We start from the raw sequence: 144,179 nt of genomic DNA on the forward strand, positions 1-144,179 counted from the left end.
AAAGAAACAACCTCTCCACCCTGAATTAAATACTATTGTTTCTGTGTTAGTGACCTATTTGAAGAATCTTTATATTTAATTTAAATATAACCTTTGTGATTCTATAGCAGATCAGTGCATGCATTTGTTTTCTTTTTGGAGCCTATTTATCAATGGGTCTATTACTATAAATTAATTGTTTTCTATTGAAAATTAGATAAAAAAACTGTTTTGGTGATATGAGTCAATTATCTTGTATCATTTGATTCTGTAAGTCTACATGCAGGAGTTATTCTAAGAAACTAATTTGAGAGAACAAATTTATAATCAAGAATGTTCATAACAACATCATTTATAGTACTGGATAAATTTTGAAATTATGCTAAATGTCCCACCAACAATAAGGCACTGGTTAAATAAATTATGTGACATCTATATACTAGAATATTATGCCTTCCTAAACATAGTTCTAAAATAATTTTTAATAACATGGGGTAGAGCTCATATTAAATGTCAAGGGGAAAAAAAAAGCACACAATACTATATATAGAGAATGGTTCCAATTTTGAGAAAAATATGCATAAAAAGAAACTAGTAAAAAATAGATCAAAATATTAATAGTGGTTCTCCAAGGGCAGCAGATCTGGATTAAAAAAGCATTCTTTGGGTATTTTTGGTGTTTTCTATATTTTCTATGTAGTAGTTATTACTTTTAGAAAAATATGTTAATAATTATCAAACATTTTATTTTATTTTTTAGAATTTATCTTTATTGTTGAAAGTATTACAGATGTCTCTTCCCCCTTACCCCCCCTCCCCATTAACCTCTTCACCCTGCTCCTGTCCCCTCCCCAGGCCTTCCCTGCACTGTTGTCTGTCCATGGGTTATGCATATAAATTCATTGGTTAATCTCTTCCCCCTACCCCCTCTTCCCTCTGAAATACAGCAGGTTAGTCTGTTGCATAATTCAATGTTTCTGGATCTTTTTTGTTCATCAGTTTATTTTGTTCATTAGATTCCACATATATAAGTAAGATTAAACATTTTAATGAAAGCAAATTAAACAAGAACAAGTCTATTGGATTGGCAAGATTTTTAAAGATTGATCATCTTCAATGTTTTCAAGAATATGAGGAAAATAGCACTCAAGTAGGAGTGTAAATTGATTTGGTACTTTTTAAAGACAATTTGACAGTATCCTTTAAATTTTTAAATGCACATACTCTTCGACCCAGCATCATTTCCACTTATAAGGCTTCTCTATACAACTGCTTGAACAAATTCACAAATATATATTCATAGATGCCTAGCTGGTGTGGCTCAGTTGGTTGAATGTCTTCCTGTGCGTCCATCACAAAGTCCTTGGTTCATTCTCAGTCAGGGTATACATGCCCAGATTGCCAGCTTGATCCCCATTAGAAGGTGTGCAGGAGGCAGCCGATCAATGTTTCTCTCTCATTGATGTTTCCATCTCTCTCTCCCTCTCCCTTCCTCTCTGTGAAATAAATAAAAACATATTGTACTTAAAAAGATATGTGCATAGGAATATTAATTGGAACATTATGAAAAATTAGTGAAAAATCCTGAATGTTCATCAATAAGGATATGACAAATATATTATGGTATATCCATTCTATGGAATACTGTATAACAGTAAAAAAATGAATTATAATTCTTTAGGTATCTACATACAAACATAATGACATGGAATGATGTTTCTGATATCTTATTAAGTGAATAAAAACAATTTGTAGGGCAATATGTATAATATATTCTTTTTTAAAAAAAATAAGTATATGTGACTGTATATGGGCACGGCAAAAATTTGGGAAGATATGTACCAGCTTGTTCATAGTTATCTCTGTGGAGTGGGATCACAGATTCTTTTATTTATATAATTCCATTTCAACAAGGGAAATGAACCTGCACCTCTTTTGCAATAATAATAAAAAATAATAAAGAACCCTGGCCAGGTAGCTCAGTTGGTTAGAAAGTTGATCCGATATGCCAAGATTTCTGGTTCGATCCTGGGTCAGAGAACATACAACAATCAACCAATGAATGCATAAAAAGGTGGAACAACAAATTGATGTTTCTCTCTCTAAAATAAGTAAATAAATGTTTAAAAAATAATAGAGACAGTCAGTGGAAAAGTAGGGCTTACTGTGTGAAAATTGCTTTGTAATAATCTTTCAGGAATATATTAGTCCATGTACAGTGATGTACAGTTACAAAGAGTTTAGAGACCTTTACATTGGGCCTAATTTGCACCATGACTCACTGAAGAGAGAGAATAGTCACAGGGAGGAAGTTATTCATAAACTGATCCAGATTGCCATACCTAAATTTTGCCCAGTGGCAATAAAGTCAGAAATTTATAATTTCATAAATATTATTGAAAAGAGCTTGTAGAAAGTTGAGGTTCGCCATAGATTCTGATAGCTATCTGTATAGATGATATGGATTAGATACATCTCATAGCCAAAACTGACTTTCAATATCTATGAGTTTACCTTTAAGGTAGAATTTGCTTTAAATGTCTTGTCATAGGAGGGGTTCCCCCTGGGTCTGGTATAGATGTAAGATATTCCAAAATGAGACTTTGCTTCTCTTCTAGATGAGTTTATGTGATAATAAGATGGACATGTGAAACATTACTTATTCAGCCACATGCATATTTTTCTCTCAAATAATAGCATCTACCTCCTAGGCTTATTGTGAAGGTAAAATGAAATGATACATGTAAAGTGCTGGGCGGTGGTGGTGGGGGAGGACCGTGTCTGACACAAAGTAAGTACTCAACAACTGGTGTCCATTATTATTCAAACACGTTGCTAAAGGTTTTCCATTTGAATGACAACAACTTGGCCTCTACCAGGTGCCATATATGGTCCAAATGAAGGTGATAGATTTATTACAGCATTTTAATTTGAGTAAGGATTATTTTGAATAAATGTTCATGGGTTGAGCAAAGTGAATATCTAGGTATAATGATGGAGTTTTTCCAATTTCATAGAAGGCATTATCAAAGGGTATATTTAGAGGATTGAAGGGAATGGAGGTTAGCTTGGAGATTACAGAGTGATTTAATGAATGAAAGTGAAGGTGGTGGTGGTAGAACACTTCTTAAGGAATTTAGTCCTTGGCTTTAAAGAAAGTCAGTTAATAAACAGGAGAATCTGAAGAAAGACTGGTGTGGTATAATGGAAGAATATGAGTTTTGATTCTAGCTTATTTTTTTTTTACTCATCTGTAAAATGAGGAGGTTGGTGATTAGTAGTTACCATTTACTACACATTTGCCATAAGCCAGGCATTTTATAAGCATGATTTCATTTAATCCTTTCTCAGAGAAGCCTTATGAATGAAATAATATTATCCCCAATTTACAGATGAGGAAGCTGAGGTTCTGAATCAGTTATGTAACACGATGGAAGGTGGTCCAAGTTCAAAGTTCAAATGGTTTCTATGTGGCTTCTGGATTTTAATAGTTAATGATTCTGAATAAGGGGCATTTAAAAATTTTGTTGTTATTTAACTTGTCTGTTAAGAATGAGAGATAAAATAGAATCTTCTTGTATGTGAAAGGGAAAGAAAGCTAGAGATTTAAGGTGAGTTATGATATTGATTACCTTTTCCCCTAACCTAGGCTAGAATCACTACAGAAAGTGGGTAAAAATCCTTGCAGACTTGTTGACAACCACAGCCCATTTCATTTGCCTCAAGGGTAATATGAATATTTTGTGTGTTTTTTTTCTTTTGGGGAAGGTTGGTAAAGCAATTTGCAAGGATACTGAAGATTTTACTTAGAGGGGATAGATAGGAGTTTGCTTTTTAAAAAAATTGAATTTATTGGGGTGCAATTTGTTAATAAAATCATACAGCTTTCAAGTGTACAACTCAATAAAACACCATCTTCATACTGCATTGTGTGCTCACCGCCCTAAGTAAAGTCCTTTCAGTTTTTAAAAGACAAAGAATGAGTTAGTGAGAGACGCTGAAATCAAGTTCCATTAAAATCCCGCTGGGATTTTGATCTGGACTGCACTGACTTTATAGATTAATTTGGGAAGAAACAGACTCTTTATAATATTCACTGTTCCCATCCAGTCTTTCCATTTGTTTTGGGTTTTCAATTAATTAAAAACTATAAAATGTACTTCAATCACAAGAAATGGTTGGAATGACAAAGAATTATTTCTCAAAAAAAGAACATTTAGATATAACTACTATATGAATTTGACTATTTTTTAAAAGAGTAACTTGGGTTATTACTTATGCTCACAGTGAGATCATCTGTCTAGGTTTCTGATTTCACCAGTTGTTTCAGACACGCCATTAAAGACAATATTTGTCCTGGTTATTTGGTCTGAAAAAAATAAAGTCTTAGTAATGACAAGACATAATTGGACTGTGCAAAAATTGTTATAAAATCCTGCTGCTTGTGATTTCCTCCACAAGAGGAAATTATTACTTTACAAACCTGTGAAATATATTTAACACACCAAGGCCTGTTCCCCAGTCAATGAAGAATTGTTCTTTTCTGACCTTCCATAAATAACTAATGCCAGCAGCCTGGCTATCTGTTTCAGTTTCTTATTACAGGAGAGTAAAATGGGCAAGACCTAAATATCAGTACCTGCTAGCAGAGCTGTCCTGCTCAATTCTCTTTGGCTTCAAACAGTTTAATTTTCATGCTTCCATTGCTTTTTATGTTGTATTTTGAATTTGTCAATTTTGCTGTACAATTTTCCCTTTTTAATTTCAACGTTTTTCTTTTCTGTTTCTAATTGCGTTGGTGATTCTGAGGAGGACTTATTACCGAGAAAGCCTGATATAGTGGCAAGCACCCAGGCTAGAAGCCATCAGAACTGTGGTAGGAAATCCAGGCTTTGCTACTAGTTAGTTGTGTGACTGGACAAGTCATTTGACCTGCATATGGATAAAATAAGGATAATACTCCCCTGTCTTCCTAACTAGTAAACAGTGGTTCAAATGTTCTGCCTAAAATGTCAGACAGCTGGCAGGGGGAATGTTTTGCTCCTGGGTAGTAGTTCTGGAGGGTTTCTGGTGACAAGGAATTAAACAAGGTTTGTTTTGATCCTGGAAAATGAAAAAGAAAAAGCTATAAATACACTTGGTTTTCTTTTTGGCAATGTAGCTCTTCTTTCCTCTACATCCTGGGTGCAATTAACTGTAGAGGAAAAGGTGAGCTGTGGTAGGTGATAAAAATAGCCAGAACTGTCAGCATTACTGAATAGCTTAAGTGATACAGATATTGAAAATTCAAGTAGTTTCTTGGTCTCTAAAATATACCTATATTATACACGCATGCATATACATAGTGTGTTATGTGCCCATACATATAAACAAACAAACAACAACAACAACAACAAAAACCTGAGAGCTTCAGGCTCTTTCCTCGAAACCTTGTAGAATTTGAGGAACTGCAGTAAGCTGAGGACTCAATGTTCAGAGGACTCAGTGTTCAGAGGAAATTACCTAATTGAAAAGGTCTGGGCTAAGCGACTGATGGTAAAGAAATTTGACAAAACTGTTCTTTAATTACAAGTTCTTTTTCATCTTGGTCCAACAGATTGATGTGTTACACTGGGTCTTTACTTTGTGTTTTAATTCCACAACTAGACACTAAGTTTGTTGAGGGCAGGGATCATCATTTCTTTGATTTGTGTTAACCTGACTATAGGTGACAATGCTCTCTGTATAGTAAGTTCTCCCTTAATTTCTAAGCAAAATGAGGTATAACAAAACCAATTTTACCCTAGGCCTAGGCCCGTGGTCGGCAAACTGTGGCTCGTGAGCCACATGCGGCTCTTTGGCCCCTTGAGTGTGGCTCTTCCTAAGCCTTAGGAGTACCCTAATTAGGTTAATAACAATGTACCTACCTATATAGTTTAAGTTTAAAAAATGTGGCTCTCCAAAGAAATTTCAATCGTTGTACTGTTGATATTTGGCTCTGTTGACTAATGAGTTTGCCGACCACTGGCCTAGGCTAATTAATACAAACAAGCGTTAAGTTCCTAAGGCATCTCATCAACTTTAAAATGAAATGACGTTGAACAAACGTCATTCAAGAACCTGCTCTATACTATAGGTACCCAGTGAATTATATAGCTGACAAATAATTATTTATTTCTGGTATTACAACAAGATCTTGTGAAATAAACATGACAATTACACTTGTTGTTTGAAGTCCTGAACTTTCTAGGTCAATCAAAAAAGCAAGTTACAGAACTGCCATAGCAATAATTATAGACATGTTATATATAAGTGGGTGGGTCTGTTGGAAATTGGATGAGTGATCCCACTTCAGAGTAGTAATATACAAAAGCTATAACTCCATGCTCTCTTAATTATAAACCTCCAACCACCTATAGCGTTACCTGGAATGCTTATTAAAAAATTCAAATTTCACCCTGGCGGTGTGGTTCAGTGGTTGAGTGTTCACCTATGAACCAAGAGGTCACTAGTACGATTCCTGGTCAGGGCACATGCCCAGGTTGTTGGCTCAATCCCTAGTGTGGAGCATGCAGGAGGCAGCAGATCAATGACTCTCTCTCATTGATGTTTCTATCTTTCTCCCTTCCTCTCTAAAATCAATAAAACATTAAAAATTCAAATTTCTCAGCCCCACTCATATCTGAATGCAATACATTGGCGTTGTAGATACAGGCACCCATATTTTAACAAGCACCCCAGAGGATTCAGATGCAAACTAACGTTTTAGAATGACTCTAGCTGAGGCGGTGAGACACACATGCATGTTGTTACCTCTGGTAATTCTATGGAAAATGAAAATAGCAAGTGAAATGAAATGTCAATTACTAGCAGGAAGAGGAAGCTAGTCTTCCATTCTGCATCAGGAAACTGGAAGAATACTGGCGCTTTATTCTTATTGTTTTTGATGATAAATTCTTGGCAGTTTGTCGTGGCTCATTTGCAATTAAGATCTGTTCCTGTTGAAGTCCAGAGACAGTTTGCCGGAATTTTATTTTAACAGCAATTTCTCAAATCTCTTAGGAACAGTATTTGTAGGACCGGCCCATAAGCAACGATCAGGTCCAGCGAGATATCAGAGCGCTGCAGTGGCTTTTCCTTGCAGCATCGTGGATACGAAAGGCATAAAGTGAAAACCCTGCATCCTTGTGATATTTCATCAGCAGGCGGGGCGGGGGTCTTAACGCAGTGAGAGGCGAGATAAATGGAAGCTGCAGGCATTAGCTCAGGCTTGGAGGAGCAAGGTGTCCTTGCTGGGCAAGATCTCTCTCCATAGGAAGGGTAGTGAATCCAAAGATGAATTCTCTTTAAAGGGCAGCTGGGAGATGACCTGAGAGGAACTTTCATGCTGGGAAGCCAGCACAGGTGCTGGCTTGGGCCGGTTCTGCACTTCGCTGAAACCAGCCAGGCGCAGAGCTTGAAAACACACGGATAACGCGGCCAGCCAGCCCGGCAGCAGCGACTCGGAAGCGGGAATGGAGACCCTGCGGCGAGCCGGCAGGGCGCCGTTAGCCTGTGCAGCTTCGCCGCAGCACCCCCTCCCTCGCGCTGGGTGCCCGCTCGGCCCCGCCTCCCCGGCTGACGTCCCGGGCGAGCGGAGGCAAAAGCGTGGGTGGGCCGAGCCGTGGGCGCCAGCGATTCGGCTGCCGCAGCCTCACCACCGCGCGCCCCGACTCCGCCCGCCCCTCCAGGCGCGTCTTTTTCCGGGCTCGCACCGCCGCTCCTCGCCCCGCCTCCGCCTCCGCCGGTCGTTGGGGTGCGCGCGCGCCGCTGCGGCTTTTTCTCCGGCCTCCCCGGCGCGCCGCTCCTCGCCTCAGCGCTAGCGGACTCGCCGCTCCTTCCCGCCAGCTCCCCGAGGGTCTGGCGCCTGCCGGCTGCGAGATCGCCGTGGGTAACGCGTCCGGTGAGTAACCCCCCGCTGGTGAGGCTTCGGCCCGGCGCCACCGTCCGACATCTGAGCCCAGAGGCGGTCGAGCGAACGTTCCTATTCCCGTTCCCGAAATCGGCTCCATTTCTTTTTGAACCCCAGCGACTATCCGCCCGCCTCCCCCGGGGCCGGAGAGATCCCCGAGATTTCTACATCTTCCCCTTTACTGAAGTCTGGGGTCCTCGAGACCCTGGGCTGCCTCTTCTGCCGCTCACCATTCCCGGAGAGAGACAGGCATCTTCCTGATCGGGGTACTATCCTTTGCCATGCCCTTTTCCAAAGGGGCACACCAAGAGCTTGCCAGGCTTCCCAACGACCTTTAGGGCGTCCCTAGACCTCAACTCCATTTTGTCCCCTCTGGCTCGCTCTATATATCTGAGGGTAAGCGGGTCTCTTACCTTAGAAGCATCCGCCCTTCTAATGTGAGGGATGCCCTGGTTTTCACTATCCTCTTAGCTTCCGTAGTGTTACATATGGTAGAAAACAGCTGGATTTTAGCAGAAGCATGCTCTTATTTTTCCCTCGTTCTTTCTATATTCTTGTCCTCAGTGGGTGCTATATATTTAGTATTAGCTTTATTCACTTCCTCATCCTCTCATTCCAGTGCCCAACAGAAAGAACTGTGGCGGATGACTATAGCACATAGAAAAATCGAGGAGAATATGATTCATTGCCTAACCCCCATCAAGGGGTTACATATTTTAAATAAGACGTCATTTCTCCTCTTCACTCCAGCATATCCTCCTTCAAAGGCATTTTTTTCCACCCTCTCGCAATGAATTTGCTTTATTCACTCTTTGACCTTAAAAAAAAAAATCAATCATCACTGCTGTGAGATGCAGAACAAGGACAAAATGGCACTTAAATGAATCCCATTGAAAAAGTAAGCAGTCTGCTTTATGGTTTAATCAACCATTTCCCAGTAGTTGCTTGTCACTTTAGTTTTTCTTGTACTTTGCCTCTAAAATTAGTTTTTTTAAGTTTTTATTTACTGATTTTAGAGAAACATCAATTTGTTGTTTCACTTATATATGCATTCATTGGTTGTTTCTTGTATGTGCCCTGATCAGGATCAAACTTTCAACCGTAGTGGATCAGACCACGCTCTAACCAACTGTGTTACTGGGGCCAGGGCTTAACTGTTTCTGATACCTAAGGCTGCATGCAAGTGGAGATTCAATTACAGTAATGTCCATGAGCATATCAGTCAAGATTTTAATAGTGAAAGCCTCTTCCTTGAATTGTAAAATAGCTCATATTTTCCATTGAAGCTGGTAAAGTGCAAGATATGTAAGACTTCTGTAAGAATTAACACCCTCTCAGCCATTTAAGTGAAGGATGAAACATGAAACTGTTAGTATAGTACTTGCACCATAGAATAAAGCACCTTATTGTTCTGATGTGAGAGTAATTTGACAACTAAAAGTTCACAGACAGTGTAATGAAACACTGAAAAGCTTGAGTAAATTCAGTTTACCCCCATCCTTTTAAAAAACCTATTTAAAAAATAAGTAATTTAGCCCTGGCCTGGTAGCTCAGTTGGTTAGAGCATTGCCGCCCTGACACACCATGGTTTCGGGCTTGATCCCAAATTCATATATAAGTGGAACAACAAATGAATGTCTCTTTCTTCCTCTCTCTTTCTCTCCCTCTCTCCCCTCACTTCCCATCTCTCTCTAAAAATAATAAAAAATTATTTATATTAAGATTTGTTTCTGTTTTTGTAATTGAATTTATTGGGGTGACATTGGTTAATTAAATTATGTAGGTTTCAGGTGTACAATTCTGTAGCACATCATCTGTATATTGTATTGCGTGTTTACCACCCCAAGCCAAGTCTCCTTCTATCACTATCTATCCCCCTATATCCTCTTCTACCTCCCCCACCCCCCTTTCCCTCTGCCAATCACCATACTGTTGTCTAGGTCCATGAGTCTTTACTTTTTTTCTTTAATTGTTTTGGGTAGGAGTGGAATGGGAGGGGCAAGGAGAGTCTTGCCATATTTAGTGAGAAATGAATTGAGGTGTTGGAGAGGCTCAGATTCAGTTCCAGTTCTAGCTCATTGTATAACCTTGAGCAAGTAACTTTACCTCTCTTAGTTTTTGTATTTGTAAAAGCGTCTTGATGGTTGACAGAGTGATCCATAAGTCCCCCAATTTGCATTCTTTGTTCATATACTATATATATGAACACATATATATGTCTATCTGATGCCATTTGTATCAAGGTTGTGCCATATATACTTAGTTATACCAGTTGTTTAGGATGTTTTTCTCAAAGATCTGCATATACTAGTTCCAATTTATATATACATAATTCTTAATCCATTCTTAGCAAATGATTACGCTATATGTGGAGATCTCTAAATTGGGAAGCATTTTACAAAAAGTCAGGTATTGCTCATTTCTTTTTGTAAGTAAAATGTGCGCAGTGTGCATAACACACTTATTTTCTATAACCCTCATCCGAGGATATGCTGAGAGAGAGAGAGAGAGAGAGAGAGAGAGAGAGAGAGAGAGAGAAGAAAGAGGAGAGAGAGAGAATCAGTTGCCTCTCATATGTGTTCTAACCAGGGATCAAACCCCAAACCTAGGTATGTGCCCAGGAATCAGCCCTGAAACCTTTTTGGTGTACGGGACAACATTCCAACCAACTGAGCCACTGGGCCAGGTCCATACCACAGTTTGTTTTTTTAGTGTTCATGGCTTTTAGAAATTTGTAAGGAAATGTATAAATACTGCCTTGTAACTGTGATTGACTAAGAACTTTAAAAGAATATGCAGGCATCTCATTCATTCATTTATTTGTTCATTTAATTTACCTTGTTCCTTCATCTGTCACTTATTTTGTGCCAGTCTCCAGGATATGATGGTTAAGACAAGCCCTACCCTATGAGTTTAATCTGGGATGATAGTGATAGAGGTGGGGATTATGTAGAGATATATGTATAGACAGTTTATTTTTATGAACAACAATAACAGTCAAATCACAGACATAAAGTCCTGAGGATACTGAAGCTCTACAGGGCAGGAAGATGTGGGTGATAGTATTAATTGCAGCCTTTAGACTCTCTTCTTGGCATTCCTTTTTTTCTTTCTTCCTTAACTTTTAATTGCTGAGACTTTAGCAAAAATAAAAGCTCTTTTTTCCCCACTCCTAGCACTCACTGGCTTGTTTTACTCTTTTCTTTCTCTTTTAACTGTTTATTTTGAGATGTAGATACTTAAACACTTGTTAAGAAATGATACACTTTATCTAATTTACTCCAATGGTAACATCTTGCATCACTGTGGTACAATATTACAACGAAGGCAATTGAAATAGATACATTCCATCCATCTGATTCAGAATTCATCAGTTTTACATACACACATTTCGTGTGTATATAGCTCTATGCAGTGTTATCACATGGTTAAATTTGTGTAGTAACTACCACCACAGTTAAGATACAGAACTGTTTCATCACCATTTTGTATCCATAGCCATCTCTCTCTCTCTCCCTCCATGATCCTGGCAACCACTAATTTGTTTTACATGCCTATACTTTTGCCATTTCAAGAATGCTATATAAATAGCATCATACAGTATGTAACTTTTTGAGATTGGTTTTTTTTTTCACTTAGCATAATTCCCTGGAGATTCCTGCAGGGAATGTGTCTTGTATTGATAGTTCCTTTTCATTGTTTTTTTTTTTTTTTTTCCTTTTTTTTTTTTTCCTTTTCATTGTTGAGTCGTAGTCCATGGTGTGGATGTACTAGTTTGTTTAAACATTCTCCCTTTGAAGGACATCTGGCTATTTCCTGTGTTTTTTTTAACCTGTTATGAATAAAGCTCCTGTGAACAGTCATGTAGTACTTTTTATGTAAACATAAATTTTCATTTCTTTGGGATAGGTGCCTAAGAGCACAATTGCTGCTTGTATGTTAGTTGCATGTTTAGTTTGATGTAGAACTGCCAAACTGTTTGCCAGAATGGCTTACTATTTTACATTCCCACCAGCAACATATCAATACTCCTTATTCTTGCCAGCATTGGGTGGTGGTACTATTTCATATTTTAGCCATTCTGATAGGTGTATAGTGATATCTTGCCATAGTTTTAATTTGCATTTCCTTTATGGCTAATGATGTTGAATATCTTTTCATGTGCTCATCTCTGAATTCTCTTTAGTGAACTGTATGATCATGTCTTTTGTCAATTTTCCAGTTGGATATTCTTTTTATACTGTTGAGTTCTACGAGTTCTTTATATATTCTAAATACTAGTCCTCTGTTGGATACCTGGTTTGCAAATATATTCCCCCCATCTATAGCTTGCCTTTTCATCATCTTCACAGGGATTTTCATAGTACAAAAGTATTTAATTTTGGTGAGTCCCAGTTTATCAATTTTTTCTTTTATCTATCAGCCTTTGGGGTCAAGGGGTGCTATATACTTTTGTTATTTAATGTATTCCTTGCTGTTCTCTCTAACACCCAATAATTTTCTAAGCAGTCTGAACATTTTTAATTTCACAATCCTGGAGTTCAAATATATCCTGTGAACAAGTGGTCTTGATTGTGTAGAATGTGAATCCATACTCACACATGCTATATTAAAATGGCTGTATCTTTTTATGTCTTAACAATATAATTTCTGCCTTACAAGGCTGTCAAGTGAAATGTTAAAATTAATATTTTTAAATTAAATAAGCACAGGATGTGCCAAGGGAATTTTGGTTTCACTTTCTCAATTAAACATATTTTGGCAAAACTGGGTGTTTTTTTTTAATCAAGGTTTTTGGTAAATAACCCAAAGGGAAGGAAGTTGTGTTCTCATTTAAATGTACTTTGGATATTTATTTTGCATTTTGAGTAGTGAAGTTGCGAATCATTACCATGTACTTAGTAGACTTTTTATACTCTATCATAATAATGTATGAAAGACTTGAATTTTTATGTCTAAACTGTATGTTTTCCTTTTGTAGTAGCTACTCAATGTTCATTTTAATTATCTTTTAAAATATTAGCTTGAAGGGAACTTGCAATTTTATATTTTGAAAATGTATGTGCTCATATGAGAAGTTACAGGAAAAAGTTAGTGATTAACTTTGAAAGTATTTGTTTCTGTAAGGTGGTAATGAAATGATTACTTGTCCCTTCATGTCACCATATTTGCTCAACTAAGTGTACAGCTAGGGTAGTGGATTGCTATTTCAAAAAGATCAACCATTGGTATAATGCAAGGACTAGCCAAATCCTGACAATAGCCAAATCTTGCTCACCACCTGTCTTTGTAAAAACAAAAACAAAACAACACACACACACACACACACACACACACACACGAAACAAGAACAATGAAAAATCCAAAGTATAACTTCTGATGTAACACAGCCACATCATTTCATTTCTGTACTGTCTCTGCATTCAAAATTTTAAATTACAATCTCAAAGTTGAAACAGAGAACTATGGCCCTAAAAGCCTATTTGATCCCTGGTCCTTACAGAAAAAGTTTGCCTAGGGACAAAACAACCTTGAAATTTTTTGAGTCTTTACGTTATAAAGGAAATTTAACAAAATTTACCTCGACTTTTAGTACCTTTTAGTTATGTTTCCATGGGAAATTGTGGTTGAGAAGAGTGTATTCATTTTCTTTACTAAGTCCACAAGACACTATTTGTTGTCCAAGAGCAGCATTAAGGAATGGATGAAGAGGGTTGATTTTGTTGTCAAGTGTGGGCTATTTTATTGTGAATGTAAATTCACAGGTATGGCAATTAGTGAGATTCAGAAAGAGGCCTATGTGGTCCTGATGTCCTTGGGTGATTTTGTTGTTGCCAGTGTGGTAATGAGAAAGCCAGGAATGGCACTGCTGTTATTCCTGCTCCCAGAACTGCTATGTGATTAAAAAATATATAGTAGTTTGAGCCTATCAAGCTGTGCTTAGACCGTTGGTTTATTGTTTAAAAAAATAACATTCTTTTGTAAATTAGAAGTTGACCCTTTACTTATTATTTTTTAAATCCTCACCTGAGGATGTTTTTATTGATTTTAGAGAGAGAGGAAGTGAGGGGGGGAGAGAAAGAGAGAGAGGCATCGATAGATTGCACCCCAATCAGGGAGGGAACCTGCAACCTTTTGGTGTATGGGACAATGCTCCAACCAACTGAGCCACTTGGCCAGGGCAACACTTTAGTTCTTTTAAATGACCTATATATGTGATGTTGAAAATGGAAATTGAGTTAGGAAATTTGATATACATTTGGAAAGAAATTGATTTCAATCTCACATCTTACACTAAAAATAAATTAAGAATGTATTTAAAAATATAAGCATGTATTTTAAAAGCGTCTGGAAAGCATAAGACAACCAAAACAAAGTTAAAAAGGCAGATGACAGACTGAGGAAAATAGCTTCTACATATGCAGTAGAATATTTAATTGACTTTCACTTAACTGACTCACCACATTAAATGATGCTTTTCATTTTCATTGTAAATTAAACTGTACAGTGAACACTTGCTATTAGTAAGCTGATCTCCAGTATACCAGTGTGCTTATGTACCCATCAGTAGAACCGATGCTTTTATCACTGAATTTATATATGCTGGCTGTTTTTGTCATTTATTTTCATATTTTGTAATGTGATAAAATATGAGGGAGGGAATTGAAGTTCTTACTGAAAGTTTACAGATGAAATGATGTGATATCTGGGATTTGCTTCAAATGATATGAGGGGTGGTGGGTGTGTGGAGTGTGTAGAGATATAAAAGAAATAAAATATAGCACATATGGATATTTTTTGAAGCTGGATGATAGTTACATTAGGATCATTTCTTTTTTGTTAATCCTCACCCAAGAATATTTTTCCATTGATTTTTAGAGAGTAGAAGGGACGGACACTGACACACTGGTGGAGGAAGAGAGGGAGAAAGAAAGGAAGGGGGAAGCAGGCACGGGGTGGGGGGAGAGAGAGAGAGAGAGAGAGAGAGAGAGAGAGAGAGAGAGAAGAGAGTCACATTGACTGGTTGCCTTCCTTATGTGCCTCGACCTGGCCAGGATCAAACCTGCAACCCAGGTACTTGCCCTTGACTGGGAATCAAACCCACGACCCTTTGGTGCTCTGGTTGACATCCTAACCACTGAGCACCACCAGTCAGAGCAGGTTCATTTTAAAATACAAAACAAATTGTTTTTGAAAGACTTGAAGAAAGCAAGTTATTACTGTCCAATTAGGGTAAGATGATAAAAGATTCATATAAAATAAATATAAATATTTAAAAGTGTTCTTTACTCAGTGCTTTGCCAATATGTTTTGAGTTCTTTGAAGCTCTATGTTGTCTAAGACTCCTGTTTACATTTCTTTAAACTCAGTGGGCCTAGAGTTAAATAAAAAGCTTTGGCTTCTTGGCCCTATATCAGAAGTTTGATGAATGAGTATACATTTACTACTGATAAAATGAAATCAAGATAAAATGAATTGTTTGCTGTATGCATTTTTACGATTATTCATCTTAATTGACCTTTTCAATTAGCTAATCATCTATTTCAAATAACATTATATTAAAAGGTATCTACTTTATATCCATGATATATAAAGAGCTTCTACAAATCAATAAGAAAAAAAGACACCCATTTGAAAACGTGGCAGAGGTTATAAATAGGCATTTCCCAGAAAAAAAAAGATGCATAAAAAAGGATACTAAAATTCACTGTAGTAATTAGGGATATTAAAACCATTGTTGGAACCAAGATGGCGGCATAGGTTAACGCCGGAGTTTGCTGCTTTGAACAACTACTTCAAAAGTGAAACTAAAACACGGAATGGACATCACCCAGAACCACAGGAACGCTGGCTGAGTGGAAGTCCTACAACTAGGAGGAAAGAGAAACGCACACGGACACTCAGAGGAGGCGCAGTGGTGAAGTCAAATTCTGAGGTGCGGAGTGCACGGAGCGGGCTGGCGGTGGAGGGCGCGGTTGTTGTTTTCAATCGGGAGGGAGTCGCAGACTCTGAGCTCCAGATCCGGGCGAGTCTTTAGGAACCCAGACTCAAACGGGAGAAGCGGGACTGTCTGGCTTCGGTCAGAGCGAGGGCAGCTTTCTCTCCGAGCTTTGCAGCGGGTGCTGGGACTCAGAGAGGCAGAGCCCCTGGGGACAGGACTGAGAGCCGCCATAACTGCTCTCTCCGGCCCACCCTGTTGATTCTGTGCGACCCGCCCCGCCCAAGCCCAGCGCAGAACCATTTGCCGGATAGCCTCAGGCAAAGGCTAGATTAGCACCTCCCTAGAGGACAGAAGTTCTCTCACTGCTGACTCAGCTGATTCTCATAGCCACTTGGCCTGGAGGTCAAACCCTCCCTGGAATTAGCTACAACAATCAAGATTTAACTATAAGACTTCAAACAAAGACCACTAGGGGGTACACCAAGGAAGCATAACAAAATGCGGAGACAAAGAAACAGGACAAAATTGTCAATGGAAGATATAGAGTTCAGAACCACACTTTTAAGGTCTCTCAAGAACTGTTTAGAAGCTGTCGATAAACTTAATGAGATCTACACGAAAACTAATAAGACCCTCGATCTTATATTGGGGAACCAACGAGAAATTAAGCATACACGGACTGAAATAACGAATATTATACAGACGCCCGACAGCAGACCAGAGGAGCGCAAGAATCAAGTCAATGATTTGAAATGCGAGGAAGCAAAAAACATCCAACCGGAAAAGCAAAATGAAAAAAGAATCCAAAAATGCGAGGATAGTGTAAGGAGCCTCTGGGACAGCTTCAAGCGTACCAACATCAGAATTATAGGGGTGCCAGAAGATGAGAGAGAGCAAGATATTGAAAACCTATTTGAAGAAATAATGACAGAAAACTTCCCCCACCTGGTGAAAGAAATGGACTTACAGGTCCAAGAAGCGCGGAGAACCCCAAACAAAAGGAATCCAAAGAGGACCACACCAAGACACATCATAATTAAAATGCCAAGAGCAAAAGATAAAGAGAGAATCTTAAAAACAGCAAGAGAAAGAAACTCAGTTACCTACAAGGGAATACCCATACGACTGTCAGCTGATTTCTCAACAGAAACTTTGCAGGCCAGAAGGGAGTGGCAAGAAATATTCAAAGTGATGAATACCAAGAACCTACAACCAAGATTACTTTATCCAGCAAAGCTATCATTCAGAATTGAAGGTCAGATAAAGAGCTTCACAGATAAGGAAAAGCTAAAGGAGTTCATCACCACCAAACCAGGATTATATGAAATGCTGAAAGGTATCCTTTAAGAAGAGGAAGAGGAAGAAAAAGGTAAAGATACACATTATGAACAACAAATATGCATCTATCAACAAGTGAATCTAAGAATCAAGTGAATTAATAATCTGATGAACAGAATGAACTGTTGATTATAATAGAATCAGGGACATAGAAAGGGAATGGACTGACTATTCTTGGGGGGGAAAGGGGTGTGGGAGATGTGGGAAGAGACTGGACAAAAATCGTGCACCTATGGATGAGGACAGTGGGTGGGGAGTGAGGGCGGAGGGTGGGGCGGGAACTGGGAGGAGGGGAGTTATGGGGGGGGGGAAAAAGAGGAACAAATGTAATAATCTGAACAATAAAGATTTAATTAAAAAAAAAACAAACCATTGTTAAATAACAAAATTCAATCCAGTAAATTTGAAGCTTTGATTTGGCTCTATTAAGCGATTTGTGAATCAGCAACATCTCTTCTAGCAACTTGCCAGGTGTTGCACAAAATGAAAGATTTTTATAGGAAGAATGATGTAGCAGGTATGTTATTAGTAAAATAAAGTAAACGATTATTTTTAGGCTAGGTCATATTCTTTTTTTGTTGTTGTTGGGAAGGGAATGGCAAAGATTACTTTTTAAGATTTTTTTTTAAAGAGAGACATTAAGAGAGAGGAAGAGAGAAACATCAATGTAAGAGTGAAGCATCAGCTGTTTGCCTCCCACACAACCTTTACCTGGAATTGAGCCCACAATCCAGGCAGGTACCCTGACCAGAATGGAACTGGCAACCTTTCAGTGCGCAGGACAATGCCCAACCAACCAAACCACACTGGCCAGGGTGGGAATGGCAAAGATTTTATCCTGGTATTTACCAGGAAATTTCAGAATAATTGGTTTGAATTTCCACTCCTGGGAGAGACTGAAACTACAATTAGGTTAGTTATTAAGTTTTGGTTTGGTGATGGGTTTAGCAAAAGTGACTCCATTTTGGCTGCTGTTTCCTTTTTTAAACACCCTTTTCACCAAAGCCATTGGCAAAAACTATAACATTCACTTTTAGAAAGAACTGGGCAGTGCTATACACTGTTAAAGAGAATGCAAATAGTTAAACTTTTTGATAAAGAATACCAAAATCCTCTTATTTTTTAAATATACTTTATTTTTTTTACCCAGCAATTCTGTTAGGAACCTATTCTAGGGAAATATCCACACATGTATATAAATGTATACATAAGTTTTTACTGTAGTGAAACAGGTCATAACAGTGAAAACTTGGAAGTAACCTAAATACCCATTAATTGGAGAATGATTTCAATAATAATATGCTGTTATATGGAATACTCTTGATACATACCACCAGTAATCTCTAGAGCAGTGTTCTCAACCTTGGCTGCACATTAGAATCACCTGGGAATCTTTTTAAAATCCTGATTTCTATGAGGCCCAGGAAAGGGAGTAGTATCAGAGGAGCCATTTAGGGGTTCTTTTACTTTTTATCCTTTACCATTCTACAATGTATTTCTAAATTTATGAGGACTGTTTTGATAGTAACTATACAGATTAATAATATCAAACTTTTACACACTGGAGGACACTTGCTTTCCTCATTGTATATTTTACAATGACACTGTGCTAGAGGTGTAGTACCTTGTACTTAATGAGCGCTCAGATATTTTTAAAAAATACTTTTCTCCCTTCATTAAAATACCATTTGTATTTTTAAATTTTGTATGTTGAAAGTATAAGTATAAAGAAAAAGAAAAACACCTAATCCCAGTATATGCTTGTGCACACATGTTTGTGTACACACATGCATGGACACTTGCATGCCCTATATACACATAGGCATACACATGTGCAAACATGTATCATTCTACACAGTGCATTCTTGCTATACACCAGGAGTGGGGAACCTTTTTTCTCTTTTTTATGCCAAGGGCCATTTAGATATTTATAACATCATTCGTAGGGCATACAAAATTATCAGCTTAAAAATTAGCCTATTAGATTTAGTCAAACATTTAATTAACTCACTCCTAATGCCTTGGCAGGGCCAGACCAAATGATTTCGCAGGCTTCATGTGACCTGTGGGCTGGACATTCCCCACCCATGTTGTACACAGTGATTTGTAACTTCTTTACTTTAACTTGACACTGTATTGTAAACATCTTTCATGATTGGTAACTCTGAATAAGTAAAAAAGACATCTTGGTGAGAAAAGAACAACATGGTGCCATGTAAATATAGTGTTCTATTCTAGTTAAAATAATTGGTCTCTAGAACAAACTGTGTAATCTTTTTTAAAAAGTCCTGGTCACCAAAAGTAAATAACTAAGGAATTTTTAATTTCTCAATGTTGAACCAGTTCAGTTCTGACTTGAATTTAACTATGTGTATGGATAACACAAAAGGTCTAGTTGATACATACCACCTGGTTAAATTCAAGTTAAATTGTAATTATTAGTAATGATGAATAATTGAAACACATTAAAATGTCATTAGGAATCTTATTTGGGTGGAGTTTGGTTTTAATGAAGATTTTAAACTGAGCTTGAACAGTATTTTCAGTTCAAGGAAAAACCAAATGCTCTAATTTTTGTTAAAGGTGAGGGCCTAGTTCCGTGGTCGGCAAACTGTGGCTCGCGAGCCACATGCGGCTCTTTGGCCCCTTGAGTATGGCTCTTCCTAAGCCTTAGGAGTACCCTAATTAAGTTAATAACAGTGTACCTACCTATATAGTTTAAGTTTAAAAAATGTGGCTCTCAAAAGAAATTTCAATCGTTGTACTGTTAATATTTGGCTCTGTTGACTAATGAGTTTGCCAACCACTGATCTAGTTGTATTCATTTACAACTTATGAAAGTAAAGAAAATCTATCTATCTATAGAAACATGAATCTTTGTCTATGGTATATAAAATTGCATATTAAGAGTACTGTGTTGGAAACCAAGTTTGATTTGGGCAAATATATATTTATATTCTGCTCTCATATTATCTAGAAACATTTATTAAACTGAAGACTCATTATAAAATCTTCATATTTATCTGTTGCTCTTAAGAGTGAAATACCTTGTCCTAGCCAGTTTGGCTCAGTGGATGGAGCATTGGCCTGTGGACTCAAGGGTCCTGGGTTTGATTCTGGTCAAGGGCACATGCCCGGGTTGCAGGCTCGATCCCTAGTAGGGGACGTGCAGGAGGCAGCCGATCAATGATTCTCTCTCATCATTGATATTTCTCTCTCTCTCTCTCTCTCCTTCTACCTTCCTCTCTGAAATCAATAATACACACACACAAACACACACATACACAAACACACACTAGGGGCCCAGTGCAATGCATGAATTCGTGCACCTTGAAAGGAACTGTGAACCATGAAGCTGTGGTGGGCACAGGGGCAGGTCTTGGTCCTTCCTCTGTGCCCCCACCTGGCCCCTCTCACCGCGGCCCCCAGCCCCCTGTCTGCCAGCAGCCTCGCTACCGCTGCTCCCACACGCTGATGGCGCCAGCCCCGCTTGCATCCACTGACGGCTCAGAGTGATTGGGGCCTGTGCCAGCAGCATGTGCGAGTGGGGCTGGCGCCATCAGCAGGTGAGAGCAGCAGGTACTGCCCCAATCACCCCTCAGGAGCAGAGAGAGGTGAAAAAGCCCTCAGGGGCGATCAGGCCTGGCAGCCGCTGCTCACACCTGCTGCTCACACCCGCTGACGATTGGGACTGGCACCGGGTGCCATCAGCAGGTGCGAGCGGCAGCTCCGGGGCCATCTGCGGGTACAAGCAGGGCCAGCACTGGCAGTGGGTGTGAGCAACTGCTACTGGCTCTGATAGCCCCTCAGGAGTAGGGAAGGTGGAGAAGCCCTCAGGGATGATTGGGGCCGGAAGCTGCCACTCGCACCCACTGACAAATAATTTTCAGTAACCACCAGAGCCTTGCCCTGATGACAGCAACTGGCGCCCCACCTTGGTCTGGCGCCCCCACTCACCTGTTCCAATATCCCACTGCGGCTGATGCACAAAATGTTCCGTGCTCTGCCACCTGCTGCCAATGCCCGCCATATTCTGCATGCACCCCCCTGGCGGTCAGCGCATGTCATAGCGACCGGATTTTCGGTTGTTCTGCTGTTCGGTCTATTTGCATATTAGCCTTTTATTATATAGGATACACACACACACACACACACACACACACACACACACACATACTAGAGGCCCGGTGCACAAAAATTTGTGCACTGGCTGGGGGGGGGGGCTGTCCCTCAGCCCCACTTGTGCCCTCTCATAGTCTGGGACCCCTCGGGAGATAACGACCTGCTGGCTTAGGCCTGCTCTCGGGTGGCAGAGGGCAGGCCCAATCCCTAGATGCAGCCCCTGGTCGGGCTCAGAGCAGGGCCGATTGGGGAGTTGCGGTGCCACCCCCGTCACACACAGAGCAGGGCCCATCAGGGGGGTTGGGGCTCTGTACCCTGTCATGCACAGAGCAGGGCCAATTAGGGGGTTGGGGAGCTCCCCCCTGTCATGCACAGAGTAGGGCCAATCAGGGGGTTGGGGCGCTGCCCCCTGTCACGCACTGAGCAGAGCCGATGAGGGGGTTGGGGAGCTCCCCCCTGTCACGCACAGAGCAGGGCCAATGAGGGGGTTGAGGAGCTCCCCCCTGTCACACACAGAGTAGGGCTGATAGGGGGTTGGGGTGCTGCCCCCTGTCACGCACTGAGCAGGGCCTATGAGGGGGTTGGGGAGCTACCCCCTGTCACGCACAGAGCAGGGCCAATGAGGGGGTTGAGGAGCTCCCCCTGTCACACACAGAGCAGGGCCGATAGGGGAGTTGGGGCACCGCCCCCTGTCACACACAGAGCAGGGCAGATCAGGGGGTTGGGGCACTCCCCCTTGTCACACTCAGGGCAGGGCAGATGGGGAGGTTGCGGCTCTACCCTGTCACACACAGAGCAGGGCCGATCAGGGGGTTGGGGAGCTCCCCCCATCAGGCACAGAGCAGGGCCGATCAGGGGGTTGGGGCGCCTTCCCCTGTCACGAACAGAGCAGGGTGGATAGGGAGGTTGTGGCCCCGCCCCCTGTCACACACAGAGCCACAGGGCAATCAGGGGGTTTGGGCATTGCCCCCTGTCACAGTGCTCCAGGGGCCAGGAGGCCTCGCCGCTCCGCTGATCCCAGTGCTGGGAGGCCTCGCAGCTCCGCTTGACACCAGGGCAGTGAGGTCTCGCAGCTCTGCTGATCCCGGTGCCGGGAGGTCTCACGGCTCCGCTGATCCCGGTGCCGGGAGGCCTCGCCGCTCCGCTGATCCCAGTGCTGGGAGGCCTCGCAGCTCCGCTTGACACCAGGGCAGTGAGGTCTCGCAGCTCTGCTGATCCCAGTGCCAGGAGGCCTCGTGGCTCCGCTGATCCCAGTGCTGGGAGGCATACTACCCTTTTACTATATAGTATAGAGGCCTGGGGCATGGGTGGGGGCCAGCTGGTTTGCCCTGAAGGGTGTCCCGGATCACGGTGGGGGTCCCCACTGGGGTGCCTGGCCAGTCTGGGTGAGGGGCTGAGGGCCGTTTTCAGGCTGGTGGGCAACTGAAGCTCCCAACCTCTCCTTTTTTTTTTTTTTTTTATTCTGGGATTTATTTACCCTCTGTGGCTGTCAGTGGAACTGAGAGCTGGTTTTAGCTCTGAGGCTCGGCTCCAGCTCTGAGACCTCGGCTGCTGAAAGGAGGTATCTGGGTTTGTTTGGCTTCTATAATTGAAACACTGTTGCAGCTCCAGCTCTGAGGCCCAGTTGGCTGAAAGCAGGTTTCTGGGGTTTGTTTAGCTTCTATAATTGCAACATCGTTTCTTAGAGTGCAGCTCAGAGGCCGGCAGCGGCAGGCGGGGAACCTTGGCTTCCTCCATCACTGGAGCAAGCAAGCCTCCTGTTCGGTTCAGCTGCCTGTCTGCCCGCCGCCATCTTGGTTGGCAGTTAATTTGCATATCTCGCTGATTAGCCAATGGGAAGGGTAGTGAAGTTACGGTTAATTGCCATGTTTCTCTATTATTAGATAGGAGATATATATTAGAGGTCCGATGCACAAAATTAGTGCACGGAGGTGGGAGGTGTCTCTCAGCCTGGCCTGTGCCCTCTCACACTCCGGGACCCCTTGGGTAGGGTCCCTAGTCCTGGCTGGCGATCAAGGGCTATTGATCAGGGGCTATCGGGGCTTTCCTTTCCCCTGCTGCCAGCAGCTGGCCCCACCCCCACTGCTGCCACTGCTTGCCATCTGTGCAGTGCTGCCCCCCTCCCCCGCCACCAGTCGCCTCTCTCTGCCTGTGGCAGGTGTGGGGTGCGATTGCTTGGCTGGCCTGGGTCTCCCTCTGCAGGGCATTTGATCGAGGGGCTCCCAGATCAATAGTCCTGCAGAGGGAGGCCCCACCCACCTGTGGCAACACCGCAGGGTCGGGAAGCCTGGGCCTCCCTCTTTGAGGCGATTGATCACAGGGCTCTGTGATTAATCACCCGGCAGAGGGTGGTCTGGGCCTCCCTCTGTGGGGCGATTGTGGGGCAATGGCTGGGACCCCCGGCCCCTGACCAATTGCATCCCATCCGCCTTGGCTGGCCTGGAGCCAGTACATGTCATAGGACGGTCGTCTGGACATTCTGCTGTTTGGTTGTTCAGTCTATTTGCATATTATGCTTTTATTATTATAGATGGAGAAAGAGAGAGAGAGAGAGAGAGAGAGAGAGAGAGAGAGAGAGAGAGAGAGAAAGAGAAAGAGAGGAGAGAGAAATACCTTACTTTACATTGAAAACTTTGATACTTTAATACTTTTCCATGGATTCAGTAGAGTCTTTTATAAAAGAAGAGTCTACCATGTAGAGAGTGATGTTAATATGAAGGCTAGTTAGCAACTTGGGTTTTTTTTTAATATATTTTATTGATTTTTTTACAGAGAAGAAGGGAGAGGGATAGAGAGTTAGAAACATCGATGAGAGAGATCGATCAGCTGCCTCCTGCACACCCCCCAGTGGGGATGTGCCCGCAACCAAGGTACATGCCCTTGACCAGAATTGAACCTGGGATCCTTGAGTCTGCAGGCTGACGCTCTATCCGCTGAGCCAAACCGGTTCGGCAACTTGTGTTTTTATTATGGCATTTGAAACAATATCTCTGATCTCTAAGGCTGTGCTTCTTGGCTTTTTGGAATTGATGTTACAGCATGAGGATTTTTCTCTCAGAGGCACTGTCAAATTAGCTGATAATATGGGGAAGTCAGGATAGAGGTTTCCTATTTCTGACATGATTAATGAGAGGAACATGTGAGATGTTGATTATTAAAGAAATGTGGAAAACATTAATGGTGGATTCTAGTGGTTATGAAGTTAATGCAGTGTAAGGTATGGTGAAATACCTGTTTTCTCTTAGGTGTTCTGTTTATTACCTATGTGCTTAAAGTATTTTTATACTATAAAAAAGTAATGATAGGGTTTTGAAGAACCACTGCCCTGGAGGTACCTGAGTGATGAGTCATCAAAGAAAACCTGGAGAAGTGGGAAGAGCTGCTACCACTGAAATAGTGATCAGTCATTATTGTTCAGAATAAAGGTTTCCCTTGCTATCAGAAAATAGAGCATGCCCTATATACACATAGGCAGCCCCAAGAGTACCACGTATTCAGTGGGGATAAAAATACACTTGCATCAGCCCTGCTAACTGTCTTGAATCCTAGCTCCATGGGGGTCTACAAAGGTGGCATCTCTGGCCTTTGGGAGAACATTCCAGTGTAATCGCCCTCCAATCCCTGTCTTATCTCAGTGGTGTCCTGCACTTACACAATTGTTCTTTGGTTACATTAAATGTTGGTGTGGAGTGATTGGCTTATGGTCACAATGCTAACTTTTGTAAAATAGGAGATTTGTTTCTAACAAAATTTTCAGACAGCTGATCTTTTTTTTTTTTAAAGGCCCCCTAATCCTAAAGATTATAGTTCATTTTCAAACCTTTTTACAAAGAAAGTTTGTGCTTACTATCTTGTTTTTAATTCACCCCAACTAACGAAGACCATTCACCAGCTCCCTCCCTGCCCTTGTTCGAAGGTACATGTTGCTTAGGGTACTTCTGACAGGAAAGAGGAGTTGGGTGCTATACTAGGGCATTACCAAAGGAGGAGCAGGTGACAGTGAATTTATGGTTTAAGCCAGTGGTCGGCAAACTCATTAGTCAACAGAGCCAAATATCAACAGTACAATGATTGAAATTTCTTTTGAGAGCCAAATTTTTTAAACTTAAACTATATAGGTAGGTACATTGTTATTAACTTAATTAGGGTACTCCTAAGGCTTAGGAAGAGCCACACTCAAGGGGCCAAAGAACCGCATGTGGCTCGCAAGCCGCAGTTTGCCGACCACAGGTTTAAGCCAAGTGGACCCTGAGTTTTGAAAACCAGTAATCTCAACTCTAGTTTGTACTTTAGACACATATTTTGAAAGCAAGTTTTAGTCTATGGGGTTCCTTAAGCTAAGTGTACTAGTATATATATAGCAGGTCCTTAAATAGCATCATTTAGTTCAATGCCGCTTTATTATAACTTTGTGAGTAACAGTGATTTTGCTCATATATGGTTTTGCTTAAAGTTGCAGAACCTATCAATGATGTTAAGTGAGGATTTACTGTATACATAGTGAGAAGCCCTGTAGTGTATAATGATATCAGTCTCCAGTGGAAATCGCAATATTGAGTAAAAACTACTTGTAGTTCTCAAAGGTGGGATTATTGTTTATATATATACACACACACACACAACTTTAATGACTTTAATGAGATGCAAGCTACTCATTTTAAAGTATCTAATTTTGGTTGAAAGAATTGTTTCTCAACCTTGTTGATTCCTCTAATTTTGCATCATTCCTAGCTAATGTAACACTGAGGTGATTTTATTTGTCCATTTGCTTCTAGAAATCATAATGTTTTCTCATGAATTCATTCCTTTTGCATTAAGAAGAGTGATTAGGAATGTGTTTAGGATGGTGTTTGGTACTTGGCCAGATCTGGGGCCATGTCCTGTTATTGCTGGACCCATTTTTTAAAAAAACAAACTTTTTCTTGCTTTTAGCGGCACTGCCCCATTGCTGTTGAAAGATCAGGATGTTGGCCTGAGCTTGGCACCAGGCACTGAACCTCACTCAATGCCTTTCCCCTCTACTTTTAGGCATACCAGCACTGGAAACCATAAGATGGGGGTGTTGGAAAAATTTTGACAATACCTTAAGACACTGTCACATAACCATCAGACCTTCAGATGTATGGAAAAAGAGAACTTTTGCTTTCAAAACTTCCTTTGTGTTGACCTTAGTTTTTGCTTTTGAAGAATAAGCAGCAGATTGCCCCATAGACATGAGACAGAAAACCACCATCTTACCTTTTAATGCTGCTGGCATGGGTTGCAGATACTTGAAAGAATTATAACCTAGTTTAAAGATGATACGTTTTAGATTAAGTATTTACAGAAATAACTGCCAAGAAATGTCTTAAAGGCAAATTACATTGCAGATGCAGCAGAAAAATGCTTTAGGGATAAATGGGTGATATCTACTAGCAGGAAATAGTAACACTGTTGAAACTGTAGCAGGTCCTTGGCTGACCTTTGTACCGGAACACAGAATACATAACCCCTTCCTTAAACAGTATTTCATTGAGATGGGAAAAGACTTCTGTTCTGCTTGGGAGTTTTTAGTACTCTAGTGCTTCTCTTTGAATCTGTTCTTGAAATTCTTGTTTGGATGTCATCCTATGCAAAACTGCCTCATATTGAGGCATTTTAAATACTTAAGTAATGAATCCTACATTGAGTGTGTTTCACAGTGGGATTAACCTATTCCAAATTTTACACTTGCTGGAGTAGTAGTATAACCAGAAGGCAGTCTTGTTTGTAACAGCCACAAATAGTCCCCAGATGAAGTTAATCAAGTCATTTTGGATTTCTGATTTTTTTTTTTAGCTATGTATACAATTCTTTTCTCCAATATTTTGAAGGAAGTTTTTTTTTTTTTTTTAAATCATGTTTAGGCAAGCCAACTGATACCTAAGCAGTAACAGGTGTAACTGGATAATCCCGGAGGATAGCTGTTATTATTAGCTTTTTAAAAATATATAAATGTCTGGTTGGGTGTATTATTATTACAGGGTTGAGGGTTGCTTCAAGGGTGACCCTCTTTTCCTATTTTTTCTATATGTCTGCTTTCTGTGTTAGTCTAATGTTCATTTAAAGTATTATCTATTGAGTGGTAAGCTCCACAAGTACAAGACATATGTTCACTGAATATTTATTGAACAAATACATGCGCCTGCACCTTTCAATGCCCAGGATTTGGGAAACTAGATTTTAAAAAATATTACCAAGGAAAAGGGTTGTTACTGGCTGTACTTATTTTTAATCCCCTTCCTGAAATAAAAATGTTATTATGGTACTTAATCTTCAGGAATGATGTTTACAAAATGAAAGAAAATAGAGACCTAACCATGTGTTTTCTGCTTCAGTTGAGTCTATGCCCAATAGGGTGACATCACTTTCATATTTTAGAGAGGCCATATTATGGAATAGTCTTTACAGCTTTCTATTGCCATGCTAGAAAGTCTGGTGACTTAGTACCAGACAAATTTTATTCCAATGTATTGTTCATATGTAGGGATCTCTTAACCAAATAGATTCTTTATGTTTTATTGGTTTTAGGAGAGAGAGGAAAGGAGAGAGAGAGAGAGAAAAAGAAATGTTCATGAGAAAGAAACATCATTTGGCTGCCTTCTGCACACCCCCTATTGGGGATCGAGCCCACAACACGGGTATGTGCCCTGGCAGGGAATCAACAGGAGACTTTTTGGTTCATGGGACAGTACTCAACCAAGACACACCAGACAGGGCTTTCTTCCAGATTTTTAAAATGTGATCTTATTACATGGCTTATTTTTAGAATGAATATTTCATTTTGGAATAATTTTAGATTTATAACACAATCATAAAGAGAGTCCAGAGGTCCTATATATCTTTACCCAGTACCCCCTAATGTCATTATTTTACATAACATTAGTACAGTACTTTTAATTAAACTATAGAATTTATTTGGGTTTCCCTAGTTTTTCTACCAAAGTATTTTTTCCTGTTCTAGGATCCAAAATTGTTATATATGTTTATTTTAGAAAATATGAATAGATAAAAAGACAAACCAACTGCAATTCCCCTATCCAGAGAGAACTACTGAAACTTTTAGAACTACTGAAAAACTACTGAAATATTTTTTCCTATAGAGAATAGAAATCCATCCCCCCAAAACCTTTGGATTTTCCTAAAAGACAGATTAGAAATGTGTTTCATATACTATTTTTTAAAAATATATTTTATTGATTTTTTACAGAGAGGAAGGGAGAGAAATAGAGAGCCAGAAACATCAATGAGAGAGAAACATCAATCAGCTGCCTCCTGCACATCCCCCACTGGAGAAGTGCCCGCAACCCAGGTACATGCCCTTGACCGGAATCGAACCTGGGACCCTTCAGTCCACAGGCTGATGCTCCATCCACTGAGCCAAACCGGCCTCGGCATCATACACTATTTTTTGTGATTTACTTTTTTTTACTCTTAATATGGCATTTACATTTTTGTGAATATCTTCCTATGTCTGCTGTTTTTTAATATAGTTATACTTTAATTTATTTTCTATCCTTAGGTATTTTGTTTCAATTTCTCTGGTTATTTAATTCTTCATTACTTAAGGTCAAACTGTATATTATCTTCCCCCACCCCAACAAACCTGAAAAATGACATACTCTTATCTGTAAATGTAGCTCATTAAGCCAGTGATTCAAAATATGTGTGTATTAATTAGGTTGAACCATTTGAAATTGCCTTTTTTTGGTATGTAACAGATTTGTGACTATTGGAAGTTTTATATGGTTCAACCTAATAGTTTGTAAAAACTTTCGAGGTTGCTCGGATCTCTCCCCCCCCGCCCCGCCCCTTCTTACCCCACTGAGAATCCCTGGCCTCTCACTCAACTGAAAATTTCTGCACGTTAGAATGGTGAATCGATTCTGAAGCATGTTGACCTGGAAAAAATGTTAACAAACACCTCCCAGGTATCTCTGAAATTTACAACACCCTTAAGACCTATGCCATGTCAAAGACATATGCAGAGAACTTGAACTCCAGTGAACTGCATCTGCCCATAGTATATTGAAAATAGACATCTGATCATTCAACCTAAGTTCTGCAAGGTAGCCCAAAGGCTGTTTCCTGGTTCCATAACTGTATTGGATAATTAGGGCACTGGTACCACCTAGTGGCACCTTACAGATGATCTGCTGATGTTGCTGTACTGCTCTCCAACATTTCAAATACTTTTACCTCTTTTCCTTTCTTTTATGCTCTTCCATGTTCACCATCTCACCTTTCTTTCCTCCCCACCTATGCCAATGGCACTTATGGGTTTCCTTTAGCCCAGATAATAATATTCAGGAAACTATACCTGCCATATGCTTTTGTGGTGTTATCCTTATTTAAATTAAGGCTTTGGAATATGAGACATGAAATAGAGAAAACATACCGAATCAGGTGCTGTTTCTCTGCTACGAAACCATGATTCCTACCCAGAATGGGTGTAAAGTTTTTACTTTTTTAAAATATGGCACTTCTCATGTTTAATTTAAAGTTTCTCAATATATGGGAGGAAGCACTCCTATATATCTCAGATGTGAAGAGGTATAAACTATTACCTACAGTAAAATCTTTAACTCAGAAGACATTCTTTGTTTTCCTTTCGCTTGAGTATGACTTTTATTTTATTCCATGTTCATTCAAGAACTGTATAGTAAGCACCTACTGTGTACCTGTACTATGCTAGATTCTGAAGATTATAGTGGTGGTCAGGACAGACTTGACTTGTGGCTTTAATGGGCTTACAGCCCAACAGGGGAACAGAAACTTGAACAAGTTTAAGTGCTGTACTCTATGGGTGCTGGGAAAGCAAATAGCAGAGACACCTGAAGGAAGACTTTTTAGAAGTGTCATTTAAGCTCAGACCTAAAGGAAGCCAGAAAAAAAGGAAGAGAATGTTCTTGGCAGAGGGAAAAGCCTGTGCCAGATGTTGAGGTGAGAGATTAAACGTGGTGCTTTTGAGAAACTTATGGTGGCTAGAGCTCAGAGATCAATCTTTTAAACCTCACAACAGTCCTGTAGTTAGTATTATTCCCTCCATTTTAAAGTTGTGGTAAATGAGGCGCAAAGAGGTTAAATAATTTGCCTAAGGTCATAAAACTCTAGGAAGTGGAACAGCCAGGAATTGGACCCAGGCCATCTGGCTCCAGGATATTGGCCCCTCACTACCATAGTAGACTGCCTCTCAGTAGGGCATTGTGTCATGTTGAAGCATCATTGGTCAACTGTGCAGACTTCCATGAAGCATAGCATCTTATCATGTTAATCTGTGGTCTTCTTTTCTGATGGGCAATGTTAAATGAAATCTATACTAGTCACAGACTATTCCTAGAGCTGGAACTTATGAGTATGTGAAAAATCCCTTAAGCTTATAGTATCTGGGTTAGCCCAGAAACTTTCCAGTTGGCTTTGGTCTTTTTTTCACTGATGGGAAATCAAATACCTCATTTGTTATGCAACTCTTAAGTTTGTTAACTGGTATTTCCCAGAACATCATAGATGGGAAGTTACAATTGGTTGTACTTTTTTTTTTTCTTGGCAAAAAATGAGTACAAGATATGTACTGCCTGCAAGGCTAGAATTTTTGTTTTTGAATTCTCAATTTAACTTGGCCATATCCTTTTCTATGACTTTTAAAGTTAGTTAAAGGTTTAATACAGCTTCTTAAATAGGTCTATAGTCTTTAAAAGTCATATAAATTAAAAAATCTGTACATGGAGATGTTTTCAAACATTGGATCTGATTTATTCTTTATGTACCTAAAATACAAGTATGTGTTTTTTAAGATGGGGAATTGACTTCCGTTTGAAGTTATTAGTTAAGGTCTTACCCTAGATTTTAGAAGTTGGGTGTTCAGTCTTATACAAACTACTTAAGCTTGTCACGATTTGATATTGGAAGTGGAAACATGTAATAGTCGTGTGTGTGTTTGTATGTGTGTGTGTGTGCGCGCGCGTGCGTGCATGTGTGTAAAGTGGCACAGTGCAGGTGCTTTCATTTATTTGCCCATTTGTATATTACTGTGGATTCCATCCGGAGATAGTACTTGGAAATATCTTTTCCAGTAGTGAATGTTGGCTTCTGCTGATGTAACCAGGCCATTCTTGCCTTGTTCTCTATGGGTCATCACTAGGGATGTTTTGCAAAAAGAGAGGGGACTCTGATAATAATTACAGTGAACAGTAAGTGTAAACCAGGGAACAGACCTTAGCAAGGTGGGAAATGTGATCATCCTCATTCTAACCAATTCATACAGGGATCAAATTTGTGAATTTAGCACAGAAGCATTGGCTCAACCCAGTTGAGGTATCCAGTAGCTACAGGTAGATTTCCCTTTACTTTGGAGCAAAAACATTACATTTCAAGTAAGTGTATTATTGTATACTAGGGGCCCGGTGCACGAAATTCGTGCACTGGGTGTGTGTGTGGGGGAGTGTCCCTCAGCCCAGCCTGCCCCCTCTCACATACTGGGAGCCCTCAGGCGTTGACCCCCATCACCCTCCAATCGCAGGATCGGCCCCTTGCCCAGGCCTGACGCCTCCGCCAGAGGTGTCAGGCTTGGACAGGGGACCCCCATCTCCCCCTGATCACTGGCTCTGGCCCCCACCCAGGCCTGAGGCCTCTGGCCCAGGAATCATGCCTGGGCAGGGGACCCCCATCTCCCTCTGATCGCTTGCTCCACCCCCCGCCCAAGCCTGACGCCTCTGACCCAGGCTTCAGGCCTGGGCAAGGGGACCATCATATCCCCCCAATCCCCGGCTCCGCCCCCCACCCAGGCCTGATGCCTGGGCCAGAGGAGTTGACCCTTATCACCCTCCGATCACCAATCACCGGATCGGCCCCTTGACCAGGCCTGAGGCCTCTGGCCTAGGCGTCCGGCCCGGGCAGCGGGGACCCACAGCTGCAGCGGCCCCGCGATCGTGGGCTACACTTTAGGCCCAGGCAAGGGACCCCTAGCTCCCGGGACTGCCAGCTTCGACCGTGCCCAGCTCCCATCGCCGGCTCCACCCCTACTTCCTGCTATCACTGGCCAGGGCAGAAAAGGTGCCTGATTCTCTGATCATGGCTGGGGGGCAGGGCAAAGGCGGCCCCAGGGCCGCCTTTGCCCTGCCCCCCAGCTCTTAGCTCCCCCCTGGGTTTCCGATCACTGTCAGTGGCAGGGGGCTTCTTCCTGCTTTCCCTTTTGCCTCCCTGCATTGTGCCTACATATGCAAATTAACCGCCATCTTGTTGTCAGTTAACTGCCAATCTTAGTTGGCAGTTAACTGCCAATCATAGTTGGCAGTTAATTTGCATATAACCCTGATTAGCCAATGAAAAGGGTATCGTCGTACGCCAATTACCATTTTTCTCTTTTATTAGATAGGATTGCAGTGAAATTGTATGTATAGCAGCTTTATTTTTACAGGTTTTTGCATTGTAAAGTCTGTGCTGTGAGGCCCTGTTGAGGTTATTGAAGGACACATTCAGAACTGTGTGGGCCTTTCAGGAAGTGAGATTACTTAATTATACCTTGCTGTTGCCCAAAATGTTTTGAAATGAAAACTTTGAGGGAAAGAAATGATTCTGCCTTTTCTGGCTCCTAATGCTTTTAGACATTAATTTAGCTCATATACATTTGTAACATGATGTTAAGTTTATTGTAATGTCTAATGTCTAAAGCAAGACAGTCGTAGGTAAGATGATATCCTCTGAAGTTTGAGTTGTTAATCCTAGGGTTCAGTTGTAAACAAGAGGGTAGTGATGGAGAACTAACTTCTGAAATCCTCTCCTTTCATAATCCCTCTTATCACCCAAGTGGAATGCAAATATGTGATACCCATTTGGTGCCTTTTGTCTTGTGATACCTTGTGATCTTTTCCAGTGGCAGGCCTCACTTACCATAAGGGGGCTGGTTCTGGTCAGGTGAAAACCATTTTCCTTTTGGAGCAGAAAAGTGCAAGTATGTCGTGGTACCTATTAAATCTTATGCAGATATCATCTAGCGTTGGCATTTGAGTTCCTGTTCGTTTTAATAGGATAAGTGAGTGGAACTGTGAGTTTTAAAAAAATTATATTTCCATCTGTGCACAACCCCTCATGATTGTCTGACTGTTTGATATTGTTTATTCACTTGCTAGTAGTAGTCAAATTTTGTTAGTCACATTTTGACACAGGTGACTACAAAGGCACATTTAACATTTTATAGTAAGAGAAAAGAAACTTAATTTTATTTTATAGTACACAAGCAAAATAAATTTATTTTCCTTTGAGTTTAAAAACAGAGGTGTTTAATCTTCTTTCTGTAGCAGTTGAGGTCAAGTTGTGGCTCCTTTTAGTGTCACTTTGCCACTTGAGTAGGGCCACATAACCCTATTTGTTGCCACTTATCAACATACAGAATTAATTAAAAGACTGGTGCTGTATTTTCTGCTTATTAAACGATATAATAAAGAGCTAATATGCTAATTAGACCAAACAGCAGAACGACCATCTGGACAATCTTCTGGGTGACTGTCCGGACGACCTTCCAGACGAAGCCAGAGCTGCGAGGGCTGAGTCCCTTGCATGAATTTCGTGCACCAGGCCTCTAGTTAAATGATAAAAGTAATATATTCACTCTAGAAGTTTTAGAAAATTTAAATAAAATATAAGGATAAAACAAAATTACCTATCATTTATAACCCAGAGATGAACATTTGTCTTGGAGCCTACATATATTTGAAGAAGCTGATACTGTACTTTAAGTTTCATGTTAAACCAATTTCACTTCATATATTTCCTATATCCTTGAATATTCTTTCAAAATGTTGCATTTGATGACTATAGTAGTTAATCATATGGTTACATCATTATTTACCAATCTCCTTTTGGGCATTCAAAGTTATTTCTAGTTTTTCTGTTATTTATATTACCATGGTGACTATTGTCTACATTTTTGTGTTTGCATGTCTGGTTATTTTCTTAGCATATTCCTAGAAGTAGGAAGTGAAATTACTAGGCTATGAAGTATGACTTAAGGCCTTGTGGTGCATATTGCCAAGTTGCTTTCTATAAAGTTTGTACCAATTTACACTTCTGTCAACAGTATATAAAGTGCCTTTTAAAAATACATTTGACAGCACTGAGAAGTTTCTTTGGTCTTAATTTGTACTACATTTTTTAAAATATATTTTATTGATTTTTTACAGAGAGGAAGGGAGAGAGATAGAGAGCCAGAAACATCAATGAGAGAGAAACATTGATCAGCTGCTTCCTGCACATCCCCCACTGGGGAAATGCCCGCAACCCAGGTACATACATGCCCCTGACCGGAATCGAACCTGGGACCCTTCAGTCCACAGGGGGACGCTCTATCCACCGAGCCAAACCGGTCTCGGCTTAATTTGTACTACTTTTGATGAAACCCCAGTGCCTTCCTCTCTGTTGTAATAAATAAAATTATTGCTGGCAAAAATGAAAGTAGCAATGTAATATTATAAACGGCAGTGCTATAAGGAACTGGTAGCCCCAGATACTTTGAGAATCATTGAAACAGGCCATATTTTAGCTCTGAGTCTGTGTTTCTAAAAATATATTTTTCCTTTCTCAAGCAGTTTATCAATCTTAGCTTTAATGTAATGGAAAGTGCTAATTTTTTTCTCATAAAGTTATTGCTCCATGAGTACTTACTGTTTATTATGTTAGTTCTTTCTGTGCGTATATCTCTTGACTCATATTTTGTCTTCAAAAACAAAATGTAACTTCTGCTAAAAATTGCACAAATTTTTGGAAAGTTTTGATTGTCACAGTAGTACTTTCTGGTCAGGATCACTTAAAGTAATAAACACTTCTTTCAAGTATTGTTCAGGTCTTTTGTATTTTAATGTAAGCCTTGTAAATTCAGTACCATCCATGTTTCAACACACCTCTTGAATAAACTTGGAAGAGATTTGGTAAGTTCAATGTTTGATATTATGCAATCTATTTATAAAAATATTTTAAAAATCAGTATCGTAAGATTGTTGGTCCTGATTCATGAGTTACCAGTGTGACAGCAATTTTCCTCTATTAAAACTTTTCACCCCCAGTGGTTGTTTCATAATAGTCAGGCTGTGTCTTAGACCTTACAAATAGCATTTGTTGAGGTTTGTGACTTTCAAAATTATTATTTAAATGCATTTGATATACTGAATGTTTTTAAAGAGCATATATTTTTCTCTCTTGGTACTGTTAATTTAATCCTAGGTAGCTGAAAAGATAAGAATAGTGCACATTTTTGTTGCTTTCTAATATTCAGACATTCATCTTAAGATTGAAACTAATCACTAGTGATTAGAAATAAATTCTTAATTTTACTATATAGCTAATCACATGAGATCGTAAAGTTGGAGAAAGTAGACCCTATTTTAGCTCCTATGGTGTTTTGGAGGGGAGAGGGAAAAGCGTTTCTGATTTTAAAGCCTATTTTGGCTCTGAAAGTCTACAACTTTGTAAGTAAGGATGGAAATTTGCATGTGGTTAATCTTTCTGTCCCAGTTGAAGTCTGATACTTATATTGTAGACTAGGTACTTTTATTTTTTATTTATTTGCTTTTTAAAAAATATTTTTATTGATTTCAGAGAGGAAGGGAAAGGGAGAGATAGGAATATCAATGATGAGAGAAAATCATTATCAGCTGCCTCCTGCATGCCCCCTCCTGGGGATTGAGCGCACAACTGGGGCATGTGCCCTGACCTGGAATCGAATCATGACCTCCTGGTTCATAGATCAATGCTCAACCACTGAACCACACTGGCTGGGCAATACCTTTATTTTTATACACACACAATTTGCGTGTGTGTGTGTTTTGTGAGTGTGTGTGTGTATGTATATATATACGTATATATACATATATATATACACACATATATATATAATATATATATATAATTTTTTTAAAACTCAAGATTTCCACTCACTTATCACCTGTGTGTGTGTGTGTGTGTGTGTGTGTATATATATCCTATCTAATAAAAGAGAAACATGGTAATTGGCATACGACCACTACCCTTCCCATTGGCTAATCAGCGAGATATGCAAATTAACTGTCAGCCAAGATGGCGGCCGGTAGCCAGGCAGCTTGAAACTCACATGAGGCTTGCTTGCTTCAGTGACGGAGGACTCCAACATTCCCCGCCTGCCTTGCCGGCCTCTGAGCCTGCAGTTTAAGAAACATTGGAACAAATATAGAAGCTAAACAGAACCCCAGAAACCAGCTTTCAGCGAGCCGGTATCTCAGAGCTGGAGTTGATACAGAGTTTCGATTATAGAACCAAAACAAACCAGATACCTGCTTTCAGGAGCGGAGGCCTAAGAGCTGGAGCCTCAGAGCTAAAGCTGGCCCAGAATAAAAAAGAAAAAAAGAAAAAAAGGAGCGGTTGGGATCTTTAGTCACCCGCCAGCCTGAAAACAGCCCTCAGCCCCTGACCCAGACTGGCCAGGCACCCCACTGGGGACCCCCATCCTGAAGGGTGTGTGACCAGCTGCAAACAGCCATCATCCCTCACCCAGGCTGGCCAGGCACCCCAGTGGGGACCCCCACCCTGAAGGGTGTGTGACCAGCTGCAAACAGCCCTCAGCCCCTCACCCAGGCTGGCCAGGCACCCCAGTGGGGACCCCCACCCTGATTCAGGACACCCTTCAGGGCAAACCAGCTGGCCCCCACATGTGCACCAGGCCTCTATCCTATATAGTAAGAGGGTAATATGCCTCCCAGCACTGGGATCAGTGGAGCTGCGAGGCCTCCCGGCACCGGGATCAGCGTGACAGGGGGCAGCGCCCAAACCCCCTGATCGCCCTGCGGCTCTGTGTGTGACAGGGGGCGAGGCCACAACCTCCCTATCCGCCCTGCTCTGTTCATGACAGGGGAAGGCGCCCCAACCCCCTGATCAGCCCTGCTCTGTGCCTAATACGGGGGAGCTTCCCAACCCCCTGATCGCCCCGTGGCTCTGTGTGTGACAGGGTGTGGCGCCCCCCCCCCCCCACGGGCCCTGCTCTGTGTGTGAGGGGTAGAGCCATAACCTCCCCATCGGCCCTGCCTTGAGTGTGACAGTGGCGGCGCCCCAACTCCCTGATCGGCCCTACTCTGTGGGTGATAGAGGGCGGCACCCCAACCCCCTGATCCGCCCTGCTCTGTGTGTGACAGGGGGCAGTGCCCCAACTCCCCTATCGCCCCTACTCTGTGAGTGACAGGGGGGGAGCTCCTCAACCCCCTGATGGGCCCTGCTCTGTGCGTGACAGGGTATGGAGCCCCAACACCCCTGATGGGCCCTGCTCTGTGCGTGACAGGGGGCGGTGCCCCAACCCCCCAATCGGCCCTACCCTGAGCATGACTGAGGGTGGCATCGCAACCTCCCAATCCACCCTGCTCTGTGCATGACAGGGCGGCGCCCCAACTCCGCAGTTGGCCCTGCTCTGAGCCCGACCAGGGGCTGCACCTAGGGATTGGGCCTGCCCTCTGCCACCCGGGAGCAGGCCTAAGCCAGCAGGTCGTTATCTCCCGAGGGGTCCCAGACTGCGAGAGGGCACAGGCCGGGCTGAGGGACCCCCCCTTCCCCCGAGTGCACAGATTTTTGTGCACTGGGCCTCTAGTCTATATAATAAAAGCCCAGTGATCATTACGGTGGAATGACCAGAATGACTGGTTACTATGACGTGCACTGACCACCAGGGGGCAAACGCTCAATATAGGAGCTTCCCCCTGGTGGTCAGTGCACTTCCACCGTGGGAGCACCACTCATCCAGAAGCTGGGGTCATGGCTGATTAGTGCAGAGGTGGTGTCTGGATCCTCTCCCGCCTTTGTGACAGTGCTAAGGAGCAGCGATTCAGGCAGTAAGGAGTGAGCAGACAGGTGGTAAGAAGTGAGCAGGTGGGTGGTTAGGAGCAAGCAGGCGGGCCCTTAGGAGCAAGGGGTCTCCGATTACTAGAGGGAAATCTGACTGTTGGTTTAGGACCAATCATGCCTAAACCAGCAGTCGGACATCCCATGGGAGGCCCTGGCCTGCAAGAGGGCACAGGCCAGACTGAGGACACCCCCTCCCCTGCACAAATTTTGTGCATGGGGCCTCTAGTATATATATAATTGATCATATTCATGCTAAATTTATCATATTCACTGCCACCAAGCTAATGCCAATAGGGTCTCCAATCTGGGGTAGAGAAAGCTGAGAAATCTTATTGAGGTGAACAGTTTACAAATTCAAGAAAGGCAGTTTCTGGTAGAAGCATAAAGTGTGCTCCATCAAGATAAATCAGAGGCTATCTTTTATAGAGAAAGTTGCTGCCCTGGTTATGGGTTAGTCCATTTTTATGCAAATGAAGAATCAAAATTTACACAGTCTCATTGGTCCAAATAGAACTGTCCTGATTGGTTGGCTTTGCACATTCTGATTGGTTGTTCTGGAACCACTCTGATTGGTCAGTACATATGCAAATTTGGGTATACCTGACATTCCGATTAGATGAAGCAGGTCTCTAAGGATGATGGCTGAAGCTCCCTTACAAGGGTTGACTCAGGTAGGAACACAGTGCAGGAGTCTGGCAGCTCAATTCTGGCTTTCCCCCAGAGCATGAGATGCTTCTGCCAGCAGTTATAGCTAGACTCTGGTTGTGAATTTGGACCCAGTAAACTACAAGGAGTCCTTTTTGGCAGATATATTCCTTCTTGAGGTTCACAAACTAAGTGTGTGTGTGTGTGTGTGTGTGTGTGTGTGTGTGTGTGCGCACGCGCGCGCGCTTGCATTTACCATGTTAATTATAAAGGAAAAAGTTATCACAAATGGGTGATAACAGATTTCTTAGCGAGAGTTGAAGTATTTCTTTTGGTATACAAACTAACTCTGTCTTTGATGTTGGGTAACGGCAATGGATGCAGTATTAATTACCCCAGAATACTGCAGATTTATCTATGTAAAGAAATATCTACTGTTCTCATGAAATTTATATGTTCTTCTAGCACTGAAAATGAGCTTTGAGTTAAGAGTAGAACCAAGGATTTTATGTTTAGCTAAAATTGTTATATTTCTAAAATACAATGGCACCTTTTTGTTATACATACTTTCCCAAAATATCTGCTTAAAATGCTAAAATAAAATAAAGTAAAAAAAATCCGGCAAAGAGGTTTGGTTGGTTGTTGGAGCAGTTTCTTTTGCTCAGCGACTGCAGCTTCTTCTTGGGCAGCAGACGTGGTGAGTCGGTTCAGGACAAAGCCTAAGACTTCCGGCACTGGGTGAAAGAAAATGGTTCAAACCAAGCAGAGTGCTCACAGATCCACATGAGGGAAAGCTTCCTGAAAGAGCTGGCCACTAAAGCTGCCAGGGAAAGTGCCCCCTCTACTGGTGCGGTGTGAAAACCTCATTAAGGGCTGGCCACTAAAGCTGCCAGGGAAAGTGCCCCCTCTACTGGCGCGGTGTGGAAACGTCATCACTACAGGTCCAGGACCATTGTTCCGTCATTACCAGAAATCAACCCACCTAGTTTCTGTTTATTAAGCTGCGTTTCCAGAGGTAGGTGAGGGAGATCAACCAGGATTTCAAAACGGATTGAGGTTTCAGAGTCCGTCACTGGTGCACTTCAGGAGGCTAGTGAAGCGTACCTGGTGGGATTATTTGAAGGTACTAATCTGTGTACCATTCACACTAAGAGAGTTACCATCATGCCCAAAGATATACAGTTGGCTCGCCAGATACATGGAGAGAGAGATTAAGTGAAGGTAATTTTTATCGTGTTGTAGCAAATTCTGTAAAATACTTTGGTTTAATTTGTGACTTTTTTTTTTTGGTAAGAAATTGTTTATAATATGTTGCACTGTACTTAAGTCATTCCATCTTTCTCTCAGGTTGAATGTGAAAAGTGATTGTTCACACACCTTTGTGATATGAGCACTCTTGCTCAGGAGTGAAAACTTAATGGTATTAAGAAGGGATGGGTGATACTTCTTGCTTCTCATGTTTCTGTATGTTAATGACTTGTTGGGTAGCTATTAAGGTACTAGAATTGATAAATGTGTACAGGGGCCTTTTGCGATAAAACTGGTTATGACTTGATCCAAGTGTTTAACAATTGGGGCTAAGTCTGACAATGCATGTAATAAAATGTAGAATGTAGGATTTTTCAAGGGTGAAGATACAAGTCTTAATCACAGTGTGACTTACAATTTCCTAAAAAAAAAAAAGTAACCAGGCAGCTATAGAACACACTATTTGCATTTATAATAGCAATTTTATATATAGTAATCTAAACATTTTTAAATTAAATGTTTTACATTCTCCTGTGGGGCACCTTGTCATTGAGGTGTGTGTAATTTAGGGCCCAGTTGGTTTTCGCCTAACTAAACTGCTCTTGTTTTCATAGTAGTAAAATACTTTGCAAATTATACCTTTCATAAGTTCTTATTCTAGCATATGTTAACTGACCCTCTAGCACTAGCTGATAAAGTAAACACTAATAGGGGGATTTTATAAAGGCTCTAGAATATAATACAAGTTATTCACACAGTATAATCTGTTGCTAATATTCTGAACTAGTTAGTGCAGCTTTTCTTTGTGTTGTGGTTGGTCGCATAACTAGGTTGACTTTTTTCTCTATCAACAGGAAACAAAACCAAAATTATTTTCTTTGTGGAATTTGTATTATAATAACCCTTAGAGTAAACTTGCTGGGGAGGGTGGACACATAGCTCCTGCTTATTGAATCTCTTCTAGTTAAAATGGCGTCCAGTTAGGTTACACCTGGAATATGGTCCTGGGAAGATCACGTTATAGAGATGGTCTTCAAAATGGTTTTTATACTTATCTTTCTATTGAAGTTTTTAGGTCCTTATATATGTTGACTAAATTTAAAAATAAACTTGTTTATCTAAAAAAATTCTATCATAAAAATAATTATAAACAGCCAGCCCATGTTTCTCAGTGTTTGAGCATCGATCCATGAACCAGGAGGTCATGGTTCGATTCCCAGTCAGGGCACATGCCCAGGTTGCAGGCTTGATCCCCAGTAGGGCACGTGCAGCAGGCAGCCTATTGATGAGTGTCATCATTGATGTTTCTCTCTCTCCCTGTCCCTTCCTCTCTCTGAAATCAATAAAAACATATTTTAAAAATTATTGCAAACAAATGAAATGATGTAAAGGGAAAAAAAATGACTTAATCCAGCCATACTTTCTGACAATTGTTTTATCTTTTACCTATTCCAACAAATATTTGATGCTATTTCCAAGTTAAAATATTATCAACTAGAGTCCTGGTGCACAAAAATTTGTGCACTCGGGGGGAGGGGGGGGTCCTTCAGCCCGGCCTGTGCCTTCTCGCAGTCTGGGACCCCTCGGGGAATGACTACCTGCTGGCTTAGGCCCGCTCCCCAGGAGATTGGGCCTAAGCTGGCTGTCAGACATCCCTCTGGCAGCCCGGGAGCCCTTAGGGGATGTCCACTTGCCAGTGGGGAGCAGGCCTAAGCTGCAGTCGGACATCCTTAGCACTGCTGAGGGGGCTGGAGAGGCTCCCACCACCACCGCTGTACTGGCAGCCATCAGCCTGGCTTGTGGCTGAGCAGAGCTCCCCCTGTGGGAGCGCACTGACCACCAGGGGGCACCTCCTGCATTGAGCGTCTGCCCCCTGGTGGTCAGTGTGTGTCATAGTGACCAGTCATTCCCAGTCATTTTGCTGTTAGGGTCGATTTGCATATTACCCTTTTATTATATAGAATAGAGGTCTGGTGCATGGGTGGGGGCCGGCTGGTTTGCCCTGAAGGCTGTCCCAGATCAGGGTGGGGGTCCCCACTGGGGTGCCTGGCCAGCCTGGGTGAGTGGCTGATGGCTGTTTGCCAGTTGGCCAAGCCCCCCAGCCACCCAAGCTCCCAGTGGAGGCTGGCTGGAAGCAGGTATCTGGGATTTATTTATCTTCTATAATTGAAACTTTGTTGCCTTGAGCAGAGTTCCACAGCGAGCCAGGGTAGGTGGGAAGCTTGGCTTCCTCCATCGCCTGGGCAACGAAACCTCTTGCTCCAGCTCCATGGCTGCCAGCCGCCATCTTGGTTGGGTTAATTTGCATAAAGTCGCTCTGATTGGCTGGTGGGTGTTGCTTGGGCATAGCAGAGGTGCGGTCAATTTGCATGTTTCTCTTTTATTAGATTAGATAGTCTACATTGTAGTTATTTTCTCACTTCAAGATTATAAGAAGTATTTCCTCATTTTTCCAAGTTAAAGTGAGATACAGAGATAATAAGCCACAATATTAAATGATATTTCCAAGTTAAAGTGGGATACAGAGATAATAAGCCACAATCCTTGCCTTGAATGAGCTTACAGTTTAGATAAGTGATTAAGATAAATTTATACCAGTAAATAATACAAGGTAATAATTTTACAGCTATTAGGGAAAATCTCTCTAGAAATTCAAAAGAAGACTAGACATTTTAGCTCCATATTGGTGAAGGTATCCTGGAAAGTTGGCTTTTGAACAGAATTCTAGGTAGAAAGAAGAACATGAATACTTGGTGAAGCAAGAGAATGGAATGGCAGTTTTTAAGGTAATAAGTGGTTTATTTGGAGTGGAATACAGGTAAGGAGATACTTTTCCTGTTACATTAATACAATCATTTTATAGTAAAACTAGAGGCCTGGTGCACAAAATTCATGCCCTGGGGGGGTGTCCTCAGCCCAGCCTGCACCGTCTCCAATCTGGGATGCCTCGGGGGATGTTTGATATCCCTCTCACAATCTGGGACTGCTGGCTTCTAACCACTCGCCTGCCTGCATGCCTGATTGCCCCTAACTGCTTCTGCCTGCCAGCCTGATCACCCCCTAAGTGCTCCCCTGCTGGCCTGATAACACCTAACTGCTCCCCTGCCGGCCCAATCACCCCCACCTGCCCTCCCCTGCAGGCCTGGTTGCCCCCAGCTGCCCTCCCCTGCCGGCCTCATCTTATCCCCAACTGCCCTCCCCTGCTGGCCTGATCTCATCCCCAACTGCCCTTCCCTGCTGGCCTGATCGCCTCTAATTGCCTCTGCCTGCCTGATCACCCCTAACTGCCCTCCCCTGCCAGCCTGATCTTGCCCCCAACTGCCCTCCAATTCAGGCCTGATCTTGCCTCCAACTTCCCTCCTTTGCCAGCCAGTTTGGTTCAGATTGGTCGGTTTCTATGCCAGTCAGCATCAAAAGCTCTGCCTCTAGGCAGCCATTGGCTCAAGTGTCTCTGGGCCTATCAATGGGGCCTAATCGGAAAGGCGAGGCTGATCAGCAGCCCTAGGCCTGGAGAGAAACAGGTGTGGCTGCTGGCCAGGCCCGGAGCAAAAGAGAGAGGGAAGTGCTGATCAACCGCTGCCACAGAGGCTACAGATCAGACCCTGCTTCTCTCGTCAGGCCTCTCTCGGCCTGATTCACAGCCCCCTCAGCAGTCAGTGCTGGGTCACCTTGCCTGCTGACTGCAGGACTGATTTCCAGTTGGTCAAGCCTCCAGTCGTGACGGACCCAGGGTTTTTATATATTAGGATACTTAATGGTGCTGATTGGTGTATAAATAGGTGTAGGCATTCTGGAAAGTAATTTTGTAGTATATATTAAGAGCTTCCTTTCCCAGCCCCACCGTACCAAACACACCCAAAATCTTCTACCTAGGACCTAGTAATCACACTTTTAGGAAATATGAGGAAATACTTTTTATAATCTTGAAGTGGGAAAATGATCCAAAAGCTACAAAGCAGACTATTGTAATATTTTACTGCTTAAAACCAAAACCAGTATTTGGTCCAAAGCACCCAAAATAAAGAAAAAAGCTATACTTGGAAAAATATTTGTAATACATCAGACAAGGGCTTCCCTCCTTAATAGACAAAGGGCTGTTATGAATCAATAAAGAAAAATGAATAAGCAAGTGAAGAATGGACAAAGGACTTGAACAAGTCACTCATATAAGAAATTCAGATATCTATAATAATAAATGCATAATATGCTAATTAGACCGGACAGCCAAACGACCTTCTGGACGTCATTTCAGAAGAAGCTGTGGCGGCGGGGGCTGAGGCAGAGGTGGTTAAAGGCAATCAGGCAGGCAGGCGAGCGGTTAGGAGCCAGTGGTCCCGGATTGTGAGAGGGATACCCAGCTATCAGTTTAGGCCAAATCCCGTCAGTCAGACATCCCCAGAGCGGTCCCGGATTGTGAGAGGGTGCAGGCCAGGCTGAGGGACCACCCCCCTCCCCATGCACTGGTCCTCTAGTAAAATATTTTTATATGTTCATTGAAAATTAAAACAGTGTTTTTGGTATCTATCAGAGTTCAGTCTAGTGTTGGAGGGGATGTGGGGAAATGGGTACTACTGGTGGGAACGCGAAATGGTATATTCTTTTTAAGAGGGCATTACATTTTTCTTTTGTAAATAAGTTTTAGACTTTTACAAAAGAGTTGCAAAAACAGTACACCATTTCCATGGATCCCTATACCTAGCTCTCCCTAATGTTAGCAACTTACATAATTATGGTACAATTACCAAAACTGAAGAATTAACATAGGTACAATACTATTAATTAAACTACAGACTTCATTCAAATTTTATCAGTATTTCAAATAACATTTTCTGTTCTGGATCCAATCCAGGATCCCACATTATATTTAGTTCTCATGTCTCCCTAGTCTTCTCTAATCCATGACAGTTCCTCAGCCCTTGTTTTTCGTGACTTTGACAATTTTGAAGAATAGTGGTCAGTTACATTGAGAATGTCCCATGTCCCTAATTTGGATTTACCTAACGTATTCTTTTTTCATGGATATATTTAGATTGTGCAATTTGTGCAATTTGGTTAAGAATACCAAAGAAGCAAAGTTGTTTCATTTTCAGTGTCATGTACATCATGTCAGTGTGCCCTATTTCTGGTGATGGTAATCTTGATGATGTGGTTAAAGTGATTGTCAACTGTTTTACTACAGTGAAGTTTTAATTTTTCTCTTTGCAATTAATAAATATTAATTATACTGTTATATTAATATGTATTTTGGGAAGATACTTTTTTAAAAATCCTCACCTGAGGATTTTTTCCATTGATTTTTAGAGAAAGTGAAAGAGAGAAAGAAAGACAGAAATATCGATGTGAGAGAAACACATCAATTGTTTGCCTCCTGCATGTGCCCTGCCGGGGCCCAGGCCAGGGAGGAACCTGCAACTGAGGTGCATGCCCGTGACCAGAATTGAACCCTGGGACCCTTCGATCTGCAGGCCAATGCTCTATCCACTGAACCAAACCAGCTAGGGCTGGGGAAGATGCTTTGAGACCATGAATATATCCAGTTCAACTTTAGACTTTTACTCAACCACTGTTAGCATCCATTGATGGATTTTATCTGCAGCAATTATTACTGTGGTGTGCTAATGGAGATTTTCTATTGCCTTTATTCCTTCCACATGTATTAATTAGAATTATTCTGTAAGGAACATTGGTCTCTTCTCCCTCATTTATTTATTCATTTAGTCAATAATTTATTTTTATTAGTATAGCCCCCTGGATATTTATTTTATTCTTTGGGATATATTCTCATAATATCATTTATTTTGTGCAAATTGTATCAGCTTTCATCATTGGGAGATCTTTTGGGTTGGCCCCTGTGTCCTGTTGACACGACCTCATTTTTTTAAAGCACATTTTTACATTCTGACACCAGAAGATACTAGGCTCACCTTGCATTTTTCCTGCCCTGGCTCTGAAATCAACTAGTTCTCCACCGAAACTTGGTTTCTTTTATTGGAAAATAGTCATTGGAAACCCAAGATCTGGGTGCTGGTATCATCAACTAGGGTATCTCTGCTTTTAGTACCTGAGGACAATTTTAATAGACTAACATCTAAAATGGTTATACCCTTTTGACCTAGCGATTATGTTAGAAATGAATCCTATAGAAGCACTGGCATAAATATATTGCTAAGGATGTTCATTGCTGTACTTCTAATGAGAAATTAGACAAATCCAGTATGTCCGTCAATAGGAAAGATTAGTTAGACTTAATTTTGATATGGTCGTACAATAGAATACCATAGAACTATTAAAAATTATTAGGTAGATCTATGTGTTTTGGCATGGAAAGACATGTAAGAGAGCCATTTTTTAAAGAAATTAAAATATGCTATTATTTAAAAAAATATATATTTGTATTTCAGAGAGGAAGGGAGAAGGGAAAGAGATAGAAACATCAATGATGAGAGAGAATCATTGATTGGCTGCCTCCTGCATGCCCCCTACTGGGGATCGAGCCTGCAACCTGGGCATTTGCCCTTGACAGGAATCGAACCCAGGACTCTTCAATCTGCAGGCTGATGCTCTATCCACTGAGCCAAACCAGCTAGGACTAAAATATGCTTTTAAAAGTCCCCAAGAGTAACCACCAAAGTCTTCAAAGCTATCATTTCTAGAGGATTGAATAAAAAATATACTTCCATATTATATTTTATGTTTTCTAATGTTTCAGTTTTTTAAAAAGCTCGTTGAGATATCATGAATATCTTAAAAATTGTTTTTAAGTTTAGTTTCCATCTACTATTACTTATCAATATATGACATATATATTTATCTAACACAAGACCTATAAAAGACCATTGCTTAGGGAAATGTTTTGTATGGGACTCACCAGAATTTAATTTTTTTTAAAATAAATCTTTATTGTTCAGATTATTACAGTTGTTCCTCTATTCTCCCCCCATAGCTCCCCTCCACCCGGTTCCCACCCCACACTCTGCCCTTACCTGCCTCCACTGTCCTCATCCATAGGTGTAAGATTTTTGTCCAGTCTCTTCCCCCACCCCCCACACCCCTTTCTCCCCCTAGAATTATCAGTCCACTCCCTTTCTATGCCCCTGATTCTATTATATTTTCCAGTTTATTCTGTTCATCAGATTTTTTATTCACTTGATTTTTAGATTCACTTGTTGATAGATATGTAATTGTTGTTCATAATTTTTATCTTTACCGTTTTTCTTCTTCTTCCTCTTCTTAAAGAATACCTTTCAGCATTTCATATAATACTGGTTTGGTGGTGATGAACTCCTTTAGCTTTTTGTTATCAGTGAAGCTCTTTATCTGACCTACAATTCTGAATGATAGCTTTGCTGGATAAAGTAATCTTGGTTGTAGGTTCTTGGTATTCATCACTTTGAATATTTCTTGCCACTCCCTTCTGGCTTGCATAGTTTCTGTTGAGAAATCAGCTGACAATCGTATGGGTACTCCCTTGTAGGTAACTGACTTTTTTTCTCTTGCTGCTTTTAAGGTTCTCTCTTTGTCTTTTGCCCTTGGCATTTTAATTATGATGTGTCTTGGTGTGGTCCTCTTTGGATTCCTTTTGTTTGGGGTTCTCTGTGCTTCCTGGACTTGTAAGTCTATTTCTTTCACCAGGTAGGGGAAGTTTTCTGTCATTATTTCTCCAAATAGGTTTTCAATATCTTGCTCTCTCTCTTCTTCTGGCACCCCTATAATTCGGATGTTGGTATGCTTGAAGTTGTCCCAGAGGCTCCTTACACTATCTTGATATTTTTGGATTCTTTTTTCTTTTTGCTTTTCCGGTTGGGTATTTTTTGCTTCTTCATATTTCAAATCTTTGACTTGATTCTTGGGATCCTCTTGTCTGCTGTTGGATCTCTGTATAGTATTCGTTATTTCAGTCAGTGTATGCTTAATTTCTAGTTGGTCCTTTTTCATATCCTTGAGGGTCTCACTAGACTTATTGAGGGTCTTACTAAATTTATCGGCGGTTTCTAGAAAATTCTTGAAAACCCTTCTAACCATGGTTTTGAACTCTATATCCAGTCGTTTGCTTTCCTCCATTTCTGTTATTTGTGACCTGTTTCTTTGTGTCCACATTTTGGCTGCTTCCCTGTGTTGATAGAGTGGCTTTGTGTGCTAGGTGTCCTATAGGGCCCAGTGGCTCAGCCTCCCCACTTACCTGAGGTGAACACTCTTGGTGCACCCCTTTGTGGGCTGTGTGCACAGTCTTGTTGTAGTTAAGCCTTGATTGTTGTTGGTATCACTGGGAGGAATTGACCTCCAGGCCAATTGTCTGTGAGAATCAGCTGTGTCTGCAGTTGGAGAGCTCCTGTGCTGAAGACACCCTTTTGGGGCAAGACTTGCTTCAATGGGGCTTTGGTGCTCACTGAGTCTGCCCCCTGAGTGTGTCCCTTATGGATCTGAGGAGTTGTAATCTGGATGGTCTCACTCTGACCACTAGGTACACGGGCTCTTGGATCTCTTAAGGAGGTGCTAATTTAGCCTCTGCCTGAGGCTACCCAGCAGGAGCTACAGAGAGATCTGCAGATTCCTCTTCCTTGTTTGGGGTTTGGAGGTGCTCAGATGAGGCCCAGCTGTGAAGCAATGCAAGCTGCTGTGGGGCCTTGGATGTCTTCTTTTGGATGTCTGGTTCTCTCTGACCCAGCTGCAGTTTGTTAGGTAATTTTAGATCTCAATGGGCCAGCCCATTCATATGCAAAAGCATCTGCTGGCGGCTTGGGTGGTGCGGGGTCTCAGGGAATCAACAGGGTGGAGCAAACAGCTTTGGCTGGTCCTCAGTCCTGCCCTAAGAGGCCCCCCTGGTCTCAGTGTCCCATGGTAATTGCTGCAAGCACCTCTGAGAAAGCTGTCCTCGAGTTCCACCTGCTGCCAGACAGTCCAGTTTCTCTCTGTATGAGTCTGGGTCCCCAGAGACTTGCCTGGAACTGGAGTCAGGGCTGTCGGGAGGTTGAGACTCCCTCCCGATTGAAAAAGACACCGGCGTCCTCCGTTGCCAGCCCTTTCCATGCGCACCTCCGTACCTCTGCACTTTAGTTCCACACCTCCTGAGTCTCAGTGTGCTTTTCTCTTTCCTTCTAGTTGTAGAATTTCCACTCAGCCAGCCTTCCTGTGGTTCTGGGTGATATCTGTTTTGTCTTTAGTTGTAGTTTTGAAGTGGTTGTTCAAGGCAGCCATTTCAGGTGTTTACCTATGCCGCTATCTTGGTTTCTCTCCAGAATTTAATTTTAGATTTGAACGTTAAGTGCTTAGGGCTTTGTTAATATTTTTTACTCATTTCTGAAACATTTGTTTTTAAATTTATTAAGATTGGTCCTTGATATTAAGTAGAGGAGGAAGATTCATCATGCTTGAAATATTTCCAACAGATGCTATCACAAGTTTAGTATTTACTTTACTTCTGAAGAATGTTTTTAAAATATTGGTTAACAGACTAACTTATTTACAGAGAGGGCAAAAACTAAGCACATTAATGGTTTGCTTTTTGTCTCAAAATATGAGCGTTTTCTGAAGTTGTTTGGATTTGTATTTCTTTTTCCTTAATCACTCTGTTAACTGCACGGATGCTGTTTTTCTCCCTGGTATTCATTCAGTGAATGACGCTTTCTCAGTACTGCCTTATTCCCTAATTAAAAGATGATAAACTCGAGATCATGTATTATCTCTTTTTTTCATACCACCAGGTGATAAGTAATATGTTGTGTTATGCTGGCAGCAGCTTTGTGTCATTTTCTCTTGTGCTTGATTTAATCTCATGGTATTTTGTTACAGTAACATGCTGTACTTTCAATCATCAAGTATTATGCACTGTATGTAATTGTATGTGCTACACATTTATACGTCTGGCAGTGCAGTAGCTTTGTGTACACCAGTATCACCACAAACAGGTGATTATTACATTGTGCTACTAAGTCATGATGTTACAACATCACTGGGCAATAAGAATTTTTCAGCTCCATAATAATCTCATAGGATCACCATTGTATATGTGGTCCACTGTTGACTGAAATGTTGTTAAATGCAGCACATGACTGTACAGTGGGGCCTTGACTTACGAGTGTCCCAACTAACGAGTTTTTTGAGATACCAGCTGTCTCTAGGCCGATTTTTTGCATTGAGTTGACAGAGTAATTTGAGTTAATGAGCTCCTTAACGAGCTCGGTCTCGGAACAAATTAAACTCGTAAGTCAAGGCCCCACTGTATATGAAGTTACCCTCCTTTTGTGTTAATATAAAATGTTAGCCCTCTGGGAGAAAGATAAGAAAATGTTAAATAACATGCTTTCTATTTATAAGTAGTCTTAACCATTTATAGTCACACATGTACTGATACTATTGCCAGCAATCCCTCCCCAAAAGTAGATTATGGATAGTAACTTGATGTTGGAAAGTAGTTCTATTAAACAAGAACAAAAGGCATACTCTGTTAGTAATAGGCCTGGTTATAAATCATTCTTTACTTCATTCTTATAATCTTCTAATGGTAACAAAGGAGAAAATTAACTGTCCTAATAGCAGCTAGTGTGGATGTTAATTTTAGGACTTGCATTGGAGTATCCAGATTTAAAAAATTGAAGGGTTATTCTCATAATCGCATGCAAGTAGTACTGAGTGCTACTGAAAGGAAATAAAAGTTTAGTTCTCCAGAATCATAATATCATGCCCAGGAAACCCCAGGGGTGTTGGAATGTAAGTAAGCAATACCAAATCACTGAAGGGCCTTATTATATGGTTGTGAGTATTCAGATGGTAAGGAGTTTTCTCTTGCAAATTCCAATATAGGTTAATCCTCAACTGCAAGCATACCCCTAAACCTTCATAGTGTATATATTTTGAAGAACATCACAAAACTGATGTGTGTATTCCTCGAGGGGGGATAAAAATATCTTTAGGTTTCTACCTAGACCAGTGTTAATTTGGAAAGAGCCTTGTACTATTTAAAGGAAATTTTTCATTTTTTATTTTGATGGGAAAATGGGTCCCTGCAGATATTTAGGGGTGAGAATGTCTGACTATTTTTCTGTGGTCAGCCTTTGTCTGTGTCTCTGAACTTAGCTCCTATCCTGACTGTGGAGGAATAAGGGGTACAAATAAAACCATCAAGATCATTACTACAACTTCTTGCATTTTATTTTTTATTGAGATATGATTGACATATAGCATTGTATAAGTATAAGATATACATTGTGTTACTTTGATACATTTACATTTTGTAATACTAGAAGCCCGTTGCATGAAGATTTGCGCAATAGGCCTTCCTTCCCCTGGCTACCGGCACCAGTTTTCCTCCGGCACCCAGGACCCAGGCCTTTGGTCCGGCCGCAGAGAGGCTTGGCTTCTCTGCTGCTTCGCTGTGGTTGGAGCCTTCAGTCTTCACTCCGCACCTGTGTATGCAAATTAACCGCCATCTTTGTTGGGTTAATTTGCATAATCATTCTGATTGGCTGGTGGGCCTAGCAGAGTGGCACCAATTTGCATGTTTCTCTTTTATTAGTGTAGATGATTGCAACTATACTTTAGGTAACACCTCCATCATGTCACATAACTATCACTTTTTTTTAGTGGTGAGGATATTTAAGATCTAATCTCTTAGCAATTTTGAAGCTGTTATATAGTATTGTTGCCTATAATCATTATGCTATATATTTGATCTTCATAACTTATTCATCTTCTAGTTGCAAATTCGTACCCTTTAACAAAATGTCCATGTTTTCCCCCTAATCCCCAGCCCCTTGTCACCACCATTCTACTCTGTTTCTATGCCTTCAACTTTTTTAGATTCTACATATAAGTACTATCGTACAATATTTGTCTTTCTCTCTCTGGCAAATCTCACTAAGTATAATGCCCTCAAGTTCCATACATGTTGCAAATGGCAGGATTTCCTTCTGTCTCATTTCTGAATCATATTCCATTGTATATGTATGACATATCTTCTTTATCCATTCTTTTGTTGGCAGACACTTAGGCTGCTTTCATATCTTGGCTATTGTGAATGAATGCTGCAGTGAGAAAGGGGTTGCAGATAACTTTGATATCCTGTTTTCATTTCCTTTGGATGTATACCCAGAAGAGGCATTGCTGAATCATATGATAGATCTATTTTTGGTATTTTGAGAAACCTCCATAATATTTTTCATAGTGGCTACGTCAATTTGCATTCCCACCAGAAGTGCATAGGGTTCCCATTTCTCCACATCCTTGCCAGCACTTATTATCACTTGTCTTTTTTTATAATGATTACTAGGGGCCCGGTGCACAAAATTCATGCACTGGGTGTGGGGGGGGGAGTGTCCCTCAGCCCAGCCTGCCCCCTCTCACATACTGGGAGCCCTCAGGCGTTGACCCCCATCACCCTCCAATTGCAGGATCAGCCCCTTGCCCAGGCCTGATGCCTCTGGCCTAGGCGTTCGGCCCAGGCAGCGGGGACCCGCAGCTGCAGCGGCCCCACGATCGTGGGCTTCGCTTTAGGCCCAGGCAAGGGACCCCTAGCTCCTGATACTGCCAGCTTCCACCGTGCCCAGCTCCCATCACTGGCTCCACCCCTACTTCCTGCTATCACTGGCCAGGGTGGAAAAGGCACCTGATTCTCTGATCATGGCTGGGGGGCAGGGCAAAGGCGGCCTCAGGGCCGCCTTTGCCCTTCCCCCCCAGCTCTTAGCTCCCCCCTGGGTTTCCGATCACTGTCAGTGGTAGGGGGCTTCTTCCTGCTTTCCCTTTCGCCTCCCTGCATTGTGCCTACATATGCAAATTAACCGCCATCTTGTTGGCAGTTAACTGCCAATCTTAGTTGGCAGTTAATTTGCATATAGCCCTGATTAGCCAATGAAAAGGGTAGCTCGTACACCAATTACCATTTTTCTCTTTTATTAGTGTTGATTATAACAGATATGATGTGCTATCTCATTGTGGTTTTGATTTGCATTTTCCTAGTGAGGCTGAGCATCTTTTCATGTCTGTTGGCCATCTGCATATATTTGAAAAAATGTCTATCAGTTCCTCTGCTTATTTTTAAAAATTTAATTATTGTCTAAAATTTTACATATGTCTCATTTTACCCCAATTGACCCCCTCAGCCATTCCCATCCCAGGCAAGCCCCCATCACCCTAGTGTCTGTGTCCATTGGTTATGCTAATATGCATGCATACAAATCCTTTGGTTGCTTTCTAACCCCTCTCCCCTGTCATTTGTCTCTGGATCTATTCTTGTTCATCAAATTATGTTGATCATTATATCCCACATATGAGTGAGATCATGTGATATTTATCTTTCCCCAGCTGGCTTATTTTGCTTAGCATAATGCTCTCCAGTTCCATCCATGCTGTTGCAAATGGTAAAAGTTCTTTCTGTTTTAGAGCGGCATAGTATTCCATTGTGTAGATGTACCACAGTTTTTTAATCCACTCATCTGCTGATGGGCACTTAGGCTGTTTCCAGATCTTAGCTATGGTAAATTGTGCTGCTATGAACATAGGGGTGCATATATCCTTTCTGATTGGTGTTTCTGGTTTCTTGGGATATATTCCTAGAAGTGGGATTACTAGGTCAAGTGGGAGTTCCATTTTTAACTTTTTGAGGAAACTCCATACTGTCTTCCACAGTGGCTGCACCAGTCTGCATTCCCACCAGCAGTGGGGTTCCTTTTTCTCCAGCACTTAATATTGCTTGTCTTTTTTTTATATATAATGGTTATTATAACAGGTGTGACGTGCTATCTCATTGTGGTTTTGATTTGCATTTTCCTGATGGTTAGTGAGGTTGAGCATTTTTTCATGTCTGTTGGCCATCTGTATATACTAGCATATGAAAAAAGTGTCTATAGTTCCTCTGCTTATTTTTTAATCTTGCTATTTTCTCACAGAATTTGAACTGCTGTTTCTTAGAGTCAGGCTTACTTTTCTGAATTCCTAATAGCACTACTTCCAATTTAGACACTCATCTCTAGTCATTTCTTGTTTTTCTTTTGGTACATGGCTTATCATGATCCAAGGTGCACAGGTAATATGTAACAGCACTTGAGGGTTTTTTTTAAGGGATTCTTTTTTTCGTGTCAATGTACCCATGAATGTTGTCTCTTATTGCAGATTGAAATCGTGAAAAAATACACGTGTTCTTCTTAAGAGGAAAAGAGGTAATCTGTAAGTATTTGTTCTTTAAAAATTCTAAACTTGCAATTATATCAGCTTTTGGAGAAAATTAACTGCCCATAATAACAGGTATCTTGACTATTTTTATAGTGGAAAAACCCTGCCAATACTTATGTTTGTGTTAAAAGAAAGGCAGCATTTGGAGAAGTAATAGGAAAACTTTACCCAGTACAACTCCTAAGATTTAAATCACCTGTCACTAATTTATAAAAGGAGAAGTGATAATTAATATCTAAATAAAATATTTTTCTTTGATTAATACTAAAAAAACGGAGTAGCAGATTGCACTTCCAATCTATTTAGGCTTATAGGCTGTATGTGCTTTTGGCAAACTACTTAGCTTCTCTGTCTCAATTTCCTCATCTGTAAAATGGGCTTAATGGTAAGTGTCCAGTGAATGGTTCATTATTATTGATGAAGTTACATCTGTGGTAGTGTACACTTTCCTCTATTAAATTGAAACTTACTCTAGTTACTATTTCTTAAACTAATTATATTTCTGATCTTCAAAAATTGAAGTACTAGCACTATGCTTCACAGAGGCACCTATTCTAGACAATAATATAGAATAAAAGAAATACAACAAATTACCTAAATTTAGAATCATAGTGTTTGAGCCGTGGACCTTGAAAATTACCTAGTCTAGGAGTTCTCAAACATTGATTTTTAGACCAGTGCTGGTCAGTGAAGAATTTTTACCGATCCATAGTGAAGCATGGAAAATAAGGACAATAGGCCATGAGTTTTTTAAAGCTATTTTTTCCATTTGAAGGATTGCTTCTTATTATTAGATATAGAATATATATCTAATAATATATATATCAATCAACCCTCAAATATTAGTACTAGCTATATGTATATTAGAAGTTTGGGGAGTTAAACATGTCTGTATTTTATGAAATGATTTTGGGGAGTTAAACATGTCTGTATTTTATGAAATGATTGTGATAGTAAGTGGTAGGTATTTTGTTTATAATGTTCATACCTGGCAAAAAGTTGACAGCTGTCTTATTCCCTTCATCATCCTTCTTTCTTAATAAATTTTTTACTGGTCTGTGATCTTAAAATCTGAATCCAACTTTCTCATGTTGTAGATGATGAAACAGACGAGCAATTATTTCATTTGTTTCAGGTATTATAGCTCAGCAAGCTGCTGAACCAGGATCAAAACCCTGTATACAATGCTGCCTCTCTCGTATTTCTGGTCTTCTGAGAATTGCTTTCATTATAATAGGTTATGAAGTTGAAACAAAAAATCTACTAGTTTGTATGTGCTGGTAACATTTTGAATTTCAAGTGTAAAGAAATTTGAAAGAATTAATATTCTTCTATCACTAAAGTCTACTTACTAGCTTGCATTAGAAAAATCTTAAATATGGCCAAAGGTTTTCATCAGCAGGCCAGCATTTGCTGTCTCTGAATTCAGCTCTACTTAGGCAACATACTACCCTGTCATTGACAAAGGAGGCATGATATCAATAAGGTTAGCATTTCCTTTGGGAAAAAGACAATGGTGTCTTTATGAGGGCAGTAGTTTTTAGGCTTCTGAAGTTAACTTATTTACCCACAGAGAGTCTGCTGGCTTCCTTGTGCCTCCCTCTCCCTCTCCCTCTCCCTCTCCCTCTCTCTTTTTTTTTTAAAAATATATTTTATTGATTTTTTACAGAGAGGAAGGGAGAGAGATAGAGAGTCAGAAACATCGATGAGAGAGAAACATCGATCAGCTGCCTCCTGCACATCTCCTACTGGGGATATGCCCGCAACCCAGGTACATGCCCTTGACCGGAATCGAACCTGGGACCCTTCAGTCCGCAGGCTGACGCTCTATCCACTGAGCCAAACCGGTTTCGGCCCTCTCCCTCTCTCGATAAACATCTATAGCGGTTGACCTGCAGCCCACCTAAATGTATAAGAAAAAACTACCAAGGTTTAGAGTAAGAGTTAGCAAAACCATTAGCAGGAACATCTTGCCAGTGTTTTTAGAAGTTTATAGCCACTTTGGAGTGTCTGTGGCAATTTAGAGACTCCATTGGCATACCTTTGCCTTGGCTATCCCAAAATACACTTCAAAACAGAAATACCTAATTATCTCCCTTGCCTCACTCACTTTAGGAAAGCATGCCTAGGCCAGGTAAAGAAATGGACATGAAGGGAGAGAAGATAGTGGAAAATATCTCCCCACTCCTAACATGGAGACATGAACTCTAGGAGTCCTCTCCAATGGCTACTTACAATGGGCTTGATGTAGCTTCCTTTTTTAGTTAAGAATTATCTCACCCTAATAAATTTAATTTAAAAAAGAATTCTTTAATTTCTGAAACATCAGACACACCCATAATGAAATGTTAAGAATATAAATACATTTTGAGTTACCTGCTGCCTTGGAATATCTGTGTTCTCTTCTTTGCTAGTACTAATATTTGAGGGTTGATTGAATGGGCCATAAGATTTCCATCTTCAACAGATTTATCCATTTTTGAGTTCTTTTATTAGTCTCATTTATAAGGTGTATTTAATACTGAAGAGCAGAGTGAGCTTTTTTTAAAATTTATTTTTAAACCATCATACAGTTTCACATTATGCTGGCCAGGTAGCTGACTTACTCAGTTCAGTGGTTTATTAGGTCATTTTGTAAGAAATGGTTTAAGACTACATGGTTGTGTGATTTTTAACAGTATGAAGGACCGGGAAACAACATTAACAAAGAGCTAACCTATTAAACTGGCACCTCCTCTAACAAATGTAGAGAGTAAATCATGTGGCACTATTACTGCTAGTGACAGATTTATTTTTTTGAACTTGCATTTCTGGTTGGTAGCCCACGGTTGTATTATTACGTTATGATAAATAAGTAAGATGACAATAGATAGATATACTCTGTACAGTAGTCCTACCTCATTCATGGAGGAAATGTTCCAAGACCCCTGGTGGATGTCAGAAACCACAGTTAGTACCGAACCCTTATATATACTGCGTTTTTTCTAGACATACATACCAATGGTAAGGCTTATCCATTAGACACAGTAAGAGATTAACAACAATAACTAATAATAAAATAGAACAATTATAACAATAAAATAAATGTTACTTGAACACAAGCGTTGTGCTATCTGCTTCCCATCTATAGCACTGAAACCTTTATATTTCTCACCAAACATATAACTCCCAAAACTTAGTTTTCTCTCTTTTCATGATGTCTAATAAAGTTGGGTTGTAACATCATGTTTGTCAGTAGGTACCACTTCTAGCATAATTCATCCTCAAAATTCCTTTATATAAGCTTTGGATTACAATTAACTCCCAACTTTAGAAAGTTCCATATTAAAAAATTATTTTGTGATCACTGAAATAAGGAAATACATGCACACATTGTGTGGGATGTTTATAGGCAGCAACACTGTCTCATAGATTGCCTAATTTCAACACAGATAGATAAGATCCCAATTATACCATTCTGTGACCTAGAAAAAACATTATCTGATGCCTACTGGAAAGTTCTTAAAGGCATTATGGGCGGGAACTTGTACTTAGAGTATGAAAGATCATCTTCAACATGGCAGCTAAGGTGCTTTCTTCTCTGGGAAAAGCTGGGAAGAGACTGGCAGGATGGCAGCTTCAGCAATTACTATCTCTCCAGGTGATGAAGTAAACAGGTTTGGCTAATCTTTGTTAGAGATGTACCCAAAGATCAGTCATAGTTGTTAGATACTTCCAGTCAAAATAGCTAGGCACAGGTGCAATGTGTTGATACAGGGCATCTATATTATTCACCCTAAGTTTTTATTTTGTTTTGTTTTTCAGTTTTCAAGTGTATTATTATAATTTATTATAACAATCAATGGATGTATTTATTATAGTTTTCAAATTCATTATAATTATTGGGTTTAAAGTTTGATTATATAAGCTATTTCATAGTGATTATATTGCTCTACCAATTTGAGTCAGATAAGACTTACAAGGATCAGACAGAAGTAAATTTCACATGATTATTCAGTCTTGTAGACTGATAGCAAAAGATCTTGCTAGCTACTCTCAATGCCTTTTATTTTCTTAAAATATTAAGTTTTTATTATAAAATTAATTATATTGTAATATAGCTTCTATAAAGTTTGATTTTATTAACCAAATGCAGCCATTATTTTTTTAACATAGTATTTGAACCTTATCCTGTACATTTTAAAATGATTTGGAACTTTTTAATAGTGTGTGAAAGAAAATAGGATTTTGAAAAAAGCACTCCATCCTTTACAAAAGTCTTGGTGGTGCAACATCTGTGGAGAAATATGCTATTTTAAAGTACATGTGCGATATGTATGTTATTTGTTTAATCTCTTGAAACTTTTATAATAGTTTTCTGATTCAATCCTAATCTTTTCAGAAGGCTAACGAGTTACCTCTTTATTTGGTAAATTACCCTTTAATGATGTGTGAATTGAAAAATGTAATTTCTTGACGTAGCACTTACATAGTTAAGCATTGATTTTCAAATAGATATTTTTTACACTTTTATAAAGTCTTATGTTAAGGACAGATTAATTTGTCCATACTGCGTGTTTCAGCTTGGCAGGTGTATGGGTCCTTGCTTGCACCTTTAGTCCATTTCCTAAAACTTCTGAAATTGTCTTGGCCTTATATGACTTCAGTTTATTAGTTTCTATCATTCTTAAATTGATGATATGTCTGTCATATGCTTCTGGGGATGATGATTTCTTTTAAATTTGGACTTTAATCAGTATGTAATATTTGTTTCCTTTGTATACTAGAGCTTAATGTATCACTAATGCCTTTTGCATTTAGCCTAATTATTTCAGAACTTTTGAAGTAACTGGTATGAAATAGTTACTATTAAGTTTGGCCTCAAAACCAAAAAAAAAATTGCATTTGATTTTCCACTAAAACTTCTAGAACTTACTAGACATCTAAAAGGACTCCCACCCCCAATTTGAGTCAAATAAAACTTACAAGGAGCAGACAGATGTATTAAAAAACCTACATTGATTTGTAGGACAGATCAGTGCTCAAAATTGTTGCCAAGATTTCTTTATATACAAAGTTTGTCACTCTTACCAATTTAGATTATACCAATATGACTAGGGTCATAGACAATGTAGCTGAAAACATGAACTTTACAATCAGGCAGACTGGAGTCAAAAATCCCTACTTAGTTATGTTATCTTGGGCAGATTATTTAATCTGTCTCAGACTGTTACATCATCAGTAAAATGAGGATACTACCTTAAAGGGGTTTTCTGAAGGATTAAATAAAATAATATATGCATAGGATTGAGCACAGTGCCTGGCCCATAGTAAATGTTCAATAAGTGGTTATTAATATGCTTTCCATATAGAAAGGTAAAAATCATGAACAGTCAACTATTCCATGACTAAAGATGATGTTCTGCCCCTTTCTGGCTGATCTATAATAATAAAAGTGTAATATGCTAATTAGACCAGATGACCTTCCAGACGAGGTAGCCACCGTGGCGGCAGGGTGAGGAATATTGGCCTGCTCCTTCCCAGTTTGGCCTCCATCAGCTCTCAAGGAATGGTTTTTAAATGAAAGAAATAATAGCCCATTATAAATGCTGATGGGAACAATTCAGTAGATCAGGAAAAATCAATGAGGCAAGAGTGGGGAGAATCCCGGGAAGAATCCATAGAGCAGAACCTCCAGGTTTTCATTGTATGACAAGGTGTCATGCATGAGTGAAGGGGGTTGGCTTTACCTGAGAGCCTCACCAGTTCATCTATAGTCACAGGAGTGAAAAGAGCATGCTTAGTAGGTGGGCAGATGCAGTGGTGGGCAGTGGGAGTGTGTGGAATTGCTTTTCCAACTTTTTTTTTAGTTTTCTCAGCAAAATAGTGAGCCAGGTTGGCAGCTTAGAATGAGGGTGCAGGGAGAATATTGGCATTCTGGGGAGAGAAGAAGGCATGAAACCCTGGAGAGTGGACCAGTGCATGGACTAGTGCAGTGCAGTACCGCCCACTTGAGGGAGCAATCGCAAATTTAAAGGGGGACATTCAGCACAGTCAAGTTTTTCTCCAGTGAAATTCAGCTGTGTTGGATATAGGTGCTGATTGGGTAGAGAACTGGGCTTAACCAAGTCATGGTTTATCCGCTACATACAGCAAAGAGGGAAGCAAGACTGTTGAGTATGTTCCAGGGACTGATTATTATTGCCCATGGAATTTAAGCTGGATAAAATGAAGGATTCCATCAACAATACCATGCAGTAGGTACTACAAGTAGTATTCCTCTTTTCTTATGGTGCCACTGATACAGAGCTTTTCAGTGAGAGGTCATATAACTTTTTCAGACTCACACTTCATAGCAGACACTGGGGTTAGAACCCAGATCTCCTAACTGTTCAGCCCATTTACCACCTACATATGCATGTGCCTCTCAGAGTATAGTTGTAATCTAGTAAAGTTGACTCTGGAACAATTCAATTTACCCCTTGCTCTGGTTCATAAAAGTGGAGTAGCACTTTACACAGAGAGCATTAAAGCATCTGCTACACTACTTGCTTCATTTCCAATACATACTGCACTGTTTTGCTGCATTAATTTGCTCATCCATTTGTTCTGTCTGATAGGACTGTCCTCATTTCTTAATCATCACCCTCTCCTTTTGAAAACATAGGCATCCTTCACACCCACTTCAAATGCTATGTCATTTTTTTGTGAAACCTTTCTGGATGGTTCTACTTTCTTCCTCATCTCTTCTCCCCCCTCCCCCCTTGAATATGTTTAGCATTTTGTTCTTGTTTCTCTTACGGGATTTTTCACATTCTATCTTATATATTTGTGAACTAATGTCCTGGCCCCTCCCATATATATGAACACATGTACATTGCATACATAGAATGCAGGGCATGCTTTATTCATCTTTGTATTAAATGCTCTAAACTTACACATAGTAGGTGTTCAAATCTTACTTTTAAGTGAATTGATCAGTAGATGTGAGTATAACCCTGGAAAACTTTTGACAAGGAAGGATTTTAAGATGATAGGCAAAACTGAACAGAGGCTAGCTGGTGGGCTTGAAACAGCACCAGAATTGGAGATGGGCCTCTGTTATAATTTGCACTATCCCTGGTTTGCTTCTCTGTGAAATAAGGGATCAGACAATATCAGTGGTTAAAATATTCAGCTGAACTGGAGGTTCCAAGGAATCCCTTCAGGGGCTTTCACAGCCTCAACCACCAAAGAAGCTCTGCCTTTTACTTTTATCTATATTTGTATTTTCATATCCATATAAAAATGTATTCAGATGAATGAACGTCACTACACTAGAAATACTTAGAAAAGCTTTGGACTAAATGATATCTCTGATGTCTCCTCACTTGAATGTTCTTTGAGCCCTGCCTACTGTGTGTGTGTGTGTGTGTGTGTGTGTATACATAAATGTGACTCTATACTATGATAATTTAAGTAGAAAACATTTCCCTACCTTCAAGGCTTAAGGTAAACATGTATAAAATATTAAACATATATAATAACATAAATGACTAAAAATCATACAGTACATTTTATTTTTTTATATTTTATTGTTTTTTTTTACAGAGAGGAAGGGAGAGGGATAGAGAGTTAGAAACATCGATGAGAGAGAAACATCGATCCGTTGCCTCCTGCACACCCCCTACTGGGGATGTGCCCGCAACCAAGGTACATGCCCTTGACTGGAATCGAACCCGGGACCCTTCAGTCCGCAGGCCAACGCTCTATCCCAGTGATGGCAAACCTATGACACGCGTGTCAGAGGTGACACATGAACTCATTTTTTTAGTTGATTTTTCTTTGTTAAATGGCATTTAAATATATAAAATAAATATATAAACATAAATCTTTGTTTTACTATGGTTGCAAATATCAAAAAATTTCTATATGTGACACGGCACCAGAGTTAAGTTAGGGTTTTTCAAAATGCTGACACGCCGAGCTCAAAAGGTTCGCCATCACTGCTCTATCCACTGAGCCAAACCAGTCAGGGCAATACAGTACAGTGTAAATCCAACTAGATTATAAAGCCTTTCAAAAGCTGCCTTCTGCTTCTTTTTATGTCTTCAGCTCCAAGTCTGACAATTTCTGAAATGAGAATGAGGTGGTACTCACCTCTTAGGGGCACTTCTTCAATTGGAGACTTTTTTTCTAGTATTGTCCCTGAGAATTTATATGTTGAAACAAATATTATTTTAGTTTAACTTAATTTTTATAGCCCTTTATAATAACAGGAAGGAATTCTTAAAATTGTGTGTGTTTAGATAGATTATCTGTATCTTTTAACGTTTATTAGGGGGTATTATAAAGTATTTGGTATAAGAAAGAGGTGTTGTGTTTGATAGACTTGAGAACTACTGGTCTATGCTCTATGCTTGGGTGCTTAGATGTTTGGAAATGATGGTACAATCAAGGATCAGAATGAGTGGTTGACATTTCAAGTGATGTAGGAAATTAGAGAATGGAAAGATTTGTTGATCTGGGTAGTCATGAAATGTCTGATGAAGGAGAGGGTTGTTAGAGGGGATCTTGCATATTGAGGACCAGGCTCTGTGATAGACATTTGACATACCTTTTCTTAAAGAAATGAATGACCAGACTTCTGAGAGAGACTGAGAGAGCTATTTTTAGGGAGGGAAAATAACAAAATTTGAAGTTGGAAGGTCACCAGGAAATCATCTAGGTCAGAAATCCTTAGTTTAGAGTTGGTGTCACCCTTTGGAGTTCATGGATATGTTTCAGGGATTCCCCTGAAATTGTGTGTAATGTTTTGCATATTTTTCTTAGGGGAATTGGGTTCATAGTTCTCACTGGATTCTCAAAGGGATCTATTACCTCTACGTAAGGGCTATTGATCTAGTCTTACCTTAAGCTCAGACAGCTGGCTTTGCTCAAGGTTATACAGCCAGTTAGTGAACAAGATGGGGACTGAAACCCATGTCTTTTCACTTGAAGTTTCTTGTTCATTTCACCACACTCAATTAATAAACAAAAGCAGAGGCAGAATTAAGCTACCATTTTATAGTAATTGGTGTAAAAAACAAACAACTACCCTGGGGTCAGTAGTCTGCCTGTCTGTTTCCACAAGATTTGCAGAAGGATGAGCTTCAATTTGTTTCCAAGTGACGTAATATTTTAATTTTTATGGTTAAAATACACGTTCACTCACCAAAATAGCTTTCTCAGCTGAAGGCACTCTCCCTAAAAGAGTATCCTGAAGGCTGTTTCTGCAGTTCCTTTCCACTGTTCTTCTGACCTGCAGTGACCTTCGTTTTCTGTCTAATCAAATGAAAACAGCTTTGCCTGATTTGTCAGATTCTGTACCATTGTAGCCCACTTAGCCAACGAATACTCTGTGCCTGTCAGGCTAGTGTCCATATTATTGGCACTCTCCACTCTCCCAAAGTCTTTTCATTCCTACATCTGTATCTTCATGTTGTTCTCCTACCAGGAATGCCCTCCATTTTTATCCTTTATTTCCAGATCCCCAACACAAGGTCCAGCTTAAGTCTAATTTCCACAGATCCTCCACTTGTTACTCTTGGCCGTTTGTACTTCCTCTGAACTCCAATTACATTTATTGCTTTTCTTGCACAACATAGCACTTGTATATTTCTGTAGGGCTTTACATTGGAAATGTTTCAGTGGTTACCTTGGGAGTAGGGTTCTAGGAAGTTCAGGGTGAGACTCTGGATAATCCCAATCCTTGCTTCAGCCAAAGCAATTCCACTTTAGTTTTATATCAGGGCAGTCTGCAAGTGTTTTTATTTGAAGAAATGGTTTAGCTGCATCCTCCTCCTCTATAAAGAGTTTGAAAAATGCTCGCTCTATCTGGTGTGCTGATTGCCTCATAAGTGTTAATTTGCCAGGACTTACACTACTTCAGACTTAATAATACCAGTCCTGCCTCTGGAGTGCAACTGGTTCATCTATAGTCATAAAAATATGCAACTGGTGCAATTTTGAGCACAAAATGGACACTTAGGAAATGGTTTTATGATTGTATTGCTCTAATTTTTGGGGATAGGAGACAGTGAATAGCATTATCTGAGAAATTTACCTTAATGAAGAACTCAGAAAAAGAGTTCTTGTTGATCTTTGAGAAATAAGCCTAAAATGATGGATTGTTTTCCCTTTTGGCTATAAAACCAAATCTGATTTAAATCTGATTTACATATACATATTTCTGATTTACATATACATATTTAAGAGAAACTCATTATTGGCATCCCTACTCACCCAAAGTTTAGCCAAACTTAAATATCATATTCATGCATTCGTGTAAGTAATAGTGTTATTCAGCTCACAGAATGATGCACAGAGTATCATTTATACCTAAAAACCTAGGAAAGAGTAAATTCAGAAGTTTATGGCAATAATGATTTACATAGGAAATGCCAGTTTCAGACCAGTTATTTCAGCTTTCTGTATCAAATCAATTATATAAACTAAAGACCTGAATATTTAAATCAATGGTGCTATCAACTTGTTAATACTCTTTTTGTTTTTGTCTTTTTTCCTGCTCTCTGTCTGGCTCATTGTCTTCACCTACAGGTGTACTTTATTGTCGGCTTCCAAAGATTACTAACTTTTATTTGTATGATTAAAATTAAACTGCCTTGGCTATACTGCTACTCTTACTGCTGCTTCCATTATTGCCTTCTTCAGCAAAATAAAGCTTTTTGAAGCCAAAGAATATCAAGAATTAAACACCATTTTAGAAGCCTTGCAACTATGAATCTTAAGCTAAATGTGCCCACCATTATTTTGCTGCCTGTCCACTTGTTAATAACAATATACAGTGCCCTTATATTTATTCCATGGTATTTTCTTACCAATGCCAAGAAGAAAAACGCCATGGCAAAGAGAATAAAAGCTAAGCCCACTTCAGACAAACCTGGAAGTCCATATCGCTCTGTCACGCACTTCGACTCACTAGCTGTCATAGACATCCCTGGAGCAGACACTCTTGATAAACTATTTGATCACGCCATATCCAAGTTTGGGAAGAAGGACAGCCTTGGGACCAGGGAAATCCTAAGTGAAGAAAATGAAATGCAGCCAAATGGAAAGGTGTTTAAGAAGGTAAAATGTTACTGAGTTTTTTATTTTTTAAGGGGGAGAGGGTACATTTTACTTGATCATAAGTCAAGTGCATTTTATTTTATTTATTTTTTAAAATATGTTTTATTGATTTTTCACAGAGAAGAAGGGAGAGGGATAGAGAGTTAGAAACATTGATGAGAGAAAAACATCGATCAGCTGCCTCCTGCATACCCCTACTGGGTATGTGCCCACAACCAAGGTACATGCCCTTGATCGGAACCGAACCTGGGACTCTTGAGTCCAGAGGCCGACGCTCTATCCACTGAACCAAACCGGTTAGGGCTCAAGTGCATTTTAAATATTCCTGCCCTAGCTGGTTTGGCTCAGTGGATAGAGTGTTGGCCTGCAGACTGAAGGGTCTCGGGTTTGATTCTGGCCAGGGGCACATGCCTGGGTTGTGGGCTCGATCCCCTATAGGCGGTGTGCAGGAGGCAGCCAATCAATGATTCCCTCTCATCATTGATGTTTCTATCTCTCCCTCTCCCTTCTTCTCTAAAATCAATAAAAATACATTACAAAAAAAACTTTAAAAAATAAATATCATTGCATTCCATTCTGGTGCTGTGTAACTAAATCTCTGAAGGTCCCCATAGTTTCTGTATATTCACTTCAGGGCAACTTTAAATTTTCATACTTTGAATATTTTTTTAATTGCTTGCTTAGACAAATGTACTAATATTAGAGAATGTTTCATCTTAACAGTTAATTCTTGGGAATTACAAATGGATGAACTACCTTGAAGTGAACCGCCGAGTGAATAACTTTGGTAGTGGACTCACTGCATTGGGATTAAAACCAAAGAGCACTATTGCCATTTTCTGTGAGACCAGGGCCGAATGGATGATTGCAGCACAGACCTGCTTTAAGTACAACTTTCCTCGTAAGTGCCTTGTGTTTTTGGAGGGGGAGAGAGAGGGCTTTGTTTACATGTGAAACTGTCTTGAGATCTTTGATTTTTTGAAGTAGGTGTCCTTTAGTCATTTATCTGCCTAAATTATGTTTATAAAACAACATGTAACATAGTTAAAAGATATATGACAATTCCTGTTAAAGTTAATAACTTCTAAGAGCTAATATGAGATTTGGCTGCTCAATGGATAGAATTTAGAATTTTACTTTTTAATTGGAAGTGAATTGTACTTGAAAGATTTGGGGTTTGGGGGCATTTTTTAGGAAGTGACCCACAAATAATCACAAAAAATCATTCCTTCAGATAATTCTAGTTCATTGTTTCACTTCAAGGTTTCTTATTGTACTTTTTCCATTTTACTTATGAAATACGCATGTGACAGATTGCACTGGCATTAGATTATGTTGTCTAGAAAGTAAAATTGAGTATATTTCTTTAGCCATTGTTCAAGAAATTATATTTAATTATTAATAGCCCAGAACAGTGCCAGCACTCAATTATTAGTTAATGAAATAGAACACTATAGGTGTGGTGTAAGAATCAAGGGTTTGTATTTCAAACAAACAAAAATAGATAATATGAAAATAATCCCCTATATATGCATCACCCAACTTCAACAATCAACAGCTTGTGAAAAGTAGCAGTTCTTAACCATGTTGCTGTTTTGGTTACCAGCATAGAGTTGAATTTCCAAGCCTATCTAAGTTTAGCAGATGTCCTCTGATTCTGACTATTCTGGGTTTCAGTTTATGTTTTCTTTGTCTGTTAGATCCTAAAGCAGGGGTCCTCAAACTACGGCCCGCGGGCCACATGCAAATACAAATATTGTGTTTGTTCCCATTTTGTTTTTTTACTTCAAAATAAGATATGTGCAGTGTGCATAGGAATTTGTTCATAGTTTTTTTTAAACTATAGTCCGGTCCTCCAACAGTCTGAGAGACAGTGAACTGGCCCCCTGTTTAAAAAGTTTGAGGACCCCTGTCCTAAAGAGTAGATCTCCCTGTCCACTCCAGTTTGGGCTTAGAGATCTCCAATCAGTGTGGACATGAGACCCACAGAGAAAGCTTCTTAGAAGGAGTGAGAAAATGATTTATGGCCTATCTTCTGACTTGATATCCTCAAAATGTGAGGATTCTTAAGGACTTAACCTTTCTTTGGCACTATGACCAATGAAAGTGTGTGTCACAGGGGAGCCCTTGCTGGAGTAGCTCTGACCTTCATTGAGAGGTCAGCCAGACCATATAAAAGAATGAAATCTGACCATTTGCAATAGCATGGATGGACCTAGAGGGTATTATGCTAACCAAAGTAAGTCAGTCAGAGAAAGAAAAAAATTTCACTTACATGTGGAATCTAAAGAACAACATAAATCAACAAACAAAATAGAAACAGACTCATAGATACAGAGAATAGATTGATAGTTTCCAGAGGGGAGGGGATTGGGGAACTGTATGAAAAAGTGAAGGGACTGAGAAGTACAGATTGGTAGTTACAAAATAGTCATGAAGATGTAAAATACTTCATAGGAAAGGAAATATAGTCAATAATATGATATGTAATAACTATGTATGTGCCAGTAAGTTACTGGAAATATCAAGGGGAACACTTTTGTAAAGTATATGATTGTTTAACCACTATGCTGTACACCTGGAATGAATATAAAATATTATTGAATGTAAAATGTATCTGAGAATTTTTTTTAGAAGTTCAGCCAGAACCTATTGGCCTTGACCATCTTAATGACCTATTTTTGACGAATTGTGGCACTTCCTGTATTTCTGGATTTCCTCAGGTTTAGAAAGTTAGAATTCTGTGAATTTGTGAGGAAAATTTTGAAATACTGTATCAGGAAATTTGAGGCAAGATTGAAGTGTAATATAGCAAAGACTGTGAAGTCAAGTTAAATTATAAAATATCTTTCCATCTGTGAGTATGCCTATCATTAAAGGCTGATTTAAATAATATACTGAATAAATGTTTATCATTTAACTTTTGTGCTTATTTTTTCATTATGTAGTTGTGACTTTATATGCCACACTTGGCAGTGAAGCTGTAGTTCATGGGTTAAATGAATCCGAGGCTGCCTATCTGATTACTAGTGTTGAACTTCTGGAAAGTAAACTTAAGGTACGTATTACATTTTCTTTTAATTCATGGTAGTGTTATCTGACAGGACGGGAAAATGTTCAGTAATTGAGTTTACTGCAGGCCCATATTTAATAACTGAATTTTCTTTCTGCTCAACAGACTGCATTGTTAGACATCAATTGTGTTAAACATATCATTTATGTGGACAATAAGACTGTCAATAAAACAGAATACCCTGAAGGATTTGAGATTCACAGCATGCAATCAGTAGAAGAGTTGGGATCCAAGCCAGAAAACTGTAAGTAAAGCAGTTAAAACAAACTTATTAATCTATTCATAGTTATTTCAGTAGGTTAGGAAAAGAAATGATGTGAGTGAAAAGCATAAAATTCTTTGATTAAAAATGTTTTAAAATGTATGAAAACTATCAAAACCATATAGTATTCAGGTTTTCCCTCCCTTTTTCTCTAAAGCTAACTACTGTTTTAAAATTTACTAAGTAGCAGAGATGTACACAATGGTTCAAACTTTATGGTGGTTGCTGCCTAACTTTTCTTTTTTTCAAATAACCTTCTAAGTTAGACCTCACATAAGAAAAAGGTATCAGGCCTTCTATTCAGTACATTTTTAAAATGCTTAATTCTAGTGATCTTAATGATTTATTAGGGATTGCAAAGCTGTTTAGTTGGTATTTCATTAGAAACAAGTCAGTCCACCTTGTAGCAAAATACCAGTTGTGGAAATTAAATAATATACTGAATAAATGTTTATCATTTAACTTTTGTGTTTATTTTTTCATTATGTAGTTGTGACTTTATATGCCACACTTGGCAGAGAAGCCAAGAGGGTTGAAGAACTTAAACATTCCATTTAAATACTTTTTCTGTCATGTTTAATGTCAAGGTAATGATACTCTACTAGATGAGGAAAGGATTCATTTTGGCAGAATAAAATGTTGGTTGAACCTCTGCTTAGCTTATGAATATTTGATCATTACTGACTTAACATATGTTTGCAATAAAAGGTATCAAGTACAGCACTCTACCACTTGTGGAGCATGACATGGGGGTTGACATTTTACCAACTTGCAAACAAGCAAGTGAGCTTGCCACCACTTCTTGGAAATACAAGACTGCTGAGTCAGATATGAAGGACAGTTTTTTAATCACAGCAATAGCAGTAGGCAGAGTTTCAGCATTTATGTTGCTTCCTTGCACTCCAGTTTCCACAGGGCAATGTGAAGAGGGTTAGATGACACCTGCACTTGCAGTGGGTTGTGTTATAGGAGAGGAACCCTGATCTTAGGAAACCTGAATCTTAACAATGAGCAGTAAGCATACCTGACCTGTGCCCTGGAGAAAGAGATTGTGTCTATTTTACTGGACAGTAAGCAAGCCTGCTCTTTGCTTTTGAGGGAGACTCTATCTCTGTCTTCCAAGGCTGTTAACTGTGCAAACTTTTTTGAAAATATATTCTAGAATAAAGGCAGTGCCTGTACTCACAAGATGTGTGGCAATTCAAGAGACCATGGAGAATTGTCTCTCAGCACCAGGTTGACCCTGTAAGATTGGGGTAAACGTAAATGTGAAGTCCTGATCAATAGGGATCTGTTGCCAATTCTGCTGATTCATCAAAGGATGTTGGCAATAAACTATGGGGATACTGGGTCCTTGTGTCAATAACATAACAGACCACTAGTTCCACTCATTTCTACACTAGATAAGACATCTTTTTGTGATAATTTATCTGAGTAGATGGTTTTTATTATGATAATAAGTATCATATTATGTGCTTAGACAGAGGAGAGGTTAACATACAGGGTGGGCAAAAGTAGTTTTACAGTTATGAATACATGAAACAGATTATTCTTACATTATTATTTATTATTGTATTATTTTCCATATGAACAACTGTAAACCTACTTTTGCCCCACCCTGTATGTACTGCTACTGCATCCAGTACTCATGAAATGAAGGATTTAGTTTCAATTTTCTTGGTTTATAAACTCTGACAGATATCTTTAAAGAACATTAGCATTAGTCAATTTATGTATAACTTTATCTTTGGTTATTTCAGTGGTAAAATCACATTGTTTAACTTGGGCATAAAATATAATTCAGTTTCATAAACTAATTCTTTTTAAAAAGTTTATTTTGTAGAGCAGTTATAGATTCAGAGCAAAATTGACAGGAACATACAGAGAGTTCACATACCATAAAGCCCCTGCCTCTACAAACAAACTGCCTCCCCCACTGTCAACTTTTCCAAATAGAGTGGTACATTTGTTACAATTGGTGAGCCTATAGTGACACAGCATAGTCACCCAAAGTCCATATTTTACCTTAGGGATCATTCTTGATGTTATGCATTCTATGGGTTTTTGTCAAATGTATAATGACATGTATAGTGTCATCTATACTGATAATAGAGAAATATGCAAACTATCTATTACAGCATCATGTCATGACCGGATCAGCAGGCTGCATCCCTGCCCTCTGCTCAGGCAGCTGCAAGGCCCGGGGTAGGATAATATATAATAGGAGAGGTTACGAAAGGAGAGGGAGAGGAAGGCAGGCCTGCATGCAGACAGGCCAAGAGGAGAAACAAATACAGAAGGGAACAAGAAAAAGGCACAGGAATGGAAAAGGGAAGGAAACGCGGGGCTGCATGTGGGAGGGGTTGGTGACCTGGGGGGTGGGGGGGAAGGCGAGCATGTGCGCCCAGCGAGGGGTTGGGCAGGAGCCCCGCCCAGACACGGGAGGAGGGCGGTGGCCCCCAGTGTGGGCCGTTGGCGGGGAGGCACCCACAGGTCTGGGACAGAGTGGTGGATGGTCTGAGACTTCTGGGTGGAGGCACTCCTGCTTTGCGGCGATAGCAGCAGCGCCTGGGCCACATGGGCCTCGGCCACCCTCACTAGGCCAGGTGTCCGGGGCAGGGATTGGGAGCAGGACGACAGCAGGGAGGTCAGGGAAGAGGGGTTGGTGAACACCTGGCTGGGGCTGAGCCCCTGGGCTGGAGGTCAATGCCCTCCCGCCACCCGAACAGAAGCTTTAGGAAGGGAAGGAGGGAGGGAAGAACTTTATAAAGGAGTCAGTAGAGAGCAGAGTTAAAGAAGGAAAGAGGATGTGTGAGTGAACTGTAGGAGCTATAATGAAAATCAAGTATAATTGTGTACTGGGGACAGATTTTAAAAGTAGGAGGCAGAAAAGAAAAAAGATAAATGATAGTGAATAATTAGGCAGGTAGATAGATAGATATTAAAACAGTGGAAGTAACTAGAGAAGAATGTGGATGAGAGAGAAAGAGGGAGGGAAGAAAAGTTTTAAAGGGGAGCTCATAGACCTTAAAAGGAGAATGGGAAGAAGGAAGAAATGGGGGAGGGAACAAAGCAGGTCTGAGGGAGGAAGTGAAGAAAAAAATTAAGGTGGGAAGGAAGGAAAAGGGGAGGGAGGGCAGGGGTAAAGATAAAGGAAAGAAGGAATGTGGGGAGGGAGGAATGGTAGGAGAAAGATGGGAAGAAGGATGATGGAAATAAGGAGGAAAGAAGTAGGAAATAAGGAGGAAAGGAAAGTTTATCAATGTTGAGTCAGTAGGAAAAAGTGTTACATAAAGGAGAGAGAAAAATTGTGTGAGAGGGAGAAGCCAATAAGGAATTCAAATACAATTGTGTGTGAAGGGGATAAGATTAAAAAAAAAATTAATAGGGGCGACCAGGCCAGCAGGGGAGGGCAGTTAGGGGTGACCAGGCTGGCAGGGGTGGGCAGTTAGGGGGATCAGGCCAGCAGGCAGGGCAGTTAGGGGGATCAGGCAGGCAGAGTGGTTAGGGCAGGCACACAGGTAAGCGGTTAGGAGACAGAGGTCCTGGATTGTGAGAGGGATCCCAGATTGGAGAGGGTGTAGGCTGGGCTGAAGGACACCACCCCCGTGCATGAATTTCATGAACTGGGACTCTAATACAGAATATAAATTATTGATTGATTGATTGATTGATTAAGATATTACATATGTGTCTTTACCCTCCCCTCATAATCCCCCCAAACTCCCCACTCACCCCCCTGTTGTCTGTGTCCATTGCTTAAGCTTATATGCATGCATACAAGTCCTTTGGTTGATCTCTCCCCTGTACCCCGACCTTCCCCTACCTTCCCTCTAAGGTTTGACGGTCTGATCGATGCTTCTCTATCTCTGGATCTGTTTTTGTTTAAACTAATTTTTAAAAATGCAATAATTTTTTAAACTTTTATTTAATTCTGATAATATATCTTTGTCTTCTTGAACATTTTGTTGTACTCTGGGATAGCAAAGAGGTTACACAGTTAATATGATACAGTCTCTTAAAGTTGAAACCCCAATGTGCTGTTTAAAACAGCATGTTAGAATATTAGAGTTGAAGTCACCTTAAATGTAAGTTAACAACAACAAAAACAGAACCCAAGAAAACTCAGGGAGGTGATGTGTATGTCTATTACCTTGATTGTAGTGGTGGTATTTTGGGTGTTTGTGTATGTTTCAGTCATTAATGTGTTGCTTTTTCATTCATTTAGCGTGCGTTCCTCCAAATAGACCAACTCCTTCGGACATGGCTATCGTCATGTATACCAGTGGTTCTACTGGCCGACCTAAGGGAGTGATGATGCATCATAGCAATTTAATAGCTGGAATGGCAGGCCAGTGTGAGAGAATTCCTGGCCTGGGGTAAGAGAGAATCATTCAACTTTCTTCTTAGATATCAGAGTTCATGTTGGCATTCTCTGAACTTAATCCATATTAAAATGATAAGGTTGACATTTCTGATTTACAATGCCTTTTTAAAATAAGCTAAAATGTTTCTCTTATTTTGTTTTAGACCAAAGGACACATATATTGGCTACCTGCCTTTGGCTCATGTCCTAGAATTGACAGCAGAGATATCTTGCTTTACATATGGCTGTAGGATTGGATATTCTTCTCCACTTACACTCTCTGACCAGGTGACAAGTTTTTAAGTATATTGGCACGATCATATCAAGTTTCATTGTTTGGCTGAGAACATATTACGAAAGCATGAGATAGTTTAGTTCAGCTAAAACTTATTCATTGACTTTAAAAACAGCTCCCATGAGCAATGAGTAGCTGTAGTAAATAAACTTGTTTTTTATATTGTTTTACCTACATATTTTTAAATTATTTGGAAACTAATAATTTCTTTTATCTTACTTTTCTCTATTAGATTTTTATTTCAGAGAGCTAGGATAGAGAATATAAACACAGCCTTTTCTGACATACTACTCATGAACGCTAGAGGGTTTTTGGAAAGATTTGGTGGTAGGATTTTGGCCCTATTTTGCACTGCATTTTCACTAGAGTTATGTTGTCCCATACAGTAGCCATTAGCTACATATCGAAATACAGATTAATTAAAATTAAATCAGAAAAATTCAGTTTTTTAATTTTTCTAGCCACAGTTCAAGCTTTCTGTGGCTTCCATAAGGATAGCACAGATAGTGAGCAAGTCATCATTGTGGAAAGTTCTATTGGATAGCATTGCAGCATATCAAAGCAGCCCCCATATTTCTACCCTGAGTCAGTCTTCTCCCTTCTCTCTGTTGTTCATAGCAGGAAGTCAAACAATGGATGGGGCTAATTCATGTTTGTAAGCCCATTTGAATTCACAGATCTAATACCTACTGTCTGGAGCTCTGATTAATTTCTTCCTTGGCTGTAGAAAAGCTTTAGCCAGACACTGTGGGGTGGGGAGAAGAGCTTCTAAGGGAGTTTTGGAGCTCAAAATGCTGAAAGATAAACTGTCTATAGGTAGGAATGATTTGGTTCTCTCCCATCATTGGAGGCTCCATCACTGAAGGCCCAGTTATCATTTTTCAGAACCCCTGGAAATGCTGCCTTTTATTTGGGAGTCTTGATGGAACATGCATTTAGTGGGAAGATGTCCCCTTGGTGTTCACAGTTAGAAATTGTAATACTTTTTTTGGTAGACATACCATTTTAGGTGGAGGTTAGGTAGGTTTTATAATATTAAGACAAAAAAAGTTGAATATATATATTTTTGTTATTTTTTTGAGATTACAATCATCTTTGGGGAGTTGTTTTTGGATGTAAACTTAAAGTACACAAACCTTAAGAGTACTGCTTGATTAAATTTAATATATGCATATATATGTAGACTTCTGTGATGATCAGCACCTAGATCAATGGGGAAAAAAGAACCCCAGAATGTCCCTTGTGTCCCCTAATAGTCATTACCACTACTCTACCTCCAAGGATAATCCATCTGTCTTTTAAGTGGCTTAACCATGAGAAAATGTTCTATGTTCCAAATAATTACCTATTTTGTACTTTAAGGACCACAAACCTCTTTGTAAGATGGAGAACATGCTGTATTTCACTAAGCCACTCAGCTAAAAATTTACGTTTAAAATCCGCTAGCATAGTGATGCATAAAATAAGTAAACTACCAAGTAAATTGCTAAACAGAACTTGATCTAGTGAAGTCATAATAGATCTATGAATGAAACTGGGGCTTAAATTATTTTAAAAATTGAAAGAAAAAGTTGTGCTGATTACATTTGATGCATTGTAGTGAGTTTTTCTTATGTTCAGAGATATTTTCAAAACAGCTTATGGAGTTTCAATAAGCTTTGAGTGTGACTTTCACCCCAGCAGAGAAGTACACAAAGCCCATGCTTTCACTGACTTTCTGAAAACAATAGCCTCAGTGTAGGGATTGGGGGCAGTTGGAGTCTGTTGCTGGCCTGACTTCATTCTAACTGTCTCTCAGGCCAAGTAGTACATTAGAATCCTGTTATAATACTGTCAGGGGCATTCATACCTACATTTTTTTAAATCCTCACCTGAGGATATTTTTTCCTCAGGTGGGGTGGGGGGTCGGGGAGAGAAACATTGAAACATCGATGTGAGAGAGACACACTGATTGGTTGCCTCCTGCACAAGCCCTGACCAAGGCTGGGGATAGAATCTGCAACCAAGGTACGGACCCTTGGCCAGGAATAGAGCCTGTGACCCTTTGGTCCATGGGCTGACTCTCTAACCACTGAGCACCGTCCAGGGCCTACCTACTTTTTAAATAAAGTTTATTATAAAGAGCTTCAATCTGACTAGGAATCAAAAACCCAAGAGTATCCATTACATAAGAAATCAGAAAAAGGTGGAAGACCAGAGAAACCGTATTGGAAGCCAGCAGATGATAGCAATATTGTCAAAACTAGGGTTAGTGTGATCATAATAAAGACAAGAAATGGAATATTACTAAGAATAATAAAGAAAGCCAGGAAGGACTCCTTGTGGCCACTGCTATCCTGGAACCACTCTCTATAGCAAAAACTGGTCAGCAGCACATGGATATCAGCTTGGACTTTAAGGACATAAAAACCCATCTTTCTCTCCACACAGCAGCCTTCTGTGTATGGTATGGATATGCACGTGTATGTTTCCACTTGCACATGTGCACACACTTGCACAAACGTGAAACCCAGGAAGTTATTTTATTTCCTCTATTTGTCATAAAGAAAAGTAGGATAAAAGCTATCAAATTCTACCAGCAGAACTTTCTTTTTTTAAAAAAAATATTTTATTGATTTTTTACAGAGAGAAAGGGAGAGGGATAGAGAGTTAGAAACATCGATGAAAGAGAAACATCGATCAGCTTCCTCCTGCACACTCCCTACTGGGTATGTGCCCGCAACCAAGGTGCATGCCCTTGACCGGAATCAAACCTGGGACCCTTGAGTCCTCAGGCCGATGCTCTATCCACTGAGCCAAACTGGTTAGGGCTACCAGAAGAACGTTCTCTGTGGCAGAGCTGGTAGTACCTAGGACCCCTTAAGAGCCGGTTTTCTTCTAACCTGTGTTGGCCATGGCTAACATGTGACACAGCTAAACTTACAGACCAACAGCATTATAGCAGATTCTTATTTTTATCTACCTCTTTCAGTGGATAATTATCAGTTTTTCTACCTACTGCTCTGACATTTGAAATCCCCGATAGTACTTATGTATATAAGTAAGAAAAGAAATGTTTGGAAAAAATTTACACGCATTTACAAATATATGTGCATATCCCCACATAGTCACTGGCAGTGTCTTCAGTATTCTATCAACCACAATGTTACCAAGTTAGTATTTCTGTGTATCAATTTATGTTCATAGTGGTGACTGAGATGGTGGCTTTGCCTTTTATCTAATAAAAGAAAGTTAAAATTATCTTCAACTTTGTTTTAGTGTTTGATCTACCTCAGGTGAGGGGTTTTGTTTTATTGAAAAATGGCTGGTCAGCGCTGTGTTTGATGGTAATGTTATTAATAAGTATGCTTGATTTACCAAAATATCCCATTCTCCTTTCTTTTGCATCATAGTTTCTCCTCTAAGGAAGGCTGACATGTGCTAGAAGAAATAATCTATGGGATAAAGCACTAAAGCACTTCTACTTCAGACTTATAGGTTATGACAGTTCTAACCAATAACTCACAGAGCAGTAGAAGATCATATTCCATGTATAAATTTCTGCCTTTGTTATTGCTAACACTTGAATTATAACATTTTTTACTAAGTTTAGTTGCCCTAATCCTGTTTACTTATTCTTTAATATAGTCCAGCAAAATTAAAAAAGGAAGTAAAGGAGACTGTACTGTACTGAAGCCAACTCTCATGGCAGCTGTTCCGGTAAGTTCAGATTATAAATGGCATTTGTTGCTTGCAACTTGGATTTTTTAAAAAGTAACGTTCTTAGGTATTTGTGTGCATTTTGAGATAATTTTTCTTGTATATATTATGGCAAATATGTTCCTTAAGACCTTAGCTAAGTGTTGGGAAAGATGAATTGGCAAACTTCTGAAATGTATAGCTGGTAGTGTTTGCTAATACTTGAAAATTAGGTGCTGAAAATGACCAAAGTCAAATTATCTAGACTGAGGATTGGCATAATACTTTAAAGGTAGAATATGTTCTAAAGATCATTTTGTTTAATCACTTAATTAAAAAAAATGGAGAAAACTAGGCCATCCCAGAGAACAAAGTCAGCGTATCCAAGGTTACGGAGCTGGTTAGTGACAGAACTATTTAGTGACAGAGCTGAGTCTAGAATCCAAGCCTCCTGACCCTATGATGACCTAGAAAGCTGTCATTTGAGAGCTCTCAAAGAAAAAGGTTTAGTTCTCATTCAAAATCCTTATGTGAAATACCTCCTTTTATATAAATAAGATGTTATATTTTATAGCCTTATAATGACAAATTCTGAAATATTTAATGCAATGCTGGTATAATCAAACATATTCTACTACTTTTAGGCTTTAGAAACTCCAGTGGGGATGGGTATCACTACTGCTTGTATTATGATCAGACTTTAAATCTTATCCTAATATCTTTCACAGAATTGCCTTTACATGGAAAATCTAAGATTAGATAATGAAGTTTTTCTAAGAATTAGAGATGGAAAATACTTTGGGTTTTTTTTAGCTTCTAATTATGAATTTACCAAATAACTAAAGAATTAGAATAAGTCAGAGTAGCGTTTGCCTTTCTTTTTAGAGGTGCTGTAGAATTTAGTTTGTAGAATACAAACTAAAATGTTCCTGATAATAGGTAGGGTAGTACTTACTATGTTCAAGGCACTGTGCTAAGTGCTTTATTTACATAGATTATCTCACTTAATTCCCCCTAAGGCCCTGCTACATAGGTCTTGCCATCCACATTTTATAAAGAAAAATACTTGCCTAAGGTTACATATCCCATAGTGGTTGAGTTGAAGTTTGAACTATACCAGTCTAATACCAGAGTCTTCTTAACCACTATGGATGTCCATTCAGGATTATTTTTGTTCTTTTGTTTTGGGAAATAGTAAGTTAGCTTTATTATCCAAAGTATAGGAGTCCCTAGTAAACCATATCAGAGAACATAGTAAGGGAGTGGGAAGGGCTGGGAAATCTAGGAAGTGATATCTGAATTTAAGCTTGAAGAATAAACAAGAGTTAGCTGATACTCTGTGTATTTTCCAATTTGTTCATTGTCCATTCTTCTTTACTTTGTGTCTTGGGAGGCTAACTTCTGTGAATGAATTACCAGGGCTTGCCTGCCTTCTGATTTCTTTTTGGGTTCAGCCAGTTTTTGGCACTCATGAGAGATCAGAGGGTAGGAAGTGTGAGAGAGGGATATGCATCCTTACTATCTTTGCTACTTCCCTGCTGGGCTGCAATTTTGGGAGTCCTAAGGCATGCGTTGGCCAGCCTCTTTCCCATTGGCTATAACCAGGTCTTTCCCCTGGATGCAGTCCTCCTTCAGGTTTCAGTAATATTTATCTCCTTACACTTCTTCAGGCCTAGGCATAATAACTGTTGCTAGTCCATTGATGCTTCCCCCAACCTTGTTGGTTCCCTTAGCTCCTCACACTCATCTATAAATAAGCTTTTAAAAATATTTTTATTGAGAATTGTTTTTTTGTAAAGGTTTTATTTTCTGTTTGTTCTTTTAGTCAACCTAAAAGATCCACTTCATGTTGTAATATTCACATTGTGAGGATTCAGAGGAAGTCACTACTTCTTATAAGCAGTGACTCAATTGAACATCATCTAATTAGGTTGAGGTAAAAAGGTGACTTAATGTACTAATAATAAGTCCTGGCAATTTGTTGTAGTTGTGTGTGTTCCTTACTCACTGAGGTCTTTCTGTGCCTGTGATTGATATCTAGTATTGAAAGCAGCAGTACAACTGGTTCTCGCACATCTGTCTCCTCCTACATGGCATTTTAACCTCAGCATCCCATACACTTTTTTAAAACCCTCATGCAAGGATATGTGTTGTTTTTTTTAAAAAAAAATGATTTTTAGACAGAGAGGAAGGGAGGGAGGAGAGAGAGAGAGAGGGAGAGAGAGAGGAGGGAGAAGAGAAGAGAGAAAGAAACATCAATCTGTTGCCTCCCATACATCCCTCAACCAGAGACTGAACACACAACCTTTTGTTGTACTGGACGACTCTCCAACTAACTAAGCCACCCAGCTAGGCCATCCCAGACACTTTTATAGGATGATACAGCCCTTTCAGAGAACTTTTGGGATTTCTCAATCACAGATCTAGACAAATATTTTAGTTAGACAATAGTGATTCCTTTTGTGGAAGTGGAGAAAATAACATTGTATCATGTTTGAATGCCACAGGAGCCTCTCCACCCCCCAGTTTTACTGAGATATAATCAACATATAATATTACTAGAGGCATTCGAATATTACGAATTCGTGTACCAGTGGAGTTCCTCGGCCTGGCCTGTGGAATCAGGCCAAAACAGGCTCTGCAACATCCCCTAAGGGGTCCCGAATTGCGAGAAGGTGCAGGCCAGGACAAGGGACCCCACTGGTGCACCATCAGGGCCGGGGAGGGACATGGGAGGTTGGCCAGCCGGGGAGGGACCGTGGGAGGGCTCCAGGGCATGTCCAGCCTGTCTCGCTCAGTTCTGATCAGCTGGACCCCAGCAGCAAGCTAACCTACGGGTTGGAGCTCTGCCCCCTGGTGGTCAGTGCATGTCATAACGAGTAGTTGAGCGGCCTTAGCATATCATTAGCATATTACGCTTTGATTGGTTGAACGGCCGACCAGTCTACTGGACACTTAGCATATTAGGCTTATATTATATGGGATGTGAGTTTAACATGCACAATATGATGATTTGATATATGTATATATTTTGAAGTGATTACCACAATAAGCTTAGTTAACACATTCATCACCTCACACAGTTAACCATTTGTGTGTGTGTGTGTGTGTGTGTTGTGAGAACAATTAAGATTTACCCTCAGGCAACTGTCAAGTATACAATACAGTCTTGTTAACTATAGTCAGAATGCTATACATTAGATTCCCAGAATTTACTCATCTCCTAACTGGAAATTTGCACCCTTTTATCAACATCTCCCTATTTACACCAACCCCCAGCTCCTGGCAACCACCAATCTATTCTCTGTTGCTATATGTTTTGCTTTGTTAGATTCCACATGCAAGTGAGATTATGCAGTATTTGTCTTTGTCTTATTTCACTCAGAGTAATAACAAGGGATGGTTCTGCTATCCTCATTTGTGAACAGCTTTTTATCTTTGCATAACTGAATTTACACTAATTGCTACTTTCACTATTTAAAACTAGGTATTTATAAATAGGTGTGCTTTATATAATAATGCTGTTAATTTGTGCTAAGTAATTTCAAGAAAACATCATTTAGTAATAGTCTGGGCTTTTTTTGTTTGTTTTGTTTTTTATTTTGTATATATTAGCGTGGGAGTTATATTATCCAAAACCTAGTACTATTTTTATTTTTCCAAGGCACTGTGAACATGAATCCTGTTCCTTTTTGTTGTCTGAGCTTCTATTAAAATGGAGTAGTATTGCCTAAATTACAGGGACATAATTTTAAGAAACTGTAAAGCTCTATGACATACTGTAAGATTTGCAATGTAGTAGTAAAAAAGAAAAAAAACATTAGGATTACAGTCAACATAGTTCGGTGTTTGGGCACTATTTGAAAATAAGTGAATATATTTGAAAGAGCAGAATTTAGAAAAATTACCTTTATGTGAGAGATGAATTTAAGTAATAAAGTAAATATATTTATCATACTAAAGATATTTACATAAGATATTATAAATAAGGTATCTTCAACTAAAGACCATCTCAGTGTTCGTGTAATTTTTTTCAGATTATTGAATATTTTGTTTACCTTATAGGAAATCATGGATCGAATTTATAAGAATGTTATGAGCAAAGTCCAAGAGATGAATTATATTCAGAAAACCCTGTTCAAGATAGGGTATGATTACAAATTGGAACAGATAAAAAAGGGATATGATGCACCACTTTGTAATCTGTAAGTACATTTTATAGACCCTTTATTTTGAGTCTTTAGATCTTTTTGTGTTTGTACATCTGGAAGATAAGTAAATGGAAACTTAATTTAATTTGAGCATCACTACCATGATAATAAGGTTGAATTTTTAAAATTTACTTTTAAGTCACATTGCTGATACAGCAAGCAGAAGACCCTGAACAGTGATCTTGGCAACTTAACAATTTTTAATAATTGAGTAAATAGTTGAGATATAATTATAAAACTTGCTTGGTCTTATGAAGAAAAACTGGAATAAACTTTTGAATCAAGACATTTGAGTTTAAAAACAGTGACCTTTCTAACTTTAAAAAAATGATTTTCAAGATTTATTCTGCATGAAGGTTTCTGATTTATTATTTTCATAAAATAGTGTAATAAGTATATGACTATAACTATTTTAAATGCAATGCTGGGGCGTGGAGATGGGAAAATGTTTTTCATGGGGAGATAAGTTAGATGACTAAATGTTCCAAAGATAACTTAAAATATTTTTCCTTTGACATCATAATTTTCTTTCATTTACTGTGCATCAAAGTAATTCCCCAACACTGCACTTGAAAAAATTTTAAGAGTCTATGCGGCATTTCTTTTTCTTTTTCTTTGTTAATCCTCAGCTGAAGATATTTTTTCCATTGATTTTTAGAGAGAGTGGAAGGGAAGGGGAGAGACAGAGAAACATTGATGTGAGAGAGACACATTGATTGGTTGCCTCTTGCATACACCCTGACCAGGCTGTTAGCCTGCAACCAAGGTACATGCCCTTAACCAAAATCGAACCTCTGACCCTTCAGTCCATGGGCTGATGCTCTATTCTCTGAGCCAAACTGGCTAGGGCAATATGGCATTTTTTCAAGGTGTCACTCTTTGTTGCTTTGTTATCCTCTCATTATCACCATGGTTTTGAAATTTAGATGTCTCAACCAAAGTTAAGAAATCTTTCCCAGAGCTTATTAATTAGCATGTCTCCAAGAATAAGGTATACATGCACTGCAATAATTAATCCCTCATTTTATTAAGGATACTATTTAAAAAGGTGAAGGCTCTGCTAGGAGGGAATGTCCGTATGATGCTGTCTGGTGGAGCACCATTGTCACCTCAGACACACCGATTCATGAATGTCTGCTTCTGTTGTCCAGTTGGTCAGGGTTATGGATTGACAGAATCGTGTGGTGCGGGCACAGTTACTGAAGGTAAGCATTTTTAACGTGGCAATTCTATATTAGTCACTATTTATAAAGCCTGTTTGAACTACCTTTGTAAACCATGATTATATTGTACCTTGTTAATAATATCAGGATTCAGTGCAAATTTACATAGTTTGAGTTTTAGAAACTCTTAGTTCAGTATCATATGTCCTCAGAATTCTGTCGTCATGGTCCTATGACCTTTTCTTTTTCTTCTTTAGAGAACTGCACTCTTGGAATAAAGTATCACTTTTTCTGCTCCCTCTCAAATCTGTATTCCTGCCCTGACTTCTTGTTTGTTTTTTCTTCTGTTATTTTCAATAGCCTATATCAGTTTTCTCAACTTGGACACTATTGAAATTTTGAACCAGATAATTATTTATTGTTTGGGGTTCTCCCATGAATTAATTATAGGATGTTTAATGGCTAGATAGTAGTAGTAACCTACCCCCCCCTGTTGTGACAATGAAATATCTCCAAACATTGCCAAATATCCTCTGAGGGGCAGAATCACCCCAGGTTGTGAAACAATGGACATAGTAATTTTTGTGGATTATCCCAGTTTTGCTTTCAATTTATTGTGTCCAAAATTGGTTACAATGTCCAAATGCCATTATCCTAAACTGTCTGTGACAGTCATGTTACCATCCTTAAAACCATTCAAGCTTTGAAATCATCTGATTATTTTTAATATATTTAAATTTGATCATTTCTTCCCATTTATTCACTGGATCACTCCCTCCCCTACATGCCACCTTTAGCATCCAACCTTTTATTACTTTATACTGCTCTTAGGTAACAGCCTTTCAATGGCTATGTCTGACTCTAATATGTAACTTCTGATTCATCCTGTATACTTCAGTCAGAATCATCCACCTCAAACATTGCTTCACACCTAGTGAGCCTAGCTTTCAAGACCTCTTTAATCTGACACCATTACACCTACCCATTATTATTTTGCATTTTCCCCCACGTGTATACCTACCTGGCTCTTCTCTCTAGACAAGCCAATCTTCTCACCATTCCTCATGCATGCATTATTGGTCCCACTTCTCTGTATTTTCTGTTCCCTTTTCTTGGACTACCCTTTTTTAAAAAGCTGGTCACAGCCATCTTCTAGTGTACTCTTTAATTAAGTCTTCCCCAACTATTTCATTTTACATACTAGTAGATCTTTCCAGTCTCTAAGACACTGTTGTGATCAACATCAATACCATGTAGTTTAGTATTTCAATGTGCTCTAAATTGTTTCACATGCGTTTTTCCCAGGAAGTTTGTTGGTAAGCTCATTGAGGGCAGGGTTGTCTTATGTTGTCCTCACAATATTTAATATATTGTTAGGTATATAATAGGCTGTCCATAAATACTTGATATTGCTAGTAAAAATCACAAATTACAAAAGAATAATATCATCATCATCTTTGATAATAGCAGCTAACATTTATTGAACAATTTATTTTTGCCCACATATAATCTTGTTTAATCCTTATGCATGTTTCTATCTGAAATAGATGAAGAAATGAGGGCTTAGAGAGGTTAAATAACTTGTCTAAATTTCACAGCCAATCACTGAATGGTAGAAAAGAAATTCCAATCAAAATCTGTCTTATCAGAATCCACATAGATGATGGTGGAGCCAGCTTTCCTCCTTTAACAGATTTTTGTACTTAATTATCTGAAATGTAGTCGTGAGACTAAAAAATGATGTAACAACATTGGAATCGATTGCACTATTGAAATGAAGTTGACATATTGAAAAATGATCACAGTTGGTACTCCTCTCACTATGTTCTCTTCTTTTGTCATCTTACAGAATCTGGCTATAGCTCTAATATTCCTGTTACCACATTGGTGCGAGCCTGGACTGTGGTACTAATATCTTTGTTGCTTTCCCCTCATAGTTACCGACTATACTACTGGCAGAGTTGGAGCCCCTCTTATTTGCTGTGAAATTAAGCTAAAAGACTGGCAGGAAGGTAAGACTTTTATAAGTGCCAGTGATTCTAATTATGCTACAAACCACTGTGAGCCTAATGACTTCCATTTCTTTTAAGTGTTAGGTAGTCTGTTGTGGCGTATTTCCTATGCTTTCGTTTTTCTCAGTAACATCTGTAGGTTGGCAAGAGGAAAAGAAAATCTCTCAAGTCTAGCCATGATGATTCTGAATTTGGGAATAGTTGATGGTAAAGGGGAAAAATTCTTAGTGGAGCAGTCCTGGGTTAGGGGAAGATGTGTATCATTTTCAGAAGATTGAGTGACTAATCACACACACGTGCGCGCGCATACACACACACACAGCTTCTTAGGTCCTCATCCCAGCAAACATTTTTATAGTTGAGACTCAATAATCCAACTATTTGTATAGTTGAATTTTTGTACGTAACTGCAAAAGCAAGCACACTTAGAGGAAACCTGCACTTACAGACATTAGTGGTAATCGTTTTTACAAATCAGTTGACAACAAAAGGAAAACACTTTGTGTCTTCCTATGATGAAATTGTTTAAAAAATACTAAACATATATCTAAACTGCGAAATTAACAAATAATGAACAACCTAGCCTTGCCAGATAAAGGAAGAATAATTAAAACGCTTAGGATTTTAAAAGAGAATATACAGCTTGGGATGGAACCACAAACTGAGAATGTAAAGGATTGGTTACTTTAGAGGACATCCCTTAGGTTGTTCAAACCCAAGAAAATGAATAGGCTTTATCTGCCATAAATTTAAAGTTTCTAGCAGTGTTTCTGCTATGTGGCTTTTTTATTATGTGCATTATTTTGGGGGCTTTATGAGAAAATAACCATTTTTTAAAAAATACTATATTGAAGAGCCAATTTCATTCCCAAGCATTTTATATCCTGGGAATAAGTCCTTTCTCCCATGATAATGCCCATCCAATTTTTGAATGAAAATCTGAAGAAAATGCAGATAGTATAGAGTGGGCAAAAAGTAGGTTTACAATTGTAATACAAATCATACAAGAATAAACTCTGTTTCACATACTCACAACTATAAACCCACTGTATGTATCCTTGTGTATTGAGCACCAGCTTCAAAATCGTTTTATGAGATGGGTTATTCATTAGACAGTGTAATCAGAGAAACAAAGTATATAGTAAAACTCAATAAGGAGATTTTTTGCCTTTAATTTTTATTTTCTGATTTCCTGGTATTGTGCTGCAATGTCAGTTTTGGGGAGTGGGTCCATTTTTGGATATGTATTTATTTGGAGTTTTCCTTGTTATGAAGGAAATTTTGCTTTATATAATAGGCATGATCTTAATGCCTATTAAGATCCTACATACAATGGGGTTCATCTTCTTGAAATATTGAATAGTTTTCTATTTAAAGAGCATCTAACAGCTGAAGGGAATACTGCTTTTAATCCTCTGATGACATAAAATCTAATTAGCGTGTCAGTTTATAAGTCAGATTTTTATATATTTTCCTTAAAGTAAGCCTTATTCAGTAATAAACAGGTAATGAATACTGATTAACTATTTTAATGATTATTTGTCAATTAATTTGGTGTTTTAATTTTTAAAGTCATGACTGGTCATGGGAAAAATTAATAAAATAAAATTTCGCCCTAGCTGGTTTGGCTCAGTGGATAGAGCGTTGGCCTGTGGACTGAAGGGTCCAAGGTTGGATTTCAGGCAAGGCTACATGCCTGGGTTGTGGGAGGCATGCAGGAGGCAGCCAATCAATGATTCTCTCTCATCGTTGATGTTTCTATTTCTCTCACCCTCTCCCTTCCTCTCTGAAATCAATAAAAATATATTTTAAAAAAAGAAAATAAAATTTATCTCCTGTTTCCCATAGCCTCCCCTTCTCATTTAGTGTTGTTGCCTTTGTAGGCACTTACTGTCTGCTCCCTTTGATTAAAATCTCCTTAGGAAAAATTTGAAATGCATTGCTATAAACAGATTATTAATTTACTTACAACAGCTTCCAGTGTTACCCTTCTTGGGAACAATTTTATCTTAACAAAGAGAGCTCTATGAACCCTAAACTTTAATGATATTCTAAGTGTGAAATACCATGGTCATGGGAAGGTTTAGGGTGGGTGGTGGCTGATGATTATCACAGTCACCCATTGTCATCATGTAAATCTGCATAAATACAAACTGATATTCTCCAATAAAGTGATGTACAATTTGATCAGCAGGAAAATATTTTCAAAGGATCTTTAAAAATTAATGTTAGATCAGCCAAAGGACTTGTATACATGCATATAAGCCTAAACAATGGACACAGACACCAGGGGAGTGAGGGCATGAGTGGGGGGTGGGGGGGGCAATGGGGGGATAAGGACACATATGTAATACCTTAATCAATAAAGAAAAAATAAAGAAAAAGAATTAATGCTAGAAGAAGTCAATGAGGGGGCAGGAAGACATATGTAGTACTTTCAACAATAAAGATTTTAAAAAGTAATGCCAAGTACATTTTGTTTTAGAACAATAACTAATTTGCTTCAATGATTTCCAGGTGGTTATACAATTCATGACAAGCCAAACCCCAGAGGTGAAATCGTAATTGGTGGACAAAATATCTCTATGGGATATTTTAAAAACGAAGAGAAGACGGCAGAGGATTATTCTGTGGATGAGAATGGCCAAAGGTGGTTTTGTACTGGTGATATTGGAGAATTCCATCCTGATGGATGTTTGCAGATTATTGGTCAGTGTATTTCCTTGTTTGTGGTTTTCTTTAGGTTTTGCAACTTCAGCATATATGAAAGATAATATTGGTCAAGTCATTGATAGGGTTGATGGTTCCATTGGTTTAAACTTTGGGAAAGTTATTTAACTTATGTCTGTGCTTCTCCATCTGTAAAATAGGGACATTTTACAGACACAGCATATTGACCTGGTATGGCTTTTATTAGAATTAAATGAGTTTATATATGTCAAATATCTAGAGCAGGGCAGTGCCTGTATCAAGTAAGTGGTAGCAACAGCAGCAGCAGCATTTGAGATGGGGAGGATGGGCAGGAAAATAGCAGATGGATAATAAGAAAACAAAAGTTGTTTAGAAGAGGTTTTTTTTGTTTTTGTTTTTTTTTGTTTTTTTGGTTTTTTGGGTTTTTTTTGGTCAATGGCATGTGGTTCTCTCTAACCATCTATTGTAACATACCCTATTCTATTCATTCCTCACCCAAGAGGCATTCTGGGCCCAGTTTCCCTAGTCGCCATTTATATGGCTCTAGCTAGCCCTGAACCTTCGGAAATTATAATGTCAATCCTAAACATTAATCTGTTCTTTTGAGAATGTCGGTTTTGCATTGTCTTTTTTGAGCCTACTGAAATAGACTCATGAAATCTATGCCAAATGACCCTTATGCTATTCACTTAATTTATTTTTAAAGTATATTTTGTATTGATTTTAGAAAGAGAGGAAGGGAGAGGGAGAGAGAGAAAAACATTGATGAGAGAGAAACATTGATAGGCTGCCTCCTGCACGCCCCCTACTAGGTATTGAGCCAGCAACCGGGGTATGTGCCCTGACCAGGAATCAAATCAGTGACCTCTTGGTTCATGTGTTGACGCTCAACCACTGAGTCACACTGGCCAGACGCTATTCACTTTAATCAGGAAAAGTTAAATAAAAAATTGACTAGCTGATAAGGATTCTGGTCTGGTCCTTTTAAAGCCATAAAATTTTGTCAGTCATGTTTCTAGTAATCCATTTAAATCTGTCTCTGGAACCTTATCTGACATAAGTATAGTTAATATTTTTTAGGGAAATTTGACTTTTTATCCAGAAGTTTGGTCTGTTGGGGAAATTTCTAAGAAATATGGCTCAATCTAGAATCAATACACCCCACATTTTTCTTGATCCTTAATTGCACTGGAATCAAATGTTTCTTTTGGCATGTAGAGTGGGTTCCCAGGCTATGGGTAAGCAAGTCAACACACACATGAAGGTCATAAGGCAAGTTAATGTTTATTCATGCTGTGCCATCCTGTGTCAGACATCCTTAGAGCACTACCATTTTAACAAGATAATGTCACATAGGGAACAATGGGTAATTAGTATATATTGACCATGTTCTGTATGCCATATATTGTACTGCATGCCTATAAGAGGTAGGCATCATTATCCCTGATAACATTGAGGATTGGGAAGGTCTACTGACATGCCCAGGATCATATAACTAGTAACTGGCAGAGCTACCATTCGAGTCTAGTGATCCAAAGTCCTGTTTCTTCTATTAACTTTGTTATAATGCTTAAGATTATAAGATATTAAAGCTTTCAGTATAGTGTATGCAATTTTAGCTGGTACTTCTTTATTTTACCTAGGCATCTTCTTTTTTAAAATATATTTTTATTGATTTCAGAGAGGAAGGTAGAAATAGAGATATTGAAACACCAATGATGAGAGAGAATGATTGGTCAGCTGCCTCCTGCACGTCCTCCAGTGGGAATCGAGCCCACAACCCAGGCATGTGCCCTTGACTAGAATTGAACACAAGACCCTCCAGTCCATAGGCCAACACTCTATACACTGAGCCAAACAGGCTAGGGAAACCTAGGCATTTTCTTAACTGACGTGTATAATAAGATTTTAGAAGTTTCTTTATAAATAAAGATTAAGCAATGAGATTTTAAAAAATCATAATTGTACAGACCTTAATAAAATGGACTATGGATAACTTAACATTCTTTATGACTTACAGATCGTAAGAAAGATCTGGTGAAGTTACAAGCAGGAGAATATGTATCTCTTGGGAAAGTGGAAGCTGCATTAAAAAACTGTCCACTTATTGACAACATCTGTGCTTTTGCCAAAAGGTAATTGTAAAAGTTATGTTAGTTTCATATACTTACAGTAAAAGGATAATTGGAAAAAGTTTGATTATGTATAATAATAATGAGGGACACATGAAACTTTCATCAGAGTTGGGGAATGTTATATATTTCTGAACGTTCTTGAATTCAAGATTATTTGGGATAATCCAGACATTTTAACTATTTATTAAACCCCTACTATGTCTTGCAAAATACTATGCCACAAAACTCATTTAAGTTTCCTAATAACTGAAACTTAGCAAAATTAATTTTTCCAAGAAGATAACACAGCTAGTACAAATTTTCTAAATAAAAACCTGAGAGATTAAACCATTTTCTTTATATTTTAATGTTTTATTTTTATGGGCTTTACTAATTCCTTTAGAATTTCTAAAAAACACAAGACAAAATGTAGTACCTTAACCATTTACTAAGTGTATAGTTCACCAATGTTAAGTATATTTTGCAGAACTTTTCATCTTGGAAATCTAAAACTTTTTATCAATTAAACAATCCCCATTTTCCTTTCCCCCTCAGTTCCTGGCCACTACCATTCTACTTTCTGTTTTTTGTGGGGGTTTTTTGTTTGTTTGTTTGTTTTTAATTTGACTATTCTAGATACCACATATAAATAGAATCATACATTATTGGCCTCTTTTACTTAGCATAATGTCTTCAAGATTCATCTATATTGTAGTATGTGTCAGAATTTCCTTCCCTTTTAAGGTTAAATTATATAACATTGTATATATAGAGACCACATTTTGTTTAGCCATTCATCCATCAATGGACCTCTTGGTATGCTTCTACCTCTTGACTATTGTGAATATACTGCTATGAACAGGGATATGCAAATATCTCTTCAAGTTCCTGCTTTCAATACTTTCCAATATATACCCAGATGTGGGATTAACGGTTCCTGTGGTAGTTCTACTTCTATGTTTTGAGGCACTCCCATACTGTTTTCCATAGCAGCGGCGCCATTTTTACTTTTCCACCTGTAATACACAAGGGTTCCCATTTCTTCATATCGTCACCAACACTTGTATCTATTTTTTATAGTACTCATAATAATGGGTGAGAGGGACTATCTCTCCTTAAGGATTGGTGATGTTGAGCATCTTTTCATACGCTTGTTGGCCCATTTGTATATTACCTCTAGAGAAATGTCTAGTCAAGTCCTTTGTCCATTAAAATTTTGTTCTCTTATTTTCAATTATACAATACAGTGTTACCAAACACAGTCACCATGGTTTACATTAGATCCTCAGGCTTATTCATCTTATAGTTGAAAGTATGTATCCTTTTACCAACCTCTCCCTGTTTCTTCCAAACCTAGCCCTTGGCAATCACTTTTCTACTCTCTGTTTCTATGAATTTGACTTTATACATAGAAAAAGATTCCACATAGCTGGATAATATTTTATTTTGTATGTGTGTATGTACATATGTATGTGCATATATATCACATCTTTATCCATTCTTCCGTTGATAGATACCTTGATTTTTTTTCTATATTTTGGCTATTGTGACTAATGCTGCAAAGGACATGGGAACATGGGAATGCAGATATTATATCTTCGATACCCTGTTTTCATTTCCTTTGGATTTATACTGAGGAGTTGAATTGCTGGTTCATAGTTCTGTTTTAAAATGTTTGAGGCACCTTCATACTGTTTTCCAGAGTAACTGAACCAATTTACATTCCAACCAACAATGTATGAGGGTTCCCTTTTCTCCACATCCTAGTCAGCATTTGTTATCTCTTGTCTTATGTTTGTTTTTTAATTATTCTCTTGTCTTTTTGATAATAGCTATTCTAACAGGTATAAAGTAATATCTCATTGTGGTTTTGATTTGCATTTCTTTCTCTGATGATTAGAGATATTGAGTAACTTTTCATTTGCCTGTTGCCCATTTGTATGTCTTCTCTGGGAAAATGTTTATTCAGTTCTCTGCCCTTTTAAAAATCAGATTGTGCTTTCTTTCTTTCTTTCTTTCTTTCTTTCTTTCTTTCTTTCTTTCTTTCTTTCTTTCTTTCTTTATTTTTAGCTATTGTGTTTTATGAGTTATTTATAATTTGTATATTAATTCCTTATCAGATGGATATATGATTTTCAAATATTTTCTCCTATTCCTAGGTTGTCTTTTCATTTTGTTCATGATTTCCTTTGCTCTGCAGAAGCTTTTTTGTTTGATGTAGTCCCATTTGTTTATTTTTGCTTTTGTTGCCTTTGCTTTTTCTGTCAAATCCAAAAAGTCATTGTCAAAACCAATATCAAGAAGCTTATTCCCTATGTTTTCTAAGAATTTTATGGTTTTAGGTCTTTGCCCGTTTTTAACCCTAGAAAGACTGAAATTTAGTATATACCTATATTGCCCAAAAGCAGTCAAAATGACTGCATTGTGAAAGAATAATATTGGAGCACTCTTCACTTATGTTCCTTAGCTTTTCCAATAACTCACTTCTATTCGACATTTCTTTCATGAATTTAGGGCGCAAAAGAAATAAAATAAACAACTTATTAGAACAAGTATCACTGCATAAAGATTCGAATAACAAGTACTAGTTTAGCTTATTGAGCAACTGCAACTTATCAAGTATTGACAATTTATCATATACTTGTATGTTATCATGTGACAGTAATCGAAAAAAAATGAAAACTGTTATTTCAATACAGAGCCGAACTGGTCATATAAGAAATTTACTCAATTCAATAATAAGAGTCTAAAATTTCCCAAGCAGTCAAAATGATGCTTTTGGGCAACATAGGTATAATATATATACATATACCGGAAATGAAGGAGGGGGAGGTAACTACAATTATTAATAAACGCATTTATATGTTGTACACAAAGTTACAAAATTCTTTTTTTTATTTATTGCTTAAAGTATTACAAAGGGTATTACATATGTGTCCATTTTATCCAACCGCCCTAGACAGTCCCCTAGCCTCCCCTATCCCCCAGTGTCTTATGTCCATTGGTTATGCTTATATGCGAAGTCACAAAAGTCTAAGACATTGTGTCCTCATATACATAATTGTTTTTCTAATTGAAATTAAAAAGTCAAAATGACTTCCTTGGGCAATCTAGTGTTAATTGGGTTATTTTTTATTGTTATTATTGAGTTATAGGTGGTTTTTATATATTCTAGATATTAACTGCTTATCAACTACATGATTCACAAATATTTTCTAAAATGCCATAGATGGCCTTTTCACATTATATTGACTATATTTTGACACACAGAATTTTTTATATTTTTTTATTTTTTTTAGGATGCAATACCGCAGATTTAATTATAAGGAGTGGAATGAATGTACAAAGTTGGGTTATGGACACACAGAATTTTTAAAATTTTTTGTTGAATTCTCATTTGTCTATTTTTTTTATTATTGCCTGTGCTTTTGGTGTCATAGCCAAGAAAGCATTGCGAAATCCAATGTCATGAAGCTTTCTCCCTATGTTTTCTTCTAGGTGTTTATAATTTTAGCTCTTACATGTTTAGGTCTTCAGTTAATCTTTGTATACGGTATAAGGTAAAGGTCCAATTTCATTCATTTCCATGTGGATGTCTAGTTCTCTTAACACCATTTGATGAAGAGACTGTCCTTTACCCATTGAGTGATCATGGGACCCTTGTTGAAGATCATTCTGCCATATATACAAGGGTTTATCTCTGGGCTCTCTATTCTGTTTCATTGGTTTATATTGTCTGTCTTTATGCCAGTACTATGGCTTTATTCTTAAAGAAACTGTAACAAAAAGAAGTATGCATTTGAAATTATATTGTAATGTATTATTTCATTGAAAACTTTACTTGCTCTCAGTGTTTTAATTTCTATTTTGTTTTTATATTATATATTTTTAGTGACCAGTCCTATGTGATTAGTTTTGTGGTTCCTAATCAGAAAAGGTTGACACTTTTGGCACAACAGAAAGGAGTGGAAGGCACTTGGGTTGATATCTGCAATAACCCTGCTATGGAAGCTGAAATACTGAAAGAAATTAGAGAAGCTGCAAATGCCAGTAAGTAAGAAATTGCTTGACTTTAAATCCCTTAAAGTCATTTAATGGTGTTTTGAATAGGTTCTTCAAGATGCCTGTTTGTTTTGTTTTTATAATAAAATACATGGGTTTAGAAAACTGCTCCTTAAATATATATAATGAATTTTCATGTTGGAAGGATTCTTAAATGTTATATAGTAGAATAACCTATCTACTTATTTATTGCATGTTGCAACATCCTTGCTAAGTAATCATCTACTCTGTGTTTGGAATGGTCCACCTTTGTTCTGATAATTCATAATGATGTGACCTTGTGTGGATCTTTTATTATTTATCATTGTGTATCCTACTTGTTGTGGGCACTTTGAATCTAGAGGTCTCGGCCCTTTAGTTCTGGGAAATATCTGTGTATTATGTTTTGTTTGTTTGTTCTTCTTTCAGTTTTTCCCTCCAAATTGTGTTTGTGTTTTTACCTGGGACTATTTTTATATGGAGATTGGATCTCCCCTGCTTTAATCCTCTAATTTTCTTCTTTTGTTTTCTACATCAATTTTGTTTATATTCTGGCAGCGTCCTTAACTTTATCATCTTCTATCTTTTGAATTTCCAGTATCAGAATTTTATTTTCCAGAGCTCTTTCCTACTTTCTCAGTGTTCAATAGCATCCTGTTGTTCTTTCATGTATGCAGTTAATATGTCCTCTCTTATTCTGAGGATATTAAAGGGATTCCTTTTATGAAGTTATCTTCTGTTATTGGCTGTTTTCTCCAAGTTCCACTGTCTGTTTACTTTGGTCATGGCCTCTCATATATCTGCTGACTCTTGTCTGTCCATTCACATTTGAAAATGAAGTATTGAAAACCTGTTTGTAAATTTTACTGGGCTCACTGGAAAGTTATTCAAATGTTAGTGTCTTGAGTCATTGATCTATTTCTCCAAAGATTACTTCTTCAGTTTCTTGCCTGGGGCATGTTAGCCTGACTGCCAGTACTCTGGTAGCCAAAAAGAGGAAATTGGAAAAAGGCTGGGAGTGGAGTGAGTGAGTCTTAACCTCATTGAAACCTTCTGTTTCCAGCTTTATTCCCTCTCCCTATTGTCCTTGAGTTCAGTCTCTAGTTCAGTTATTCCAAAAAGTAAACCTGTCTTCAGCTTGCTTGGGAAATATGAAGGATGAAGGAGAACTGTCCTGTGAACAGTGTACTGCTCATCTGTCTTCAGAGACACCATCTCAGGAAATGAGTTTGCTTCTTACGGGCTTCTTGTTGGCAGTTCTCTTGGCTCCCAAACAGTGACTGCTAGTACTTTGCTTTTGGTCTTCTAAAATTTCATTGAACTCTCTCTCCCAGTGTTCTCTTTCTTTCGTTTCAGATTATTTTTTCCTGTGGTTAATGCCTTTTTAGTTTTAAAAATTATTTTAAACTGTTTAAATTATTTCATAGGGGGAGTAGAGATGAAATATGTCACCTTCATTTTTAATTGGATGCTGTTATCCTAGTTTTCACCTGTTGCTTTTACTCTTAGAAAATAAAAGTATTATTTTTCTGATTGTAGGTTATCTGTATTCATTATACATATTGGACAATATAGAAAAATATAAAGGAGGAAGTAAAGACCACTTGATAGTAGTTATCTTTGGGTGATGACATTGCATTCTGGTATATAATCACCTATGAACATTATCAGTATTTTTATGTCAGTAGATATAGAATTACATTATAATTTTTAATAACTAAATAGTATTATAGTATAAGTGTATCCACTTAAGTGCTGTTGTTTGACTTTTAAGATGAGTTCTTTTTTCCTCTGACTATGAACAAATATAACACATATCTTGTATACTCAGTTATTTTCTTATGTAATGATTTTCTTAGTATGAATCTCTAAAAATGTAATTTTTGAGTCAAAGAAAATATATATTTTAAAGGTTTTTTCTATGTTGCCAAATAACTCCTCTTTCTCCAGAAAAACTGGGCTAGTTTATACTCTTGTCATAGATGCACAATTACACATATTTTCCTAATCACACTACTATTATTTATTTTTTAAATTAACTACTTAGGTTCCATTTTGGTTTCGAAATATAGGTAGTAATGTTAGCTAGAAAGTTGAAATACTGTATTTCCTTAAGAGAAACATTCTTATAGTTAACTCTGGGCACTGTAAAGTTATTTAAGTAACAGTTGCCTATTATTACCATAAAGATAGTGAATTAATGTTTCTCTTTCTTAATGATGGTTTTGTTAATTATGGTATTATTGATATAGCACACTTTTAATATCACCATGCTACCAGAATTTTTATTGATATAAATCCAGATTTCCCCCCTTTAAATGTAGTATTTCAAAAAGTATTTCAGCCTATAAGCTGTTAGTCACTCTCTGAATGTACTCATGGAGTAGAATGTGACTTGAATAATTTGTCATGTAACTATGAAAAACAATAATGGGGAAAGTCAAGCTGTATCACAATCAGGTGGAAAATGGAATAAAATTCTAGAACCTGATAGGCCCCCATAACATTTCTGTGCTGGAATGAGGAATGAAATTGAACAACTCATGATTTGGATAATGAACTAAACATGAGCTGAATACATAAGCTTTTCTGTGCCACAAAGATTTCTCTTGTCAACCTTTTGTTTGAAATTATAATTTTAAGACATATCAAAATGTATAAAATAATCTTGATTGTATCCATCTATATCTGTCTGAACTTATACATATTTCATAGCAGTTGTTTTCATGTTTTAAATATAAGTGTGAAATATATGTAGTATCATAACACAAAGTACAAAATTGTTTTGAGGTGATTTTTCAACTACCAGTGGGTAAAAAAACTGCTCTTTACTCCCACCTGCTGGTCACATTTTGTAGTGTTCTAGGTAATTCATAGAAAAATGCCACATTGTAAGATCATTTTTGTTTTTCCTTTCCACTAATCTTGCCTACTTGTTGGCATTTTATTCTGTTTATAGGAACTGTGATTGCTCTTTGCTCCCTATAGCCTGTGGTACTAGATAATGTTTAGGAGTTCCCAAAACAAAACCTCTAATGCAGCCTTTTTTTTTTTTAAAGCTTTGAACAGGATTTTAGTTAATAAAGATTAAATATAGGAACTTTTATATAAATGTGTTAAATTTGCTCTTGTGCAACTGAACTAATGTGCCTGCCTTGTCCCAATTTGGTCAGTGTTTCTGGGTTAGAACTTGTGTAAGTGGGGACAGTAATATGAAAGAAACGATTTTGGAGGCAAATCTATAGTTGAGAATTTGTTTCCTTGAGATCCAAATGTGATCTTGGGAACAGATGGGCTTATTTCAGGCACTGCTATGTAACTAGGCTATAATATATCAACAGGGTAGACATGATTAATTTGAGCAAGTTTTTGTTCTTTTTCTACCTATTCAGGCATTTCTTTTAAAGTTGGTTTTAAGTAATTTGAACGATTATTTTTCACACTCAGCTTTATAATTTTCTCTCATTTTTAATAAGAAACTAATTCAACCAATCTTTCATAAAACTCATACTAGTATTAGAACAAAAACTTCCATGAATTTGAGTTCTTTTGTAGTTGTCACTAAAACCAAGTTGTTTCTAAAGTCACTAGGCTATTAGCAGTAGTTTTTAAACATGCAGATATTTGCTTTTTCAAAATTGGTGTTTTAAATAATTGCGTATAAAATACAGCTCATCTGTAGATTCATATTACTGTCAGTGGGCCTTCAAAATTTTAAGGATGAGCTTGTATTAATAAGTAATGATGAAATGTAATTTATTGAATTTAAAATTATTAAATACTGTATTTATTGCTTCTGTGCCCTTATTTTCTTACATTTCTTTCAACATGTTGAGTTGTCTCTCTCAAATAGTAAATATGCTGCATTTTATACCAATGAAAAGTATGAAATTCACAATCCCCTTTTTTACTCTGATGTTCATTTCTCTTTCTTTTTTTTTAATATATTTTATTGATTTTTTACAGAGAGGAAGGGAGAGAGATAGAGAGTTAGAAACATCGATGAGAGAGAAACATCGATCAGCTGCCTCCTGCACATCTCCCACTGGGGATGTGCCCGCAACCCAGGTACATGCCCTTGACCGGAATCGAACCTGGGACCCTTCAGTCCGCAGGCCGACGCTCTATCCACTGAGCCAAACTGGTTTCGGCTCTCTTTCTTTTCTTTTTCTTTTTTTAAAAAATATATTTCCCTTTTTTACTCTGACTTGAAAGTTTAATAAAGCTTATGAAGAACAGTTGTCTAGAGACTTAATTTTCTGTAGAATGAATTAATAAATGTGGATATATTTTTTGAGGGCTGTCATGTACCCCTGTGGATGGCAGTGAACAAAATTAATACTCTGCTTTTATAATAGGTGAGACAAATATATAATACATCGGGTGGTCAGTTGTGTTTTTTTTTAAGAAAACATTGTAAGAAGATATAGGGAGTCAGAGACAAAGGGACTTCTGTTTTGTTATGAGTGGCCAGGGAAGTCCTCTCTGAGGAGGTGGTATTTGAGTGGACACTGGGATGAAGTAAGGAAGTGAGCTGTGCATCTGCAATGGGGAAGACCATCCCAGGCAGAGGGAACGGCAAGTAGAAAGACTCTTAAGAGGGAGATTGTCTACATATATATATTAGAATGAAAACTTCATACACCAAAACTATCTAACTAAAATAATTTATATATACTTTGAGGAACATAAAATGAAATTGTAAGCTAGTGGTATCAACTAACATACGGTTAAATAAGCTTGCCTCATCCCCTGCATTATCTAGGTAAATCCTGCAAAATTCATGTTTTATTAATTGTTTTTCTCCCACTTCCCCACCCCTCTCCCCTTGTACCTGCCCCCTTCTCATTCCAGTGAAGTTGGAGCGTTTTGAAATTCCAATCAAGGTTTGCTTGAGCCCAGAACCATGGACCCCTGAAACTGGTTTGGTCACTGATGCTTTCAAACTGAAAAGGAAAGAACTGAAGAACCATTACCTCAAAGACATTGAGAGAATGTATGGGGGCAAATAAAATGCTGTTCTCTTTATAATTGCGCAGTAGGTGGCCTGGTGGTTTTTAAGACTTTTAAGCCTTGTTGAACTATCTGTTAGAATGTGAAGTATATAATTCTAAAGACATGATCATAAAAAACCCCAAACGTGATTAAAATAATTGTTGAATCAACTTTAACTTAGTTTTGCATAGTTGTAGTGAAGCTGAAATTGAAAAATTGCTTCCTTTTAGTTGTTACTAATTTTAGAGTAAAAATTCTGTTTTTAAAAATTAGCCTAAGATACTTGTTTTTATGAGAAAATTATTTAATGTTGAACAAAATCCATTGGAGTTGTAGTAGAATGTAGTTTGATGAAATTTGCAGCTTCCAATGTCTATTGTCTTCCTAGTTCAGAGGAAGCTTAAAAATATTAAGCATGACAAAAAACATATATTAACACTACTCAAAACAGAAGTGCTACAGGCCTTTTAAATTCTTTTCCAAACACTTGTCCTGAAGGGGAAATTAAATCATACTATAACAGAGAAACAACACCTTGCAAACCATTTTAGGATTCATAATTGTTGCATAGGTTAGAATAGAATTATTATATATTGTGAATAATTACAGTGCCTGAATTAAGACTAAAACAACATAAACTCACCAAAAATATCTAGTAATATATTTAAAGGGAAATTGAACTTCTGTTTTTGAAACTTGGAGGTCTAAAATCAGTAACTGTAATAATTTGAATGACTAAAGATTACTTAAGTACATTTGAAAAAATGGTGAAAATTATCTTTCTCTGTTCAAAATAGAAGACTGAGACCAAGAGTAAACTGATAGGAAGTTATTCAAATTTTAATCGGAAGTATTTTCTCTGTTAGGAAAGATGAAATCCTAAATGTTTATAGAGTTATCACCCTTGCACAGCACTAAACCTGGGAAAGGATTTAGACTCTGAATTGATCTTTGATAGCAGGGACTGATTTTAAAATGTGCTCATATTAAATCACACATGTAATTTAAGGTCTGTTTGCGGTTCTGATTGTATTCTTGAGCAGTAGTTCATATTTTGAAAACCTTTCATTTTGCTTTAATTTTAGCAAAGCGGGTTATGACTTCCCCAATATCTTGTTTGAATGTATGGAATGATTAATTAACTTGGATGAGTTTGGGGAAGTTAAAGAGAAGGACACACTGTTACTACTTTTTTCCTGTTTGTGAGAAGAGTTTAAAACTGGAAAATGCTGGATTCGGGAAAAGGGAAGTTACTCAATAAGGAGCTAATATTTGTACAGTAACTTGGCATGTGGGCTTCTTTTTGAATCTTTAATTAAAATCGGGGATTATATGTCCCTGATAGATATTCACACTTGAACCATAGTTACTGTAAACAGCAAAAAATCTTAATACTGTTACTCTTTGCACTTTTTTCTTAATCGTTTTACATATATATAAAGCTTATATTGCTTTGTACAGATGTGGGCCACGACTGCAACAAAATACATTCTTTTTGCTCTAAAATATTTATAAGGAAACTATTTAAATGTTATGTATATGGTGGTAAAAAGGAAAAAAATCATCTGGTGTTATTATCAAGAATGAAGGTTTTTGTAAAGATTTCTGTTCAGTGTTCTGCAGTGTAAAATTTGAGGCAAGTTCTCCCTGCAGTTATGTATATGTGAGTATTTTCATTCTTCCCAACTTGCCTTTGAGAAGTGATGAACCATTATTATCAAGTAGACTACTATTCAGCTTCTACTGTTCCTGGCCCACTGTTAATCCTTTAAGGATGATTTCCTTAGACATTTTCAATATATGACTTTCGCCCGCATTCAGAATGGTGATTTTAAATGTGCAAGTGCATGCATATTCAGATATTTGCACCCCCACCCACTTCCATCTCCCGAAAGCTAGACCACTGCCAACTAATCTGTTGTGTAGGTCCTTTAGAAATATGTAATTAACACTTAAGGTTGGGTGCTGCTAATTCTTTGCGAAAATCCAAATATTGTTAAGGGACCAGGGAGATGCCACTACCCCCTGATTTTTCATTAGGAAATATACATATTTATGTAAACAAATCTTTCCATATTCATAGTGACTTTTTAAGTATTTGAGCCTAAAGATTTTGATCCTACATTTCTATACGTGTTTAAATCATTCACTGTTCTTACATGTCAGCCATTCAAATAAAGTGTACTTTAAAACTTTACTACAGTTAATGTACATTTCTAAGTAGAACACTTGTGACCTTTGCTTTAATTTAATGAAAGTGTCTTGCCTCCTTGATATTTGTATTGATTCTTTTTTTTTCTAAAGTGGTGATATAATTGTATGGCTTTTCAGAACAGAGACACGGGTGAATGAATTTAAAAGTCAGAAGTTAAGGAAAGTAATATTTCTTTGGTCATAAAGACTGATTAAAAATCCTCATCTATATTTTCTTGATAGCATAGGACAAATGTTTTGAGGTGAGATGAAAACAGGTTAAAGACTGTGTGATATTTGGAATTTGGAGAAAAATATTTTAATTTTCAAATGTAGTTACAAATTAGAATGTGTTCATATTTGTACTTTCTGTTTAAATGCACGATTGCAGGATTGTTACTTGGATTTTTGTGTTTCTTCTTGATGAAAAGTTCTGTTCTTGTTTTTAGTTTGTACTTGAATCTCAAGAAATAAATCCACCCATGTTATCAAGTTAATTTGTGCTTAATTATGCACCAAGGTAAAATCTGCAAGTTTGAAGAATATTAGCCAAACTTTTAAATACATATATTTAAAGTACTCATCTTTGTTTATGGAATTGTATTAAGCAGTCAACCTGGTTTGTGTAAGATCCACTGATACTCCAGTTTGTAGTATTTGAACCCAAAAGCTGTTACTTTGATGCAGTTAATAGGGTAGAACCCTTTAACTGATATTGTAAGACAAAACATAGTCATGTTGTGTGAATTGCTAGTAGGTGCTAATAAGTGATAACTGTTGCATTTAGTGTAATTAAAATTTATGGAGAAATTAATTTATTTGATTACATGATGGTTTTTATAAAAAAAAAAGTGTTAGAGCTCTGGAACCAGACTTCCTCAGTCTATTTCCTGGCTTTGCCACTCACTAGCTTTGGGACTTTGGTTGGGCAAGTGACTTACATCCCTCAGCTGCATTTCTCCATCTGGAAAAGTGGGGTTGACTGATAATAGGATCTAGCTCATAGGGTGGTTGTTAGGTAACATGAGTTAATTCATATAAAGTGTTTAAAACATAGTAAACTTATGTTAACTGTCACCATTATCATCATTATTGTATTCAGACAGTATTCAGTCAGGTTGTCTAATGTATTGCTAGCATACTCGGGGCCTTAAAGGATTAATTGCCTCCTGCTGAAGACTTTGTAGAAAGAGTTCTGGTTTCAGAGGTGAGGAAACCTGGGCTCATTCTTTCACGAGCTTTGTAACCATGGACAAATCTCATAACACCCTCTCACCCCCGTAACCTTAGTTTCTTCTTCCCTTTTATTTAAAAAAAAACACAAAACTGGACTTCAAAAATATTTTTTTTGCAAAAAGGGAAAGCTGAATGACAGAAGATGTAAGGGATGTAATAGTCTATGACAGTGGTTCTCAACCTTCCCAATGCCGCAACCCTTTAATACAGTTCCTCATGTTGTGGTGACCCCCAGCCATAAAATTATTTTCGTTGCTACTTCATAACTGTAATTTTGCTACTGTTATGAATCGTCATGTAAATATCTGATACGCAGGATGTATTTTCATTGTTACAAATTGAACATAATTAAAGCATAGTGATTAATCACAAAAACAATATGTAATTATATATGTGTTTTCCGATGGTCTTAGGCGACCCCCGTGAAAGGGTCGTTCAACACCCCCCAAAAGGGTCGCGACCCACAGGTTGAGAACCACTGGTCCATGAGGTCCATCACAACCAGCTTTTTTTTTTATTCTTTATTGTTTGCAGTATTACATACAGTATTACATATATCTCCTTTTCCCCCCATTGACCTCTCCCCAGCCACCCCCACCCCCCAGCACATGCCCTCACCACCACCCCTAGCGTGTGTGTCCATTGGTTATGCTTATATGCATGATACAAGTCCTTTGGTTGCTCTCTTATCTGCCCCCCTCCCCTGCCTTCCCACTGAAGCTCCATGGTCTGTTTGATGCTTCTCTGTCTCTGGATCTATTTTTGTTCATCAGTTTATGTTGTTCATTATATTCCACATATGAGCGAGATCATGTGATATTTATCTTTCTCCAACTGGCTTATTTCGCTTAGCATAATGCTTTCCATGTCCATCTATGCTGATGCTAATGGTAAGAGTTCTTTCTTTTTTACATCAGCATAGTATTCCATTGTGTAGATGTACCACAGTTTTTTAAATCATTCATCTGCTGATAGGCACTTAGTTGTTTCCAAATCTTAGCTATTGTAAATTGTGCTGCTATGATCATAGGGGTGGCATATATCTTTTCTGGTTGGTGTTTCTGATTTCTTGGGATATATTCCCCACAACTAGCTTTTGTGTAATTTTGCTGTCCCTAGGTTTTGGTTTGTCTTTTAAATGATGCTCTAGATCCCAAGTTTTCTGTAGGGATATGAGGCTGTGGATAATGCCATCACAACAAGTGAGGAATCTACTAAGTACGAAGAGTCTCTGTAATTCTTATGTTCTCTCTTTTAAAGAAAAAAATCAGGGTTCTGTACAAATCATTGAAGGCAGTTCTTTCAAACTCTTTTTACTGTGATTCACATTCCTGTGTGCAAATGCTTATGTGTATATAAAATGATATTTTTTAACAATGTTTATGTGAAAAAAACAATACACATGTGATGCTCACTTTCTTTTTTTATTTAAATGCTGATCGTGACCCAAATTGGTTCAAGGACCCACAAAATAATGCTATCCAGTAGAACTTTCTGTGAATTTGGAACTCTACTGTGTCTGTGCTATCCATCACAGTAGCTACTAGCCACATGTAGCTATTGAGCATTTGAAATGTTAGTGTGACTAAGGAACTGAATTTTATATTTCATTTCATGTTGAATAGCACAGCTCTACAGACTTTGCAAGACACGGTTTGGAAAGGATAGGTTAAAATAAGCTACTCTATAAAGTCTATTAAAGAAAGCTATTCCCTGGTCTCATCTTTTTTAATTCCTCTACCTCAGAGGCAGCCACTTTCAACTTTTAGTGAATTATTTGGATATTTACGGTCTTGTATTTAAATAATGTGCTTGTTGTGGTGCTGCTTTTCAACTTTGTCATGTTTTATTGACCTCTTACTATACCGAAGCACACTTCCTATCCTCCCAATATATATGTGTACTTAGATAAATAAGTGTTTAAATGATAATAACTATGCTACTCAGAGCTGAAATGTATAGTAGGAAAACTGATTAATTTTCTTTTTCTGCACTTATTTAATATTATCTCTTGCATTTGCTTGGCTTTCTATGTATTTGTCACTGATAATTCAACCTCGGAATCTCCACCAATTGTCTTCTCTCAAGATTTGCAGATAACAAGAATTCTAACAATTTCATCTTATGGAAGAAATCTGTCCTAGAACCATCTGACCTACATCAATCTAGATCATTTGTCGTGCAGGGCCATTTCTTAGGATCTACCTTCACCATCATCCTAGTAGTTCCCTTCACCTTTATCATGTGTTGGATCTTATTTCTGGTATCCCACGTCTTTTTCTTACTTGGATTATTTCCTCTTTGATGCAACACATCTTGTAATAGCTTACTGAGAAGGGATATATGGAAGTTGCATTTCAGACCTTAATTGATCATTTGGTTGGACGTACAATTCTAGATTGAAAGTGTTCCCTCCATTGACATTAAGCTTCCAGTGTTAATTTTGGCAATTCAAAGCCTTTCAAATTTCTCCCATCCCTTCTATGTGACTTGTTTTCCCTTGCCTAAACTCATAAAATCTCTGTGCTCTAAAATCTCATGATCATGTGTGGCTATGTTTCCATTCATTTTACTAGACCATTTCAATCCAGAAACTCACATGTACACCTGTTCTGAGAAATTTTCTTGAATTTAGTTGATTTTCCCCCTCCATTTTCTTCTCTCTCTTTTGAACTTCTAATGTTCAAATGAGGAGTCACCTAGGTTGATCCTTAATTGCCTTTATATTTTTGTTCCTACTTTTCATCTTTAAAAAATTATTTCTGGGAGATTTCCTCTACTGGATATTTTAGCTCTTCGTTTGAATTTTTCTGCTATCATTTTTATAATTTCTAAGAGCTGTGATTTGTTGTTGTTCTAAATATTTTTTTCTCCATTCTTGCTTCATGGTATTTTTAAAAAGTTTTTCTTTTTTTGCTTTCTTTACCATGCAGAGCAAATTTACTCCAGTTTAGCTGTTTTCTTTATTACTCTTGTCTCTGTTCTATAAAAATAATTAATAATCCTTGCCTGCTTGTTTAATAGAGGAAAGTACTAGAAAGCTGACTGGAAGGTCTAAGTGTGTGCGCGGAGCTTTTAAAGAGCTTTGCTGTAAGGCGATTTTGTCTGAGCCATTTTGCAAATCCCACATTAGTATCTTTAGAATTTTCCTCGAGGGCTGATTGGATTCCCCTGTGAGAAGTTTCTTCCAATCTCTTGTATGGAGGGTGAATTTTGAACTACCAGTATTCTGGGTAAATCATATGCCCTCCCCCCCCCAAAAAAAAAGGCTGGGAAGAGGGTTGCTTCTGTATTCATCATGCATACAATTGCTTAATTGCCATGTTTTCTGTCATGTTCCCAATGTCCCCTCAGTTTTCCTCCTTCAATCTTCTGCTGGGGTGAGAAGTGGGCAGTATGGTTGAGGGAAGTGGTTGATGGATCTGTCTATTTTTTTAAGACAGCTGCTTCAGTCTTTGCTCCACTATAACAGAATACCATACATGGTATGGCTTAAACATCACTTATCTCTCACAGTTCTGGAGGCACTAAGTCTGAAATAAGTGTGCCAATATTGTCAGGTTCTTGGTGAGAACCTGGTTTACAGACAATCTTTTGCTGTATCTCACATGGCAAAGAGCAGAGAGAGCAAAGTCTTGTGTCTCTTATACGGGCACTAACCTCATCACTCCCAAAGACCCCGTTTCCTAATCACATTGGGGATTAAAACTTCAACATAGGGCCAGCATGGCTCAGTGGTTGAGCGTCAGTCTATGAACCAGGAGGTCACAGTTTGATTCCTGGTCAGGGCACATGTCCAAGTTGCGGGCTCGATCCCAAGTATGGGGTGTGCAGGAGGCAGCTGTTCAATGATTCTCCCTCATCGTTGATGTTTCTATCCTTTCCCTTCCTCTCTGAAATCAATAAAAACATTTTAAAATAAACTTCAACATACTAATATTGGGGTGACGCAAACAGCCCAAAACATAAGTTTTTGATCAGTCCTTTCTTTGGCTTTAGCCCCTTTACTTCCACTTGTAGAAGTACCTGGTCCTGCCATTTTCAGAGCCCTTTGGATATTACACACAATATAAATAGTTTGTTTCTCTTTTTTCTCACTGCCCATTTAGGATTGTATAAAGATTTGACTTTACACCAGCCTCTGGCTTCCAAAAATTATTAATGTTTTCATTTCTATTTTCTCTGTCCTTGCAGGTTTACACCTTTAAAAAATTTACTTAGTATAGTTTTAGTGAGTTTTCTTTCTTTCTGGAACTCCTTTGTTTTTTACCCAGAAATCACCCCTAAGGTTTCTTTTTTAAGAATAGTTTTATTGATTTCAGAGCAGAAGGAAGAGGGAGAGAGAAAGAAACATCAATGATGTGAGAGAATTATTGATCGGCTGCCTCCTGCCCATCACTCACTCAGGATCGAGCCTACAACCAGGGCATGTGCCCTGACCAGGAATAGAACCATGACCTCCTGGTTCATAGATAGATGCTCAACCACTGAGCAATGCTGGCTGGGCCCCCAAGGTTTCTTTATTAAATATGATAAAGTCTGTATCTAAATTATTAAGAGGTGCTTAGCTACTCACCAGGATAGCTTAATTAACAAAACAAAAACAAACACAAAAAACCTGACAATACTAAGCGACGGTGACAACGTGGAATAAAGCATGTAAATTCTCATACATTACTGGGGGGAGTGGAAATTGGTGCAGCCATTTTTTGAAACCTGTTTCACTATTACTAAAGCTAAATATACATTTAACCAATGACCTAGCCATCCCACTTCCAGGTATATACCCATGAGAAATAAGTACAGCTGGTTCTCAATGTTGTTGATAGGTTCTGCAAGTTTAAGTAAAATTATGTACAACAAAACCAATGTTTACCATAGGCTAATTGATGTAAACAAGAGTTAACTTCTTATGGCATCTCATCTGCGTTCTAATGAAATATTGAATAAAACTATGCTATTCGAGGACCTGCTGTACTTCTGTCCACATATAAGAATTATAGCAGCACTACTAATACTGATCCCAAATTGGAAACAACTAAAACAGCCATCAACAGAATAGATGAAGTTGTGTTATATCCAAAAGAAGAAATACTACTACATAGCAAATAAAAAATTAACTCTAGCTACATGCAAAAGCATGGATAAATCTCACAGATAATTATGTCATATAAAAGAAGCTAGTCACAAGAGTACATTATGATTCCATGTATATGAAGTTCAATAACAGTCACGATATCTGTGGTGATAAAATGCAGAAAATAGTTTTCTTTGAAGAGAGTGGTGTTATTGCCTGGAATGGGGTATGCAGGAACCCTCTGGCATACTGGAAATGTCCTATATCTTGTTTATAGGAACATCCTGGTAGGGCCAGACATGTCTGGCCTGCACAGGTAAGATTGGTACTGTAAAGGAGAAACTGAAAGGTGCGGGTATTTGGGTGTGTTGGAGGAGAAGAAGATGAAACAATTAGGTTCATCATATTCTGTCCAGCATATGCTAATCTTCAAGCTGACCAACATTTGGAGAAGTGTGTTTAAGTAAGTGGTCAGAAGAGCCTGAAAGATCATCTAATGGGGAGCATCTTTGTGGTTCTGACTGGGGGAAGCACATGTAGGTGGCTACAAAATAAGAGGTCCAGAAAACTTTGGTGAACTTAACATACCTGAATGTAGGTCAGTATATTTCAATGTTTACACACACTTGTAGTCTCATTTGGGCTTAGTTTTTGAGACATGACATCTTGATGTACCAAAAAATTCATCTCTTAACTCTCTTCCCACTATTACCACCCTAGATCAGACCCTAACCCCTTTTTACCAAGAACTATAATAATCTAACTAGTTTCTTGGCAAGTATTTTTTCCATCCCTGCCAGTATATTCCATCTTGTATATAAACCTGCCAAACCTACCTTCCTAAAATACCACCTTGTTGATACTATTTGTATTCTAATCAATATGTTAGTTTGGTATTCAAGTTCCAAAATCAAAAGAGCTCTCTACCTACCTTACCTCATCTCTCTAACAGGAACCTTCCATTCTGTTTCACTTCTGCATTCTCCAGTATGCCAAATTCATTCTCCCAAATGGTTCTTCACTCTGGCTGCACTTAGGAATCATGTGGGAAGGTTAGCATCCACAACAAAAACAAATGAAAACGAGTACTCATGTCTCATTCTCTCTCACTGGCCAACGGTGGCTTCCCTGCTACATCTGTAAATTCCTTCATAAGCACCTCTCTTTAGAATTAAATCACAAAATACTTCCAGAAGGAAGGGCAGTCTTCACAGATTACCAAGGAAGGCTCCTACTTAACTGTTGGCTCCCTCAAATTACTGTTTGCATGGGATCCATTTTTCTTTTGCTTTGGTAGATTAGCTATTTCCTTCAACACTTGAAAACCTCAGAGAATCTGAAAGAAGGTATAGATCCAGGACATTTCTTGGAAGATACTCCTAAGAGTATCAAGAATCAGAAATGGGCTCTGCTTCCTATGGTGGGCCACTTGGAAATGCTAAATATCAACTTTACCTAATTTGCATTTTTGCCTTGGGGTTGTAAGAAAATCAAAGGAAAAGGGAAACCAAGACAGAATGTACTAATCCACTAATCTGTCTCTCCAGAGTGACTTTTGCGGCAGAAATCTGAAAACAATGCTTTTGAAGTCAGATATTTATTCTTGTGCCTAGCTCTTTTCTAGCCCATGAGTTATAAGAAGCTCAGAATCAGATATATGTATACATGCATATATATTATAGGCATGTCTATATTTTCTTTTTTAAATCCTCATCAGAGGATATTTTTCCATTGATTTTTAGAGAGAGTGGAAGAAAGAGAAGAAATATCGACGTGAGAGAAACATCAATTGGTTACCTCCTGTGTGAGCCCTGATCAGGGCCCAGGGAGGTGCCTGCAACCTAGGTACGTGCCCTTGACCAGAATCAAACTGAGACCCTTTATTCCCCAGGCTGATGCTTTATCCACTGAGCCAAAGCGGCTAGGGCTATTTTCTCCTTTATGGCTATCAGATCTACCTTAGCTGCATTTTCAACATTCCTTAGAATAGGGCACTCCAATGGCTACATTCAATTTGGGATGGTGAATAACACATTCAAACAGGAAAGTAGCAATATGGCTCTCCAAGACCTGGTGAAAGGCAGGACCAGAGAGGGAACTCAGGACATCTTCCTACATAGATGGTGACTAAAATATGAACTATCTCAGGGAGAAATGCAGAGAGATGAATTAAAATCTGTCAGATTTGATCCCCAGACTTCTCCAAGTCACATCATTTTTAATCCAAATCTGCATTTCATTAGCCATCAAGATTCATGATGGTGAGAGAATTAACCTTTCTAAGTGAATTCAAGTGAAGGAAAGGATACAGAGTCTTCTGTTTCATTTCATCAGGAGTCTTTGTTTTCTCTGCAAAAGGCCCCTTGGGCTCTCTTTGCTTGTGAATTCTTCCCTTTTGCTTAGTTATAAGCAATAGCTCTCTCTACCCTATCATCTAGTGTTGTGAGGTATCTTGGTGGGCCTTTGGTTTTGCTCAGAGAAGAAAAACTCCAAACTGACCTGGAGCTGTGAGGATTCAGCACCCTGTCTCCAGGAGGAAGGCTGTATGACTTCATTCTCTTATAACGTGGGAACTTTCTTTTTTAAAAGTTATTAAAGATGGGTTTGACCCCAGGCTTTTCTTCTACAGTAAATCCATTTCTGTTTTAAGGTCCTCTTATGTTCCAATAAGGTTTCTTTTGTTTTACAATATGATAATAAATACTTCTGAACTTTTTATTGTTTAGTATTGCTAGGTGCAATAGGGGAGAAGGAAAAAAGGTCTTGTGCTGCTATCAGCACACAATATAGTGAGTCCTCAATGTCATTCATAGGTTCTGAAACTTTAGACAAAAGGATGGATAAGGAAACCAATTTTACCATTGGCTCATTGATATAAATGAGTTGAGTTCTTATGGCATCTCATCAATGTTATAATGAAAGGGTATGGAATGAAACAACATTGAACCAAATGACATTATTTGAGTATCTGCTGCATTAGAAGATGAACTGTGAGCTTAAGACTCTTAAGTATGTACTAATTTGGCAAAAACAGAAAGCTTTCCAGACTTTAGTTATCTGGGAAGGCTTCTTTGGAGCCTCTAGTCTGAGCCTAATGATGAAGAGGCAAGACAGACTCTTACCAATTTCTAGCAAATAACAGAGTGTGTATGCACCTGTAGCAGTATTTTTTTCTGTGACTATCAGCCTGCAAAGACACAATGGGGTGATAGCAACAGCAATATCATGGGCCATAGCTTGAGATTCTAGATCACAGATCTCTAAAGATTGAAGGTGTGCCTGATATATTGATGTTCTCTGCCCTTGGGGTGGCCAGAACTCCCTGGAAGGGTACTTTCTTATTAATTTATTCCAGGGGGTCATATATGTTATCTATGTTTGTTATGTGATAAAAACTTTTTGGAAAGTGCTATTCTAGATATGTCCCTCTTCTTGGAAAGCATTGGTAACACATGGACACAATGCTTTGTTTCCATGCCTGTAGTCCTAGACAGACTGTTAGTTTTCTGAAGGTAGACAGACTGTGTCGGACCGATTCATTACTAAATCTCCAACGCGTCCCAGGTTCGATTCTGGTCAAGGGCACATACTTCAGCTGCAGGTCAAGGGCATGTACTTTGGTTGCAGGCTTGATCTCCAACCCTGGTGGGGGCACATGAGGAAAGCAACTAATCGATGTGTCTCTTTCACATCAATGTTTTTCTCTCTCTGTTTCTCCCTCTCCCTTCCTCTCTCTCTAAAAATCAATGGAAAATTATCCTCGGGTGAGGATTAACAACAACAAAACAAGACAAGAAAAAACAAATGGAGAAAAAAACCCTTGTGCACTATTGGTGGGAATGTAAATCGGTGCAACCACAACAGAAAACAGTATGGCAGTACCTCAAAAATTCAAAATAGAACTACCACATCACCCAGTAAATTTCACTTCTGAGTATACATTTAAAAAGTGAAAACATAAATTTGAAAAGATATATTCACCCCCATGCCCATTGCAGAATTATTTACAATGGTCAAGATACACACACACACACACACATACACACACACACATACACACACATACACACACACACACACACTGGAATATTATTCAACCATAAAAGGGAAAATCTTGCCATTTGAAACAAAGTGGATGGACTTTGAAGGCATTATGCTAAGTTAAATAAGTCATACACAGAAAGACAAATACAATATGAGCTCACTTATATGTGAAATTTAAAAAGAAAAAGAAAAGGAGCTCATAGATACAGAGAACAGATTGGTTGTAAGGATGAAGGGTGGTGAAATGGGTGAAGGGGTCAAAAAATATAACCTTCCCGAAACACTAATTTGAAAATGTTCATTGAAGCATTATTTACAATAGTCAAGACTTGGAAGTAGCCCAAGTGTCCATCAGTAGATGATGAATGGAGATAAAAGCTGGCATACTTACACAATGGAATACTACTCTGTCATAAAAAGGAAGAAAATGTTACATTTTGCAACAGCATGGATGGACCTGAAGAACAATATGCTAAGTGAAATAAGTCAGTCAGAGAAAGACAAGTACCATATGGTTTCACTCATATGTGGAATTTAATGAACAAACTGAACTACCAAGCAAAATAGAGACAGACTCATAGATATAGAGCAGGCAGAGAACCCTGGTGGTGATGGTGGGTGGTGGGTGTTGGGGTGGAAGGATTAAGCAAAAAAGAAAAAGAAAGAGAGAACTCATGGCCATGGACATAAGTGTGGTGATTGTGGGGTGTAGGGGCTGGTGGAGGTGGAAGAGGGCATCGAAGGGCTATATGGTGATGGAAAAAATAAAACAAACAAAAAACGAAAACTACAACTTTCCAGTTATAAAATAAATAAGTCTTTAGGACGTAATGTAATGATGTCTATGTTTAATAATACAATATTGCACATTTGGAAGTTGCTAAAAGAGTACATATTAAAAGGTCTCATCGCAAGAAAAACATTTGTGACTATATATGACAGATGTTAATATGGTGATCATTTCAGAATGTATACAAATATCAAATCGTAATGTTGTATACCTGAAACTAATATGAGGTAATATGTCAACCACACCTGAATTTTTTTAAAAAGGAAAATATTTAATTAATAAATAAATGAGAAAGTTTAGACCTTGAAGGATGAGTAAAATTTTAATAACATGGAAGTGTTATAGGTTTGCAGGTAAGAATAATATAAATAGAGTCAGATATGTGTCAGGCATAATTTGGAGAGCAATTGAGAGGTCCACAACTATTCATGGTGGTTTTTTTTTTTTTTTACTATTTTTTTCAGTTACAGTTGACATACAATATTATAGTAGTTTCAAGTGTAAACCTTGGTGATTAGACATTATATAACTTTCTAAGTCAGCCGTGGGCAAACTACGGCCCGCGGGCAGGATCCGGCCCGTTTGAAATGAATAAAACTAAAATAAAAGACCGTACCCTTTTATGTAATGATGTTTACTTTGAATTTATATTAGTTCACACAAACACTCCATCCATGCTTTTGTTCCGGCCCTCCGGTCCAGTTTAAGAACCCATTGTGGCCCTCGAGTCAAAAAGTTTGCCCACCCCTGTTCTAAGTGATCATCCCAATAAAACTCTTACCCATCTGGCACCACACAGTTATTAGAATATTATTGACTGTATTCCCTATGCTGTACTTTACATCCCCATGACTATTCTGTAACTACCAAATGTACTTCTTAATCCCTTCACCTTTTTCACCCATCCCCCTAAACCCCCCCCCCCTCTGGCCTTCAAAATGTTCCCAGTATCTATGTCCGTTATTTGTTTCTGTTCTGCTTGTTCATTTATCAGTGGGAAATTAGGAGGTCCCATACTTCATATTTAACATAATGCTGAATGAATAAAGAGCCCCTGAAGCATTATTGCCCCCAAACAAATTCAGGATTAAAACAAACACATGATAATTGACCCAACTGGTTTGATTTCTCTCTTTGCATCTAATTTCAAGTCAAGTTCTGCCTACCCACTGTGGGAACCAATTTCTCACTTGGTCTGGGTCCTAATTCCAATAATTCCTAATGTTCCCATATCACCTTCTAGTTCAGAGGCACTCACTGAAACTCTTGGCACCCCTGAGGCAAATGATGCTGGGCCATCCCTATTCATGTAGAAATGAGGGGAGGTAAACCCTCTTGTTTTCTCTACCCATATGTTATCGATATTGTTTTCCACATGGGTCCAAATGTCTATTTCCAAAATATCTCAAATGTCACATCCTCAGGACAGCTGCTCTGAGCTCTCTAAGGTTGAGTTATATGCCCACCTTCTGGGTCTCATAGCACCATCTGCTTATTGTTAATGATAAAATAACCACAACTGACATTGTAGAGCACTTACTATGTTCAAGGCATTATGCTAAGTGGTGAATAAGTATTATCTTATTCAATCACTAGAGGCCCAGTGCACAAAATTCCTGCATGGGGGGAGAGGGTCCCCTCAGCCCAGCCTGCACCCTCTCCAATCTGGGACCCCTTCTCACAGCCTGGGACTGCTGGCTCCTAATCGCTCACCTGCCTGCCTGCCTAGTTGCCCCTAACTGCCCCCCCGCCCGCCAGCCTGATCACCCCTCACTGCCTCTGCATGCAGGCCTGATCACCCCTTACTGCCCCCCCTGTTGGCCTGGTTGCCCCTAACTGCCCCTTGGTGCTGGCCAGGTCGCCCCCAACTGCCCACTCCCTGCCAGCCTGGTTGCTCCTAACTGCCCCCCCTGCCGGCCTGGTCACCCCTTACTGCCCCCCCGCTGACCTGGTTGCCCCTAACTGCACCCCCCTGCCAGCCTGATCACCCCAACTGCCTAGTCACCCCTCACTGCCCCCCCGCCAGCCTAATCACCCCCAACTGCCCTCCCTGTGAGCCTGGTCACCTCCAACTTCACCCCTCCACCAGCCTAGTCACCCTTAACTGCCTCCCCCACTGGCCTGGTCACCTCTTACTGCCCCCCCGCTGGCCTGGTTGCCCCCAATTGCCCCCCTCTGCCAGCCTGGTCACCCTTAACTGCACCCCCTTGCTGGTCTGGTCACCCCCGACTGCCCCCCCTGCTGACCTGGTCTCCCCACGCAGCCTGCTGTTCAGTGGTTTGGTCATCCCTCACTAACCCCCTGCTGGCCTGGTCGTATGCTGACATCTTGTGAGGGTGTGAGGGTTAATTTGCATATTACCTCTTTATTATATAGGATTGCCACAGAAACCCTATAATGAGCACTTTTATTATTATCTCCACTTTATAGAAGTGTAGGAAATGGACCTCTGTGATCCATCTCCAGCATCATTGGCTTTTGATGGAATTTGCTGAATTTCCCCAGGGCAAACAGAATGTAGGGAGGAGGGAAGCGGATATAGGAACAAAGAACTGTGTACATGGACCAGCATCATGGTGGAAACCCCTGAGGCACCTACCTTGGCTAGACAAGGGGAGGTGGAGGCAACTAGAGAAGGCCTCAGACCAATTTTTTTAAATGGCCCAAAGGGAGACAGCAAGACCTAGGTGACATATGAGGAAACAGGTGACCCCATAGTGCTCAGCCTGGAGGAAGGACTGAATAAATGGTCTGTGTTTGTTGCCCCAGGTGTGCCTGTACAATGGGATGGAAGCCCGCTCTCCAGAATGTATTAAAATTCTTGCTTTTGCCATACTTCTGTCTCTGAGTATATTATTTGAATTCAGACAAGTGAGCATTTTTCACAGAAAGAACTCGAGCACAGAGAAGTTGAGTGACTTTGCTCAAGGTAGCACAGCTGGTATGTGGCCAAGGCAGAACTAAAAAAGCAGGTTTGTTTGAGGTTGGAGCTGCCCCTCCCAAGCACTAGGCTCTACTATGTGCCTCTAATAGGACCTTTATCACATGGTGTTGTAATGGTCTGGGTAGGCCTCACCCCTAAGATGATCACCCCATCATGGCAAGGAGAAAGTCTCATGTTCATCCCCAACCTAGAACAACATTCTGAATGAGGTAAAACGAAAAACCAGACTTCCACCAGATGGCACTATGGCAGTCCAAGAGAAAAGTGCCCTCAGGACTTTTTCTTTCCTACTCCTTTCCTATAGAATAACCCAAATATCCACATTCTTTTCTTTCCTTTCCCAGAGAAGGCTGAGTGGGTGGCAGAAATATTTTCATGATACTTTTTAGGCATGGATTGACACAAACTTGGCAATTTAATTTATAAACTTATGTTTTGTCCCCTAAACCCTTTTAGATTCATGTACTTCTTTCAAAGATCTAAAAGTTTTTTTCTCAGATTCTTGTCACCATTTAAAAGCTAGAAATACATATCTGAATTGTCCAAAGTATTGAAGATGGCTGTGCAGTGGAGTGGAAAGGTTTCTTGATTAGAAGTCTTGAGATTTGGATTCTAATGGCTCTTCTATTAACTAATGAGGGACTTCAGGTGAGACCCTTCTCCTTTCTAGAAAATAAGGGGATAAGGTGAGCCTTACAACACAGAAGTTGTTTGTTGTTTTTCTGCTAGCACCTGTACAAAGGACATCATACAGAAGCATTATAGAGCGATGGTAATAAAGATTACACACTCTTGTTCAAGTCTCAGTTTGGCCACCCACAAGCTACATGAGTTTGGGCAAGTCACTTAACCACTTGAGGCCTTGGTTTCCTCATCTGTATAATAGAATCATATCGTACCTACCTCACAGGGTTCTTGCAAGGATTGAGATAATTCATACAAAGTGTTAACATAGTGCTTGGCACACATAAACTTTCAATAAAAGCTATTATAACATAGAGCTGAAGCTTACATTTTAACAACTTTATCTAAAGTTTGGGTGTACATTTAGTAGTCAGCAAAAATGGGAGGGAATCTTTAAGTAATAAAGCACAAATAGTCAGGCATATCATTTTATAAATACAAGGATAAATATTTCATGCGTACAAGAGAAGGCTAAGTGTGTAATTGAAGTAGAGAGTTGCAAAAGTAGCCATAAATAACTGGAAACCTCAGACAGTGGTGGAAGTATAAAAAGATACAGCTACTCTAGGAAAAGGTCTGGCAGCTTCTTATAAAACTAAACTACATCTCCCCAGTGACCCAGCATTCCCACTCCTAAGTATTTACCCAAGAGAAAGGAAAATATACATCCACAAAACGATCTGTATGAGAACATTCATAGCAGCTTTATTTTTTAATAGCCAGAAACCAAATGTCTGTTTGCAGGGAAATTGATAATAAATTAACAAACTGTGTTATCATCACACAGTGGAGTACTACTCATCAAAAGCAACAAACTACTGATACTTGCAACAACATGGATGATTCTTTTTTTAAAAATATATTTCTTTATTGATTTCAGAGAAGAAGGGAAAAGGAGAGAGAGATAGAAACATCAATGATGAGAGAGAATCATTGATTGAGCCCGCAACCCAGGCATGTGCCCTTGGCCAGAATCGAACCTGGGACCCTTCAGTCCACAAGCTGATGCTCTATCCACTGAGCCAAGAACATACAGACCATGGAACAGAATGGAGAATCCAGAAATTGACCCAAGCCATTATGCTCAAGTAATATTTGACAAAGGAGGTAAGAGCATGCAATGGAGTCAAGACAGTCTCCTCAATAAATGGTGCTGGGAAATTTGGTCACAGACATGCAAAAAAAAAAAAAAATGAAACTAGATCACCAACTTACACCATACACAAAAACAAACTCAACATAGCTAAATGACTTAAATGTAAGACGGGAACCAGAAAAATCCTACAAGACTCCATAGGCAGCAAAATAGCAGACATATGTTGTAGCAATATCTTTACAGACACAGCTCCTGGGGCAATGGAGACTAAGGAGAAAATAAACAACGAGGCTACATCAAAATAAAAAGCTTCTGCACATCAAAAGAAACCATCAACAAAACAACAAGAAATTCCATTGCATGGGAAAACATATTGGCTAATGATATATTTGATAAGGGTTTAATCTCTACAATTTACACAGAACGTATACAACTTAACAAAAGGAAGATAAAGATCCAATCAAAAAATGGGCAAAGGATCTAAATAGACACTTTTCGAAAGAGGACATACAGAAGGCCAAGAGACACATGCTCAAAGTCACTAATCATCCAATAGATGCAAATCAAAACAACAATGAGATACCATCTCACACTTGTCAGAATGGCCGCCATCAACAAATCAACAAATGACATATGAGTGAGATCATGTGATATTCATCTTTCTCCGATTGGCTTATTTTTCTTAGCATAATGCTCTCCAGTTCCATCCATGCTGTTGTAAATGGTAAGAGGTCCTTCTTTTTTATAGCGGCATAGTATTCCATTGTTTAGATGTGCCATGGTTTTTCAATCCACTCATCTGCTGATGGGCACTTAGGCTGTTTTCAAATCTTAGCTATGGTGAATTGTGCTGCTGTGAACATAGGGGCGCATATATCCTTACTGATTGGTGTTTCTGGTTTCTTGGGATATAGTCCTAGAAGTAGGATTACTGGGTCAAATGGGAGTTCCACTTTTAACATTTTGAGGAAACTCCATACTGTCTTCCACAGTGGCTGCACCAGTCTGCATTCCCACCAGCAGTGCAGGAGGGTTCCTTTTTCTCCACATCCTCGCCAGCTTTTGTCGTTTGTTGATTTGTTGATGGCGGCCATTCTGACAAGTGTGAGATGGTATCTCAGTGTGTGTGTGTGTGTGTGTGTGTGTGTGTGTGTGTGTGTGTGTGTTACTACTCAGCCATAAGAAAAGAAGAAATGCCCAGCCGGTATGGCTCAGTGATTGAGTGTCAACCTATGAACCAGGAGGTCATGGTTTGATTCCAGGTAAGGGCACATGCCTGGGTTATGGGCTCAGTCCCTGGTGTGGGGCATGCAGGAAGCAGCCGATCAATAGTTCTCTCTTATCATTGACTAGAGGCCTGATGCATGAAATTCATGCAAGAGTAGCCCTTCATTCCCCCAGCTGCCAGCACTGGCTTCCCTCTGGCACCCGGGACCCAGGCTTCCTTCCAGCCACCAGCAGGCACCTGGGACCCAGGCTTCTCTCACAGCCTCGGCTTTATCCGGAAGATTGACCAGAAAAATGTCTGGTCTAATTAGCATATTACGCTTTTATTATAATAGACTAGAGGCCTGGTGCACAAAAATTTGTGCACTTGGGGGGTAGGGGGTGTCCCTCAGCCCGGCCTGTGCCCTCTCGCAGTCTGGGACCCCTCGGAAGATAACGACCTGCTGGCTTAGGCCTGCTCCCAGGTGGCAGAGGGCAGGCACAATCCCTAGGTGCAGCCCCTAGTCGGGCTCAGAGTAGGGCCGATGGGGAGTTGGGGCGTCGCCCCCTGTCATGCACAGAGCAGGGCAGATTGGGAGGTTGCAATGCCACCCCCTGTCACGCACAGAGCAGGGCCAATTAGGGGGTTGGGGCACTACCCCCTGTCACGCACAGAGCAGGGCCCATCAGGGGGTTGGGGAGCTCCCCCCTGTCATGCACAGAGCAGGGCGGATCAGGGGGTTGGGGTGCCGCCCTCTATCACCCACAGAGCAGGGCCGATCAGGAGGTTGGGGCGCAGCCACTCTCACACTCAGGGCAGGGCCGATGGGGAGGTTATGGCTCTACCCTGTCACAGAGCAGGGACCGTGGGGGGGGGGGGCGCCGCACCCTGTCACACACAGAGCCGCAGGGCAATCAGGGGTTTGGGGAGCTCCCCACTGTCAGGCACAGAGCAGGGCTGATCAGGGGGTTGGGGCGCTTTCCCCTGTCATGAACAGAGCAGGGCAGATAGGGAGGTTGTGGCCCCGCCCCCTGTCAGCCCGGCTAGGGCAGATGATTCTATTTTTTAATATGCTTTTATTGATTTCAGAGAGGAAGGGAGAGGGATAGAGAGATAGAAACATCGATGAGAGAGAATCATTGATTGACTGCTTCCTGCATACCCCCAACTGGGGACGGAACCCGCAACCTGGGCATGTGCCCTTGACCAGAATTGAACCTGAGACCCTTCAGTCCACAGGTGGACGCTCTATCCACTGAGCCAAACCAGCTAGGGCATGGATGATTTTTAAAGACACCAGGCTGAGTAAAAGAAGTCTAATACAGAAAGTTCACACTATCCCTGGCTGGTGTGGCTCAGTTGGTTGGAGCATCATCCATACACCAGTTCAATTCCCAATTAGGACCCACGAGGAAGGCAACAGAACGATGTTTTTCTCTCACATCTATGTTTCTCTGTCTCTGTCTCTATCTCTCCCTCTCTCTAAAAATCAGTATATATGTATTCACACTATATGATTCCATTTATTGAAATTCTATGACAGGCAAAATCAATCAATGATGAAAAAATCAGAACAGTTGTTGTAAATCAAAAAAGTGGTTGTCTCTAGGAGTGAAGGGAAAAGACTGCCTGGGAAATGACATGAAGAGACTTTCTTGAGTACTCAGCAAATGCGCAATTTATGTTTGCATATTTCATTGTACATATGTTTGACCTCAAATTGAAAAAAAATAATAAGCAAATACTGAAGTCTAATTAAGGATAGGTGTGTGGAAAGTGCTTAGGAGTGAAGTGTACCAATGTCTGCAACTTAAAAAAAGACAATGGGTAGACAAATATATGGAGTGATGGATAGGTGAGGGATAGATAAAACCAGTATAGAAAAACATTAGTGGTAGAATCTAGTTAGCAAGTAGCAAGGTGTCCACTGTAAAATTCTTTCAACTCTATGTTTAAAATTGTTTATAATAAGCTTTTTTTTGGAAAAAAATATAACCACAAACTTCCACATCTTGCACAGAACAAATAATTTTCAAACTTGAAAGGCTTCATTGGAGGAAGGCAGACCTCAGAAATAGGTAAATATTTCCTGAGCACCTACTATGTGCCAGTCACTGTGCCAAGCTAGGTAAAAGATATAAAGATGAAGAGCACAGCACTTGCCCTCAAAGGGTTTGTAAGGACCATCTGATAAGCATACATATCACTATTATGCTGTAGAATTGCTAAGGAAAGTGAAATTTCATCTGGTTGAAAGTATATTAATTAGTCTCCCTACAAAAAAGAAATGATAATTATGTGACGTGTTAGAGTTGTTAGCTAATGCTATGGTGATAATCATATTGCTCAAATCAATACATATACCTCAAACTTACACAATGTTATACATCAATTATCTATACTAATAAAAGGGTAATATGTTAATTAGCCTGGGAGACTTTCCAGGAGACTTTCTGGACATTCTTCTGGACAAAGCCATGGTGCGGGGCCAAGGTAGAAGTGGTTAGAGGCCAAGAGGGGAGGGCAGTTGTGGGTGATCAGGACAGCGGGGGTGGGGCAGTTTGGAGTGAACAGGCCAGCAGGGGCCAGTTGGGGGTGAGCAGGACAGTGGGGAGGGAAGGCGGGGGGCGAGCAGGCCAACCAGGGGGGCAGTTGGGGTGATCAGGCTGGTGGGGGGGGGCATTTGGGGGCAAGCAGGCCAGCAGTGGGGGGCAGTTGGGTGAAAGAAGGCTGACAGGCAGAGTGGTTAGGGGCAAGCAGGCAGCAGGCCGGCAGGTGAGCGGTTAGGAGCCAGCAGTCTTGGATTGCGAGAGGGATGTCCGACTGTCGGTTTAGGCCCGATCCCTCTAAACCGGCAGTAGGACATCCTTCGAGGGGTCCCTGATTGGAGAGTGTGCAGGCCGGGCTGAGGAACACCCCCTCCCCCGTGCACGAATTTCGTGCACTGGGCCACTAGTATTTCAATAAGAACAATAATTTGTAAAAAAGAGAGAAAGAGAGAAATGCGGCATTGAAGACATGCTGTGTAGCTATTGCTGCAAAAACTGGTATGATCAGAAGACATATTCAAGTGAGAGCAGAGTGACTTCAAGGCCACACTAAGGTGATAATTTGGCCCGCCTATTTAAGAATTTTGAGCCAAGTGACATCCTTAAGAAATTCTAGGAGAAAGGGGCTGCTGCAATGCACACCATTACTTTAGAGGGATTTCCAGGCAAAGGAGCTTTTTACTTAACTGCAATGAGCTTAGGGAGCAGGTGGAAGCATCCATAGGGAAGAGAGGGGTTCTGAATGACCCAGGAAAGCTCAGAAGCTCAAGAAGAGAAGATCTTGGGTTCATCTTCTGGGAAACATATTTAGTCTGTGCCACTTTCCTACTTCTTCCCTCCATGATGTTGTGGCTCTGTAAAGCTCTACTGGTTGTTTACAGTCAGCATCCATTCTGATTGTCAGTCCATTCTGACTGGTCCATGCCTAAGATACACTGCTGTTAAATATTTTTTATATCAACTCTTCCCACCTCATAGGGTTGTTGTAAAGTTAATTACTATAATGTACGCAATATACCTATCACATGGTAGGTATTTGATAAATGAGATCAGGGACCATATTTGATGCTTCAGTATATGGCCTGGATATAAGATGACCTCATCACAAGTCCACCAAGACCTATAAGAAGACTCTAGGTAGATACTTGAAGACCTTGAGGTCCATTCCAACCCACAAATACTGTGATCTTTACCAAACCCCAGTTCCCTCAAAATACTGCACGTGTTCCTATGGAATAACGGAGAAGCCCCAGTTGCACCCAGGAACTGTCCCACTTATTCTTCCCGTCTTTTGAGAATGGATTTACTGTGGTGGATTATGGCAGACTACACCCTCAAGATGGTGCTGTTAGGAACAGGTAGGGTGAGTTGCAACACAGTGAGCTCAAAGCACTTGGGATCTTCCTCTTTTCAAACAAGGCTTTGGACTCTAGTCCTTAAAGCTTAAGTCCAAGGTCAAAAGTCTCTCCACACCAGAATTCTGGTTGATGTTTATGACCACTGCTCTTCCCTCTTCAGTTTCTGGCACTCCCTGCTTTTCCCCAGTTCACAGAAGAAGTGACTGTGAGAGTTATAAAGCCATAGGTCACCAATGTAACTTGTTCTCCAAAGTGTCTCCAGGACCAGCACAGTGCTTTGCAAAGTGTAACATGCGATAAATATCTACATATATAAAAGTCTAATATGCAAAATGTCCCCTCAGGAGTTTGACCAGGAGTTCAATCACTCACTATGACTTGTGCTGACCACCAGGGGGCAGCACGGACTGAAGGAAGGCCCTGGCCGGCAGCCAGCAGCTGCTAGGGACCCTACCTGTGCACAAATTTTGTGCACTGGGATTCTAGTTTGTTAAATAAATGAATGAGTGAATTACGCTTTCTCAGTCTGTAGTTGATGCTTCATGAAGCCTCTTTCTTCCCTCCCCTCAGAGCCTATTGTGGCTTTGCCAGTCTCCTTCACTGCAACAGTGCTTACCATTTGTGACTGTCCTTTGGCAACCAGCCAAACTCAACTCAGTTCAATTCAACCAACTTTCATGGAGCTGCACTACTAGCAGGAAGCACTCATAGTGTCAAAGACTTGTGAAATCATTTCCTAGCCTGTGGTGTCTCAATTGTAATTTGAAAACAACTTTGGCATGGAATAGAACTTTTTCCAAGATATTTTGAAAGTCTAAATACATGATTATAAATTACTTCCCTTTGTCAACATAAATGATTACTATTCAGGAAATAAATGACTTCTGAAGATGGGTAAACAGATAATTATCCCACAGGTATGTGGCAGGTGTAGAAGAAGGGGGATAGAAAGGTAGGAAGGAAGAAGACTCATCTTCGTCTGATGAATTTGCAGTTACATTAAGTGTGGTGGAAATAAGGGGGTTGGCATCTGAGCCATTCAGGGCTGGCCTGGGACTGGGAATTGAAGGGACACCCAGCAGGCTCTTGCATGAAGAGAAAGTCATAATACCCCCACACATACCTGTTGTTTTTTTCCTGAGTGTTGGACCTTTTCAAAATTTATTACTCTTCTCCATTCCTGTTTCTACCCCCTTCTACCCATCTCCTACTCCCAATACTAGTCTTCTGTAAAATAGTAATGTACTTTTTCTCTGGTAATTATTTATTTTATTGGATTAGAATTAGTCTTGTATGTGTTCATTAAAACATCATTTTTAATAACAATGTCCTAGAAATAACAAAAAATCTTATAGTAAGAGGTAATTTAAATATATAATGATAGAGGGAATGCAGATTGATGCAGCCACTGTGGAGAATAGTATGGAGTTCCCTCAAAAAACTAAAAATGGAACTCCCATTTGACCCAATGATCCCACTTACAGAAATATATCCCAAGAAACCAGAAACCCCAATCAGAAAGGATATATGCACCCCTATGTTCATAGCAGCACAATTCACCATAGCTAAGATTTGGAAACAGCCTAAGTGCCCATCAGCAGATGAGTGGATTAAAAAACTATGGTATATCTACACAATGGAATACTACACTGTGGTAAAAAAGAAGGAACTCTTGCCATTTGCAACAGCATGGATGGAACTGGAGAGCATTATGCTAAGTGAAATAAGCCAGTCAGAGAAAGATAAATACCACATGATCTCACTCATTTGTGGAATATAGACAACAACATTGACTGATGAACAGGGATGATCCAAAGACAGAGAAACAGTGATCAGACTATCAATCCCCAGAGGGGAAGTAGGGGAGGTTGGGGGAAAGGGGAAGAGATCAACCAAAGGACTTGTATGCATGCATATAAGCCAAATCAATGGACATGGACAACAGGGGGATGAAAGCATGAGTGGGGGGAAAGTTGGGGGTTAATGGAGGGGGGATGAGGACAGCCTTGTAATACCTTAACCAATAAAGAAATTAAAGATAAAAAAAAGGAGAAACCAAGATGGCGGCATAAGTAAACACCGAAATTGCTGCCTCCTACAACAACTTCAAAAATACAACAAAAAGACAAAACGGACATCATCCAGAACTACAGGAAGGCTGGCTGAGTGGAAATTCTACAACTAAAAGGAAAAAGATAAGCACTCTGAAACTCAGGAGCTGCGGAAGTAAAGTGCAAAGGTATGGAGGCTCGAGTGCGCACGCAGAAAGGGACTGGTACCTGAGGATGCGGCGGTCTTGCGGCGGTCTTTTTGAATCAGGAGGGAGTCACAAGCTCCTGACCGCTCTGAACTCCAGTTCCAGGAAGTCTCTGGGGACCCAGGACTCATACGGGGAGAAACTGGACTGTCTGGCAGCAGGCAGAACTCAGAACTTGAGGGCAGCTTTCCCTCAGAGGTGCTTGCAGCAATTAAATTACCGGGGCGCGGCCCCTTAGGGCCAAGGATCAGCCATAGCTGCTTGCTCCGCCCTGTTGATTCCTTGAGACCCCGCCACACCCAGGCTTCAGCAGAGGCTTTTGCATATGAATGCCCTGGCCCTTTGCAACCTGAAAATTACCTAACAAATTACAGCTGGGCCAGACAGACCCAGAACTTCCAAGAGAAGGCCCAAGGCCCCACAGCAGCTTGCATTGCTTCACAGCTGGGCCTCATCTGGGCACCTCCAAACTCCAAAAAACAAAGGGAATCTGCAGATATTTTCATAGCTCCTGCTGCGTAACCTCAGGAAGAGACTAAATTAGCACCTCCTTAGATCCAAGAGCCAGTGTACCCAGTGGTCAGAGTGGGACCATCCAGATTACAACTCCTCAGATCCATAAGGGACACACTCAGGGGGCAGACTCAGTGAGAACCAAAGCCCCACTGAAACAAGTCTTGCCCCATAAGGGTGTCTCCAGCACAGAAGTTCTCCCACTGCAGACACAGCTGATTCTCACTGCCAATTGGCCTGGAGGTCAATTCCTCCCAGTGATACCTACAACAATCAAGGCATAACTACAACAAGACTGTGCACAAAGCCCACAAGGCGGTGCACCAAGAGTGTCCACCTCAGGTAACTGGGGAGGCTGAGCCACTGGGCCCTACAGGACACCTAGCACACAAAACCACTCTACCAACACAGGGAAGCATAAAAAATGTGGACACAAAGAAACAGGTCACAAATGACAGAAATGGAGGAAAGCAAATGACTGGATATAGAGTTCAAAACCATGTTTATAAGGTTTTTCAAGAATTTTATGGAAATCGCCAATAAATTTAGTGAGACCCTGTAGGATATGAAAAAAGACCAACTAGAAATTAAGCATACAGTGACTGAAATAAAGAATAATATGCAGAGATCCAACAGCAGACAAGAGGATCCCAAGAATCAAGTCAAAGATTTGAAATATGAAAAAAACAAAAAATACCCAACCAAAGAAGCAAAAAGAAAAAAGAATCCAAAAATATGAAGATAGTGTAAGGAGCCTCTGGGACAACTTCAAGCGTACCAACATCAGAATTATAGGGGTGCCAGAAGAAGAGAGAGGGCAAGATATTGAAAACCTATTTGAAGAAATAATGACAGAAAACTTCCCCTACCTGGTGAAAGAAATAGACTTACAAGTCCAGGAAGCGCAGAGAACCCCAAACAAAAGGAATCCAAAGAGGACCACACCAAGACACATCATAATTAAAATGCCAAAGGCTAAAGACAAAGAGAGAATCTTAAAAGCAGCAAGAGAAAGACAGTCAGTTACCTACAAGGGAGTACCCATACGACTGTCAGCTGATTTCTCAACAGAAACCATGCAGGCCAGAAGAGAGTGGCAAGAAATATTCAAAGTGATGAATAGCAAGAACCTACAACCAAGATTACTTTATCCAGCAAAGCTATCATTCAGAATTGAAGGTCAGATAAAGAGCTTCACAGATAAGAAAAAGCTAAAGGAGCTCATCACCACCAAACCAGCATTATATGAAATGCTGAAAGGTATCCTTTAAGAAGAGGAAGAAGAAAAAGGAACTCTTACCATTTGCCACAGCATGGATGGAACTAGAGAGTATTATGCTAAATGAAATAAGCCAGTCAGAGAATGATAAATACCACATGATCTCACTCATTTGTGGAATATAATGAACAACATAAACTGATGAACAAGGACTGATCCAGAGACGGAGAGGCATTGATTGGACTGTCGGGCCTTGGAGGGAAGGTAGGGGAGGGTGGGGGTAAGGGGGAAAGATCAACCAAAGGACTTATATGCAAGCATATAGGCCTAACCAGTGGACACGGACAACCGGGGGGTGAGGGCATGAGCGGGGGGTTGGGGGGGTAGGGGGTAACGTGGGGATAAGGACACATATGTAATATCTTAATCAATAAAAAATATATTAAAAAAAGATAAAAAAAAGAAAAGAAAGGAGAAAAATCATATTGTTTTTTTTAAAAAAACCCCAGATAGTTTTGAAGAAGACCAGACAGAATTTCTAGAAATAGTAAAAGCAGTGAATTAAATTAAAAACTCAATGAGAAGGTTAAGCAGTGGACTAGACAGTTGAAAAAAGAATTTATTGAACTTTGAAAATAGATCAGAAAAATTACCATTCTAATCAATGCAAAAATCAAAACCAGAAAATAATATAAAGTAAAAATCATAATCTGTTTACCAAGTGGTAACCTTTTTTTTTTTTTTACTTTTTGTTGTTGTTGACATTATTATAGACCAAGTGGTAACCTTTTGTTAATATTTTTTGTGCATATATTTCCCTATATACATACATATATTGAGCATATATATATATATATGTATGTAATGTAGGTTATAGCAGACATAATCATATATTATAGCTTAAATATATAATGATAGATTCATAGTCTGGAATACTGTGTAGAAAATAAAATCATATATAATAAAAGGCTAATATGCAAATTGTCCCCACGGGCAGGAATTTGACCAACAGGGAGTGGCATGGAACATGGCAGGCATTAGCAATGTGGTACTGGCAGTGGGGGGCAGTGGAGGCGCTGCTGGCCCTAATGGACCCCAACAAGAGCGGGACTGCAGTGCAATGGTGGAGCAAGTGAGCAGGCAGTGCCAGGCCAAGGTGGGTGTGAAGGGAGGCCCCAGCCAGTGGTGGCAGCAGGCAGCCAGGAGAAGGGAGGCCCTGGCTGGCACCCAGCAGCCGCTGGGGACTCTACCCGTGCATGAATTTCATGCACTGGGCTTCTAGTGATGTTATAAAATAAGAATTGACATAGAAAAAATTCACAATATGTCATTAAATAAAAAAATAGGATACAAAATCATGTGTGAGCTGTGTGTGTGTGTGTGTGTGTGTGTGTGTGTGTGTGTGTGTGTGTGTCACTGGTAATTTTTTTCTTGGTGTTTTTCTGTATTTCCCAAATTTTCTGCATTGAATGCTGCAGTCTGAGTTGGGGCACTACAAGGGGGAGTATAAAGACTCTGAGAACACATACAAAGGTTTCAAGCAAGGCTCCCCTCAGTTAGTAAATTTTGAACAAGGCTAAAGGCAAAGAGAAACTCCGGGAATATGCTGTTCTACAAGTGCAAAGGTGAGGAGATGGTGTCTATTGATGGTGAGGACTTAAGGTCCACCAAAAAAGATGGGATTCTATTAAAAAAGCAATGCAGAGAAAATCTGAGTTTCTGAATAATGGGTGAATTGATGGAAGTAGTATTGGAAAATTATTTTAGCCATAGAAGGGTGGATTGGGTTGTAGGCAGGGAGATCTGCCAGAAGACTCTCAGTTTGCATATTTGACGTGAGGTAATGAGAGCCTGGATTAAACTTGTGGCAATAAAACCAGAAAGGAAGGAGCAGATGGATCTGAGAGATGTTACCAAGGAAAAATCAGAGCTAGATATTCAAATTTGCCTAATATATGCCAAGTGGTAGTGGAAACCATATAAGGAGACACTTTCCAATGAAATGGATGTTAAGAGAGAATAGCTGAGGACTGAGTTTTCAAGGATTACAACAGTTATTGGGAGGAGGAAAGAAAAGGAGCCAGTGAAGGAGACAGAGACTGATGGCTTGCAGTGGTTCTCAACCTTCTGGCCCTTTAAATACAGTTCCTCATGTTGTGACCCAACCATAAAATTATTTTCGTTGCTACCTCATAACTGTAATTTTGCTACTGTTATGAATAGTAATGTAAATATCTGATAGGCAGGATGGTCTTAGGCGACCCCTGTGAAAGGGTCGTTCGACCGCCAAAGGGATCGCAACCCACAGGTTGAGAACCGCTGGTTTAGAGAGATAAGAAGAGAAAATTGAGAATTCAATGTCATGACAGCCAAGGGCAGCACAGTTACAGGAAGGAGTAAGTGGTTTGATGGTATCAAGTTCATCCTTGAGGTCAAACATTCAAACTGAGCAGAAACCCTTGAATTTGGTGAGGAAGTTGTTACTGAATTTATTTATAGAGAAAGGTTTTAACAGAAAGTTCTGAATTCTAGAAGGTTCTAGGGAAGACAAAGCTGGGGAAATAGAGGTAGCTCATGCATACCACCCATGTGACAAGATTAATGTGTTAGGACTGAGAAGAACAAGATCAAGCTTTGTCATTCTAGTTCTGCTATTTAACCACTTGAAGTGGTTTCCTTTTCTGAAAACAGTAATAATCCCACTAGCTCATAAACTGTTGAAAATTTAATATGTTTAAGTGACTCCTTTTATGCTATAGTGAAGGGGCTTCCTTTTCCATGTTCCCCAACAAATAATCCCTAGAGATTTCTGGGCATGTTTTAAGAACAGTCTTTTACCTTAACAGTCCTATCCCTAGGCTGGTACTATTTTAAAAATTTCCTGTATGTACCTTCTGGAATTTGTCAGGCCAAGTCACTTTATCAATTCTTCCCTGAGCCCCTCTGAAGTGAAGACATTGAGGCACGGTGATTGGGAGGGAGCCACTGGTCAGGATTATGTGTAATGTCTCAGATACCTGGGTAGAGGCTGTTAAAGCAAGGAAGGCTCTGTTTGAGACCCCAAGTATAGTTTGTGCCAAACACATACCCCAACAACAGAGGCTGTATGTAGTATGTAGCTCCTTAGAGGATGGTAGGCAGAAATACCAGAAAACCTTCCTTTTTAAACCATAGCACCTGCAGGCTAAATGGCCCCCTGGACTGCATGCTCTGGAACATGCAGATTGATTTTCAAGGTGTGCATAAAGGCGTATACTTTTATTTCATCCTTTCTATTCTCACTTGGCAACCGCTTGCAACCAGATCTAACCAGAACTACCTCATTTTTTCCCCCTATGTACTGTCTTTTGAGCACTTTTCCTTTGTGAAGTTGAATCTGTTCCCAGTTTGATATACTGTGGATTGATCTTTGTCTTATTGCCTTGTTTCCCCTAAAAGAAGATTCCCTCTGAGGGGCCTAGACCTGTGGCCAAGCATACAGTGAGTACTGGCCTAACTGGATGCAGGTGGGGGAAGTGAGTATATTTTCTAAAACTGGCAATTTTCAGTCCCTGAGACATTTAGACAGTGTAGTCAAAGGGCCAGTTTAATGTCCCTGCTTCTTTTAATGGAAGAACTTGCTTTCCTTTCTGGGAAGGCGGCTTACCTTGTTAAAACGGGGTCACATCATGCATGGATGGGCATTCACATGCTAAGATGTGTGGGAATCTCTAAAAACATGTCAGGAGATCAGAGCAAGAGTACTTCCAAGGAGGTTGGTGTATTATCAGAAACTTCACTGGAAGACCAGTGAGTCCTACTCTGCTTTGGATTTTCTTGCAAGTGCCTAACCATTCAGTCACCAAATTTGGTCTGAGCGTCTTCTGAATAAGATACTGTCCTCCACTGAGGGAAGGAGGGCTAAAAAATTAGGCCAGGGTCCTTTGTCTATGATAGTAATTGCCATAAGATGACGAAAGGGGTCTCGGCTAACACTTCACTGAAGAGCTGAAGGAACCCGAGGCAGGGACTGCTTTGGGGGGCCAGATATTATACCTGGGGCAAAGCAGGGCCTGCAGGGCAGGTGGCCAGAACTTGGAAGGAAATCTCTTCCGAAGCCCAGGGTCCAGGCTTGGCCCCAGCAAGCTGCCCTGACAGCCTGTGATGCTTAGGGTCTCGCGCATTCGGAGTCCCCGCCCCCTTCCCCCTTCCCGGCCTCACCCCCTCCCTGTCTCCTTCTCCCCTCACCAGCTGTCCCCATTCCCTGGAGCCTCGAGACAGCTGGATCCTGGGAAGAGCCAGCCTGGGACTGGAGGGGGCGTGGTGAGGAAGAGGAGGAGGGGCAAGGGTTCAGCAATAAGGAGGCCCCAGCAGCAGGCACCCCCAGCCACTGTGTATCCTAGCCCGCGGGAGAGCTGGGTTCCTTCGCCTTGTTCATTGCTAACGCTCGTCCAGGGAGAAAGGTCAGAAGGGTCCCGGAGCCGCCCTGTCACTCCCAGACAGCCATGAACTGCAGCGAGAGCCAGCGGCTGCGAACCCTCCTGAACCGCCTGCTGCTGGAGCTGCAGCACCGGGGCAACGCCAGTGGCCTGGGCGCTGGCCTCGGACCCAACAGGGGCATGGGGGTCGTGCCTGACACCTTCTTGGGCAGCGAGGTGACCAGTCCCAAGGGCGACGACGCTTATCTCTATATTCTGCTTATCATGATCTTCTACGCGTGCCTGGCCGGAGCCCTCATCCTGGCCTACACCCGCTCCCGCAAGCTCATGGACGCCAAGGACCAGATGTCCCAGGCCTGCCCCGAACACCAGTGGGTCACGGGAGGCGCCCTGGCCGCAGTCAACGCCGAGACTGCCTCCAGTTCACCGGCTGAGGGACGCCATCAGCTCGCCCCTGGGGAACTGCTCGCCCTCGCCCAGAGCACCGAGCGGGTCTAGAACCACAACCGCAGCTCAGCTCTCTTGCGCCTTCCTCGTCTCTCTTATTATCCCTGGGCGCGGTCCCTGCCTCTTCCTTTCCTCCTCTTCCAGGGTTCGCCTCACCTAAGGCCCACACAGTGATGAACAGCCAGAAAACCTTGTTTGGAAGAAGCATCATCCTACCCACTCGGGGCCAGTTTCTCCCTCTTCTCTCTCCTCTCTCCTGCTTCCCCGGATTCACTTCCCCCTCCATTCCCACCCTACACATCCAACTGCGTTAAAACTGCCTCTGCTCTCTTCTCTTCAGACAGCCCACACTCAAGCCCTCTGGGAACTGAATCCAACACATCCAACACTTGGCATTGAACTGAAGCAATGAAGTCTATCAGAACTCTGGGCCATCTAACCTGCAGCTGCTCCAGGGGCTGCCAGGGACTGTTCACTCTGCAGAGCCAATGGACTTGTCATCACTGCCAGGCCCCGCTGCAGCAGTTCCAGCTTCCTGTTACCTTAGAGACAGAGACAACGAAAATGGAGAGACTTTAGATATCATTTCCTTCCCTCCCTCTTTCAGCAGGGAGCTAGCAGGACATTAGGACCAGTCTGTGGAATAGAATGGACATAATAGGGACTGAAGGGTGAGAGGGGCACAAATGGGAAGGGAAGACCTATGACCCAACTGTATGGTTTTCTTTCACCCAGTTGTCACCCCAAAGGTAACTTGCCTGATTTTTAGTAGCTTTGCCATCCATCTTCTGCGATGAGTAATCATTGCTGGATGAATCACCCCAATACCTCAAATGCTTCTCCTCTATTGGTTTAGTTGTTATGGCAGCTGTCTGCTTCATCCATGGAATGCAAGGCTCAGATGTCCCCTGCTCTGTAACCTGAGGAATGTCAGAGGCAGGTAATAAAGGTTGCTTAAATAATAACCTAAGACTCTTCTCTCAAAGATGCCAGCCTTGAGACCAAGTACTATTTAGAGGAGGATTTTTAGTTTAGTTTTGTTTTTGAAATGATGTTTAGATTTGGAGGTTGGATTGTGGTGATATTTATATCTACATATCCAGTTCCAATAGGATAGATGTGATTGTGGGTGAAGAAAAGGTTAACAGGGCTAAATGGGTTATTTTTCAAGTGTTTCAAAAATTATAACAACTTTTATACTTTTCCTTAATTCTGAAGCACTTTCAAAGTAAGCATTTCCCACTTTCCTTTTGCAGTATTTCAGGATACACTTAAAAAACTCCTCATACCTATCAGCTATTATCACAGTTAAATTTTAGAAGGCAATTTTGTAACTCTTGCAAACAAAGGGCTTATTAAAAAGAGAAAAAGGTCACCAAATAGTGTAAATCTTAAGTCAGAGGGAAGATGCTTGAACTAAGCAATCTCACCCAATGATGGATAAATTTAGAAGTGTATAATTATTGATTTATTATCCTTGTCTCAAGAAGGTCATCAGAAACTTGTCTGCTTAGGGCTTAAATGCTTATACCTGATGATAGCTGGTCTTCATCAAATACATAAAATCACCTCTTAACACTAAGCCAAGTTGCTTAAATACTGATGGTTTCTCAGTAATAGCAGGACAAAGATGTTATGGGTAACTTAAATGCATTGATAATACACAAACCTCGTCTGAGGCATTGATTTTAACTTCGTAGCCCATCTGTTATTTTACTGGAGCTATTAATAAGTTAAATGATCTTACTTTCATTCCCAGGGTCAACTCCTTGAAGATGCACTGGCCTTGCTCCATTGGCTCCTCTCCAGTCCCAGTTTCAGCACTAAGATAGTCCCCTGTCATGCAGGTGGGGGCCAGGGTTTGGGCAACAGTCCCAGACAATGATAGGAAGAGAGGGGATGTTGTAAAATCATCTCCAGGCCAGGCAGGAAGTCCTGAGTGGTGTGTGGAGGGAGGGCACATATTTAGCCATGCCAGATGCATTCTGGAGGGGCCATTCCCCAGAAATGTATTTCAAGTACAACAGTGCCCCTCATTTATCTGGCATACCAAGGGACCAATAATTACAACAGTGTCTGTATTCCAGGTACAACAATGTTAGTCACTTATGTGGCATAATTTGGGACACAAGATTGTTTTATTAATGAAACATATAAATGAGGAAAGGAAGGAAGGAAGGAAGCTGGGATCAGTTCAAACAATGCCCATGACAAACATCAATGTGCCAGCTATGTAAAACAAATCTTACAGAAAAAAAATCTTGGTTTTAAAAATATTTTAAACTTTTTATGATGATTAGGTTAGTTATTAAGAACATGTAGCAAGAGTAGCTACAGAACTTCCCCAGTGGGGAGAAAAGTGAACTAGCCTGGGAAGAGTGATTTCCTTTACTGCCAGTCGCTTTCTTCAAACACCTTCAGGGGTGTAACTGTGTCTCAGATGATGAAGTTTCCCAGAAGTCTGGACACTCTACCACCCAGTGAAGGTGTCACCGGCATTGAAGTGATCATATTGTGCTCAGCAAAATATATAGAGAAAAAAGCAAAACTAGATGTTTGGCTAGCCTCCAGTTTTGATCATGTATTTCCTGAATAGCATGAGCTGACTGTACAAATTGGGAAAATATTAGCCTTCTCCTTAATGTGACTAATAAATTAGAGTCTGCTTTTTTTCAACCCACCCAGCCGTCTATTTCTCTCTTCTGTGTAAGCACATCCTGTTTCACTTCAGGTTCAGAACTTTGCTTCATAATAATAATTAAGAAGTTCCACAATCTCTTACTTGGAACTTGAGGCATGGAACAAAGCCTGACCAGAAGTTGTTTTGAGTTCCAATATCTGAAAGTGCTCATAGTGCAAAAAGAAATGGGAGCTTTTCTTCCATTACAGACATAATTCTGTGTTGTTGATTCACTTTTCTAGTGGGATATAAATGGGATTTCTCATTTTTTTGTATTTACCATCTTTGTTCCAATTTGCCATCTCTTAGAAACCAAAGATCTGCACATGATTTGTATCAACAAACAAATACTTTCCAAACAATAACAATCTTGCCTGAATGCTAAAGTAAATGTGCTGTGGTGTTGGAGAGAAGGCAGGGCCAGAATCAGGGGAACTGGGGTCCAGCATTAGCTTTGCTAATTAGCAGGCTTTGTTCTCAGAGTGAAATACTTAACCTCTCTGGGCCGACTCCACTGGTGGGAATTTGAGGGTCAAGTGAAATAACATGCGGGGAAAGGCTAGGGAAAGTACAGCAGCTATAAAAGCATAAGATGTTCAGTTTATATTTTCATTTTCCTTCTTTGGGAAGTTGTTGGGGGAAGAGGGAAGAGTAAATTCTTCATTATGTAAAGTTTACTCTCGTTGTTTAAAAAGAAGATTGGAGAGACTTGGCCACTAGTTGCCAGATTTCTGAGCCTAATTCCCCCATTCTCAGAATCATGGAATACCAGGAATCTGTGCATAACTGTCTCACCATCCTATTCTATTCCCCTTTTCCTAAATGCCCACAGTGCCTTTAACAAATTATGACAATAATATTGTATTTTCAGGGCTCCACCAGGACTGTAGTATAGATTTTGAAGACATAGGTCAGTGATTAAGACAGGGCATAAGAGAAGAGAATGAATGGAAAGAAGAATGGGCTGTGGGCTTTAGGAGGGAAGTAGGGGGAAGAGCAATTTAAAGTGCTCTGTGAATGTAAGGGTGCATGACTGAGGACCAACAAGGGTGAATAGGTTAAATTGGTCAATAGTCAATCTTAGGTGAACTTGAACCATCTTTCAAAATGGCTTTAGGAGATATTAGGTGGGTGGTCACTTTTCAGTCCCTTTTGTTACTTGACACAACCTACAGTCTGTCCAGAAAGCCAAATAATGCTATTAATTTAACTCTTCTTTTTGTGCAAAATGTCAGAAAATGGGACCAGGTTACTGCTGGAGGCAAAGACCAACAAGTACTTAGCATAATAAATGCAAGGGGTCTGTCAGAAGGCTGATGGACCTTGGGCTTTTGCAAGGGCTAAAAGCTATGCATTGATTGTTCTGTTGAAATAATAGTGGCTCAGGGCAATCCCCTAACCCAGCAGTTCTCAACCTGTGGGTCGAGACCCCTTTGGGGGTGGAAGGACCCTTTCACAGAGGTCACCTAGGACCATCGGAAAACACATATATTATTACATATTGTTTTTGTGATTAATCACTATGCTTTAATTATGTTCAATTTGTAACAATGAAATTGGGGATCACCACAACATGAGGAACTGTATTAAATGGTCGCGGCATTAGGAAGGTTGAGAACCACTGCTCTAACCTGATAATCTTTTACTGTTTATCAAACCTTACCTTTGATATGCCTATTTGCTTTGCTAAAGGGAAAATGTATATTCTAGTAAATAAAAAGCAGTGGGACCAGAGATTCAGAGAGCCACTCCACTAGAGAGTAGGTCTCCGCCTGGTTCTCCCAATAACTTCTGAATTTATATTTCTCATCTAGTATATCTATTTGCGTGTGGCCCTTTCTCCAGATTCTGAATCCTTGGTGGAAATGGTTGCAGCAGGTTACCCCATCAGTCCCCCTTCAGTTGTGATTTGAAGAAGAGCAGAGTCTTGGTGGCCTTCGCTTCATCCTCTGAAAAGAATGCAGATGATACAGGGGGATATCTCATATACATATATATCTACATATCTACATATCTACATATTTATATATCTATCTATCTATCTATCTATCTATCTATCTATCTATCTATCTATCTATATTAGAGGCCCAGTTCATGATATTCATGCATGTGTTGGGTCCCTAGTGGCTGCCAGCTGCCAGCTGCCAGCTGGGGCCTTCCTTCATTCCATGCTGTCCCCTGGTGGTCAGTGCACATCATAGTGAGTGATCCAACTTCTGGTCGGTTGAACTCCTGAGGGGACAATTTGCATATTAGGCTTTTATATATATATATAGATAGATAGCTATACATTATATACATACATATGTATATAATGCATAGCTATCTATCTATCTATCTATCTATCTATCTATCTATCTATCTATATAAAATGTTAAAATATACACAATGTAAAATTTACCACCTTAGCCATTTTTAAAAGTGTACAGATTAGAAGTGTTAAGTACATTCCTGTTATGGTGCCACAGTGTCCTTTTAAGCCACAGAAAAAGGCAAGCACTAAATTACTTTATATAGAAGCAGCAAGACTTAATCATTGATTCAGATGACTCCCCCCCCTAGGATATTCATATTTTATACTGGATCACTTAGAACAATGTGAGGGTGAAATCCAAGAAAAATATCTCTAATGTGGATCTCAGTGGAATCTAGGAGAGATACCTTGAAATGTTTACATTTTGGGGTGTACTGTATTTCCCACAGCTTCTCAAATCACATCCTACTTTTTGTGCCTTTTTTTTTTTTTTTTTTTAGAAAAGAGCAATCAGTTTTTTTAATTATTGATTTTAAAGATATATATATATATCTACACTAATAAAAGAGACACATGGTAATTGGTGTACGACTGCTACCCTTTTCATTGGCTAATCAGTGAGATATGCAAATTAACTGTCAGCCAAGATGGCGTCCAGCAGCCAGGCAGCTTGAAACTAACATGAGGCTTGCTTGCCTCAGTGACGGAGGAAACCAATGTTCCCTGCCTGCGGCTGCAGGCCTCTGAGCGGGCAGTTTAAGAAACTATGTAACAAATACCACCGGACTTCAGCCAGCGGGATCGCAACATTGTATGCAAAGGCCAGAAACCTACTTTCAGCAGCGGAGGCCTAAGAGCTGGAGCCAAGCCTCAAAGCTAAAGCTGGCCCAGAATAAAAAAAAGAAAAAAAAGGAAAAAAGGAGCGGTTGGGAGCTTCCGTCACCCCCAGCCTGAAAACAGCGCTCAGCCCCTCACCCAGACTGGCCAGGCACCCCAGTGGGGACCCTCACCCTGAAGGGTGTGTGACCACCTGCAAACAACCATCATTCCCTCACCCAGGCTGGCCAGGCACCCCAGTGGGGACCCCCACCCTGAGCCAGGACACCCTTCAAGGCAGACCAGCCAGCCCCACCCATGCACCAGGCCTCTATTCTATATAGTAAAAGGGTAATATGCCTCCCAGCACTGGGATCAGCAGAGCCGCGAGGCCTCCCGGCACTGGGATCAGCGTGACAGGAGCCAGCGCCCAAACCCCCTGATCGCCCTGTGGCTCTGTGTGTGACAGGGTGCGGCACCCCAACCTCCCCCCCCAGGCCCTGCTCTTTGTGTGAGGGGGCAGAGCCATAACCTCCCCATTGGCCCTGCCCTGAGTGTGAGAGTGGCGGCGCCCCAACCCCCTGATCAGCCCTGCTCTGTGGGTGATAGAGGGCGGTGCCCCAATGCCCCACCCCCACCCCCATGGGCCCTGCTCTGTGTGTGACAGGGGGGAGCTCCCCAACCCCCTGATGGGCCCTGCTCTGTGGGTGACAGGGGGTGGCGCCGCAACCTCCCCATCGACCCTGCCTTGAGTGTGACAGGGGGCGGTGCCCCAACCCCCCAATAGGCCCTACCCTGAGCGTGACTGAGGGTGGCATCGCAACCTCCCAATCCGCCCTGCTCTGTGCATGACAGGGGGCGGTGCCCCAACTCCCCAATTGGCCCTGCTCTGAGCCCGACCAGGGGCTGCACCTAGAGATTAGGCCTGCCGTCTGCCACCTGGGAGCAGGCCTAAGCCAACAGGTCGTTATCTCCCGAGGGGTCCCAGACTGCTAGAGGGCACAGGCCGGGCTGAGGGACCCCCCTCCCCGCCAAGTGCACAAATTTTTGTGCACCGGGCCTCTAGTGTATATATATATATATATATATATATATATATATATATATATATATATATATATACATAGAGAGAGAGAGAGAGAGAGAGAGAGAGAGAGAGAGAGAGAGAGAGAGATGGATGTGAGAGAGAACCATCCATTGGTTGCCTGCTGCATGACTGGGGATCAAACATACAACCTGGGTATGTGCTCTGAATGGGAATCAAATCTTCCACCTTTTGCTGTATGAGACAACACCCCAACCAACTGAGCCACACGAGCTGGGGAAAATAACATCTTACTCTTACTGTCAAATGCTCTTAGAACTCTGGGGAGGACTATAGTGGCCATGTATGACTGCATTTTAGTAGAAATTTGTGGAATTCCCATATATCTGATCCATAAGATGCCCATTCACAGAAACACCTCAGGTTCCTGGAAAGACAGGTGATCTCCCCTTGGCTCTTTTTAGGATCTAGATGTGATCTAATAGAAGTTGCAGCTCCAGCAGGCCTGGAAAAGAAAGAATGGAGTCAATGGGCATGTTAATTTTGCTCTTCTTCTCATGAGACTAATCCTCTGGAGGTACTGTGGTCAAGACCAGACCTTGGCAAAACTATAAGACTGATATTCATCTCATTTTTACTTCTTCTGTTTCAAGCTTTCCCCTGACATTCCAGTCCCAGTTCTCCAAAATTGTTCCTTCCCTACTGCCAGGGTCCAATGATCTTATTCATTTTCATTTAAACTGTTATTCATTCCAGTTATGATCCAAGGAATGAATCTTTAATGGTGGCCTTAAACACTGAGTAAAAGAGAGAAGTATGAAGGAGGGAGTTTGTCCTAAGACTCTCAAATCTGATATGGGTAAGTAAGGCGGCTCTGGCATCCACTCATTGTGGTAAGCTGAAGGACATAAGTTTGGCATTTTCCTTATTCCCATTACTTCTGGGGGTATTGGGAGGATTGCAACCTTTAGCCATCTAGGAAAGCATCTGCATTTCCACGTGAATAACCTAGGGAGGAGGTTGGGATGGGGATGAAGATAGAAGTAACTGAGAGAGGCAGAAGGGGAAAAAAGCCCTTGGCCTGCTCCCAGTTATATCTCTGTCCATTGGACACTGGAGGGGAATGTTTGAGGTGAATGAAGGAAGAAATATTAGAATGGATCCCCTGAGGACTAATTCCTATACTTTTCCTGCCATCTTCCTATACAACTCTACCAAAGCAAGGCCATAGTCAAATGACAAGCCCTACTTGGAGGAGGCGCTCTGGAATCAGTTGGGCTAGTCTTTATCCTGGCACCATCCCTTGGTGGTTTTGGCTTTTCCTCTAGCAAGTCCAGGAGGCTGGCCAGTTCAAGAACCTTTACCTTTTGACTTTTTTCATCATCCCCTAAAGCAGAATATTGTACTACACAGGGCATGGGCTCTAGAGCTAGATTGCCTAGGTCCAAATCTGTGGTTTGCCTTTCACAAGCTGGGTAATATCAGGAATGTTACTTAACCTCCAAGCCTCCTTTCCGCATCTGTAAATTAGATGTAAGAAATACTACCTACCTCCCAGGGTTGTTGTAAGGTTGAGTAGTTAACATAGTGCTTAGCTCAGGGAAAATGTTTAGTAATGGTAGTTTCCAGTCTTGCCCAAATTCATTACAATTGGGTTATTATCTACACCACACCATGAAAACTGATTTGTCATGGTCACCAATGACCTGAATATTGGCAAATGTAATGCTCAGTTCTTAGTCCTCATTTTCTATGACTACTTAGCAACATTTAATGCAACTGATTACTCATTCCTTGAAACTTTTCTCTTGACATTGATAATTCCTCAGGATCCCAGTTTGCCTCCTTCTTCACCAGTCCTTTTCCTTCTCAGTCTCCTTTGCTGGTTCCTCCTCATCTCCTCAACCTTCCATTGTTGAAGGCTCCATTCTGGGACCTGTTCTCTTTTCCATCTATTCTTTTTACCTTGGTGATGTCAACTAGTTCCAACATTCAAAATGTCACTTTCATATATAAATACCATCTTTACAATAATTATACCCAAATTTATATATATTTTTTAGTCTTAGAACTCCTACTCTGAGCTCCAGACTTGCATACCTGACTGACTACCTAACATCTCTACTTGGGTAGCTAAACCTGTCTCAAGGTTAGCATATCCAAATCAGAACTTTTGAGTCCTTTACTCCCAAATTTGTTCTTCAACTTGAGAAAGAAAAAAGGATCTGGGAGCTAGTCTGACATTTACATCTAGTCCTCACTGTTGGTAAGAAGCTGGCCTTTTGTTCACAGGTAGGGCATGTTATACTCCTGTTGGATATAAATCATCTCACAGAACACCAACATCAGATTAGTCTAATGACAAGAAATATCTCTGTGATCATGATAGAGTGAGACAAAAGACCATGTCATAATGTTATCTTAGTACAGACAAAAACTAGGTTACTGTGAAACTCACAAAATACTAACTGTCTTTCCTCCCTGGCTAATCTGATGACTGCTACTTCTCTACCCATTCAGCTTTAGACTCACTCTAGCTTTCCTTCATTCTACATAAGATTTATTAAGATAGCTAATCATAGCCCTAGCCAGGTAGCTCAGTTGGTTAGAGCATCATCCTGATATGCCAAGGTTATGGGTTTCATCCCTCATCAGGGCACATACAATAATCAACCAATGAATGCATAAGTAAGTGGAACAAGTCTCTCTCTCTCTCTCTCTCTCTCTCTCTCTCTCTCTCTCTCTCCCAAAAGAAAAAAAATGATACCCAATCATATAATTCCCTTCACTTCCTAATAACATCCAATCCAGAGCGAACATTTGATTCCTTTGATTCTGTTTAAAATCATCTAACATGAGCTCCAATCCAATAACAAGTCCTTTCTAGCACCTTTTACTTAGATATCTATGGTTCTCCGTGGTGTGAAATCTCCCTTGCTGCCATCAGTAATATATCCAATTTGTTCAATTACAGGTTGGTTCCTGTTGGTCATTGGCTAGAGGGCATTGACACATTAATCTTCCCCATTTTTTGTGTAAATAATGAAGCCCAAATAGGTGTCATAATGCTTATACTCTCTCCCTCACCCTTCCACATTCAATTTAGGAATTAAGTCCTTTTACTCTATCTCCAAAAGGGATTCTACATATGATCATTTCTCATGATCTCTACTTCTACCACCCTAGATATACCACACCTCATTTCTAATTAACATAACACTCCCTAACTGGTCTTCTTTATTTACCCTTGCCCCCCTGCAGTCAGTTCTTTACACAATAGACAGAACAATATTAAAGCATTAAGCAGATTGTGTCCCATCTTTACCTAAATCCCTCCATTGGATTGATTAACCATACAATTAGAATAGAATCTCAATTCCTTATCATGGTCTACAAGGCCCCACTGACCCTTGCCAACTTCTCTAAACCTCATTTCCTAATAACATTCCCTTTTGTTCAATAAACTCGTTACACTATCTTCTTGCTGCTCCTTGAACACATCAAGCTCCTTTCTGTCTTAGAGCCTTTGCCTGGTCTGTTTCCTCTGCCTGGAATATTCTTCCTCCACATTTTCTCATGGCTCTTTCCTTTTCATTATTCAGGTCTCAGTTCAAATGCCATTTCCCAGAGGCTGTCGTTGACCAATTTAGTTGCTCCTTTCTCTCTGTCCCCACCCTATTCTCTGTCCCATTACCCTATTTTAACTTCACAGCAGAAGTCAAAAGTATCTAAAAATATCATATTTGTTTACTTACTAGCTTATTATCTACTAGTAGGCCAGTGTATGAAATTCATGCACATTAAAAGGGAATTAATTAGCAGAGATATTTTAATATTGCTATTTGCCCTTTCTCTATAATAGAAGTGTGAGAGATGAAAGGAAATTAGTAAAATGTATATGAAAATAATGTATACATTTATTAATAAATAAACAGTAACAAAAGGATATAACAACAGAGGCATGATATAAAAACGACAAAAACATGATATGAAAACAACAAAAACATGATATAAAAACAACAGTGATGCAAACAATGACGATAAAGTGATTAAACTTACTCTAATATCTCCCTGTACACCACATTAAGAGTGAAAACACTTTCAGGGTGCTTGACTAATTTCCCTTGTGATGAAGTACTTAGAACTTTAACTGTAACGTCACATGCTCTTCAAACTCGAGAGAAAGCAACATATAACTAACTGACCATGTGCAAAAACGGGTTCAAGTAGGAACATGCCTACTCTGTCTAGAGTTTGTCCTTGTGATTTATTAATAGTCATCACAAATGCTGGCATCAAGGGAAACCATCATCGAATCAATTTAAATGGGAGGCCAGTGTCAGATGGGGACAAATTAATTCTTGGAATCAGAACAACCTCTCCCTCTGCAGATCCTGTTAATACTTCAGCGTTGATAATGTTAGGTCATAATCTTTTGATAATAAATCTGGTACCATTACAAAGACCCCATTTACTATTGAGATTTCTCAATAGCATGATGATTGCACCCACTTTCAATTTTAATTTATGACACGGCATTCTGGAAGGAGTAATACTACTAAGAAATTTGATGGGAAAATTTTCCTTTTCAGCATCATCTGTGGAATCAATGGAATCATCACTCAAATAAGTGTGAAAATCTCCATCGAGTATATCCAAAATTTCTTCATTTAATTTTTGAACATGTTCATTTTTTGGACAAAGAATTGAATGCTTAGATATATTTTTAATATTATTTATAGATATAGTATTTCCAAAGGTAGCTTCAATAATAGATCCATTACAAATCATTTCACAGGGGATTTCAATAATATCCATTCCTAAATGAAAACTGCTATCAAGTTTGCCATCTCCAAGTTTTACTGACCATCCACTATAAGCAGAATCCTCTGATCTCATATTTGTTGTAAGAGACAACTTTCTGAAACACCCCCAAACATTGTAGTACCTTAAACTCGTTTGTACTATGGCTGATCACATAGCATGCGGTACAATACTGAGACATTGTTGAAAATCTCCTCCAAGAAGGAGAACTTTCCCACCAAATACAACATTCAGACTCATAATTTCTCTTAGTAATCTGTCTATGGCATTTATAGCATGACTCGATACCTTGGTGCATTCATCAATAATGAGAAGTTGGGCCTTTTTGATAGTTTTAGCAACTTCACTCTTTATATTGAGTCTAGAAATTGAAGTTTCATTTAATCGAATCGGTAATTTATATTGGGAATGAAAGGTGCTTCCACTGAGAAGTAAATTTGCAGCAATTCCTGTAGATGCTGTGGGTAAAACAGTACCACCACGACCTCTAATATAATGTATTAAAACTTCATACAGATATGCAGGGGAATATGATTCCTAGCTGGCAGGCCCCTGACAGCAATCTGGCCACCTGTCGATTCCATGAGGAATGGGGCTCCCTCCCCCCTCCTGTCAGGGTCCGGGGGTGCAGGTGAATGGGGTTCCTGGATGGCAGGCCACTGATAGCAAGCTATCCAACAGCAGATTCTGTGAGGAATGGGGCTGCTTCCTCCCTACTGTCAGGGTCTGGTTTGAAGGCCGGACTCAGTACTTCCACTCTCTGCTCCGAGGGCGAGTTCCTGCCTGAAACCTCTCCCTGAGGGCAGGTTCCTGCCTGAAACCTCACCCTCCAGGAAACAACTGGGGGAGGGCACAGCCATTTCCAAGACGACCCCTGCAAGACTGACTTCCTTCAGGTTGGTCGAGCTTCCGGACGTGATGTTACACCCAGGGTTTTTATATAAGTAGATCAGCCTCCCCTTTGTGGGCTGTAAGTTCCATAAATGCAAAAATTTTTAGGTCCATTTGAAATATTTATAATTTATTTTTATAAAATTTTTGAGATATAGTTAACATTCAAAAGTGCACACATTTATAATATATAAGCGTTGATTTTTGACATATGCATGCACCTGTGAAATCATCACCAAAATTAAGTTAATAAATATATTCACCACAAATAGTTTCTTTGTGATCCTTTCTGCCTTCTTCCTACTGGTTCAGAAAATTAATGATCTGTTTTTTGTTCCTATAAATTTGCATTTTCTAGAATTTTATATAAATGTAGTCATGCAGTGCACTTTTACTCAGCATACTGATTTTGAGATTTACCTATGTCCTTACATGTATCAATATTTATTTTCTCCTTATTACTGAGTAATTGCAGGATGTACCATAATTTATTTGCCCTTCCATCTGTTGAAAGGTAGATATTTGGGTTGTTTCCCATTTTTCACAATGATAAACAAAGATCCTATGAACATTTGTGTGCAAGTCCTTGTGGATATATATGCTGAATGCAGGGATTTTCTGTGTCTGGTTCTTTATAGCATCTGCCATGCCCAGGAAATTGTATTTATACAGTATGTGGTCGTTAAATATCTGTCGAATGAATGAGTGTGTCTTTCTTTTTAGGAATGGATATTTCCACTGTTTTTGTGCTTACTCAAGCATCCTTTACCACCCTAACTTTTGTCCTCTTCTTGCCTTTCTAATCTGCAGCCCTGGGTGACCCCTTGAAGGTGACTATTTCCATTCTTGGCTGTTAGAGAAACCCTGCTTATCGAATTCACTGCCAATGCATTCTCTACTCTAAGCTGGCCCCTCTGGCTGTTCAACAATCCATTCATTCCTCGCTTGCTGACTCCCTATCACATTCCCCACAGCAGCTGCTCCAAACTTCCTGCCCTCTCCTCAAGCCCCCAGTCCCATCGCCCCCTCATTCTCAGGAGATGACTTCACCTCCTTCATTACTGAGATGATTGAGGCCAACTGACAGGAGCTTCTTCAACTTCCATCTGAGACATTTCCACATAGCCATCTCAAATGTTTCCGGCTCTCAGGAGGATGTGTTCCTTTACCTTGCCAAGGTTAAACTCTCTGCCTGTGTGCTTGATCTTAGCCCCAACTTTAAAGATATTAATAACAACAGTAGCAGCACAAAATGTACTTAGCTATTGATATGGACCACACATAGGGGCTAAGCTCTGAGAAAACAGCTCTTTGATTTTTATTCAAAAACTATGAACTATGTCTTTAACATGTCTCATTTCTTTTTACCCAAACTTAAAAACTCATTTTTAAATAAAAGTATGCAAATG

General features: G+C 39.7%; 2 protein-coding genes across 7 annotated transcripts; both read left to right on the forward strand.

The window, feature by feature from the left end:
* Positions 1-7,760: 7,760 nt before the first annotated feature.
* On the forward strand, positions 7,761-100,918 carry ACSL4 (acyl-CoA synthetase long chain family member 4). 6 transcript variants are annotated; one of them, XM_059679321.1, is made up of 16 exons: positions 7,761-7,900; positions 54,180-54,233; positions 64,797-65,327; positions 66,051-66,228; positions 68,276-68,385; positions 68,506-68,644; positions 72,891-73,041; positions 73,193-73,316; positions 76,951-77,022; positions 81,067-81,206; positions 82,245-82,417; positions 84,313-84,387; positions 86,905-87,096; positions 89,099-89,213; positions 93,085-93,242; positions 98,088-100,918. In XM_059679321.1, exons 3-16 carry the CDS (start codon positions 64,977-64,979, stop codon positions 98,243-98,245), a joined length of 2,136 nt encoding a protein of 711 aa, XP_059535304.1. In that variant the 5' UTR covers positions 7,761-7,900; positions 54,180-54,233; positions 64,797-64,976; the 3' UTR covers positions 98,246-100,918. The 6 variants fall into 6 exon arrangements, with proteins under 6 accessions (XP_059535304.1, XP_059535305.1, XP_059535306.1 ...); XM_059679322.1 differs by having other exon boundaries at positions 65,088-65,327; XM_059679323.1 differs by having other exon boundaries at positions 65,091-65,327.
* Positions 100,919-129,795: 28,877 nt separating this feature from the next.
* Positions 129,796-130,311, forward strand: KCNE5 (potassium voltage-gated channel subfamily E regulatory subunit 5). Its single transcript, XM_059680121.1, has one exon. The coding sequence runs from the start codon at positions 129,880-129,882 to the stop codon at positions 130,309-130,311; it is 432 nt and encodes a 143-aa protein (XP_059536104.1). The 5' UTR covers positions 129,796-129,879.
* The last annotated feature ends 13,868 nt before the right edge of the window (positions 130,312-144,179 follow it).

Source organism: Myotis daubentonii, chromosome X, assembly GCF_963259705.1.
Source record: "Myotis daubentonii chromosome X, mMyoDau2.1, whole genome shotgun sequence".
In the NCBI taxonomy this organism is placed as follows: domain Eukaryota; kingdom Metazoa; phylum Chordata; class Mammalia; order Chiroptera; family Vespertilionidae; genus Myotis; species Myotis daubentonii.

What these genes read in the sequence shown, in the direction of transcription:
- KCNE5 (XM_059680121.1), top strand. Translation starts at nt 129,880, where the DNA reads ATGAACTGCAGCGAGAGCCAGCGGCTGCGAACCCTCCTGAACCGCCTG.
- ACSL4 (XM_059679321.1), top strand. Translation starts at nt 64,977, where the DNA reads ATGAATCTTAAGCTAAATGTGCCCACCATTATTTTGCTGCCTGTCCAC. An exon ending in TGGATGTTTGCAGATTATTG is followed by an intron (nt 87,097 to 89,098) that starts GTCAGTGTATTT and finishes TATGACTTACAG; the next exon opens with ATCGTAAGAAAGATCTGGTG. An exon ending in ATCTGTGCTTTTGCCAAAAG is followed by an intron (nt 89,214 to 93,084) that starts GTAATTGTAAAA and finishes ATATATTTTTAG; the next exon opens with TGACCAGTCCTATGTGATTA.